This window comes from Eulemur rufifrons, chromosome 2 (genome assembly GCF_041146395.1).
Source record: "Eulemur rufifrons isolate Redbay chromosome 2, OSU_ERuf_1, whole genome shotgun sequence".
Classification (NCBI taxonomy): Eukaryota; Metazoa; Chordata; class Mammalia; order Primates; family Lemuridae; genus Eulemur; species Eulemur rufifrons.
In genome coordinates, this window is record NC_090984.1 from 112,113,436 (window position 1) to 112,257,614 (window position 144,179).

The 144,179-nt window shown below is 38.6% G+C and overlaps 2 protein-coding genes across 4 annotated transcripts; one reads left to right on the forward strand and one right to left on the reverse strand.

Moving 5' to 3' along the window:
• Positions 1 to 6,810: 6,810 nt before the first annotated feature.
• GALC (galactosylceramidase) lies at positions 6,811 to 55,332 on the reverse strand. 3 transcript variants are annotated; one of them, XM_069465193.1, is made up of 17 exons: positions 55,120 to 55,332; positions 49,806 to 49,874; positions 49,507 to 49,570; positions 47,965 to 48,078; positions 45,879 to 46,018; positions 44,006 to 44,044; positions 39,061 to 39,191; positions 34,194 to 34,349; positions 31,316 to 31,440; positions 28,926 to 29,053; positions 27,300 to 27,389; positions 26,499 to 26,585; positions 24,230 to 24,380; positions 22,025 to 22,205; positions 17,996 to 18,159; positions 16,505 to 16,581; positions 6,811 to 8,720 (listed from the first exon to the last, which is right to left on the reverse strand). In XM_069465193.1, the coding sequence occupies exons 1-17, from the start codon at positions 55,312 to 55,314 to the stop codon at positions 8,574 to 8,576; spliced, it is 2,058 nt and encodes a 685-aa protein (XP_069321294.1). In that variant the 5' UTR covers positions 55,315 to 55,332; the 3' UTR covers positions 6,811 to 8,573. The 3 variants fall into 3 exon arrangements, with proteins under 3 accessions (XP_069321294.1, XP_069321296.1, XP_069321295.1); XM_069465195.1 differs by lacking the exon at positions 55,120 to 55,332 and adding an exon at positions 53,550 to 53,588; XM_069465194.1 differs by lacking the exon at positions 49,806 to 49,874.
• Positions 55,333 to 73,089: 17,757 nt separating this feature from the next.
• On the forward strand, positions 73,090 to 74,103 carry GPR65 (G protein-coupled receptor 65). Its single transcript, XM_069465196.1, has one exon. The coding sequence runs from the start codon at positions 73,090 to 73,092 to the stop codon at positions 74,101 to 74,103; it is 1,014 nt and encodes a 337-aa protein (XP_069321297.1).
• The last annotated feature ends 70,076 nt before the right edge of the window (positions 74,104 to 144,179 follow it).

The window sequence follows — 144,179 nt, forward strand, 5'->3', positions numbered from 1 at the left end:
ACTTGAAACTCTAAATTTCTTGTTACATTTGTTAGATAATAGTGGTTATTACTATATCTTCATCTATTTCTAACTTTAAAATATGGTTCTAGTGTTTCACCATTAAGCATGGAAATAACTCATGGAAATTACTCAAATACAACCTACTAATATTACTATTTTACTGCTTATGCAGTATATGCATTGACTTTTATTAACTGCCTTTGCCACATCTATTGAAGTCAACACTTTCCCCCCTCATTTCCCCCTCGATATAGAGAATTACATTAGCAGATTTCCACTATTGATCCATCTTTGATGTGTTAAAATGAACCTTACTTGGCCGCAGTGCTAACCTTTTATTCCTTGCTAGATTCTATTTGCTTGTACTTTACTTGGGATTTTCATATCAATAGTCTTAGGAAAGATTAAATTGCATAGCTAATGGTTTTTAAGGGCTACCTTCACTCACTCTTGTATATTAATGTCGTGCATGCGACATAATGACAATTCAGAAGGTTCACTTCTCTTTCTCTGTTCTAGAACACTTTTCAACAGCCTAACAACCATCTGATCTTCAATAATTTAAAATTATCCAACTGGAAACTGTGCTTGATGTTTTATTGACAACTGGCTCAATTTCTCCAGAATAATTGGTCATTCTCATTTTTTTCAGTTCCTTTTCAGTCAGTTTTACTAAAGCCTTTTCTTAGAAAAGCATTCATTTAGCCTAATTCTTTCATTTTTTGGCAGATTATCTGCATTTGGATTTACTGGTTACAGAAAAACTGTAAAACTTTTCTAGTTCATACTTGTTTAGTTTTTATTATTTCTTTTCCCAAGTTTATTCATTGACTTTTAACTAAAAAGAAAAATCATTCATGGTTACATCTATTAATACCTCACTCTGTGCTTTTCCCAGAAGCTTCCCCTTACCTGCCCTCCCGACCTCAGTCTAATGTGCAGTCTGTGACGGTCCTTAGAAATGCCACCCAATAGAAGGAGAAGCCCTCGTGCTAGATAAGCCAGGACACAGGAAGGGGGAAAAAGGCAAAGGAAAATAATGGTTTCTGGGGCAAGAGGCTTGTGAGGCTCCAGGAACGGTTCTCAACCCTGACTACACACCAGAATCATATAAGGTGCTTCTAAAATAAATACCAATCCTTTGACTCCTCCCCAAACCCATCAAATCAGACTCTTTGGGATAGAACCCATGCATCAATATTTTAAGTCTCCTCAGATAATTCTAATGCATGCCACGAGTTGAGAACAACTAGGTTCTAGAAATATGACAGGAGAAAAAGAAGCAAAGTCTTTAGAGGAATATGGCCACGTGGTCTCTAGCCCACATCTAGCACTCAGAGACTTGGGCCCTAGACCAAGTCAGACCCACAGGTCTGCTGTAGGGATTGTGTTGTAGACACAAAGGCTCAGATCTCTCTACAGGGGTCTGAGACAGAGGATCACATCATTTTCACCCAAGACAGGCTCTGGCATTAGAAATACCTCCGGGGGCGGGGGGCGGGGGGAGAGATGGAGGGACAAACAAATATAAAAAAAAAAAACCACACACACAAAAAGTTCCCTCCCAATGGAGGTGGAGAAGTGGTGCCAGAGGCCCAGAAGCCACAAAAGGGCAGTTCCTGCAGCTCACCTCTGCTCTACACAGATTCACCATTGCCTTTGAAAAAGACTTAGAACCATGGAAATAAATCCTGAGATCCCGGGAGTAAGATCTAATGTCTCTCATCCATGATCTAGATATGATAACACCACAGGATGGCATTTTCCAATTACACACACGGTTCAGAAGAAAGTCTCTCAAATCTCAAACAAGATAAGGTAGAAACTTTATTGAATAACTATTCTGCAACTCAACCCCACCCCTCTCGCCAAAAAAAAAATACCCATTTATCTTTGTCTGAGCTAAGAGGTCAGCCTTTTCCTACCTTTTCCTTATATTTTTTTGTAAGGCTAATTAACTTATCTTTAGTGCTGGATAACATGTCAACTAAGTTAGGCTTTTTAAATTCCTCATAATTAATCCAAGAGTAGTTTTATTCATTTCATATGATAATCAGTGGCAATCCCAAAACCTCCAGCTTCTCTAGTAACTCCGGATGGAGTCAGACAGACTAGTCCGAGGTCCCAACACTCATTGTGTTTGTCTTCTTGGGCATGTTTTCAAATTTTAGTTTCAAACATTATCTACCTCATGGGGTTGTTACGAGGATGAAATGAGATAAACTCATGAAAAGTGCTTAACACGATGTCTGCCACCCCATAAACACTACGTCTACTCAACCAACAGCTATGTATTTGTGGCATTAAATATTCCACATCAAGGGCTAGACTAGGCACCACAGACACAGTGGTGCGTCAAATCAAACTTGATCCCTGCTTCTGTGGAGCTTACAAACTAATTCTCAATAAATGCCCACTGTTATTATTTCAAGATGCTGAGAGTGAGAAGAATCCAGTCACTGCTAAAAATAAATAGTGTAAGTGGTACAGCAAGAATCTGCAAACTTTGACTTGAGCATGCAGATTCCCAAGTGGCAAGAATTTGTACAGTTGAATTGGAAGGAAAAAAACAGTGCAGCACGGAAGGGCTGGATAGCGTTCTGACTTTGACTAAATTTGTAATAACGAGGGCTTTGGGCATGTAGAGACAGCCTGAGATGACGACCTTTCTGCTCTCAGGAAGTCTTACCAGTGCTTTTAACTTCCACTTCAGTCCCTTCACCTCTCTGGGCTTGAGTTTCCTCCTCTGCAGAATGAAGTATCACTGCCCGATTATTTTTAAGATCTCTGCCAGCTTTAACATATCTCAATAATTTTAGGAGTGTGTGTTTTTTATTTTTTCCCTAAAAACAGGGATAATTAAGGTCTGCCAGTTTTCCTATATTAGTACTGAAAACAACTAGGCAAAATGCTTTGCCACCGATTGAGATTTTAAATAAGATTAACAAAAATAGGCACACTGTGGCAGAGGCTGCTAGTTGCCTACCCCGACACCCATTTTCCCCTTCCTCCTTAGTAACTAAACCCAGTTTTATTTGAAGTTTCAATGTGTCGAGCTGAAAGACCTTATTTCTCAGCCTCCCATGTGACTCTCTGGCTAGATTTCTACTAAATTCTGATCAATGACATGTAAATTGATCTTTCCAGCAAGTCTCCCTAAATGGGAAGGGACAAGCCCCTTCTCCTCTAATGAACAGCAGTAAACAAAAGGAATATGTTGAAAATAAAATGCTACTGAACCATGTAAAAGAGAAATTCTTTAAAGTCAATATTTGTGTAACAAATTTTTTAGTTAAATATCACCATAACCCAGCAAGCCATAAACATTTTCTTTAGGGGATTAAATTAATGGTTCTCACACCCTTTGGACTGCTAGGGAAAAAAATGTCATCACAGTTAGATTATTGTAAGCTTTTCATTCAAAATTCATTCAACAAATATTTATGAGCACTGAAGATTTCCCATGTCATCTTCTACCCCCTGCAAAAGCAGCCAAAAATCTTTATGCTCTAAGAAAGTTACATTTTTATTAGAAAATGTAATGTAGTATTCCAAATAGAAGATTTTACCTACTTTCATTTAAGAAATTCAAGATGCACTTCTAGGATAAAGGCATCTGTGTTAGTCAGAGTTCTCCAGAGAAAACACAACCAACAGGATGTGTGTGTGTGTGTGTGTGTGTAGAGAGAGAGAGAGAGAGAGAGACAAAGGGAGAGACAGAAAGAGGCTTGGCAAGTCCAAAATCTGCAGAGTAGGCCAGCAGGCTGGAGCGAGTTGCAGCCTGAGTACAAAGACCGTCCACTTGCAGAATTCCACCTTGCTTGGCGAGGTCAATCTTTTTCTGTTAAAGCCTTCAACTGATTCGATGAAGTCTACTCATATTGTGAAGGGTAATCTGCTTTACTCAAAGTGTACTAATTTAAATATTAATCTCATCCAAAAAGCACCACCTTCACAGAAACATCTAAAACGTTTGACCAAGTATCTGAGTACTGTGGCCTAGCCAAGTTGACACATAAAATTAGCCAACACAGCATCTTAGTTGTATTTGCAAACCTTAGTTGCAAAGATAGTCACAGTCTATATAAATCTGTCCTAAAGTGTGTGTGGGAAGAAACTTCTGGACAGTTAGTGGGTTAGTGAGGGGGGGGGGCTCTCTTAATCTGTTTCATGTAACTATGAAGGAGTATGTGAGGCTGGGTGATTTGTAAAGAAAAGAGGTTGATTTGGCTCACAGTTCTGCAGGCTATGCAAGGAGCATGACTCCAGCATCTGCTGGTGAGGGCTCTTGTGCTATATCAAAACATGGTGAAGAGGGTCCAAGGTGAAGCGGGCACATGTGAAGAGAGACAAACCTGAGGGACATCCTGGCTTTATAAAAACCCACCCCACAGGGACTGATCCATTCCAGTTTCACAAGAGCAAGAACTAACGAATAGGAGAATGCACCAAGCCATTATGAGGAATCTGTCCCATGACCCAAACACTTCCCACTAGGCCCCACCACCCAATACCACCACACTGGGCATCAAATTTCAACACAAGATTTGGTGGGGAAAAACAAACCATATCCAAACCATAGCAGGGGCTATCCCCAAGAAACTGACCTTTAATTCACCCAGTCTTGCAGTAAATTCTCAAATTGTTCTGGGATTGTTACCAGATACACCTAGGGATTAGTCGAGCAGAAAGCTAGAGTCTCCAGAGCAATTGCAAAGAGGCAGGAGGGGAGCCACACCCTGAAGCCTCCCATCTGCAAAACTCTTGACCATATTCGCAGCCCCATCAGGTAGCATCAGGTGCAGTTAAGAATCCTTGTGTCTGAGAGGCCTCGTGGCACAACAGTAGTGCGCCTGACTCTTAAAATCCTTGTGAGCCTTCAGGGCCAGAAATTGTGCAACCCCACCTGGGAGGATGCCATTGTGCCCCCCACACTGAAGAGCCATCAACACACAGGTAAGTTATGTTATCATTTACGTACATTAAAAGAACTTGTATCTTCTGCTGGTGTCTAGTAGGATCTCCATTTGAGTGGCTGACAGCCTGTTTCATCGAATACAGCTGTAAATCCACTACAACAAAATGCCAACAGATGCCAAAGTCTATGCTGATTTCCAAAGCACATGAGACTAGCTCACATGTAAAATCTTTAACATGGTCTTTAAAACACTACCCACATTGTGTTAAGTATATGCTACACAATTCAAAAACATTAATTAGTGCAATCTGTTAAACCAATGCAGAAAGTAATAAACTGTCTCTTCAGTATAATCTTCAAATCACTTAATTCTATAACATTTTCCTCCCCTAGTGAACGTGGAAACTATAAATACCCTGGTAGAACAAAATCACTTCAAATTTCTTGCCCAACAATTCTTCACAATGCCTCAAAATGTTTGCATTTTTCATAGTTCAACAATAATTATCAATTCTATGGAGCATCAAGTTCAGTTTTATTGGAAAAGGAAGGAGAGGATGGAGAAGGAGGAAGAGGAGGGAGGGGAGGAGAGAGGGAGGGGCAGGAAGCATTTTAGAACAATTTCAAATTATCCATGGGCTTAAATTAAGCAGAAAAGCTGTCTTCAGAATAATATGAATAATTTGAATAATATTATAAAACTATAAAACTTCTGACATACAAAGAAAACTAGGCTTTCTTTCAAATGAATGTAAAATACTAACAAAACAGAAGAAAAATCAGTGTTAGGAAGAATACACCTATGCGTAAAGGCTGAAGAACACAACGATTTCTAAATCATGCATTCTACCTCAATTCTAGTCTGTCACATTACAATGCTTGGGCCCCATGATAGTTTAAAATATTACCAATAGACCTATGAGAGTGATACAAGACGGTCCTTTTCAAGTAGGTTATATATCTAGAGGAATGGAATATGCCATAAGGCTTATCTAGATTACTTTAAAATGAAGTAAATTCCATTTGCAAAATTATTTCACTTGATGAAGTCATTTTGCCAGGGCAAAAATGCATTAGGTATTGTATGATCATCTTTCAGTGTGAGAATTAATAGGTCACAAACCTTATTGATCTAGAAAAAAAATCACCTCTTCTGGTAAGCAACTGACCAAGTTAAAGACTTGAATTAAATACAAGAAACGCAGATCTATAAGTCACACCATTAGCATTACAGAGTAAGAGATGGAAGCTGTCTCAGTGAGCATCCAGCCTGTTTTATAGAAGCAGCAACTTCAATGATTCAACCAAAGTCAGATAAATACATAGCAGATCTGGCATTTAACCCAGATCTTAGGACTCAAGTTCAACACTCTTACATGGTGCTTTTCCAGGTATTACTATTAGGTGTGTAAAGTAACTCTGGCAATTTACAAAGTAGTTTCATCTGGAGGCTCTGATGGATCTACTTCAATAAATATAATTCCTGGTCACCAGTAGTCTTCTATAAGAACAGTCTGTCGAATCAAATTACAAAAAGACAACAATTTTTAAAATGAGCATTTTAAATAGACATTTCGTAAAACAAACTATATGAATGCCCAATAAACTCATGACAAGATGCACAATAGCTTTAGTTATCAGAGAAATGCACCTACTGTACACCCACAAGTAAGAGTTAAAATTAGAAAGAATGACAACATGAAACACTGACAAGAATGTAGAGTAATTGGAACTCTCAAATATTGTTGATGGGAGTATAAAATCATACAATCATTTTGGAAAACTGTTTGGTGGTTTCTTAAGTTAAACATACTTAACATAAGGCCCAGCAATTTCACTCCTCAGTATTCATCCAGAAGAAATAAAAACACATTTGATACAAAGATTTGTTGTAAATGTAGGTAGTAGTTTTATTTTTAATATTGGAAAGTGGAGGGAAAAAACAAATTGCGGTATATTCACATAATTAACTATTCTTCAGACATAAGAAAGAGCAAACCACTGATAAACACACAACATGGACAAATCTCAAAAGCATTACGCTGACTGAAAGAAACCATTCACAAGAGTACACAGTATATGATGCCACTTTTATGATGTTTGGGAATAAAGAAAACTAATCGATAGTGATAGAAATCATACCAATGGTTGCCTGAGATTGGGAGTGAGAGGAATTGACTGCACAGGTGTACAAGAGAACCTCCTAGGGTGAGGGAAATATTCGATAGTTTGATTAGAATGTTGGTTACACAGGTATATCCATTTACAAAAATTCACTCAATTGTATACTTAAAATGGCAACATTTCATCATACATAAATTATATTAATACCTCTATAATACTAGATTTAAAGAATACTTAGAAATATGAACTGAAAATCACTGACTTGGTTTTAATTTTAAAATTTTCTCTGTAATCTGATTTATTCTAGTAATTAGCTTCTTGTCGTCAAAAGTAATGCAAAACTTCATTGTAGCTAAGCCTATGTTAGACCCTTACACATTCCTATATAGAATTAGTTTAATGAATAATTATTTCCTTACAAAGAATTCCAGAATTTACTTTACCTCCATGAATAACTGATTTGCTTCTTAGGGCTACATTAATGCTTAGACATAAATCATACTACAAGAGAAACACGCTCACCCATATTTAAATATAAACACATTTGGACTTCTTAAAAATAAGTGCATTTAACCATACAAAACATTAGATGATCCAATTCTGTGAGCTAGCAAAAGGCTGTTTTCCTTCCACACATGAGACAAAAGCGTTCACTCGCTGTTTTAGTCTGTTACCAATGCCACATGTGAGGACAGACCACAAAAGGCACAGTGAAATAAGACACAGGAAATTGCTACAACTTTGTCTCTAGACTCACTCACAGCATTGGCTTTATACGTTTTCTCCCTTCATCTAGCCACCTGGGAGATCATTCACAGGGTTATAAGGGTTATAAGACTAAAAGTCGGAATCTAAAGAATTAAAGAATGCAAATAACCCAGTTAATCTGCTAATATTTATTACTGCAGAAATAGTTTTAGAGGTAGTTTATTAATGAGGCATTTTTTTTAAATCATCCCACTCACCATATTATGCAATTCAAAAGCATCATCTTAAAAAGGAAAAGAAAAAAAAATACTTTCTAGAGTGTAAGGATAACACGTCGAAGTGGACTTCAAAAAGCTACTTCCAGTGTCCTTCGGCTCCTTATTATGGCAGCCTCATCTTATGGTGAGGACATCAGCTCACTGACACACAAGGTCAGCATTCATAAACACATCTCAGTGACGGTCAAGTTACTGCCATCTGCATGATCAGTTGCAAATAAGATGAAGACGGCGACCTCAGTATTAGCACAGAGGCTTCAACGTCTGAACCACTCAAACCACGCCTAAGGATGAGTGATGTACAGTTTGAATGTTAGGGAACACACCAGGTAGTGTTAAAGATTTACCTGTTTTCCCTCTGGAATTAGTTCTAATAAAATCTTCTACAAGATCAAGCAAATACATATTTTTCTCCCTACTTACTCTTCATTATTTTTAGCCTCCAAAGGCTAATATATTGGTCCATCAAAACAAGAATTGGCTTTGAACCAAAATCAAAAAGGAAGAAAATCCAAAGAGTGTTCTCTGATGTCCTGCGAGTATTAGTGTGCGGCTTCCACACGAAAGTTGTCGAACTGCGCAAACTCAAAGGAGTGAGTTCCAATGGCAGCCCAGCCATTCTTCGGGAAATTCACAGGGATGTCTGTCCACAGAAACTTGTCATTCAACATACCAGAGGCAAAACGACCCTGGAGTAGAGAGAAACACATCCTTTGAAAACATATGGAAATGACCCTCTGAAGTCTGTTTCTTAATAACATATGGCCCACCTGCTTAGTAGAGCAAATCTCCTTCTTACTCAAGACTTACCACAGCAAAACACAATTCCGTTAAGTTGAGCAAAAGTTTAAAATATAGAAAAAATGTTCTGAGAGGAAATTCTTACCTTCCTATTTAAATAGTCCCCAAGGCACAAGGAATACCTCAATATTTCCTTGCGTGCCACCAAAATGTAAAACTGACAAAAACACAAAATTTTTCATGACATTATTATAAAGTTTTAGATAAAAGCCCACTAAAATAAAAAAAAAATTGTTATTTAAAGTAGTTGCATGTGTAGGTGCTGTGGCTAAGAGCCACCAGCTCTTCAGATAGGACAGTGCTGGTGACAAAATACCTGCCTCTACCTCACTGTTTTCTAAGGTCTTCATTAACGAGCCTTTGCCCAGCCAGAAGACGGGTAACTATCTTAGCGTTCGTGTTTTGTTCCCACGTACAGAATATCACTTCAAAGCCATATGAAGCTCCTACACTTAATTTGGAAAAACAGTAACCATCAGTTAAACTGACGATGGGGCCAAAGGTGAGGGGTGGAAGAAGGGAAGTATCCGTAAGGTGTGACTCACTGGTCACTGAGAGAGAAAGAAGAGGAGGCTGCCATGTCCTCCTCTTTAGCTCCGTGTGCCTGGCACATGGTAAGCAAAAAATGTCAGTTCTTATTATCATTATTATAGCACATTTATGAGCATATATTCACACCATAGCAATTACAGCTAAAAATTTAAAACTAGCTACTCTCAAAAGGTGAAGAGCTCTGGATTCAAAGCACTAGACCAAGAACCAAAATAAATCTCTATTTAAGTCATAGAACTATAATGCAAGGGCCTTAATTTAGTTCTTTTATTTTATAGATGGAGACACTGAGGCTTAACAAGATTAAAACTCAAAGTCACAGATTTACCAACAGAGCCGGAACTTGAATCCAAGTCACAACTCCAAATTCAGAGCCACATTCCTATTACCACACACCTGCACAGCTATCTTGAGGTCTGAAAGTGCTCACTGAGCATCTTCTGCAGCTACGGAATAGTGACTATTAACTCTAAGCCAAGGGACTCCCATACACGAATCATACCACATGCAAAACCTGTCCAACAGTACCTCACCTCCGCCTCCTCCCCACTTGATCCCCAGGCTTCAGCCACCCTGGCCTCCCGGCTGCTCCTCACACAAGACCAGCCAAGCCTGCCTTTGGCACCAGTTGTGCAGTCTGCTCAGACTGTTCTTCCCATCATTCAGGTCTGAGCTCAAATATCACCAGTGCAGCAAGGTCTTCTCTGATCTCCCTGGTTAGAGAATCATTATCTCATTTTTTTCTTCATAATTATTTTTATGTATGTATTTACAAGTTTATTGTCTTAGAACACAGGTAATCAAACTATGACCCACACAGGCCGGCCACCTATTTTTGTAAGTAAAATTTTATTGGAACACAGCCACATCCATTCATTTACCTATTATCTATGGCTGCTCTCTCACTATAGCAGAGTTGAGTAGTTGCAACAGACCCTAAAGATAGTAAATACTTAGAACATACGCTCTAAGAGAGCAGGAATCTTGTCTCTCTTGTCCCTAGCACTTAAGAAAGTGTATACAGTAGGGGCTTAATAAAAAAATGAAACATATTTAACCCTAAAAACAACCTCACAGAAGTTGTCTCCATTTTATAGATAAGGAAACAAAGAAGTGAAGTGCCGTGCTGGAAGTCTGTGTGTTAGTGAGGGAATATGAATACCGGTCTGTCTGGTTCCAAACACTCCTACTCCTAAGAATATTAACTTGATTCATTAAGTGCTTATCAGGTACTGCACCAAACTTTCATATATGTTATCTCACTGAATCTTCATAAGAAGGTGTGTCTTCCTGATGCTATGGATGGGAAAACTGAAGCTGAGCAATATAAAATACTCCGAGTGGAACATCGCAGACCTCAAAGTCTATTGTTCTAACCACCATGCAACAGAGCTGACATGTACTGAGAAGAATTCAACAAATGGCCAATGTTAAAATGATAAAATCCTCATATTAGCTGTAATTTGGAACATGGACAACATAGAAGATGTTGTTTTAATTTTTTTTTCATTTCTGTGAAAATATTTATATGCCAAATGCTGTTTAATGCACGGGGAATTTAGGATGAACAAGAAAGACAAGGTTCCAGCTCTTAGGAGCTTACATTCCAGTAGAAGGACACACACACACACACACACACACACACACACACATACACTAAATGAAAGCCAAGGGATAAGTGCCTTGTCGAGAATTACAACAGGCTGATGTGACGATGGGTGCTGAGAGACCACTTTAGCTTGGCTAGATGGAGAAAGACTCAACTCTCGGAGTACGTGGCGTAAAGCTGAGATGCAAGGGAAAAGCAGAACGCTCAAAACTGATGGCACAGGAAATAATGGGGGCGGGGGAAGTAGGTACCAGCCAGCAAAATCCCTATCCAACCTAGTGGCAAGACAAGAGCCAATTTCTGAAAGTCATAAACCACACTGTATTAAAGGCACACCAGAAGAAACAGCTAAAATACTTAAGAGTGGCTGTGTCAGAGATACAGAACACAGAGTGGGGGTGAGGACGAAGGAACAAGACGTGAGGCAGGCGGCAGCTGTTTTCAATAGCCCTTTTGATTTTTAACCATGTAGGCAAAGTATCTTTAAAAAGTTAAGGAAATGTATTTTTTAAATCTCATTCACAATTTCAAAGAATTCATAAAGTTACTAAAAACAAGCCTAACCAGAAATGTATAAAAGGAACAAAAATAAGACTGAAGGACATACTGGGAGATCTTAATGAATGGTGAGATACAGCATGTTCTTGTTCCCATGTTCTTGCACAGAGAAACACAGGATCATTTAAAAGGTTATTTTCCCCAAATTGATATATAAGTTGATGTAATACCAGCAGCAATTTTCACAGAATTGAAAAGCTGTTTTTAAAAATTCAAATAGCAGAGTACATATACAGAATAGCAAAGATAATTTTGAAAAAGAAACAATGAGGAAGCTGCTCCCTCAGGTATCCACTGATTGACCAAGTATTCTTTGAGCTCTTGCTCTGCCAGTGTGCCAGGTACTCTCCTAGCTGCTGCAGAGCCAGCAGGGAATAAAAAGGGTGGAGGCCTGTCATTAAAGGAGCCATGTGCTAATGAAGGGTAGGACAAACACATAAGCAATCAATAGCAATCAATAGAATATGTGTGATGTCAAGTGGGGATAAAAGCTTTAGAGGAAAATAAAGCAACAGGGGTACAGAGAGTGAGATGGGGCACTATTTTATATCAGGTGGCCAGGAAAGACCTGTGAAGGAAGTGAGGGAGTAAGCCGTATAATCAAAGCGTTCAGAAAGCTAACACAATTTAAAGTGTAATTTTGGATAACAGACAAACAGAGCAATATGAAAAACAGAAAAGTTCAGAAACAAGCCTATACACATGTGCTGATTTGTTACATCAAAAAGATGGCCTTTAAATTACGGGCAAAAGACAGTCCATTTAATAAATGATGATAGCTATCCATTTGTTTTAAAAAAAATTATACTGGGTACTTCCCCTTACAATTCACAAATAAATTCCAGATGCAATAAAGGCTTCAACATACAAATAAATCCTAGATTTTGTTTAATTTTGAGAAAAATTGTTCCTAACCTTGAGAAAGGGGAAGGCCTTCTTAAAACACAAACATAAAAGCAATGGGAAAAAAAGGTGAAATATTTGACAGCATCAAAATTTAAAAATCTATTCATCAAAGATACCGCAAGCAAAATTAAAATACACATCAAAGAAGAGAAGAAAATATCTGTAACATATGTAATAGACAATGGTTTCAACCCAGACTATATAATAAATTCATATAAATCCATCAGAAAAAGACAACACAATAGAAGAATGAAGAAAGAATATGAATAGGCAACTTCAGAGAAAATAAAAACAGACAATAAACATAAGATGTCCCATCTCCATAATTACCAAGGAAATACAAATCATATATGTTAGTTTGAAAAAAATCTTTAAAATTATAATATCAAATATTATTACAATTGCTATAAAAATGTGTACAGTTTGGCTAGCAATATGGCAATATCTGTTAAAATTTCAAATGCAATCCCATTTATTTATTTTTGTTGTTGCTGTAATTGTCATTGGGTTCTTAGTCATAAATTCTTTGCCTAGGCGGATATTTTAGAAGAGTTTTTCCTATATTTTCTTCTAGAATGCTTATGGTTTCATGCCTTACAGTTAAGTCTTTTATCCATCTTGAATTAACTTTTGTTAGTGGTGAGAGAAATAGATCCTATCTCATTCTTCTGCATGTGGCTATCCAATTTTCTCAGCACCATTTATTGAATAGGGCTTCTTTTCCCCCCGTGTATATTGTTGTCTGCTTTGTCAAAGATCAGTTGGCTGTATGTGGATGGTTTTATAATTGGGTTCTCCGTTTTGTCCCATTCATCTATATCTGTATTTTTGTGCCAATACCATGCTGTTTTGGTTACTATAGCCTTGTAGTATAGTTTGGTAATGTGATGCCTCCAGATTTGTTCTCTTTGCTTAAGATTGCTTTGGATATTCAGGCTCTTTTCTGGTTCCAAAAAAAGTGTAGAATCATTTTTTCTAGATCTGTGGAATATGACGTTGATATTTTGATGGGGATTGCACTGAATCTGTAAGTCACTCTGGGTAGTATTGACATTTTAACAATGTTGAATTCTACTGATCCATGAGCATGATATGTTTTTTTTCCATTCATGTGTGTCATCTGCAGTTTCTTTCCTCGGTGTTCCATAGTTCTCTTTGTGGAGATCTTTCACTTCCTTGGTTAAGTATATTTCAAGGTATTTTATTTTCTTTATAACTATTGTGAATGGTATTGAGTTTTTGATTTGACTGTCACTTTGACTGCTATTGGTGTATAGAAATTCTACTGACTTGTGTATATTGATTTTGCAATCTGAGAGTTTGATGGATTTATTTATCAATTTCATGAGTCTCCTCATGGAGGCTTTGGGGTTTTCTAGATATAAGATCATAACATCAGCAAAAACCGATAGTTTGGCTCCTCTTTCCCGATTTGGATACCCTTTATTTCTTTCTCTGGTCTGACTGCTCTGGCTAGGGACCTCCAGCACTATGTTGAATAGAAGTGGTGACAGGGGGCACCCTTATCTTGTTCCAGTTCTTAGGGGGAATGCTTTCAACTTTTCCCCATTCAGTATGATGGCTATGGTTTTATCATATATGGCTTTTATAATTTTGAGTAATGTTCCTTACACCTAATTTGTTGAGGGTTTTTATCATGAAAGGATGCTGGATTTTGTTGAATGTTTTTTCTGCATCTACTGAGATGATCATATGGTCTTTGTTTTTGCTTCTGTTTATGTGGTGAATCACATTTATTGATTTACATATGTTGAACCATCCTTGCATCCCTGGGATGAAGCCCACTTGGTCATGGTGGAATACTTTTTTGATGTGCTGTTAAATTCAGTATGCTAGTATTTTAATGAGCATTCTTGCATCTATCTTCATAGTTCATGTCTTTTGCCCACTTTTTAATGGTTTATTGGTTTTTTTTCTTGATTTAAGTTCTTTGTAGATTCTGTATTAGTTCTTTATAGAATATATAGCTTGTGAATATATCCTATTCTGTAGGTTGTGTATTTGCTCTGCTGATTGTTTCCTTGGCTTTTGAATTTAATCAACTCCTGAACAGACCAATAATGAGCAGTGAGATTAAAGCAGTAATAAAAATCTTCCAACAAAAAAAAGCCCCAGACCAGATGGATTCACAGCTGAATTTTACCAGACCTGCAAGAAAGAGCTGGTACCAATACTGCAGAAATTATTCCATAACATCAAGAAGGGAATCCTTCCCAACTCATTCTATGGAGCCAGTATCACCTTGATAGCAAAGCCAGGAAAGGACACAACAACAAAAAAAACTACCAACCAATATCCCAGAAGCTTTTCAAAAGAAGATAAATGGCCGATAAACATATGAAAAAATGCTCAGTGTCCCTAATCATCAGGGAAATGCAAATTAAAACCACAATGAGCTATTACCTTACCCCTGTTAGAATGGCTTTTATTAAAAAGTCCAAAAATAATAGATGCTGGCATGGATGCAGAGAGAAAGGAATGCTTATACACTGTTGATGAGACTGCAAATTATTACAACCTCTGTGGAAAGCAGTATGGAGATTCCTCAAAGAACTAAAATAAAAGTAGTCCTATCATTTGATCCAACAATCTCACTACTGAGTACCCAAAGGAGAAGTCGTCATTTTATCAAAAATACACATGCACTCAAATACTGCAGCACAATTCACAACTGCAAAGATGGGGAATCAACCCAAGTACCCATCAATTCATGAGTAGATTAACAAAATGTGGTATATGTATACCATGGAGTACTACTCAGCCATAAAAAATGGTGAAGTAATGCCTTTTGCAATAATTTAGATGGAAATGGAAATCATTATCCTAAGTGAAGTATCTAAAGAATGGAAAAACAAATCCCACATGTATATGCTATTAAATTGGAACTAGCCGATGAGCACACCTGTGCATAGAGGTAAGTAAAACGCAGTGGGAATCAAGCAGGAGGGGAAGGGGATGAAGGGGATGGGTGAAAACCTACCTACAGGTATAATGAACACTACTTGGATGATGGGCACACTTATAGCAATGACTAAAGCATTACAAAAGCGATCCATGCAATGAAAAATATTTGTACCCCCTTAATATTTTGAAATAAAAAAATTAAATCAAGATCAATTAGAATAGTTTAAATATTGAAAAAAATAAAAAATAAAATGCAATTCCACTTCTAAATATCTGCCTAAACAAAGAACACTTTATGTGCACCCTAGGAAGCACGTTTAGGATCTCTCCCCTTTATGAACAAGTAAACTCAGCCCTTACTGCCTCAGTTCATGGTAAAAGGGAAGAATTGGGAACAAAGTTATGCCCAGTAAGTGTGGTATTAACCATACCACACTAATAAATTACATTACATCCAAACCAGATCTTCAATACATATTGTTAATGCTTAAATAATCAGCACTGTTATTTTTAGTGATTGAGTGGGAGGAAAGAAGAATTGTTCAAAAGTTACTTGAAGCCCACTTTTAATTTCTAGTGTAACCTAAACAAAATTATGAAAGGACTATCTTGGGAGAGAGCAGCATATTATACAAAAGAATTTCTCTATACAGCATCCCTTGGAAGCACTGTCAATCAGTAATTCATGATCAACCAGTGATTCTGATGAATATTTTTAGATTTCCATATACTAAGATTAATCTGGTATCTTCTCTAACAAAAATATTCATGGAAACCAACTTCTAAGAAACCAATTACAGTTGAAAACCAAATTATTCTTAACCAGCAAAAACAAATTTATGACTTTGCTTACATCTATAAACTCAAATGATAGTGTTGGTTCAAGCAAGTTTAAAAAAAATAGTTCAACTATTGACTTTACCAATTACTCCTCAATTTAAAAAATAAAACCAAAATTTTTAAAAATAGTAGTTTTCTAAAGTCAACTACTAATGGTTTTCCTGTGAGTTACCCTGACACACATAATCATCAGATTCTCCCCCTCATTTTATAAGAGAAAGTTCTATAAAGGTACAAGAAAAGCACATTTTTACCTTCAGGCATTATGACTGCAATACTTACCTTAATAGTTAACGTGAGGGTATACCATTTTTTTGCTGTAACTTCAACACGTCCTAAAGCATATATGATCCATCCCGCTGTAACATGAAAAGATCATCCTAATTGATATATTTTTAAAGTCTCAATTGCAGAATCATATAACTCAGTGGAGGTTCTCAGGTGGCAATTATAAAGTCAGCCTTAGTAAAAAAAAAAAAAAAAAAAAAACTACATCCCTTCATTCCCAGATCTACAACTGATTTCAGTCAAAACATCATTCATTTAGCCATGCATTTAATAGCATATACTGAAATCCTACTTGAGCCATGCTATATGTGAGCTCACAACAGAAGCGGTGAAATAAACTTAAAAACCAATGACAGTATAATGTGTTAGCATCTACAGTTCACCTATGCATTTGTATCTGATTAGACTGAATATGGAGGATAAGAGGGAGGAGTCAAAGACTACCATAAGATTTCCAGCCAGTCTAACTGGTTACATGACAAAAGAATTAAGTTAGAATTAGAGGAAGAAAATAATAAATTAATTTGTAAATTTACTAAGAAAAATCCAGGATAAGATGTTGAGTAGGCAGTCTAAAACATAGAACAGTGGAGACTAAAGATACAGATTTAAATTCCTAGTTCCAATTCTACCACTAACTAGCTTTGAGACATCGAGCAAATCAATTAACCTCTCTGGCTCTCTGTTTTGCATTGAGAAATCAGCGAGGAACCATCTAGGTTAGTAATGCCATAAATATGCAATTCCTACACTAATGTCCTCAATACCTGCTCCCTCTTTAAGTTTTATTTTATTTACAGAGCCAAGGCAAAGGGTAGCAAATGATAAAAGGGAGATTTTTTTTAATGCAAAAGTCAAGAGACTGAGAATCAAGAAAAGGCACCACCAATAACGCCTAGTTTCAATGGGTTGGTGCATCCCAAAACCAAAGTGAACTGCATGTAATTCAACTTGCACATATTCTAAGCACCTATTCTGGAAAAAAATACTGTTCTACCAAACACAAGAGATGTTAAGATGAATGAGAAAAGTCAAGCTGTTTTCAAATATTAACTAAATTAGGAAATAAGATTTCTCCATTTTAAGCAGATCAATCCCACTCCTGATATTTCCCTAAGCGTAACAGCAACATTCTTACAGTCCTGCTTTTATTTACAGTGTTTCCTGAGCATTTTCTCCCTAGCACCACCACCTCACCCCAGTCTATGCAAATCCTACCCTCACAGCCCAGCTCAACTCTACAATACCCTAAAAAGCTTGCACAGTTATTTTCTCCTTTACTGTGTTTCCCATTTCTGTATGAATTAAATAACTCTCTATAATTTTGAATTGTTTGGTGTTCGCTTACATGTGTTGAATTTCTTCCCAATTAGATGCCCAAGCACCTTCACGTAGAACTCTTTTATTGCTCCCACAAATAACAAATAGATGCCCAAAGTGACATAATCACACAGTAAGTCATATGCTATAAAAATTGTCACTTACCGAGATCACCTGTAACTCTGTAAGAGCCATTTGCAAAAATCCAAAAGAAAATTCCTCTGGCACTTCTAATCCAAATACCACCTTTATTTACTCTCCCTGCAATGAACACACCTCCCGTCTCAGGGGTCTCTATGTAAACGTCACACGTTACAGTCAGATTGGTCCTGCAGAATGAAATGGTTGATGAGTACTCTTAAATTATACCATTCCTAACATACTACAGATATGCCACTTCACAGCACATGCTTTCAAATTTCTAACTGAGGCTCCGGTGTGATTTCTTATGTCAGAGGCTGTAGCAGGGATGGGCTTCAAGAATTTTCACTGATGGCCGGGCGCGGTGGCTCACGTCTGTAATCCTAGCACTCTGGAGGCCGAGGTGGGCGGATCGTTTGAGCTCAGGAGTTCGAGACCAGCCTGAGCAAGAGCGAGACCCCATCTCTACTAAAAATAGAAAGAAATTATATGGACAGCTAAAAATATATATAGAAAAAATTAGCCGGGCATGGTGGCGCATGCCTGTAGTCCCAGCTACTCGGGAGGCTGAGGCAGGAGGATCGCTTGAGTTCAGGAGTTTGAGGTTGCTGTGAGCTAGGCTGACGCCACGGCACTCACTCTAGCCTGGGCAACAGAACAGAGTGAGACTCTGTCTCAAAAAAAAAAAAAAAAAAAAGAATTTTCACTGATGACGGTTTTAAGTTTTACATGATTTAAATCAAGTCATTTCTTTACCTTTTTTAATGGGTTACTGGGTGATAATATTCCCTGTTTTCGGTTTCTTAAGAAAATGTTTCTTTTTTCTCTGTAATAAAAACAACTTCTCATCTTAAGAATATAATATTGAAAAAAACCAACTTTGTTCTATGAACACATAAAAGGTATTAATAAAATTTTCCTCACAATTCTGAAGAAAAAGGTTTATTCAAATTTCCATGAACAAAGAGGTAATGAAGGCAATGCTAGGCGTCTTTGGGAGAACATATGCTACTTCAGGGCCAATGTTTACGCTTAAATCCAACAAGATTTAAAAAAAACTCCAGAACAAAGGTCTAAAATTATTTCTCTGAAAAGACAAAGTCAACTCAAAAAGAAAGCCTGCACGTAGCCAAGTAATATGACAAGCAATTTATGTAAAGTAAGACTAAGAACACCAAGAACTCTATTTTGGAAATGGGGTGGAAGGGAAATGGGATCTAGAATTATGCAGTTTCTATATTTCTCAGAGTTTCTTATCAGTGAATTTCACACTGAAATTTTACTATGTAGAGGAAAATATAAAAAAGAAACACCTACAACAGGTACATAATCAGGATAATCCACATTTAATTATCTACTCAGAGCTGGACTGCTTTACAGGAAGATCAAACGCTAACTGAAGTCCAGTCTCTCCCGTATGTTCTCTGACACTAGAAGGAGCTTTTCTGTGTAGAGTAGCACCAGCACAAAACCACTACGGATCAATACTGTTACTTAACATCCCCTTCCTGGTTCATCAGAAGTTTGAAAGTGCTATAGATACTGACCGCACCATAAAATTATTCTATTTAGAGTTGCAATGAGAGATCAAACTTTTTCCTTTCTTAAACATCACATTCCAGAATAAGTGATTCTTGCATCAAAACTTGCCAGGCAATTTTATAGATAATGAATGAAATAGAATGAAGGTATGGGTTATTCTTCCACAGCCACAATTTCTCAGTCATGCTGAGAGAACAAAACCCAGCCAATATATTAAGCAAATTTGATCAAAGGGAGAGTTCAGCTGTGTGCAAGGAAAGGTAATTTTGTGATTATCATCAGATCCCAACCAAAGTTTACTCACAAGACAGAAAGCCTTAAGTAGCTTTAGTCAAGTCTACCCTTTACTATCAAGTTACTGTGCTGGTACTTAACTAAATCTAAGAGAGGAAATTCTACTTAAAAACACAATTCTAAGAACTGTTGGCACTGTGCACACATTGAGAGCTGATTTACCAGAAAAGCACTACAGATAAACTAAACTATCTTCCCTTTCTAACCCTTAGGAAGACAACACTGATTAAAATGAGGCTGTGAGGCATCAACAAATGAGCATGGGCTATAGATCCAGACAGACCTGGCTTCTCACCCTGGTTCTGCCACTTCCAAGTATGGGATCTTGGGTAAATCTTACTCCAAAGCCTCAGTTTCTCAATCTACAACATAGGGAGGATGATATCTTCACCATAAGGGAGTTGTGGGAAGTCCATAAAAGTGTCTAGTATTACCCAGTTTTCATTCCCTCCTTTCCCCAAAACAAGTGGACACAGCAGCCTAAGAACAGAAATGAACATGGGATTTGTATGGATCTCTAAGCAGATCTGGTGGAACAGAGGATGGAATATTGGAAAATAACACATAATCCATAGGTAAGACCAAAGTATAAAGAGTCTTGGATGACAGGCACAGAGGTGTAGAGCTGATTTGGTAGCAGCAGAGAGACACTGCATATTCCTGAGCAGTAGAATAAAACAATGAAAATAGGGCTTCGGAAAGATGAAAACAGTCCTTTCTTGACACACATCATTGCTGGTCAGGATTCCTTTTCTTTCAGAATGTGTCACTCTCTCCCTCTCTCCAAACTGCCCTTCATCCTTCTCTTCCCTACCTCCTTCCCCACTGCAAGAAGTCCTAGTAAAGATTGAGCATTGCTATTTAAATAGTGTTAAATCTTCAAGCATTTCAAGATTTTTTTTGGTTAATCTTTAGATGACACTATATCGCATCTTTCTACTACAATTAAGGGAGTGGAGTCCCACAAAAATAAGAGAGTTTCAGCTGAGAAAGAGCACTCTATAATATTCATGGGCATGGGAAATAGGGGTTGTCACAGAAAAGTTAAAGGTTTTCAATGGTGGCTGGCTTCTAAACTGGTGATAACAATAATGAGGCCAACACTGTGGACACTTAAACCCAGCCACCTGTCTTACAATAAGACCACTAGTCATAAATGAGGAAGTCACAGACTCCAAGCCATGATTAGAAAATCCAGGTGGTGTCCACCTCAGAGACAACAGGGGTAAATACCACTTTTTTTGTGTAAAAAGACAAGCCACCAAAGTCATCCTAAATTAGGCAAGAATTCTTCACTGCACCTCAGTAACTCTCCATGGTCCTCTGAGGGTTCCAGAGACTCTAGATAAATGAAAGTTCCTCGAGACTATGTCAGAATTTGGGACTAGAATCAGGATTTATGCCTGGGAGTAAGGCAACACAGAAGGGATAGACTTTCTGCAGCTTTCCACAGAGAGGCAGTTCAAGGCTCTTTTCAGAATTATTTTCTCTTCCTTATCCAATTTCCAAGCTGGCTTGGCATTAACCAGTTATTATCTCTAAATCTGGAATGTTTGTGTGGGGGTTTCTTCCCACAGTGGAATTATACTAGTTGTACAAAAAAACAGAAAAGAAACACCTAAAACAAGTTTAATAATGTCAACACATTGACATTCCAAAACTAAAGGAGAAGGTGAAGTTTTGGATTGGCCATTATATTTTAAGTGAATAAGAAATACAACTTGATCCTTTACCAGATACTTAAAGAATTAAATTCACTACTACACAAATAAAGCTGATTTGCTCTTTGCTGCTGCCATCTGCTGTCACCTGGTAAACAGATTTTCTACAAAGGCTAAGACAGTGGTGATCCAGCAGGGGGCAGCACCAGACCAACAAATCACCTCTCCAGCGAAACAAAAACTTAAAAACAACATGAGAACCACGAAGTCTACTTATAAATAAATATTAAATTATAATTGGGTCCAAAATCGTCAGCTTTTATATTAAAATCAAACTTTTCCTGCCACTATTAAATTGGGGAAATCTGAGGGAAGGACACTGAGGCAGCAAAACAATTTGCAGCTTGGTGGGCATCAAGATACTCAACAATAATTGCACATCTATTAGGCTCATGAATAAGGAGGACCACTGAAAACTCTTCAGTTCAAAATGTACCTGAGAATATTACAAGGTTATTTCATCCAGATCCACGTTGAGGACATCAATCTTACATACCATGTGTAATCTCCAATAACACTGATCGTGTTGGATGCGTCAGCAGCCCACAGGATGGGTCGTTGATTGAGAACTTGGCGTAGTGTGAAGCGATGCTCTCCAGTATCTTCGATATTCGTATAGTATTCAAATACACCAGTCTGATCAGCAAAATTCGGAGCTTCACTAAAATATGGGTAATCTATTTGGAACACAATAAATTCTCTGTTTAGCATCAACTCCTTACAGAATCTCTCCTCACTGACATTGTATGGTACATTCTGAACCACTTTTGAAGTTTTTAAATAAGTAAATAATACTAATAATCAAAGTTTGGGGGGTTAGGCCTAATGAAGAGATACTGATTTGGGTGTCACCAATATTAAATAACTAGATGATGGGTCTGACATACAGATTCTGAGTAACATTTAATCCAGGCATTTTGTGAAGAGGAAAGGTCAGGATTAAGTCAGACCTAGGTTCAGAATCAGCTCACTCTGTCACCCTGGCGAGTTATTTAACTGCCTTGCATGTCCATTTTCTGCATTTCTAGGTGGGCAAGAAGACAGGAGAATTAAATGAGAGAAGATAACATGTACATAAGCCAGTACCTCAAAAGGGCTCAATAAGGGACAGTTTCATTATTTCTAGTATCTGTCAAGCAAGGTTCCAAATCACTGGTCACAATTATCAGCTGAAAGAACACTAAAAAGGCTTGCTACATCCAAGACAGAAGCTACAGATTTTCTTCTGCTTCTAACCTGGAGCAAAAACCAGTTTGGGACCTAAGCTATCAATCCCTTTTTAGTTTTACTAAATTAAAAATTTAATTACAGTCTTACAATAACAAAGGCTATTGGAAAACAATTTTAGTCATATCTTACACTTAGTTCCACTGCCTGCTTTTCCAAGTGTTTACACATTCATTACCTCATTTGAGATATTTAAGAACCCTATCAAGTAATTCTGGAGCTTGGTTTATAATTTTTACCTTTAGTTTTTATTTTGTTTTGTAACCAATAAAATATTACAGTTTAGACTGGAAGGTCTAGAATTGCCTCTTAGTCTTCAGGGTCACAGAATATTAATTTGGTGCTGCAAAGTTCTCTAATGTCATTAACTAGGTCATATCCCACACACACTCCTTACCTACTGAAGTCAAGAACAGTCACCTCTGCCAACAGTGAATTGTGAAACAGATTGCAAAGACATGTGTGTTTCACAATTTAATGGATTCATATAAGAGGCCATTTCAAAGAGTTGCAGGACAACAAGCCACCAATCTCCCCTGAGGGTCACTGTTGTCTATATTATCCAGATAGTTGAGATTTGAGAGGACTCCAATATCCAAAGGCCTTATATTCTACTTAACTAGATCATTTCCTGAGAAAGGAAGCTGAGGCCCCGTGGCAGTGACCCAGAGAGGTCAGAGGAGTTTCCATCTTTGGTGAAATATGCAGCTCTGTAGCCAACAGGAGGTTCAACTCACTCTGTAGCAATGCCAGTTTTCTCCCTATTCCTTTCCTAGAGCTTCAGATTTTAGGAGCCGATTATAGAGCCACCTACCTGACCCTGTCTGTGAGAGCCATAATCCTATACACCACCATCTACTAGTTTACAAATTTTGTTGCTTACGGAGTGATCTAGGAATATAACCACAATGACCACGTTCTCTAACTTTTTTCCAAATGGTTTTCCAAAATTACCTCTAACCAAAAACTATTCTGACAACTTTAGCCCAGATCTTCCTAGAACACCAGGAGAGCTCTAATGAGAAAACTCTCAGGCACAATGAGAGGGTATAAAATGAGTTGGATTTCCAACGATAACATAACTGCCCATAAGCACTCAGTTCACCCAGCACTGTGGAAAGACACATATGAATGTGCCTTAACCTCCACACAATAGGAAGATTCTAATAATGGCTAAACGGGCAATAGCAAAGTTGCAAAGCTTGTTTCACCAAAAACAATTTAGAATTACAACTTTCACTCTGACAATGAGCTCTACATTTTTTCTGGCATTGAAAAATACAGGGTCCTCAAATTGAGATTTACTCTGAGGTAATTTAAAAATTATATCTCCTTTTACCACAAAGAGATTTGAGAGCTAACTAAACCTGCTTTTGACAGCCACTTCCTCATGCACCCAGTTTGACAGGTAGAAATAGACCCACTACTGCTGAAGTGATCGAGACCACGTTACATTTTAGTGAAAAATACTTACCAACATTGAAATCATCCTCATAGGTACTTGGGAAGGGCTGGGATTTGGGGGGAGGTGGGTAGCTGCCTTTGCGACCGGTGGTAAGAGTGGTGAGCGTGAACAGCTCATCTTCTTGCAACTCCAGGGTGAAACTGCCTTCGCTGTCAAGGAGCTGAAAAAGAAGACACCACTGTATTAAAGGCCGGGTGCTATGGTTCTTCCCATTAGGGCAAAATAGCTTTAAAAAAAAATAAGCTTAAAGAAAAACCCAACTCATTTCTGTTAGAACTTCCTAAACACTTGTGAAAGACACACCAATACCAAGGCCCTTGGAATCTTTTTTCTTCAGTATTTTAAAGTCTTAAACTATAAAACTATATTTTATAGAAAGGCTTTTTAAAGAATTATACTTCATGAGAAAAAGGACTAGATGATCCCCAGATCTTTTTCTATTAGTCTATTCTTTTCCATTACACTTTAAGCTCTTTAAAGCTTGTGTATATTAAACACACGTAACTAAGAGACCTGTTTATTTCTCTATTAGACTTTACTAAGATAGAAAAATTCATAAAAATCTCCCTGTTGACTCAGCTGTTGATCACAGAAATACTTTTACAATTGAGAAAGAAACATCCCACTCATCATATGTCCAATATATATTTCAATTAGCTAGTTAGGTTTATGTCACACTTACGATGTTGGTAACTTAATCTCTTTAAGCTACAATCTCACCTACCAAATGAGGAAAAAAATACATACCTAATAGGGCTGTTGTGAAAATTAAACCACATAATGTTTATAAAGTGCTTAACTCAGTGTGTGACCAATGGGAAACACTTCCTATATCATAATGGTTCTACGCTAAATGTAGACCTCTGAAGACACCGGGATCCCTCACATAATCAATGGAGACATTAAATTTATGCCCATTTTATGAAACTTTGTGCAGTTTTTTTCTACTTTAAATTAAAGGAGTCATGATCTTTGTTTTAATAGAAAATTGATGGTCAGTTCTATGAAATACCTGATGCTATATTCTGGTTCAGGAATAAGCCCAAATGATCAGTATTGTTCCTATGGGCAAAATCAATTTTATTATGCTATTTCCAGCAATATGTTATACAAAAAATAGAAACTGTTCTTTTTTTTAGAACTTGATATTCTATCATTGATAGTGACTAGTTGACTATCATAACATTAATAATTACCATGAAAAGTGGCACATTTGTGTCAGTAAGGTGAAGTCATTGTGCTTACTTGCACCATTCATTCTTTGAAACTCTTCCTGAGAAGCCATCATGGTTAGCTAAGAATTACAATAGGCATCTGGGATATAAAGATAAATAAGGCAGGGCCCCAATCTTCAAAGTGTCCAATGTAACGGGAAACCTGTTCAACTAGGTAAAGCCATAGTCACATAGGCTTGAGCTAAGACTGGTGGGGAACCTTCAGCGGAAGTGACACTTAAGTAGGATCTCCTAAGACGACAAAGATATGAGGAGAAGCCATTCCAGGAGAAGGAAAAAGTACGTGCCAAGTCAAAGAGGTAAATGGACAGGCACACCATGCTTTGAAAAATGTAAGAAGTTTAATCTGCGAAGAGAGGCCAGTTCAGTAGGATATGCATAGAAGAAGAAAATAGTCTTCTACCTCATGAGGGGAGATGAAGGTCATGTGTTATCCTAAGGAACGTACACTTCTAGGAAGAATCACTGAGGTGTTCTGAGCATGGTGTTGACAAAAATCAGACCTGCATTTCAGACATACCACTCTGGTGGCAGTGTGGTGGCCGGCCTAGAAAGTCAGGCTGGGGGCTGGAAAAGCAGAGGTCATTTCTGAAATCCCGGAAAGAGTTAACGAGGAACTGAAACAAGCAATAGCAGTGGGAAAGGAGAATAAGCAATGGGTAAGAAAAACATGTGAATGACAGAACTGTCTATACTTGACCAATGGTGGGATAGAGAAGATGAATGGGAAAGACAAAGTCTCAAATGAGACTTAACAAATGAGACTTAAATTTCTGACTTGTGCAGCCAGGTGATGGTGGCACCATTTGCCAATACAGACTAAGTATCAAAGAATAAAATATGCCTATAATATATACACAAACTTCTGTACTGCTTTTAAGGGGATTTATATTAAAAAAAATTGGGGGAATAACTTTATCTCTGCTTTGCTTCAGCCATAGAAAAATAAATTAAAAATTCTTAATTCATTAATCAAATTTCTTTTCCCTTTTACTGTTTTACTGTTGCAATGCCCCAAATATAGGAATTTATTTTAAAACTACCCATAGAGAATCCAGTTGCTTAAAAAGAAATCTTTCAGATGGTTTTCCAAGTTTGGTGTACCACACCTGTAGCTCCTGTATGTCACTCTGGAAAGAAAAGACAAAAAAAGCACATCTGAATGATTCACCAAATCCTCCTTGAGGATTTCCAAAATCCATACCAGCAAGAATAGCCAATGACAATGTATACTCTATTTCTATTTACCAAAAGACCCACCTCAAATTTTAAATATTAATAGTAACTTTTTTGAAAATAGGAAAACACTGTTCAAGCAAATACTTTATTTTCTATAAACACTAAAGAATTGTGGCAAATATTTAAAAAGTCTTTGCTTCAAAAATACTTTTTGTAACTGTGTTAAAAGCTTAAGTATTCTTTGGTATTAAAAAACTATCCCTCTGCCATTAATCATCAAAAAGGGCACTGTATTTTCTCAATTCAAATCTAACAATCAGTAGAAATAGCAAGAATCTGGTGCCTTTAAAAATTTTTTTGGTATAGCGTACTGTCAAAGATCAGTGCTTGACAGCTCCCTAGACCATACAATGCTTCCGCTGCCAAGAATAACTCTCTTCCCTGTGCGTGTTCCTCAAAGCCACAGAGAGCTTTACCTCCTACTGTCTTCCGTCCCATTTTACTAAAGCCAATCAGGAGATAGAAGACACCAGGGCCCTTGTCTATTCATATGAAAACTATTAATAGTTCATAATATACGACTCCACATAAGAACTGGTAGCCTGTGACAGAATACATAAATTCTCAAATCAAAATCAAAATAAAAGTCACACACATTTACTTACAAAAGATCCCTTAAGAACAAAGGTGGCAAATTGTTGTGACACATTGAAATAAGGAAGAAATGGCCGTACACACACAGAATGTTTATGACTCTGAAAAAGAAAAAAAAACGTCAGTTATACAAATGATGTACAAGCTATGTTAGTGGGAAAAAAGTTAAATAGTTAATGCCCCAAGATTAACAGAAATAGTACACATTAGGTAACAAACAAGAGTTTATTTCAAATTTGAAAAGACTTTTTTTTAATAACCTCTATTGAACACGTGTTGTATGTGCCTACTCAGAGCAAAGCTCAATGACATTTCAACAGAATCAAATTTTGAATTCACAGCTAAACTCCAGATACATTTATGGCACACACCGATTAATTTTTGTTATAATTGTTTTCCAAGGATCCTTTCCCTCCCAGGGACAACTACTGCTTTCCTGTTTGTCTCATTTTGTGTCCTGGGAACTTGACTTGACTTTCCGCCTGTCGGGAACTATTAATGAGCTATTAGTTTGTGCGTGTAGGCAGCCAATTTCGAGTTGGGGGCCCCAAGAACATGGCCAGACAAAAATGTTGGTCACACCCCATTTGTAGCTAGCATATCGACCGTTACCAGCTCTGGGGGAGAAGGGAGCGAAAAGGTTATCTGTGTCTATCTTTCTTTTGCCTATCTTTGGGAGTACTTCTAGATCTTACAAGGGCTGCATCTTTTTATACTCTCTTTTGAAGATTCCTCTTTCAGCCATGGTAGATCATAAAAGGCTTATTGATTTTGGTTTTGAGAAACCTGATAGATACATTTAGTTTAAAAAGGAGTTCAATGCTGCCAGGAACACTTATTGTTTGTCCTGGTTAAAATCTGATAATATGTATATTATCAGATATAGATAGATAGATATTTTTTAAGGCCTCTCTGTTCGCTCTTTTGGATCCTGCTTCTCCCATGGGAACTTCTCAGTCAACTGAAACCTCTCTCAAAGCCCTGATGACTGTATGTTCTAACAACTCTGTCTACTTCCTTCTTGTTAGAACTTCATTGACCTCTTTAGGAAGCTTGAGATCTCCCCAAACTGGCACCTCTAAGCCCTTTTCTTTCCATGTGCTTCTGCTCCTCCTTCCTCCTTTTGCCTTCACTCTCCCATTCAATTCCCCTGAATCCTTGATATGCCTCCCTTCAAGCCCCCACCTCCTCCCATCCCTCTGTCCCCTGCTGCCAGACCTTGTCTCTTCCCACTCCAGCTCCTCAAGCACTTGAACTCTAGGTCCCCTGCTCTCAACTGACTCAAGGTCCCCCAGAAGCAACTGCCTTAGGCTGAAAAAGGAAAAAGCCACAACCTCCATAAGATTACATACCAGGGCAAGGGAAGATCTTAAAGGCCTCCTCCACAAATATTGGCAAAAAAGTAACCTTAATTTGTCCCATTTGCCAGAAACACCAAGTGGAGAAAAGATTAGAACTAACTATTTTATGTAAATCAGTAAGTTATGTTGCTATGTTTTACTAACTCATGGCTAAAATTTTTAATTGAAAGCTGTAAGATCTTGACATCTGTCTGTATAAGGTGTTCAGTTTTGCATTATGTTATTTTTCCAATACTAAAGAGATGAGCTAATCCAATAGCAACAACAAAAACTTACCATAGTTTCAATGATGATGGTGAGGTTACCTAAGCCATCAGTCAGAGCTACATAGCTTCCTCCTTTCTCTAAATGGCCAACTGTCTTCAGGTAATACCAACCTGGTTGAGTAAACTGAGTGGTGTGAGCTATAGAAAAGCAGAGAAAGATCCATGTAAGACAAAAATGGTAACAGGGTTTCTTCAACAGCAACATAAAGCTGTATTACCAATTTCAGTCTGATTGATTCTAACAAGCTATTTTCTATTTTAGAGGAAAAACCTGCCAACCTCATGTTTTAATTTTTAAATAAGTAATCCAGTTAAACACTACAAATTGCAGAAAGATTCTTGGGATAACGAGTAAAAATAAATGAACCTGTCAGTTCAAGATTAGTCTTATTTTTCAAGAACAAAATAAAGTTAGTGCCTCCTAACCTTTGTTCATCTCTATTTAACCCAACCTAATATAGCTACCAAAAGAAGAAGTTAAAAAAAGTTAATAATGCATTTCCAAAAGTAAGTTTTATGGTTTCAAACAAATTTATTTCCATAAAATATATAGTTACTGGTCACCTCCTAAGCTGGTCCTGAAAAGAAACTAAGCAATATTACACATCCCAACTCCCCAAAAAAGTCACAAAATTGAAAGAGTATGTTAGCTCATCTAGATAATGTGGGACGAACAATTTCAACATTTAAGGGGTTAACCAACCAAGACATACAAGTCCAGCTTAATTTTTCCATATTTTTGGAAGAACAATTTAAGAAGTTTAGAATAATATCATGATTAATTTCATGATTACAAATCTCTCTGAGAACACATCAACTAAAAAAGAAAACCACCAAAATACGAGTTTAAAATAAAAATAAATTCACTTTGAATTCATAATTTTCCTCTGAAAGCATCTAACTTTTAAAGAAATTGATTTTTTTGAAAAGATTATTATTTTAAAACAAAATAGTCACAAATGATCTTTTAAAAAAATATTTGTAAAAAAACTTCAATATTTATCAGCAACATATTTCTAAAATTTTGTTTAAATTATATTATTATTATAGTATGGTTGTATGCCTTCATAAAAAAAAAGTATTACCATGCAATCCATTGTCTGCATGATCTTAACTTTCCTTGTGACTAATGAATGATACTGCAGAAAAATTTTTGTGTTTCAATAACAATGAATGTATTATCTACAGCCCTGTTCATTGTCTTTGAGCTATACAAATTATGTCTTATTTGGCAGGGATTTAATTGATTTCCCCTCTGTGTGGGAAATTTGCTTCCATGTGCAATTCATCTCAAATTCCTTTACTCCACAAAAACTTATGCTATGTTCACTTTCCCTTTTGAACTGGTTCTAACATCTGCCCAGTTCCCTCCTATCACATAAGTAACATAAATCTTCAGCATGTATTCATTTTTTTTAATCTATATGAGTCATGATTTTACCTTTTCTAAAAATTACCTTTTAACAACATACATCAGTGGATTTAAAGAACAATCTAAAGCCATGATATTTCATGTAACTTTTACATTTATTCATTTAATAACAAAATATAGTATGTGTTAATCACCCACCTTTGATTGTGTTAGCACACTATTCTAATCAACAAAACTATATTAATATAAAAGAACAAAGTGACTCTAAAACTAACTTTAAGACTTTTAGATACTCTGAGTTGGAATGAATCTTTGCAAGGACATTATTTTATTAGCAATTATCAAAATTTGTAACTGTACACTTAGATGATCATTTATTTCTTTCTCCATCACTAGACAGCTCTCCTCCTTCCCCTCCCCCTCCTCCTGTCCTATTCTTTTCTAAGAGCCTGGTCTTAGAATAATCAAGAATGAAATACAGGCCGGGCGTGGTGGCTCACGCCTGTAATTCTAGCACTCTGGGAGGCCGAGGCGGGTGGATCGCTCGAGGTCAGGAGTTCGAGACCAGCCTGAGCAAGAGTGAGACCCCGTCTCTACTAAAAATAGAAAGAAATTATATGGACAACTAAAATATATATATACAAAAAATTAGCCGGGCATGGTGGCGCATGCCTGTAGTCCCAGCTACTCGGGAGGCTGAGGCAGTAGGATCGCTTAAGCCCAGGAGTTTGAGGTTGCTGTGAGCTAGGCTGACGCCACGGCACTCACTCTAGCCCGGGCAACAGAGTGAGACTCTGTCTCAAAAAAAAAAAAAAAAAAAAAAAGAATGAAATACAAAAAGTAGTCTAGTTACCCCAAATAGTCTTATAAAACACTAGCAAATCTTCCTTAAAATTGAGATATACATTTAAAACACAGACACACACACACACACACACACACACAGTTTATATAATCTCCCCTAGGTGTTTTCTGTTTTATCTCTTAGAGAGGAATTTAGGGAATCAGGGATGGAATCGGAACCATACCTGACACCCAGACAGGAGATTCTACTTCATAGTGCCCACTCCATGGCTCCTGGGCAGTCATCAAGCCACATCGCCCATATGGCAACTGTTCATAGTAACTAGCCACCAAATTCCAAGCGATTGTGCTAAAAGATACATTTGAGAAAAGAGAAACACCAAAATAACTTGTGATAAAAATGTCAATGTCTAAAAACCTAGAGTAAAAAAACCTTATCACAGTTATATAAATGTATGTAAATGACCGTAAAATGACCACCCAAACCAAGAAAATATAATTTGCCTAAATTCACTCACATTTTGAAAAATTCAGCCTTGGATGCCTTTAAATATTTTTAATGGTGAATCACATAATAAAAAAATACAAATGCCTTATGGGATGTACAAGTTTTTTTACTAAACAATGGTGTAGCCAGAAGATGAATCATGCCCTACCAGTACCGGACATGTCACAAATTTGAGTCAAATACAATTAAGGCTTTGTCCATACCTATTTTCCTTTCGACAGTCAGCCTTCTTAATAGCCCAGTCTCATGTCATAATTTTTATGAACTTGAGTCTGAACTGTTCCAAAGTTTTAGAACTGAGAACTCTTAGAGTCAGACTGCCTGGGTTCAAACCATGGTTCCACAACTTAACCTCTCTAGACCTAAGTTTCCTCATCCGTAAAATGAGGATAATAATTGTACCTAGCTCACATGACTGTCGTGAGGATTAAATGTACAAATGCACATGAAGCGTACAGAACATGGTCTGGGCTGTAGTATTGCTCTTACTCTGCTTCGTCTGTAAGTAGTAATTGGATCAGCCTCTGGTCTGTTTTTTGGCCCACTCTTTCAGATGATCAGGCACTAATAGTCCACAGCAGGTGCTGAACCCTAAGACTGTGACTCTGTGGTTCTCAGAAAATACAAGGGCAAAAAAGAAGTTCTCAAATCTGGTACTGTTGGGTCCTCACAGCTAAAAAAAACAGAGCTTACCCACAGAATTTTAATTTTTCATCAAGTCCTCATCCGTCATAAAATGACAGACTGGCATTCTTAGCAAATCAAAGCTTTCTAATTCTGTCAACACCAAGCAGAAATAATGGTCCCAATTTTCAAAAAACCTTAACTACCAGTGAACATTTCAAGAGTTTTCATGATTTTTCCCATGGTTTGCAAGATGCCTGGTATCCTCTCTGGCTAGTGATAGAAGTATAACTTGAGACAAACTTTCAGAAGAGAATTTTCTAAAATATGTACAAAAGCCTTCAAAACCTATATATCTCTCTGACCCAGACATTCCATTTCTAAGCATACATCCTAAGGAAATAATCACAGGTGTGTGTGAAGATATTTGTATACAATTGATCACTTCAGTTTGTACAAAGCTATTAATTAAAATAGAGACAACTACTATTTCTAAGAAGAGGGGAATATTCAATGAGGTATAATATATTTAATATTTTCTAGCGTTTCCCAAACTTGTGTGGCATCAGATCACCTGGGGGCACTGACCAGACAGACAGAATCCCAGGAGCCTTCCCTGTAGATTCCAACTCAGTCAGTCTGGGCAGCTGCTGAGGAATCAGTAGAACAAGTGTCTCAGGTGCTTCCTAAGACAAGGCAAGTTTGGGAAATACTGATTTATGTAACAGAATACACACAGGCATTCAAAATGACGAAGTGGAAATATACTTAAATATGAAAAAAAGGTCATAATGCCATGTTAAGTGAAGAGCAGCTTATGAAACAGATTATATAATATGGTCTCAATTTTGTATTAAAAATGTATACATATAAATATAAATAGGAGGATATACACCAAAATTTTTAAGGATGGTTATTTTTGGGTGGTAAGATTATGAGTGATTTTGTTTCCTTATTTGTACTTATCTTCAGTTTCTAAATTCTCTGCCATGAACATGCATTACTTTTAATATCAATTTATTACAACCAAACTCTCCATGATATGCATCTTTTCTATCTTTTCTTTCAAAAATATAAGAATAAATGCAATATATAGCAACTCACGTTAATGTCACAAAAATATATGTATTGGTTTGCTTTTGTTCTATTTATCATTGTTTTAGAAAGCTAATTTGAACTTAATTAAAATTAAAGTATTTTTCAAAGCATTTAAGAAAATACTTCCGTTAGAAATAAAAAGAGTAGTGTTCTCACTTAAGAACCTCTGTTTTGTAAACCAACAATTACACAAGTTCAGTGATGAGGAATCAGTCAGGCAGATGGGAAGTGGACAGCCCACCAGATAACCGGACTGGTCCTCTCAAAAGATCACTGTCATAAAAAAATGAAGATTCAGGAAACTATTCTAGATTAAAAGAGACTTGAAGGGCATAAGCTCCAAATGCAATGCATGGTGCCTGACTAGATCTTCCTTTTAAAAAATAACTATAAATGACATTTGGGGGGACAATTAGGAAAATGTGACTAGAAATGGGGTATTAGAAATATTTTAAAATACCCTTATGTATGAAAATGATACTGTGGTCATATTGAAGAATATCTGTATGTTTTGGAGACATGTCCTCAAATATTTATATATTGTGAAGTATCAAGATATATAAAGTAATTTACTTTATAAATGTTCATTAAAAACATGTAGCCTGTCAAAAATCGGAGAGCTGCACATTTCACTATATACAAATTATACTTCAATAAACCCAACATTTTAAATGCAGACTATTATATTCAAATATAGAAAAACAGACACAGATTAGATATAGATTAGTTATAGATATAGGTGTAGATGAAGCTAATAAGGCAAAATGTTTACAATCATTGATTCTAGGTTGTGAGAATATAGAAGTTCATTTTTTCTACTTATTATATAAATTTTGCATAATAAAAACCCTAAAAGATTTTTAATAACTTACGAAGTCATGTAGCCATTGATATAATTCTGATTCAATATACGACCCCAGCAGCCTGCACCCATGTCACTATTTAAAGTGCTATAATCTTCAGACGCCCAAAGCTTCTTCGCAGTCAACTTCGCATCCCTTACTGAATGGGTTCCAGGATAATGAGCCCTAGAAAAGAAAGTTGGGAGTCAATGGGGAAAGGTCAGAACATGGCACTTAAATATATTTGTTGAGGGTAGAAAAAGACAAGTCTTCTCCAAGGTTTCTATTTTAAAACAACTGTGCAGCTCTCAGGTAGATGACAGATGAATGTAAGCCTGTGCTTCAGTCTCAAAATGACAGCAAAGAAAATAAAGGGGGATAAACCCACTACAGCACCTAGAATGGTAAGTAAGATCATCAATGGATGAGAAGTTTCAATCTGTTTTTGGAAAACACAAAATGGATGGAAGCATTTTGATGGATGGAGGTAGCAGAGGAGGCCACAGCCTCCAAGAGGAGAATGAATTGGAGACAAGATTTGGGCTTCTCGAGGACGGCTAGAGAGCTTGGGACAGTATGAAGGGAGGGAGGAGGGGGACAAAAATAAAACTAGTGAGTCTATCATATAAACTAGTACCCTCTCCTCTAGTAGACAAAGACAGCTTGGCATGTACTCTCAGGCAAAGCAAAACAAAAACTCACAGATGGTTCTTTTGTGAAAAAAGAGAATACACTACCTTGGGAAAACTAGAAATTACCATTTCAGAGCAGTGGTGGTTCTCGACCTAGGTGATTTTGTCCTGGGAGGGGATAGATACCTCGCAATATCTGGAGACTTTTTTTTTCCAGTTGTCTCACCTGGAGCAGGGGAGATTTGCTACTAGCATCTAGTGAACAGAGGCCAGAAATGTTGCCTACTGTCCTACAATGCCAAGGACAGATGCATGACAAAAAATTATCTACTGAAAATATCAATAGCGCAGAGGTTGAAAAACTGCCCCAGAAAGTTAACCCCTTCTTAATTCTAGCATTTGAGGGGAGCCAAGTCAGTCAGTTGAAGTATAAATGCATGTTTATTATTGCAAGAGTAAAATACTGCCATAATGACGACTATGGAAGCTCCTGATAATAGGAATAAAAACAATTAAGAAATTTTAAATGTAAAATAGAAAATAGATTGACACTTAATACAATAATGAGAACACCTTAGCTAAATAACTGTAGGAATAAGAGTGTATACTTTTTAGGTCAACAATTATTTACCAAAAACGTTAATGCAGGCAGAATAATGGCGATTGGATTATATATTAATAATAATTCTAATCTTTGTAGTTTGGTATAGTAGTGTCCATAATATCAAAAGAATGATTGTGTGTAATACTAGCACTCTGGGAGGCTGAGGCAGGAGGATTGCTTGAGCTCAGGAATTCAAGACCAGCACCAGCCTGAGTAGGAGTGAGACCCCATCTCTACTAAAAATAGAAAAATCAGCTGGGCATCATGGAGCATGCCTGTAGTCCCAGCTACTCAGGAGGCTGAGGCAAGAGGATCACTTGAGATCAGGAGTCTGAAGTTGCAGTGAGCTATGATGATGCCACTGCACTCTACCCAGGATGACAGAGCGAGACTGTCTAAAAAAAAAAAAAAAAAAAGAATTATTGTGAAGACCTGCTTTACTTTTTACTTTTTAGTTACTTAATGCCATTTTAGGTCATGAATCTTTTAAGAAAACGTCCTGCTTGGGAAGATGAATTAGAACACAACATCAATTTGGCATCCCACGATTTCATGAATAAGAAAAGAATATCCAATATAGAATATATAAAAAGTAGTATTAGAGAAAAATGAGGTCCCACCAGGATTTTTGAGTCACTGAACTCAGGCATTTATCTTGTATTGCAAATCTACACTAAAAAGACCCCCAAAAGCAACCTAGCACCCAACAAGGTTAAGAAATTTTTGTTTTGGCATTAAAAGGCTCAACTTGGAAAATCTGACTACTGATGTTTTTAATCATATAAATTTAATACATTTTTTACATTTTAGATTTATTCTTGTATATCACAACTTCATTCTATGACCATGATATTCAGCTTTGGTGCCTCAGCCTAGTATTCATTTTTAAGACTCACCTAGTTTTCATTCAGCCAAATGTATGTTTGGTGTATCTGGTTAAAATATATTTGTATATTTAAAAAAAGAAAAGCCTGGAAAGTAGTATGCTATTGTGTTACCAATGATCAATAGATGTTAGAATTACGAGTAAATTCTAATTCTATTTTTACAGTTTCCTACATTTTCCAAATTTTCTACAATGAATACACATCATTTTTATAATCTGAAATTATATCTCTACTGAAGTTATAGAAACAAGTGGTATATCTCTCATTCAGAAAATGATGAAACTGTTATTATGTTCAAAACCTGAGCACATGATTTGAGCAAAGAAGGACAGAACCGATTCTAAAATCTGGGTCTCTCCCAATGTCCAAATGTATTGCTAGTGTAACAAAATTCATACTCTGTAAGAATATAATTTTGTTCACGTAAAATTTCTCTATCATTTCACAGCATGATTTTTCAAACTTCAATGAGAAATAAAATTAAGATCACTGAAAGTAAACCAACTTTATAGTGTTTCCTAACAAAGCAATGTAGTTATATGTTAAAAAATTAGACCTTCTGGACAAGGCAGATCATGATACTAGCCCAGTTTCTGAAACTCCCTAGTACTCCTCCTGAAACCAAACCAATGATATAAGGGGGGAAAACCCCAAAGATAATATCCTCATCAAAACTAGACGACAGGGAATCCCCAGGAGATCCACAGCATCAGGACTGGCCCAGGATCAGCAGATGGTCTATGGAAACTGTGGAGGTGAAAGGGAACTTGTAGGTTCTCAGCCCTAAACGAGCAGACCCTACTCTAAACAGGAGCACCGAATAACAACTCATTAAATTGGAAGTATCTTCACAAGCTTAAAGTTGGGGGTGAACACCAAAAATAGTGAATTCACTAAGAGATCAAACACAATAATACTGTGACAGTTACACCAGGTTTGTCCAATAAAAACATGATGTGAGCCACACACATAATTTTAAATTGTCTAGTAGCCACATTAAAAAACAGCAAAATATTCTTACCATGATAAAACATATAAATGAAAAAAAAATTAATTTTATTTAAAAAGCAAAAGGAAATAGGGGAATTAATTTTAATGATTGATATACTTTGTTTAACTCAATATACATAAAATATCATTCAACAAGTAATCAAAATAAAACAATTATACATATTTTAGGTTTTTTATATTAACTCTTCAAAATCCAGTGAGTATTTTTCACTTATAACAAACCTAAATTCAGACCAGCCACATTTCAGGTGCTCCATAAACAAATGTGTCTAGCGGCTGTATAGACAATACAGGCTTAGGCCCTTAACAATTCAGAAAAAGGTAGAAAACAATCCCTTCGAGAATAGTAAAGCCTCACCATGAAAATAAACCGCTTGAAGTCAAATCCAAATTGAGTAAGTGAATAAGGCAGCAACACTCAGAGTGAGGGAGAAACAACACTTAGTCAGTAGGAAACGGGGCCCAGAGGAAACAGATCCCACAAAGGACTGTAACTGCAAGACAGAAATCTGTAGATACAACACAAACCAAACACAACATGAATGGGGCAGCAAGGTTTACTCTTCCTATGGAGGTGAGAGCCAAGAAATAGACATCTCCTGAACAAAATTCCAATATACCACAATAGCCAAAAAATGGAACCAATCCAAGTGGCCATTAACAAAGAATAGACAGGTAAGTTGTGGTATATTCCTACAATTGGATGCTAAACAATTAAAATGAACTATATCTACACCTGGTGACATGAGTTAATCTTAAAAATATAATGTTGACTAAAATAACAGCCACTATAAGATGTCATTTAAGGAAAGTTTTTAAACAGACAGAATAGTCTATGGTGTTAGAGGTCAGAGTAGTGGTTATCTTTAGGGTAAAAAGGAAGGTTAATGATTAGAAAGATTTCCAAGAAAAAAGCTTCTTAGGTACTGATAATTTTCTGGGCCATGGTTATAAAGGTGTATGTTCGTATGTTCACTATGTGGTAATTCACTAACCTATTCATACCCCATGATTTGCATATTTTCACATATTTATGTATGTATGTTATAGTTCAATTAAAAAATTTTAAGATGAATTGTTAGACAACAAAGATATGGGAAACTAAAATGAGAGAATTATGGTAGAATTATTTTCCAAAAAGAAAAAACATTTTAGAAATGAAGACTAAACTAGAAGGAACATAAGACAAAACAGACACTATGGAAAACACAATAAGGGAAAGAGGATAGTGAGAATAAAATTACAGAAAAGCAAACAGGAATAAAGAGATGAAGAAAATTTGAAAGAAATACAGAATGGATTAAGGAGTGCGGTCAAAACTATACTACCAAGGAGACATGATAAAAGTTACAGTCAATGATCATACCAAACCATTGCTTTATAAAAGTGTTCATGCAAGAACTCCCAGCCACAGGAAACCTAAGAATTAGGAAATAATTTCACAACATTGCCTTCATAATTTCTACAATTAAATACAGAACTACTCTGCCCCTTAATCTAAACAAAACCCTGTTGTATTACTCCAAACATCAACATATTTTTTAAAAAGTTACCAACACAATTCACTATCATAGAAAGATCCCAAAATACATATATTTGAAGAGAAAGTAATGAATTATGAGCTATGCATGCTTTAGTTAATACAAGAGAGCTACCTTCTGAGAATGTAACCAAATGGGGAGAAGGTGGCAAAAACAAAGGCACAGTCCTACCCACAGCAAGCAATCAGAAACTGCTAGTTTTCAAAGTAATACATTCCTTACCCTATAACATCAATCGTCTTTAAGAGTTCAGCGTCAAGCAGCATGGAAGCAGAAATAGGCTCCCAGAGATTATCACTTGCTATGATTTTTACTCGCTGGAGACCTTGATCATTCAGCATTTTTCTTAACACCTTTTGGAATGATAAACAAAACACAAGAAAGGTTACAAGTGAATTATGACCAAGATAGCTCACGTATCTTCAAAAATCAGCATTCTGCACAATAGTTTTAATGTCATTTCTCAACAGAAATGCGCCTCCTGTGGATAATAAAAGCATTATCATTAAGATAACCTAGCTCATGGGAATGTAAAAAGGAAAAAAAAAAAAAACAAGAGATAAAATGTTTTATAGGATTTTCCTTCTGACTTTAAAATTATGTTTAACCACAGAAATATCCGGGAGTGGGGGGAGAACTGAAATAAAAATAGTCAAATAGTATCACCCAGAAATAACCACTATTAGTTTGCTATGCATTCTTCCAGGAATTTTCCTGTGCAGACAACATAATAAAATGGGAACCATATTAAACACACCAGTAAAATGCTTTAACTTATCATTTTAAGTATTTTCCAATGTCTTTAAATATTCTGCCTTTATTGAAGATATTGAAATTCTTAATATTTTATATCATACTAGAAGTAGAAATAAGAAATATTCCATTCTACTCTCAAGTATTTCACACTTATGGACAGGAGAGGAAATAAAATCTACCTCTAGGACTGTCTACCCACAAAAATTAAAAGTAACAGGCTAAATTCTAATAGGAAATAAATTGACAAAGCCCACACTGAGCTCCTACTCTGGTACTTGATACTATACTTGGGCCCCACGAGGACCCTAAAAGAAGCACAAGTTGGAGTCCTCACCCTGAGGTGGCAAACACATTCACTGGTACACCAAAACTAACAGGGTGTACTAGAAAATCAGAAAGCAGGTACATACCAAATTAGATGGATTGCCCTATATGTAAATCAAGAGCAGAGAAAAGGAAACATCATTTTATCCAGGATCAAGAGGGTCAGATTTCCTACCAGAAGTAGTTCTTGATAAATGGACACAAATAAGCTTTCCACTAGGCCCCCAAGCACTTGGAACCCTCTGACACACAGAAGCAGGAGCTCAATATTATTGTCTGAATAATTAAGAAGGAACAAAGAATTTCACAAGCTCTCTTTTCACATTCTAACTTTTCTGAACTTGGGAAATTTCCAAAAAATGTGCTCTTTTAGAAAAGAGGCAAATAATAAGAGCTCTAATTAAATCCATGGTATACTTTTCAGCGGGTGGTTTCTTAAAACAGAGTACTATGGCATTTTAGAAAATATGGTGAGAATCAGAATGGCAATCCAAGTTCATCTTTCCAACAGGGTCAAGTGGGTCCTAAGGCACCCTGGAAGCAATATGAATAGATCCTTATTAGAAAACAGAGACCAGCTCTCAAAATGCAATAGGACTGAGAATCCCTGTCCCCCAATACTGCAGTCCCCAAGCCCCAGTTAGGAACCCCCATTTAAGGACCGGGCAGCAGAGCTCTGCCGCCATCCCACCCACTCCCTGTCTGTGGAACAACTGTCTTCTGTGAAACTTAGGAACAGGGGCAAGGGAGAGGGTAGGGGGCGCAAAGCAGAAGGTGAGCAGTGGATTAGCAATCAAAGCTTCAACTGTATTTACAGCCATTCCCTTCCTCATCGGTTCCCTGCCCCCCTCCCTTGCATCACCTGAGCTCCGCCTCATCCCGCCCCCTCTTCGTTGCCCCCTCCCCCACCCTCATCCCATGGAATAATTGTCTTCCATGAAATGAGTCCGTGATGCCAAAAAAGGTTAGAGACCGCTGCTCTAGTAGATTAATCTTGAGTTTCATCACGCTGAAGTTCTCTCTTATTCTTAGAGAGGAGGAAGAGCAACTTCAGTCAAATTTGTACTTATCACTATGGATGTGTCTAGTTTTTCTAGTCCCATTCGTAGACGGTCCCCAGTAAGATTGCTTGCTATTTTATACAGTGTATTTGAATAACATTCCAAAAGGTACAAGTCTGTAAGCTGTGATTTCTAAATAAGTTTCCATCCCAAAGTCAGTGTGAATAGCAGCATTCTTTGAGCAAGGTTTTATCAAACATATTTTCTGATGCATGTTTTCATTGTAAAACTCTTCTCTTCCAGAAAAAGCTTAGATGGAAGTTTTATCTATAAGATAAATGAAAGCTATTCTGGCTGAACTGAATGAGGGTCCGGAGACTCACACAACCATTTCCATCCACTACCCTAAATGGGATTTTCCAAACAATTTAAGAACCCTAAGAATACCACTGAAAACCAGAATAAATCATAAAAATAATATAAGCAGCAAAAAATAAACTTAAAAGAAGTAATACCATTGTCATATTTACATAAATTGCTTGTTTGTATTACATTTATTTCTACTCTTAAAAACAAACCCTATTCTTTCCAGAGGTTTTAACTGTAGAACTAGTCCAATCTAGTTCAATGTTGAAATAAAATGTAACAGTGATGAGGTGTTTTTCAGCTACAATGGACCCCCAAGTTGCAACCTGGGCATGTATGCCCAGATGAAGCAAGCATGCCCTAGTCATGACGCTAGAGCCGGCAGGAACAAAAAAGCCAACTATAGGTGGAGCCTAAGGGCTCAGATAGAGGAACAGGAACCAAATTAAGAAGCAAGGGGTGCCCAGTTTGTTGCAGTATGGACTCTAGAGCTAAGGACCGGACATTATCTAATTGCATGAGCCATTCAGATCACTTCTTGTTGCGGGTCCCCATCTCCCTCATTGCTACAGTCTGCCTATATACAACCTGGCCCTGCCCACAGCTGAGGGAGACAGATTTGAGCATTACCTACTGTCTCCTTGCCAATCAACTCACAATAAAGCTTTTTATTTTCTCAAAAGCTGGTGCCATAGTATTGGCTTCTACATATGTCAGGCAGAGAGCCCATTGCTTCGTAATGGGGTCATCTTAATATACTATAAGGAATATATATTCATTAAGGTTACCCAACCTGAGCATTACATTCATTCATCATTATTGAACTCCTTACAATAGGCATTTTAACAAATCCCAACAAAATCCTGCTGCAAAAATGGCAAACACAAATTAAAATTTTTATATCCTGACACATTTTACTGCAGGAAAACTAAAGGTTAAAAATATGAGGAAAAAATATGAAGTCCGAACTGTTGAAAAACTGTTGAAAACCATGAGGAAAAAATACGAAGTCTGAACTGTAGAAAACACTGATAATGAGTCTTAGAGCAACAATTAGTCTTTCAAACCAGATAAGGTGAATTAGAATGCACTATTGTGCAACAGACTCTAAATAGTAAAAATACTTTTTATATATGATATTTAAACTAGACCATTAGTTTAAAAGAAAATAGAAATCAAATTCTAATAATTTTAATGCTTCCCTCAGATGAAATGAACATGAGAGACACATGTATAATCACAAGAAAATAAAACATAAGCTTTGAAATGTCAAATTAAGGTGGATAAAAAATTCATCACCTGTCTCTACAAAGACCCTGTAGTGACACATCTATGTGATTACAGGGTTATTTACTACATATGCACTAACTTGGCTTCTGCTCTGTCTGTCCTCTTGCTGCTCTCATCAGACCTGTGCTCACAGTATTCACGACTTTCCACTAACAATCTTTTTGTGTTTCAATTTATACTAGCTCCACTGCCCACCACACTCCCACCACCATACTGGTAATGCCTGCAGACTGGAGTTGACCTTAAGTTACCTGGCTCTCACTGCAGTAGATCCTCTCAAATCTATGCTCTCTCCTCCCCTACAAATACAGATGGGTTAAAACATGCCAGTACTCGTGTGAAAATATTCGTTTACTGATTCTGCCTGGTGCTCCCACTTCTCCTCCTTTGTCTAATCCATCTTTTTGACTTAATTTTCCCCAAAATCCCTTTACCTCTCAGTCTTCACTTCCTTGCACATGCTATGCCCTTGCCTTAGCAACTTGGAGCATTCCTATCCATCCCTTCTGGAAGATTCCAACTACTTATTACCTCCTCTAATAGACTGCCCCAATCAATCCAGGCAGAGGTGCCATCTCTTCTGTGCTCCTCCTGAGAATGCTGCATATTTATTATTCCATTAGAGAAATTATGACTGATATTTTAGTTGTCCATATCTGACTCTGTACCCTGCTCCATCTACTTAAAAACACAAAACAGTCAAAGAAAAATTTTTTTAAAACTGAAACAAAATATAACCACAAAATTATATTTCTTGGGGAAAAGACACACAAAAAAAGACAAACGGAACTGAGAATAGCTCCACTTGAAAAGTACAACTGCCATTTGCTTTCCAATAACAAAAGAAGTTTTTATTCTCAGTTTTTCCTTTCCTGGAAAATAGCAATAATAATAGTTACTTCATAAGGGAGGTTGTGAGAATTAAATGGAGATAAATATTTAGGGAAAGTAGCTCAAAAATAACAATTTTTGCAAATGTTAGTTGCTACCTCTTTGCTAACCACAAAAAGAAGTGATATATAACACATATGATAGGCATTCCAAAGAAAACAAGAATGAGAATATATGCTATAAATTTGGACATAAAACAATGAAAGAAAAAAGCTACATTTCTTAAAGTCCCTAGAAGACTAAAATGATACAATTGTTTTTATGCTTACCATAATTCCAAAATTAATTTTAAAATAGAAAAATTCAACACAACTCCTCAGACAAAGGCAATTCATTGCTTACAAAGAATTATATATGCTTTAATACCAGGAATATAAACATTATTAAGATTTTGCTTGAATTGGATGTCACAACTAGCAAAATAAATAACTGTAGTGTAAAAAATATGGTGTCTCCACCACAAATTTCTACTAATTTCTGTGTGTGGAACAATAAGTAATTATTCACTAATAATGATAGAAAGACAAAGTCGTACAGACCTTGATATAATTGGTATCACATGTCCTCTCATTCCAAATCTGCAAAACAAAAAGTCAAAAAAGTCTGAATTGAAAGTTTTTAAATGTCATAAAGTAGACACTATCATTGATACCACTTCTCCCATCATCTTTCATATTATCTCATAAGCCATTTTTCTTACCTTATGGAATATCCTTCCACAGAATTTATACATATTTATAGGACAACAAAAAGTCATTTATTCCAGAGATGTCCAACAATGAAATATTCATGTATTCATTCAACTACTATTGACATTGCAATGTGTACAGAGACAATACTAAGCACTGAAGAACTAACAGATAGAGAGATTATTGTGATAATTCTGACAATATCCCTACAGGCACATATGAAAGCCAAGTATAAATAATTACGTTGTACAGAAGGAATCTTTTTAAGCGCACACAGAATCACAATGACATTCTAGATCACAAAAGCAAACTCTTAATGAGGATGGATAAAAGGAACATAACAAATCTCTTAGGTTTAGAATCATGAAGTGTGTAGGGTTTTAGAGTTGAAAGAGAATTGTAACTTTCATTTCAACTTTGCAGTTAAAAAAATTGTTGATAACAGAGATGAGCTATAATTTAGGTGCTATAATTCTTTTACTCCAATGATAAAGGAAACAGTGTCTTATCAAAGAAGCTCCTCGCCATAGCATGTGATTATCAAGAGTCTAAATGAGATATGAATCACCCATTATTCACCAGAAACATTTCTAAATGTGAGTGTACCATAATAGAAAGCTATTCAACCCAAACGTACATTTAGTCTTACTATGGGTTAAAAATGTCCTGACATTTAAGAAAGTTCTCATATACAAACTGATTTTCAGTTATAATTTAGAAAAGGATAGCAAAAACAAGTGTATTCTTCTTTTAGCTTCCTACAGTCCTTGGTTCATCCTCATGTCGTGTATCATCCCATAATACTGTAGTATATCTGTTCCAGTGTCTATCTCTCTCACTGAACTCCTCAAGAGCTTATTAATCTCCATATCCCTAGCACATTACATTCCTGAAACACAGAAGCAGCTCAATAATTGCTTGCTGATAATCTAAGTCATGATTGCATGAAAACTTTTACATACCAGTTTTGACAGATGGCATATAATAAGCAAATGTTTATGGAGACCCAATACATGCATGTGTAAGGCTCTGTGGGGTAAAATGCAGTCTGAGGCATGCCTCCAGCCTGCCAACAGACAAGCTGGCAAGACGTGATATCATGTTTCATACTTTTTAAATCATTAAAAGGTGTTAAATAACAGTTTGGGATAGGTAGAGGCAGATTTCAGCAGTTTGCCAAATCTGGCCCATTGTCTGTATTTGTACAGCCTGAAAGCTAATTTTTAGTTTTAAATGGTTACATTTTAAATAGTTACATAATATCTAAAAAAATTCTTGATCCTTAATATTGCCTTTTGACTCTCAAACCCAAACCTATGTACATACTGGCCCTTTAAGAAAAAGTCTGCCAAACCTTGGTTTAGGACAATAGAAGACTCAACAATAGAATAAAATGAAAATAATCATTAAACTTTATAGGAGACATGGTATTGTTGCAAGAACTAGAGAATCTAGGGAAAGCTTTGAAGAAGAATAATTTGAGTTGAGTTGGTACAAAAAAAATAAGAACTGTACAGTTTTCAAAATTAGGAAGAATCTAGACTGGCCAAGAGGAAGAATAAAAGGTCACATGTAGTTAATCTATGTTGTTATCAGATACCAAAGGAACAAATTAGTCGCATGACACAAAATGGTCAATCAACAAGTACCATATTTTCAAATGACTTTTAGATATTACAAATAAATGTCTGAAAACAAATCATATTTTAAATATATTACTAACTCCAACATAATCAATGTCCAAATCATGATAATGCTTGGCGCCCACAATCCAGGTCACGACATAGTAGGCAGTCAGCTGAAGATTTACGTAAGGCCAGTTGAAACCTTTTCCCAGCCATCCAGGGAATGACCATGGCAACCCTGCAGAGAGAAGGGAAGAGGCAAAGGTGGAATGGGAGCAACAGTGCCAGCACTATTGAAAACAAAACAAAATAAACAAACAAAAAAAAACACTCAGCTAAGCAAAATGCCAATACATATCTGACTAAAGAAAAAATTATATACCACACAAAAATTGTTGAAATCCTTTCTAATCTCTGGAAACTATAATTCCTTATTGATCTCTAGAGTCAGGTCCCATAATTCCAAATGTTCTTTCGAGAAAAAAAATAAATAACAAATAGAAACACCTCTCTCAAAGACACTTACCAATAGAACAAAATGTACTACACATTTTAACTCAACATCTCCACTCTCTCATAGGATGTTCATATTCCATTTCTGTTCTCTGAGGTCCAATTAAAGAGATATAAAAGGCTTTTGCCAAACTACTCCTATAAGGTAAGTATAACACAAATTTCTTGTTCACTAGCACATCTTACAATTTAAAGCTACTTAAAATAGTAACCAGTCAGGCAACCTAATTTATCAAAACTAGTTTGTCCTTATATCAACATAAATGACAATGAGTCAATAGGGAAGTATACCTTTGTTAAATGATATACATAAATAAGTCCAATAACCCTGATTTTTATTTTTAGGTAAAAAAATGAGAAGAGTAGAAAACCACTAATAACAATTCTAAATCCAAATTCTGTTCCATATATTAAAATAAGCTTAACAGTTAAGTTTCTTAGCTGTTAAATATATTACCAAACTAGTTTACCACTGAAAAAGTAAAACTCAAAATGACAAAATGCTTATTTTTCTAAACTCAGAAGGAATGCCTAAGTGTATCACACAAGAAATGTAAGACTAAAATAATGGAACATTTGAAAACAAATGCTAAATACAATCTGAAGGCCCATCCTGTGTAAATCTTTGTTAGGACATGGTTTAGCATGCCAGATTTTAAACATTTAAACAAGATCTGATGTTGGAGGCAGCCCAATGAATAAGTATGTGCTGAATTCAGTGATCCTTTCACTGCTCAAAACATTTCTGGAATCACTTACTAAAGTCCTTTTAGAAAGAACACACTCATTCCTCATTTTCTTTTTAATTTAGAAAATATTACTTTTATCCTTTAATTTGATTAAGAAAATTATTTTTAAAATAGCTTAAAATCAAGGCTTTAAAATGGATCATTAATTTCACTTAACTTGGTCTGAATGTAAGCCTGTTTCAAAAAATCAAATTCATTTCAAATGATTAAAGTATCCCACCACTCCGGATGTCTGAAATACTTCACAGGTTCTGCATGCATTGCCACAGAACTGTGGAATGAATACAGGCCCATTTGAACAAATATCCAATGATCCTGCCACTAGAACCTAAGCCACACAGGGCCAGAAATGGGGTCTGGGTTGTTCCCTATCCCTAGTCCTTGGAACAGTGACCAGCACATCACTGAGGTTCAAAAACAAATACTTTTTCATGTACCTCTTCTAAAAATGGGGTCGTCTACTACCAGTAATAGACAATTTTGTAACTAGTTGGGTGTACTACTTTATGTAACATACAAGTTTGTAAATAGTACTGCCCTTTTACAAATTTTGAGGAATGATTTTGCCAAGGAAAGTAGTTAGCATCACAGAAAAAAACAATGAAATTAAGTTCTAAAACTGATTTTGCCATTTCCTGTCTGTGACCTTAGGTCAGTGGCATATGCTAAGCCTCAACTGCTTCTTGTGTATAATGAAAATAGTAATGCCTTATTATAATATTATAGAGGTATTATAAAGATCTGACATAATATACAAGGGCAAAGAAAGGATCATGCTTGGCATATGCTTTGTTGCTGGTGGCATACTGGTAGTATTAACATTATTAGTACTTCGGTATTAATAGAAACCCACCAACATGATTCAGAATTTAAAAGTTAAAGGAAAAGAGACTGCAGAAGTATTGCAAACTTCACTTCTTACCAATGAGTGTAATATTAGGGTTTCTCTTCTTAGCTTCCTTCATTAACCACCACTCATATCCTCGAAAGTAATTCTCATCTAGCGCATAGTGCATGTGGGAGGGTTCAGTGCCATCTGAATAGGAGAGAAGAAAAAAGGAAGTAAATGATCCACGAGTGGTACTTCCTAGGACCACTCTCCCCTACACACACACACACACACACACACTTCACAAAAGTGGTATTCTAGTTCCAATCCTGAAGTTGGGCAAATAAGAATAATCTTATACAACTTGAGGATGGATGATCAAAGTGTATTATTTCATCCTTTTTCATTATCTTAAGCATTATAAAGATCTTACATAATAAAACCACAAATTTCTATTATAAACAGAATTAAGAGAAATACCCCACACCTTAAGCATATAATATGTCTTGATATAGCATGAGTTTTGAGAAAAAAGAAACGAGGACACATCCCCACTGTAACAATAACAAAATTCCATACTAACATCTATAGTTAGTTGAGATATCATCATAGCTTCAAGGTAGGTAACTGACATCAAAGTCCTCATGAGTTCCCACAGGTCACAAACATCTGCCCTTGCTAAGTAAGGCCTTCCAAGAAGAGGGGCCCTTGCCCATTTGTTCTTAAAGGCAAACATCAGAATTCACAAGAATTGCCTACTTATGTATCTCTACCTCTAATTTAGCTTCAGCAACCAGTCATTATCAGTTCTGCCTAAAGGGTTTTGGTAATAAAACACATGTCCAGTAGCTTAGAGAAAGTGTCTGTTATGGGGATTTTCTTTTGTTTTTGGTTTGCACTTTTTCTTTCAACATAAACACTAATTCCACAAGACAGATATATCTGTTTAACAAAAAATTACTTCCAAATCACTAGCAGGAATAGAAGTATACAGAAAATATTCTAGAGTTCATTATAATCAAATTTGACCTGTAAATATTAGGCCATATATAATCATTGAGAGAACTAAAATATTTTTTCTTCTTCCTGGAAACCAGAGGCCTATAAATTAATCGATAACATCCACTACACAAAGCCAATCAAAATAGCAACAATAAAAATTAAAGATTTAGCGATTAAAACTTCTTTTGTCTTTAAAAGAAAAAAAAAGCTACATACCTGAAATACTGATTACTTATATTTTACCACATATTTTAAAGTTAATAACACCTTAAATGTTCTATACAAAATTATAAAATCTTTCTTTTTTAACTTCTCAATAAAATTCCAAACTGTCCCTATGATATGTCCAGTATACAAAGTTTTTAGAAATCTGTGGATTTGTTTACTACTGATTATTTCAACTGTATAAGCAATTTAAAGTCTGAATACTATTTTTGATGGAAAATCCATATTTCTATATAACTTTTTAAATAACTACAATTTGAAAAGGAACAATAAGAAACAAACTAATGAGCAAAAATCAATCTTAAAAAGTGTTGGTATTATTTATACATACTCTGAAATCATAGTCCATATGGTTAGGTATAGATTAAAATGTTGGGGGCGAAAATCCTGTATCCCAAATTCTCCTACCTGTGGTCTGCCCATCACCACCTATTTCAACTTTTAGAATATGCAATGAGGCACCGAAGTATGGCTGTGGAAAGAAGTAACAGTATTAACACAGGGCTTCATCTGATGAAGCTTCAAGACAACTCCTAATTACCGCCTTTGGTTTTATAGATTCAAAGACAAAAGCAAAACTTCAAATAGCAACTTATTCCAAAAGCAACTTGCCATTTTTTTCAAAAGCTGGAATTGTGAAGCTGATAAATTTACTGTACAAGCTCTAAAATAACACAGGTACCATTAAACAATTATTTTTTCATTACCTTAAAAAGATAATCCAATATTTGAGAACGATAGGGCTCTGGGTAATTTACTAGAAGTCGGGAGGTTGCCTAAAAGAGAAGTAATAAAAGAAATCCAATTGTGAATACTTATCTATAGTGTTCATGCACACCAACTGGAATGCCCAGTCCTCCTGCAAGATCAAGCTGTGGAAAGTCCCTTCCCAGGTTGTTTGCCTGCCCTTGCTTTGCCAATCACTGGACAAGTAAGGCTGTTGTTTGCCCAACAGCTCTCCCGCTGGGATGAGGCTTGGCTGTGAGGTAAGCTTGCTAAGGCTACTGCTGAACCTCATGTTTACAAACTTATCTAGAAACTTAGGTTTTCTATATTAAGACAATTTGGCAACAACAATATCTTGGGGCTAGGATGAGAGGGATGAATCAGGTAATTTTCTCCTCAACATCTTTCATAAAAATACTATAAGCAGCAATGCTGAAAGGAAGCAGTACACTCCTCATTCTCATAAATTCTTTTACTATTAAGAATGGCCAACAATAATCTCCAGACCAGGCTGTACTAAGAAAACCTCACACTAGACTGGCATCAGAATGTATGGAAGGATGCAGGGGGACAGTACAGGGACCAATATTTGATCAGACCTAGACCATGGCCAATAACTGCTTGAAGAAAGAAATCACAAAACCAATAATGGACCCATAATCTATCCCTTGGGAGGCAATATAAGCAAGAGAATAAAAGAAGCAGGTTTTCAGCATGAAACAGTGTCATGTTCCTAGGCTTGGAAGCCATACAGCCCTAGGTTCAAACTGCTACACCTTGCCAGGTGCATGTATAACAGAGGCAAGATACTTGACTTTGATACGGCTCAACTTTCTATTTTATACTCTCATATATGCTACCACTGACATTCTGGTGGTACCCAGATCTATTCTTTCATATCCAGAACATCCCTATAGTCCCTGCCAGTGAGGTACAGACCCATGGAGCTGCTCTGCAGCCACTCATCCCACGTATCTTGACAAACCCCCAACCAAACAACACTTTTGCCCATATCTGCTCCTTCTCTTGCATTTGTTATCTTAGTAATGAATGACATCTGCCTAAACTGTAACCTTAGGGTCACCCTTTCACCAAACTTCCCATCCATCCTCAGTCACCAAATGTCATCAATATCTCTCAAATCCATGCCCTACTCTTCTTTTTTTTTTTTTTTTTCTTTTTGAGACAGAGTCTTGCTTTGTTGCCTGGGCTAGAGTGAGTGCCATGGCGTCAGCCTAGCTCACAGCAACCTCAAATTCCTGGGCTTAAGCGATCCTACTGCCTCAGCCTCCCGAGTAGCTGGGACTACAGGCATTGGCCACCATGCCCGGCTAATTTTTTTTTTATATATATATATTTTAGTTGGTCAGATAATTTCTTTCTATTTTTAGTAGAGACGAGGTCTTGCGCTCAGGCTGGTCTCGAACTCCTGACCTGTAATCCTAGCACTCTGGGAGGCCGAGTGCTCCGCCGCCTCGGCCTCCCAGAGTGCTAGGATTACAGGCGTGAGCCACCGCGCCCAGCCTCCATGCCCTACTCTTCAACCCCACTGACCTACCTAGGTCCTCCTCACTTATTAGAAAAGTGAAATGGTCTTAGGGGCTCCTCTCTACCTCTCTGTGTTTTATCCTCTACACTACTTACCATATTAATCATTCCAAAACACAAATGTTATCAAAAAACTACTGTGATTAAACCTGCTAAATCCTCAGTATTTTTATCCCCAGGATAAAGTTTAAATGACTTAGTTTTGCACCCAAATCCCTTAATTATTTGGATCCTAACTCTGACACTTTACCCCTATCATTGTCATGCCTTCTATCTAGACATATCAAACCACTTTTTCTCTTCCTTTTGCCTGGAATGCACCCCACATCCTCACTTGGACAACTCCATTTCATCGGTCAGCTTTCAGCTCAAACTCCACCTCTTCAAAGAAGGATGCCTTCTGCTCCTCTCCACTGATTTGATGTAAGTGCCTCTCCTTTGGGCTCCCTTGGCACCAGGTCCGTATCTCTGCCCTAACATTTCTAACCCTGCACCCTAATCACTGCTATACTTTTTTGACTCTCCTCTAAGTTCCTTGAGAACATGGACTGTGTCTTATTCAAGTTTATATCCCCATTCTTTGTTATTCAATAAACACTTAATATTTTTTATTATTTTCCTTTTTTGTTGTACTGGTACAGGAAACAACATATGAGGCTCATATATAAGCTATGCGATGATAGGCAAATTATTGTAAAGTGAGTTAACCTATTCACTCAGGTGTTGTAAGACTAAAATAAGATGTACCTAAAGGACTTAGTACAGTACCTGGCACATAGTAAGCTCTCAATAAATGGCAGGCATTGTATATATAAATCTGTCTTAAAAGATATTGCTCTCAAAGAGCTTAAAGCCCAGCAGAGGTTCAAATATTAAAATGGCACTAAGTGAATGAACACTGTATATGCACACTAACATATCCTTGACTCTACATAAAGCATGCTTCTTACCTTGCATTACACTGTTAGAACTGTATTTTTTGCTCTTTGGGGGTTATTTTGCCCTCTATGCACTCCCACATTTAATTCAGAAAGTACCAGCTTTAGGTAAACACACCACGCTATTATGCTATTACAAACCTATAGTCACACCTAATGCAAAAGCATAAGTCAAAGGCAATATAACCAAATGCTGAAATGTACCATCAAGTAACAACAAATTATGGGATTACTAACCACATTGCCTGAATAAATCCTGGAGCTGCTTACAAACCCAGGAAGATGCTTTGGGAAAAACATCTCTTCAAAGGCCTTGAAATAACTTCCTCTTCTCTAATCCCTGAAACTGGTTATTAACCAAAATCAGTCATGTGCCAGACATCATCCTAAATACTCTACATCTGTCCTCCCAGTGCTCCTACTAGGCAGGGATCACTGCATCCCCAAAAAAGAAATTCAGGCAGAGAGAAGTTAAATAACTTGCCAAGGCCATACAGTGAGTGGCAGGGCCCAGAACAGACCCTTGGGATTCTCTTGAATCCATATTCTTAACTCCTGACTAAACCATACTGCCTTCCCTACCTGATATGAAGATTAAATTAGAACATTCTAAACACTTACTGCCACAAACTGTGCTAGGTACCAGAGGAGCTTAAAGTGGTGTGCAAATGTGGTGCAATCATTTCCATTATTCAGTGAGTTCCTACCATGAGTAATGCACTATACATAGGGACACTAATAATTTTTGGATATTCTATCAGATTAGATAGGAGTTTCCTACCCTGAGTTATGAAATGATTCCTATCATTTTAATAATTTTAAATTGAGCTTAATAAACACAACGGAACCAAAGAATTCCATTTTTCAGTAAGTTTATACACTAGATTTAATATCACAAGGCATCAGAAGGAGAGATGGGGCCCCATTTAATGAAATATTGGCTATTTCAGGTTTAAACCAAAATAATGTAAAAGAATAGTAGCAGTAAAGAACAAATGCATTAGCTTATTAGCCCACAGGTTCCCCCCGAAATACTTTTCCTCCATATCATATGATCAGACTACAGGCCAGGTCACCCATGCAGCAGGCAAGCAGTCAAGCTTTTTCTGAGTTGAATCTAAGTACCAAGCTCCATCTGACTCAATCTTAAAAAGACAAGAGCTCCACCTTAACATTTTCAAATAAAATTAGTTCTAGATGGGATTTGGGGTACAAAACAAAAAACAAAAACCCACTCACCCAAAATCTGCCAGCAAAAAGCCCATGGGCCCAAAGGTAACAGAAGGAAGTAAAACAGAGACAATGGTTACAATGAACATAAGACTAAGGCAAGTAAACATTGTCAGAAACCAAGAACAATCATGCTACTGAAGAACACTCCTGAGCCTGGAAGCCATTTTTAGGCATGACTAGGGAGCTAAGGGCAGTGACCAGCCATGCCCATTCACAATTTTGCACAATTTTACTCATGTTTCAAGTAAATCCTGTGGAATGCCCACATAAAAAGAACACATCCCAACTGTCACAGCCCAGAGAAGCCTAAGAATACATCCCAAATTAAATGTAATGTGGGACCCTGGTTGGAATCTCAGAATAGAAAAAAGGCATTGGGTAAATACTAGGGAAACGTAAATGAAGTATAAACTTTAGTTAATAACAGTGTATCAACATTGGTTGTGGCACATGTACCATCCGAATGTGGGATCCTGGGAATCACAGAAACTGGCAGCATGGTATATGAGAACTCTCTATTGCCTTCGTAACTTTTCTGTAAATCTAAAACTATTCAAAAATTAAAATTACAAAAAAAAAAAAAAAAAAAAAAAAAAAAAAACTCATCTCCCGCTCCTGAGATCCCTGAATCAGGAAAAAAGATCTCTCAATACCTAGTATGAGAATTAATTGGTGTATTTGTTAAAAAGAGGATTTTCAGTCCCCACTCCAGAACTACAAAGTCAGCATAGGCGAGGGAAGACACAGAATCTGCCTTCTAAAAAGCACACTGGTGATCCTTACGCAATCCTAACCGTGAAGAGCCAACATTTCCCGTCTCTTGGTACAAAGAAATAGCCGCCAATAAGGCAGAGGCACTGGCCCTTCTGGGGAGTAATTCACCTTCTCATTTCTTAGCCCTCCAGGAGGCAACACAGCCCCCCCAACGGTAAACAATCCTACACTATCAGTGATTAATAGTGGAGCCTCCCATTTTAAAAAATACATAAAATAATAAAGTCCCAGATAGTTTCAGGCCTTTTATCTTCCTAAAGAGACCCTGAGGCACCCGTTGTGCCTACACACAAAACCCTGTATGGCACTAACTCTCGAAGAACCGGATCTACCGCCACCTGCGCTAGTAACCCCAAGGCTTCCAACTTTGCCACCTACCAACTCCCCAAAATGGAAGTGACCATCCCATCGGGGCATCCTCTTTCACACACAGACATTCCTGGGTTCCCTAACCTTTTCTGGAGCGACTCTAGCAAGGCGCTGTCTCTGTGACCAACAGAGCCCAGGCCCCATCACCAAGAATGAGGGTTTGACCTTCGGCCTCATCACTACCTAAGCCTTTCACTTACTCGCTGGACTTCCTGATCCTCACTTGTTCAAACCTAACTAACTGCCTATCTAGGTTCATGTTAAACGAGGAAGCGCCTGTCTCAGCGCCCGCGGAGAGCTGGAACTGGGGCCGCAGCGGGAACGCGTCCAAACACCTGGCAACGCCGCAGGGGCTTCTGGGGCGGGACCGGATGAGGTCGGCCCCCGGCGCCCCTAGCCCGCCGGTGCCGCCAGTCTGGCGCCCGCCGCTTACCCCGCCTCCGCTGACCGCACCGATGCCGTCGAACTCCCGGCCCAGCCCGTCGGAGTCGTCGAGCACGTATGTGCGGCTGGGCGCCAGGAGCGTGCACAGCAGCAGGGGCACCGCGACGCGGCCCGCCGAACCCGCGGCGGGCGTCATGACTTTCACTCGGCGTTGCCGGGAAGCCTCTACTAGGCGCTCAGCCATTGTGTGGGTCACATGACTCCTGCGCCCAGGGAGGCGGGTCCGGCCGCCGCCATGATGGAGACGGGCGTGTGGCTGCCGACGCCGGCGCCGCCATTTTTAGTGAGGGCCATGGGACACCCCCCCCCCACCCCCCACTCCAACCCCTGACGCAGCCACCGTAGAAATCGGAGCGAGACTTTTCTCGTTTCTCCCATGTCCGTGATCACCCTTAGGCTTTCACGTGTACCCACTCTGTGGCGTCTTCTCCGGCCGTCCTCACCTGCTGGAAGCACTTTCACGCAGGGAAGTTGGATGTCGAAGGCCTGCCAAGGGAAGAGGGCAGGGACTTTACCATGAACCTTCCCCAGCATCTTAGGGCGCATCTACCTCCCGCGAGGACCCGGCTTGGAGCCCCTGACCGAGTCCCAGTTCCGCTGTTACCTTGTTCAAATCACTTAGCTTTCGGAGCAAGAATTTTCTCTCGTGTAATATGATGCGGGGAGAGCAGTAGTGTAGGAGATGTATGATTAAATGAGACAAAAGTAAGCACTCAATTTAATCCTCTCACCCACCCAGGCCCCTAAAGGGATGGATGAAGGTGGAATCCTGCCTCCCACACAGCCTCATAAACTATCCTCCACTGTTAGTTGAAATGATTCCAGGCAGATAACCCCAAATTGGTAGGAAAGTTGTGAACTGCCCTGGAATTTCTGCCACATTCAGCACTGGCCTGAGATTTCTGATTTCCCTGTAATTCAGAGCAAATTAAAGAAGCTGCAGAGAAAGATCTTCTGATCCCAAAATTTCCCTAGCAAAAGTGTGGGATTAGTTATCAGTGCCCACACAAGCCTCTGAGACACCAAAATGGCAGGAAGACCCAGAAGCTTCAGGATGCAAGGATATTTGTCTACAGAATCCTATTTGGAATCTGATTATTCTGCCCCTTAACCACAAACCTAGGTCTAGGTTTCAAGACCACGATTATAGGTAGAGGTCAAATCTCTGTCTCAGTAATCCCGTAAACACCCACATAAGGCCCTCTGATACACTCTAGGTTCCTAATGGATGGTAGCTATGTTTTTTTTTCTCTTTTTCAATTATTCTAGGTCTATCTTAGTTTACCAAGAACAGTCCTTGCTTATGTCCCAACATAATTATCAATAGTGTTCCTTTCACCCTCATAAGTGTACTGTCTTGGATAAGTTACATAGTCACGTATGTATGGGCCACTTAGTTTCTTCAGTTTCTTCTCTTCCCAGTACAGCACATATCTGAACTCTCTGCCTTCCTACCACCACCATTCTATGATACAAGTCAGTAGCTCTCCAATTCTCTGGATTTACCTTTGCAGAACTTACTCTGTTCCATTTGTTCTAACACAGTATTTTAAGCATGAGCTAGAGCACCTGTGGATGCGAGCTATGGATGATCCATCCAGTGAATGTTAAGCTTGTCACCAACCCTAAAATAGCACATAAGGATCACATAATAACGTGACTAGATGGGAAGTACCAAGTACCAAGGTGATAACAGGAAAATACCATACACACAAAATTAGGAAGTTGGAACCACCACCCAACATACGTCATCCATCATTGCACCTTGTACTTGAAAGGCACACCACAAATATCTGTGTAATGTGTGAAATCTGCAGAAGAGGAAACATAGACTCTTAAACAGAAAAGGTAGTCTCATCCCTTGGAAATTCCAGTAGTTCCTGTTAGTTCAAACACCAAAGTAATTGCTTACCAGAGAAAACATTTGTTGTTTCTAATTTCTAATCTACACTCAGGAGACCATTAGGCAAGAAAAAGTCTATTAAAAAGACAATAAATACAAGCTGAGAAAGACATCCTCGCAGTGGTGGGCACAGCACTCAGATTTGCTCAAAATGTGAGAGAAACGGATATGGTAGTTATCAGACAAGTGATCATGTGCTAGAAGTCCCTTGAATCTGTGGTTTTGGGTCAGTGAGATAAACAAGATAAGAGAGAAAGAGGGTGCCAGTTCTCAAATTTCAAATGAGTTTCAAAAATAATGACAGTTTTTCTCTTAAATCACAAATGTTTCTGAGTATCACAACTACCCCTTGACCACAGCAAACCTCTCCTTTTTCTAAAATAAAAAATGTGATCAAAATCAAATGGTCTCTTGGGAAAGATGAGAGGTCTTACCTTTTAATGAAAGTTTGTTGATAAAGTCTGATAGCAGTCTGTTGTCTTACTTGAGGAAAAGCCTTTACTTTTAGAAATTGGAATTAGGCTGTCAAAAATTCAAGGGCAGAGGCCAAGTCTTTTTCCTCTTTGTACTTCCTAAGCACAGTGTCCAAACCATGGTAAGCACTCAATATATGTTAGTTGAATTGAACTGAAAAAAAAAAAATCACTAAATGATCACACAAAGGGATAAGAAGAAAGGATTATTTACAAAAGGAACTGGAAACATTCCTTAAAATAAGAGTCCCCTAAGACATAAAAGGGATGTAAAGCAGTTCTTCTTCATGATCCATCCTATAGCATCTGCTGTTTATCTGGTCTTTTAAATCTGGACATAAGTTTCTTGATTGCAACTGTTATTAAATAATTACATTGCCCTGTTTAGAGACATCTCTCTAAAATACATGAAGGGGTTCGGTTAACTCAAGACTTTATATAAACACAATGAAAATAATTATTTCAGAAGACAGACTCCACCTAATGGAATTAAGTGTATATTGCATACAAATATTTTATTTTTTTTAATTTTTATTTTTAGTTATTATGGCTATATAATACTTGTACATATTCATGGGGTACATAGGATATTTTGATACAAGCATACAATGTGTAATGACCAAATTAGGGTAATTGGAGTGTCCATCACCTCAAGAATTTATCATTTCTTTGTGTTAGGAACATTCCAATTCCACTCTTTTAGTTATTTTGAAATTATACAATAACTTATTGTTAACTATACTCACCCTATTGTGCTACCAAACACTGGCTCTTATTCCTCCTATCTAACTGTATTTTTGTGCCCATTAACCATCCCCTCCCCACAAACTACCTTCCCCAGCCTCTAGTAACCATCATTCTACTCTCTTGTCTCCAGGAGTTCAGTTCTTTTTTAGCTCCCACATGTTCGTAAGAACATGCAATATTTATCTTTCTGTGCCTGGCTTATCTCACTTAACATAAAGTCCTCCAGTTCCATCCATGTTGTTGCAAATAACAGGATTTCTTTCTTTCTAAGGCTGAATATCTTCCATTGTATATATGTACCACATTTTCTTTAGCCATTTATGATGGACACTTTAGGTTGATTTCATATCGTAGCTATTGTGAATAGTACTGCAATAAACATGGGAGTGCAGATAACTCTTTGATAAACAAATTTCCTTTCCTTTGGATATACCCAGCAGTGTGATTGCTGAATCATATGGCAGTTCTATTTTAGTTTTTTTGAGGAAACTTCACACTGTTCTCCATTATAACTGTAGTAATTTCCGTTCTCACCAACAGTGTACGAGGGTTCCCCTTTCTCCACATCTTCACAAGCACATGTTATATTGCCCATCTTTTGGATAAAATCCACTTTAACTGGGGTGAAATGATATCTCTTTGTAGTTTTAATTTGTATTTTTCTGATGATTGGTGATGTTGAGCATTTTTTCACTTACCTCTTGGTCATTTGTTTGTTTTCTTTTGAGAAATGTCTATTCAGAACTTTTGTCCATTTTTTAATCAGACTATTTGGTTTCAAACATTTTTCTTAAGTATAACTATAAATAAAAACTACTATAGTCAGGAGCAATGTAGTGTACTGGTTAGAATATTGGCCCTGGAGCCCCAGACTGGTTGGCTTCAAATCTTTTTTCTACCACTTACTAGCTATGTGATTTTGGCCATGTTACTTAACTTCTTTTGATTTAAGTTTGCACATTCATAAGATGCAGATGATGATGGCAATGTGTTGGTATGAAAACAGACAAGTTAAAATTCATGTAGCATTTAGAAGAGTGACTACCATATACTATGTGCTATATGGATGTGCTTGTTATATAAGTAGTAACATAAATGACATACAGATTAACTGTAAAAAGTAGTAAATTTTTGAGTTTTCTACTCTTCCTAAAACTAAGACAATTCTGGTAAAATGGATCATTCCATTTGTATTAGTCTCAATTTGTTTTCTCTTTGTTGGGTTTTTGTTGTTGTTTTTGTCTACAACCATCCAAACTCATGTCTAATGCGACTGATTCCTCATAGTAATTGTCTGGTGTCTGCCTCCTTCAGGAGTGAAGGAGCCAGATTCTTCCTCTTCCTGCTCCCAGCCCAACAGGCTTTGACAATGAATGACCAGGCTCCCTTGATCAGTTCCTTGAACCTGCGACTTTGACCTTGGAAGAGTAACTAAATGTACACACAGTTGAGAAATCCCACTGGAGCCATGCCAGAGTCGAGAAGCAGCCGCCGCATAGAGGCTCCATCCAAGGTGGCCTCAAGTGCCCACAGCAGTGGAATCAGCAGTGCCATCTTCACAGCTCAGGAAGGGTGACCTGGCTGTCTTTTTGGTGCTTTGACCCTACCTCATTTTACAAGCCTGGTTCTGAAGCCTCTACATCAATTCTGTGCCATATCCCGATTTCTTTCAAAGCCATTCATTTTCTGTTCAGGTTAGCCACAGACAGTTTCTGTTACCTGCAGCAAAGAACCCTGACTCACAAACCAAGTTACAATCCAGAGTTGATGTGATAATTGCAAAGAATTCTCAGCCTCTTTGTCTGCATTTCCCCAGTGTAAAAACTGCCTTCACCACCTGTAATTCTTTTGTTGGTAATTGTTACTACATAGATTTGCTCAAATAAAGGAACTCCAGGAAGTTTGACTGTCCTCCTACGCTTTACCTGTGATATATTTATTCTTCTTTGGATTGTCAATACTCATGTTTTTGCGCTCCTGCCAGGGGGAGAATTTTAGAATACACCTAGCCCCAGGTCCTAGGCATGAAAAAATTGACAGTGCAAGAGGTTTCCAGAAATATATTTTCTTCATTTCTGGAGGCTAGAAGTCCAAGATCAAGGTGTCAACGGTTTGGTTTCTCCTGCAGCCTGTCTTGTAGATGGCCACCTTCTTGCTGTGTCTTCACATGGTCTTTGCCGGTGCCCAGGCATCCCTCATGTCTCTTTGTGCATCCAAATTTCCTCTCCTTTTTAAAAAACTTAATCTATTTTAATTGAGAAATAAAAAATGTGTATATTTATTGGGTACAACATTATCCTTTGAGATATGCAGACATTGTGGAATGGCTAAATCAAGCAAATTAATGTGTACATTACCTCAGATACTTATTTTTTGTGGTGAAAACACTTTAAACACAACTCTATTAGCAATTTTCACGAATACAACACATTTCCATTAACTATAATCATCCAGATTTCCATCTTTTTTAAGGGTGAATAGTTTTTTATTGTGTATATATAACATATTCTCTTTATCCATTCATCCACTGATGCTCACTCAGGTTGATTCCATAACTTGGCTACTGTGAATATTGCTGCAATGAAAATGGGAATGAAGATATCTCTTTGAGATACTGATTCCATTTCCTTTGGATATATGCCCAGTAGTGGGATTGCTGGGTCATTTAATAGTCCTATTTTTAATTTTTTGAGAAACCTCCAATTTTCCATAATGGCTGTACTAATTTACATTCCCCACCAAGAGTGTGCAAGGGTTCCCATTTCTCCATATTCTTTCCAACACTTGATATCTTTCCCCTTTTGAGAATAGCCATTCTAACAGGTATGGGGTGATACCTCATTGTGGTTTTAATTTACATTTCTCTGATGAGTAGTGATGTTAAGCATTTTTTCACATACCTATTGGCCATTTGTATGTCTTCTTTTGAGAAATGTCTATTCAAATCCTTTGCCCATTTTAATCAGGTTATTTATTTTCTTGCTATTGTGTTGAGTTCCTTATATATTGTAGATATTAACCCCTGAGATGTGTGGTTTGCAAATATTTTCTTCCATCGTGTAGGTTGTCTCTTCACTCTGTTGACTATTTCCTTGGATATGTAGAAACTTTTTAGTTTAGTATAATTCCATTTGTCTGTTTTCACTTTTGTTGCCTGTGCCTTGGGGGTAATATCTAAAAAGTCATTGCCCAGACCAATGTCATGAAGTTTTCCCCTACATTTTTTTCTAGTAGTTTTACATTTTGAAGTCTTAAGTCTTATTCCATTTTGAGTTGATTTTTTTTTTTTTTTTTTTTTTTTTTGAGACAGAGTCTCACTTTGTTGCCCGGGCTAGAGTGAGTGCCGTGGCGTCAGCCTAGCTCACAGCAACCTCAAACTCCTGGGCTCAAGCGATCCTCCTGCCTCAGCCTCCCGAGTAGCTGGGACTACAGGCACACGCCACCATGCCCAGCTAATTTTTTTTTTTATATATATATATTTTAGTTGTCCATATAATTTCTTTCTATTTTTAGTAGAGACAGGGTCTCGCTCTTGCTCAGGCTGGTCTCGAACTCCTGACCTTGAGCGATCCACCCGCCTCGGCCTCCCAGAGTGCTAGGATTACAGGCGTGAGCCACCGCGCCCCGCCTGAGTTGATTTTTGTACATAGTGTGAGATAAGGGTCTAATTCCATTCTGCATGTGAATATCCAGTTTTCCAACACCATTTATTGAAGAGACTGCCTTTCTCCATTGTGTGTCCTTGGCACCCTTATTGAAAATCAATTTATCATAAATGTGTATATTTATTTTTTGACTTTTTATTCTGCTCCATTCATCTATGTTTCTGTTTTTATGCCAGTGCTGTGCTATTTTGATTACTATAGCTCTGTAGTAGACTTGACATTAGGTAGTGTGATGCCTCCAGCTTCATTCTTTTCGCTCAAGATTGCTTTGGCTATTCAGAGTCTATTTTGGTCCCATATGAATTTCCTGATTATTTTTTCTATTTCTATGAAAAATATTGGAATTTTGATAGAGATTGCATTGCATCTGTATATAGCTTTCAGTAGTATGGATTTTTTAACAGTATTACTTCTTCCAATCTGTGAACATGGGACATCTTTCCATTTATTTGTGTCTTCTTCAATCTCTTTCATCAATTTTTTATAGTTTCAGTATACAGGTCTCTCATCTCCTTGGTTAAATTTATTTCTACATATTTTAATTTTTGTAGCCGTTGTGAATGGGATTGTTTTCTTGATTTCTTTTTTGGATAGTTCATTGTTAGTGTATAGAAGCACTATTGATATGTGCATTGATTTTGTATCCTGTAACTTTACTAAATTAGTTTATTTGTTCTAACTTTTTTAGGTGAACTCTTTAGGGTTTTCTATATATAAAATTATGTCATTTGCAAACAGGGACAATTTAACTTCTTCCTTTTCAATTTGGATGTCTCTTGCCTAACTACTCTGGCCAGGACTTCCAGTGCTATGTTGAATAGTGGCAAGGGTGTGCATCCTTGTCTTGTTCCTAATCTTAAAGGAAAAGCTTTCAGTTTTTCACTGTTTTATATGATGTTAGCTGTGGGGTTGTCATATATGTGTTGAGGTACGTTCCTTGCATACCTAATTGTTGGGGGTTTTTGTTATGAAAACTCTCAATGTTGAATTTTGTCAAGCCCTTTTTATACATCTATTGAGGTGCTCAATGAATGGTTTTTGTCCTTCATTCTGTTAATGTGATGTATCACATTTATAGATTTGCATATGTTGAAACACCCTTGCATCCATGGGATAAATCCTACTTAATGATAGTGAATGATCTTGTTAATGTGTTGTTGAATTCTATTTACTAGTATTTTGCTGAGGATTTTCTCATCTGTGTTCATCAGGGACAGTTGTCTGTAATTTTTTTCTCTTGTAGTGTCCTTGTCTGGCTTTGGTATCCAGGTAACACTGGCCTTGCAAAATAAATTGGGAAGTATTCTCTCTTCTTCAGTTTTTTGGAAGAATTTGAGAAGAATTGGTATTGGTTCTTCTTTTTTTTTTTTTATTTCCGCTTATTATGGGGGTACAAAAGTTTAGGTTACATACGTTGCCCATGTACCGCCTATCCCCCCAAGTCAGAGCTCCAGGCGTGTCCATTCCCCAGACGGTGCGCAACACGCTCATCATGTAGGCATACACCCATCCCCTCCCCCCATCCCCCACCTCAGTCTGATATCCGATTGGTATCATTCCCAAATGTGCATTTAGGTGATGATCAGGGAAACCAATTTTCTGGTGAGTACATGTGATGCTTGTTTTTCCATTCTTAGGATAATTCACTTAATAGAATGGGTTCCAACTCTCTCCAGGAGAACCAAAGAGATGTCGTATCACTGTTATTTCTTATAGCTGAGTAATACTCCATGGTATACATATACCATAATTTACTAAATGTTTGGTGGAATTCAGCAGTGAAGCCATAGGTCCTGGGCTTTTCTTTGATGGGAGACTTTATTACCAATTCAATCTCCTTATTCATTATTGGTTTGTTCAGATTTTCTATTTTTTCATGATTCAGTCTTGATAGGTTGTATGTGTCTAGGAATTTATCTATTTCTTCTAGGTTATCAAATCTTCTCTTCTTATAGGGACACCAGTCAGAATAGATTAGGGCCCATCCTTAGGGCTCCATTTTGACTTAACCACCTATTTAAAGTCCCTGTCTCCAAATACATTCACATTCCGAGGTGTTGGAGGTTGGGGCCTCAACAAATAAGTTTTGGAGAGGGACACAATTCAGCCCATAACAGCATCTAAGATTTAGGGAGTTTGTGTGTTGCCCAAGCTGGAGGGCAACTTAACTGCTAGTACTCAGAGCTGCCCTCTATCAATGCTGATATCCCCTGTGACAGCCTCATTCCCTTCAGGTCTTAGATAGCCCATGTAATAATCACCTGAGTTGTCTCTCATCAATGGCTACAAAGTGCCGCATTGAGCCATTGCAGTGCAGTGGCAGGGGATGAAGCTTTCCATGCCTTCCATGTGCCCCTCATGGCCTTCTAGAAATCATTCCACTCTGCCTGTGCTACATGGACACAGGGGGACGTGGTGAGTGTCTTAGTTCATTTTGTGTTGCTATAAAAGAAGACCTGAGACTGGATAATTTATAAAGAAAAGAGGTCTATTAAGCTTATGGTTATGCAGGCTGAGAAGTTCAAGGGCTTCTGGCCAGGGCTTTTGTGCTACATCGCAACATGGCAGAGAAGGTGAAAAGGGAAGTGGACACATGTCAAGTGGGAGAAACTGAGGGTCACTCTGGCTTTACAACAACCCACTCTCTCAGGAACTAATCCATTCCTGGAAAAATTAATCCAGTCTCATAGAGTGAGAACTCACTCACTATGTCAAGAACAACACCACGCCATCTATGAGGGATCAAGCTTCAACAAGAGCTTTGGTGGGGACAAACATACCATATCCAAATCATAACAGTGAGGCTGTCTCTCAGGCCTCTCACATACATACATGCTCCTGAGTTTCACCACCTAATTTGAGTCCATCCTGGAAATGAGGCACAGGTCCATGCTCCTCCCCAGATCATATGACTCATGGGCATTTGTCCCCCACCTCTACCTCAGGGCTTGCTGGGAAGGGGGTATAGCAGTCAGCATGCAGGGCCCCTTTCTCCATCTGACCACATCTAAGCTCTGGTTACTTCCTGTCTCACAACACTAAGCCCCACCTCTACCAAACAGGAAAACCTTTGTTCGTGGGCCTGGGAGGCTTTACTTTATCTCCACAGGTATTCTCCCAAGCGTGTTGTCTACGTCTTAGTCTTTTTCATTCCCCTGAGTTGCCTGAAACTTTTGAAACCTAAAACCTAAATTTTCTTCTTTTTTTCTCCCTCCCTGCTTTCTGCCAGGAATCTCTCCTCTGAGGCAGTAATCTCTTCTCTTGAGGTGATAAATACAAAACGGGTAACTGAGTGTATAAGGATAGGCTAGGGTGAAAGAAATGTGGCTGGGAAAATATAGCAGTATTTCAAGATCTTACCCTGCCAAATTTAGTTGCTGCTTTAGCTGGTGAAATTACACCAGACAACGTGGCCTCACAAAGGATCCTGCCTCAGCAGAATAGGCTCTTGCGTTGTCAGCCCCATGAAGAAGTTGGAACCAGGCAGATTCACATTCTCTTCCCCTTTTCCCCATGGGTAGCCCAAGTGCCTTGCCACTGGCCCGTGTTAGTTGGCCAGAAATGCCAACCCCCTGAAGGCAGTGCTCTGAATAACTGGTAATTGGCTTTGTCTTACCTTTATGTTGTTAAAATGTCACAGTGACTCAATGCTCTGAAATTTCCAACCATTCATTAGATAGCCCTGTGATCAAAAATACGATATTGCCACATTTTTTGTACTAAAGAAAAAGCAAACTTTTTAAAAGCTGCTCAATTTCTTATTTTGTAGAGTTGGCAAGGTTTTAGCATAGATCATCCCCAGTTTTTTCTCCTGTTTAATTAGGAGAAGTGAATGTTTGATTGTGTTTCTTATGTTTTTTAACTACATCCCTTTTTTTTTTTTTTTTTTTTTTTTTTGGAGAGCATAATACATAGATATTTGATGTGGATATGAAAGTGCCCTTTCCCTAAAAGCAGAAGTATAGTCTATTTAGGTAAAAGAAGAGATCGTGAGAGTCATGAAATACCCACATATAGAAACCACAGATACGTGGATGTGCGAAACCAAGTGAAAATGAGAGTTTTGAACTAGAGTCACAAGTAAACTGAAATCATTACTTTTATTTTTGTAAAAGGTTAAGGCTATTATTAATTTTCCACTTCGTACTTAAATTTTTATTATTTCAGTAATAATATATTCTGAATTTTTGAGTTACTGTATGCTAAATTATAAACTCTCATTTATAAATGTAAAGTATTACTTTTTTTTTTCTCGGTGAAAGACCTACAAAGGAAGCATTGAAAACCTTTACATCCTTGAAATACCCTGATTAATTCCAAAATAAAAAGTCTTGGTAATATCACAAGATCGTCTTTTCCATCTCTGGGTAGAAAAAAAAATTCACCACCAACAACCTTTAATGTCCTTTTACAAACATAAACTCAGAATGCTCTGATTGCAGTCTTTAAAATTAAGTTTAATTATTCTATCCCAACTTAATTTTGTCCTCATAAAGGAATATTTTTCCCTTTATCTCTAGTAAAATTTTATGAGGCCATGGTTCAAAAGTGATGTCTCTGACTTTTTTATATCTCAAAAGTAAGAAAGTTCTAGGAGCTAATTTCGCTTAATTTTAAACCGCTTATAGATTTGGCACTAACTTTAATTTGCTAAAGTACTTTGTGAGTTTTTATAATAATAACCTAAGTCTTTCTCAAATAAGTTTTCAAGTTTTATAAAATTATTTATTTGCCTAAGCCAGTTAATTCAATGGGTTTTAGCAATCTCTGTTTTCTAGCTGAAGAGGAGAATGAAAGGGGAAAATGGTTCTATAATCAAATGCTATCTATCCAATCCCATTAGTCCCTCAAAAAAAAAAAGACTTTACCAAGTTGGCTACCTTAACATCCCCGCCAAGCCCCCATCCCCATCATTGCCATTAAGCAGCACAATATCCACCATCAAACACCCAACCCTCATTTTCCCTCTTCTGTTTTGCTCCCAGGAACTTGATCACCCTGAATCGATCTCCTATCTCACACGTCCAGAGAAGTCATCCCACCCTATCTGTACCTCTCTTGGAGTACCTATCCATTTTGCCATTGCATTATGGCCATTATTGTATATGCCTTTCTCCTCTGCTAGCTTATGCTCCTTTGGAGTTACAGTCAGTGCCTATACACCTCCATGCACAGTGCCCTAAAAATATAATGAATGATGGATGAATAAATAAATAAATGAAATATCTAATACACATTCTATTAAGTCAAGCACTTAATTGAGATGCAATGAGACAACTGAGTTATAAAAGGTACACTACAGTAAACAATAAATAAAAATATCTTTTAAAGTATTTAAGAGACTTCTTTTTTTCAAACTTGGATAAAGCGCGTCCGTCTCATTAAGATGCTGCTTCCTCATTGGTTTATGATGAAATACAAGTGCAATTTCCTGTCCCCTCAACAGTCTCGGTTTCTCTTCTTGATGAATGCAGATTTTTCAGGCTCCTCAGTGGACAAAACATCACTGCAAGAAACATGAGTAAGTATAAGATTAGAAAATAAAATAAGATTTTTAAGTAGATAATGTACTTAAATGTTCGATTGTCAGCTACATTTGCAACGTTTTGTCTGGTTTAAGCTGAATAAATGTGGTAATGCAAAGCAATATAAGAGAGAGAAATGAGGACACATGGTTTCCTATACTTTGAGCAATGGTAAAGGGTCAAAATTTAAATTTAGGACTAGTTAGGTAAAACTGTAGATATACAAAAGGGGAATGGTTGTACTTCCTTTTCAGGAAATAGTGTATTGGCAAACTGCTTTAAGTATTTAAAAGAAACCTACCAGCTCTTAGCTGTACAACTGTCTGGCACCATTTCCTCAACAGTACAATGGTCTAGCAATTCTTTTTATACCCATCAGAAATAATGTGAAGTTAGGAAGTAATATTTCCAGTATTAATAACTATTAATTAGTAATTGTTAGTCAATAAGTGACTATCACGGTGCCTGAAATATAGCAGAGTCTTAATAAGTAACTATTAAACTGATAAATGAAAGCAAGCATTTCCTATGACACTGTAAGAAAACATTTTACTTTTGGTCATTGTCGTCAATGACTTGTACTATTTTTAGAGCTAGATATAACTTAACATACAGTAGATATAATTTAATATACAGTATATAATTTAGATATAATTTAATATATAGTAAATCATCTTTTTTGGCACTTGGTAAAAACTAAATAAAAATTAAATACTCATCCAAATTTCTCAGCGCTGTTTCCATAAATAATTTTCTCAAAACTTGGTTATGATTTGATATGATTTCCCAAAATAATATCTGAAAAGATGTATGAATACTATAATAAGAATTCTATAAAGTATTGTGTTAAAATCTCAGCTCCACACAAATTAAATTAATGACTATGAGTTTTGCTGTGTTACTGTACTCCGAGTGCCTCTGGCTTCTCTGCTATACTCCAGCTAGATGGTCAAAGATGATCTGCCTTCAGGAAATGTAGGGGACAGCACAGGGGATGGCAGCAGGTTACCGATGTTGTCATTAAAACAATGTTATCAGTTAACCCACAAGGAATGCTTACCATGTGCTAGGTACTCACCGTCATGCGTCAGTCATCTCATTTAACCCTCACGACAACCCTTTGAAGTGGGTACTAACTTACGTGCGTGAAAACTGGAACGAAGAGAGGTGAAGAAACGCAGATGGCCCCAGATCCCCCCGAGTACCGTTGAGAGACTTTTGATCTGTCCCCAGAGCCCACGCCCATAACCACAAGCCTCTGCTGCCTCTGCTGAACTGCGGACCAGTATCTGCTTCATTAAACCATTCCGTCTTGCGGTGGTTTAAGTCAGGGCAGGAAATGCTTTGTAAAATTTCTGTAAACTAGAGGAATTCATTCTATTGAGAACTTTATAAACCTTTTTAGAATCACTTTTTCCATTTTATCTATCTCATCATTTTTTTTTAAGAGAAAAGATGTGTATTCATTGAGCCACATGGACAGAGAAGGAAGAGGTCCTCTCTGCCCACTACCCAATCTTCTCCATCCTAGTCCCAAAGGAGGGTATTTTCAGGGTTCAAGTGTTCTCCCCCAGACGCACGAGCCTAGCAGCAGGCGCCGTATTGTGCGTGCATGGGAGCCCCATCTTCCGGAGTTTATTTAATCCTTCTGTAGCTCAGACTTCATTCTAGTGTCGTTTTCTTTCTTCACTTAGATCCTTTAGAAGTTTCTTTAGTGAACATTTGGGGTGTAAATATTCTCAGTGGTAGTTTATCTGAAAATGTCCTCATTTTTGCTCTGGTCCTTGAAATTCGGTTCTGGTAGATATACAATTATAGGATGACATATATTTTCTTAGCATTTTGGAAATATTAATCCCCTATTAGTCCTTTGTCAGTCTAAATTCCATTCTTTGTAGATAGTCCATCTCTTCTGTCTACCTCTTTTTTTCTTAAGTCTTTGGTGTCCTGCAGTTTCATTGCATTGCATCTAAGGATAGATTTCCGTTTTTGTTTGTTTTTAATCCTATTTGGGATTTTCTAGGCTTCCTGAATCTCAAGATTCCATGTTCTTCATCAGCTCCAGAAAGCTCTCAGCCATTATCTTTGTGAATATTGCCTCTTCCCTATTCTCTTTTTTCTATCCTTATAGAATGCCAATTATATATATGCTGACCTTTTCACTTTATCCTCCATGTCTCGTTGGTATTTTTTCCATCTCTTTAACACTCTAATAATTTTGTGTTATTTCTTTAGCTCTACCTTGCCATATACTATTAATAATTCTCTCTTCAGGTGGATCAAATCAGTTGATTAGTCCCTGTGTTGATTTTTTAACTTAAATTATATTTTTTTATTTTTAGAAAGTCTATTTCAAGCTGTTAAAAAAAAATGCTTGACCATTTTTATAGTCTCCTGCTCCTTACTGATGTGTTTAAATTCCTTTTTATTTCTTTAAACATACTAAATGCATTTGTTTTATTTCTAGATCTATTAGCTTTATCTCTAAATCTTTTGCAGATCTAGTTCTCTTCTTTCTTGTTTCTGCTCAATCTCACACATAGTGGCTTATTTCTGTGTGTGCATGTGTGTGTGTGTGTGTGTGTGTGTGTGTGTTAATCAGATCCTATTTGTTAGAACTTATCTGTGGGATACTTTGAGGCCTGGGTTGAGGGAACCTTTCTCAAGGGAATATTTGTGTTTACCTCTTCCAGATGCCTAGAATTCATTTATTTTTTTAACATAGTAAGCCTTTACTTTTGGCCAATTTATTTCCATAACTATTTAAATCATTTATTTATTATTTTGTTTGTCTAAATTACTTTTCATATATGAGGATAGAAGTAAAATCCTACTGTTTCTTAAGAAGGCATATATGCTGCATCTTCGGGGAAGACAAATGTTCGTTTGTCAAGATGCTTTACATCCCGTGTCACACAGCCTTTTGATTCCACTTTTTCACTTTTTAATTATAATATGATACATATGCAAAAAATGCACATATCCCCAGCCTACAGCTGGATACATTTTTACAAACCGACCATGCTCGTGGAACCAACACCCACATCAAGAAACAGAAAACATTACCAAAACCTCGCAAGTTCCCCTCATGCCCTTTTCCAGCATTGCTTGGCCCTCCCCAGAGTAAATCCCCTCCCTGACTCCTAACAGCACAGATTAACTTCGCCTGGTTTTTATCAGATAGTGTACACTCTTTTGTGCCTGTCTTTTTCTATCATTCAGCACTATATTTCTGAACTTCAGCCATGTGGTTGCCTGTAGCAATAATCTGTTCACTTTCACTGATGTATAGATTTTAATGGTGTTACTATATCACAATTATCTATTTTACCAATAATGGGCTTTCTAGTTGGGAATATTACAAATGGTGCTACTGTGAACATTCTAATTCTGGTATATCCCTTCTTGTTCACATATGCATGTATTTATGTTGAGCATATTCCTAAAAGTGGAATTTCTGAATTACAAGGTATGCGTAAGTGCCAGTTTTCCAGCCAACAGTATGTAAAAGTCCAAGTGTTCTACATCCCCACCAACACTTGATATTTTGTCTTTTTTTTCATTATTAATATTTATTCTGATGAGTGTGTAATGGTATCTCATTGTAACTTTAGTTTGAATTTCCCTGATAACTAATGAAGCTGAGCACGTAGGTTGGCCTGTAGTTTGTGGGATCAAACTAATAATGTAGAGTCAGGCTCGACTTCCAAGTGAGGACCTGCCAGAGGCCCTGAATACTTATGGAAAGATTTTTTTATTATAGCTTCTCACAGAAACCAAGCTGGGGCATGGAACTTGCCATTTTTTCTCTGCTGTCTACAAATGCCTATGGAGTTTATTTTATTTTGATTTTTTTTTTCTATTCACCCTTTATATGGGGGCAGAGGTTCCTGGATCCTAGCATCTTTGGGATAGTCAAGGATCCCTTCCTGCCTGCCTGGGCCCAAGCTTGGCCCCTAATTTCTCTGATCCAGAGGCCCTAGTTGGTCCCTCCACAACTACCTGTGCCTCCAGCACACCCAGAGCGTTAGTGTCCACGCGCCACGCTCCTCCCTGAGGTCAGCTCCCACCCCCATCTCCCCATTACACATTTTGTCCTCTCGGGAAGCTTCCCTATTTATTTAAAAGGCTGTTTTTCACATTTTATTCATAATTTAAGGTGTGGTAAAAGTAGATTTCAGGAGTTTTAGTTCCTCATTTTGTTTTGTGATGGAGAAACAACATACAATCTGGATATGGCTTACTCTGCTAGCAGAATCCTCATGCTTTGTAACGCAGGTCTCTTTGTACCCCACACTTGCCAGCAGTTGGAAGGAAGTGGGTCTGATGCCCTGCGTAGTGTTCCCACAAAGCCCTCTGTGAACGGCCCCATCTGGTAAATCATCCGAACCAACAACAGACCTCACTAGCAAAGGAATACAGATGAAAGTCTTTCTCTACTCCAGGGTGGAGACAAGGATGGATCCTCTACTCTATGTGAATCTATGACATCGAAGCTTTAGAAAGAAGCTAACCTAGTAAATAATCAGGCATAAAGGTGGAAATGGATGATCCCAAGATTTTGCCAAGAATAGTGAACATTCTGTCCTCTCATTTATAAAACTGTAAGAAAGATAAAATGAATTAGCCCACAAAGGAAGCAAAAGGATTAACAAGACTAGGTTCTAATTATGTATTAACGTTCGATAAGCTAGAGTTTAAAATTCTACAACTTTATTATACTTCTTATGATATTTCCTTAAATAATAAGGTTAATTTGAAGGTGCTCCTTATACCTAGAATGTATAGGAAATTAAAACTTTGAAATCATATAACTGTATAGTTTCTCATGCACTCAAATGCATTTACTGATCCCAAACAAATAATTGAATTTCCTACCTTTAGCCACTAAAATGGCTTTTTATCTTTAGTTTTGTGTTCTTAGGTCATGTCCAGTGAGAAATATAATTCCCTCTAGCATCCCTCGGGTAATTCTTATTTGAAATAGGTAAAATATCTCAGCATGATTTTATCTACTGAAGTCAATTAGATAATTTTTCTGTTTTAAACACTTTCATTGTCATTTAATGCATTCGCAATATCTTCAGTAAATGAAATAAAAAGAGATTGTTTCAAAATCATGACTGTAATGAGGTTATATGTCTTTTAAACATCTAAACTATTCTAGTTTGTCTTTTGTTACAGAAACAAAGGCATTCTAAAAAGAGATTTCAATCTCTGTGAAAACAAAGCCTTATATATTCGTGTTTACATCAATCTCCTGTGAGACTCATGAGGAAAAACAAATTGCAGACAACATTCCACGGAAGCTGGCCGATAAAGCAGTTGATCCTTGAGGACTCTTGGTCAGCGTCCTGTGACAATGAGCGCGCGGACTTCTGTTCTTAGAATTCCACCGACCACTTTAGCTAACTGCCAGGAGCCTGGATCTGACTTACAATCATTGATATCTGTGTGAAACTGATCTACATCTACCCTTTAGAAGCATTGATGAATGAACTAGAACTTTAGAAAACAAATTAAAATTGAAAAAAAAAATTCTTGTGAAAAGAGAATTTGATGTTGAAAGAAACCACAATGAGGCAAGACTGACTTTTCTATTTACCTTCTAAGAACTAATGTAATTGCCACCTTAAAAAAGAAAAAATGAACAGCACATGTATTGAGGAACAACACGACCTCGATCACTACTTGTTTCCAATTATTTACATCTTTGTGATTATAGTCAGCGTTCCAGCCAACATTGGATCTCTGTGTGTGTCTTTTCTGCAAGCAAAGAAAGAAAGTGAGCTAGGGATTTACCTCTTCAGTTTATCACTATCAGATTTGTTATATGCATTAACGCTCCCTCTATGGGTCAATTATACATGGAATAAAGACAACTGGACTTTCTCTCCCGCCTTGTGCAAAGGGAGTACTTTCGTCATGTACATAAACTTTTACAGTAGCACAGCATTCCTCGCCTGCATCGCTGTTGACCGGTATTTAGCAGTTGTCTACCCTTTGAAGTTTTTTTTCCTGAGGACGAGAAAATTTGCATTCGTGGTCAGCCTATCCATCTGGGTATTAGAAACCATCTTCAATGCTGTCCTTCTGTGGGAAGAAGAAACAGTTATTGAATATTGCGATGCCAAAAAGTCTAATTTTACTTTGTGCTATGACAAATACCCTTTGGAGAAATGGCAAATCAATCTCAACTTGTTTAGGACGTGTACAGGCTATGCAATACCTTTGGTCACCATAATGATTTGCAACCAGAAAGTCTACCAAGCTGTGCAGCATAATAAAGCCACGGAAAACAGTGAAAAAAAGAGAATTATAAAACTACTTGTTAGCATCACATTGACTTTTATCTTATGCTTTACTCCCTTTCATGTGATGTTGCTGATTCGCTGCATATTAGAGGGTGACATGAATTTTGATAACCACAACAAATCCGGGAAGCAGACTTACACAATATATAGAATCACAGTCGCATTAACAAGTTTAAATTGTGTTGCTGATCCAATTCTATACTGTTTTGTAACTGAAACAGGAAGATATGATATGTGGAATATATTAAAATTCTGCACTGGGAAGCATAATACATCACAAAGACAAAGAAAACACCTATTTTCTACATCTACAAAAGATACTATGGAATTAGAGGTCCTAGAATAGAATCAAGGATATTTTGGGGGGAGGGGGATATATTTGGGGAGAAGGGGGCAGTTAAAGTACACAGTATTATATCATCTTGATGATATAATTATATTTTGAAAGGAATATCTAGAGCTAAGGGCTCACAGAGAGATATTTTTATCCTATCCAATAGAAGTATTTTTTTAAAGTGCAGTGTACAGCTCCCTCCCTGAGTTTTATTAAATGAGATATATTAAACAAAATTAAATATTTTCCTCATGACTCAGGGTCATCATTGTTAATGGCAATTTTTTTTGTATCTGTGCTGTAATCCCTCAGAGGTCAGTAAGATATATAGGACTGTGTGTCTTTAAATCAGCAGCCTTTGGTCTGGTTTTTACGATTTCTCTCATTCCTTTCTATTTCAGGCTGTCAGCCATTAGTTCTCCCAACTCTATGTAGCTATTTCCAACAACCCCAACTACTAAGTACTGCTCTAATCTTTTCATTCATTAACAAGTATTTATTGAACCCACTTCATATACTCAGTTTGTGTTGAGTACTGGGGCTACAAAAAGTCTCATGAAGCCTCGCGGAGTTTACATCAGTTCAGAAACTTACTCGCTGAGCTTAAAATATTTCTATAAAAAGTAAAAGTAAATAGGCTCTGAGTTTTGTTTTGACTTTTAAAAATTTAAAATAGCTGAGTACAGCACAGTTGAAATTATCATAAGTTTAATGTCTAGACAAATTGATAATTCTATTAAATCTTACATGCAGAGTCTTCTTTTTGGACTTAGAATATTTAGAGAGTCTTGCATATCAGGACTAGATATCTCTCTCTGTTCTTTTGAATCCTCATTGTGGAAATTACTCTGCCTAGTTTTAGGTAGTCACTAGGTAAAACTTTTCCTAGCCAAAATATCTTTAAAGATTTCTCTTTTCTTACTCTTCTCCTTCCCTTCTTTCTCTTGCCTGTCTGTTCTTTCTACTCCCTCCAAAATGATCAGATAGCAAATGACTTGATAACATTTGGTGCCCTCACACTATAAAACAAAATCCTGATAAGAAAGACCAATATCCTTTCAATAATGAATTTCTAGACACACACTGAAAAATCAGTGAATGCACAAACTGACTACATTTTCCATTAAGGTCTTCCATGGTGGTGTGTGTATGTCATAGAAAACCATCTTGCTGTGAGGTCATGTGCATTCTCTGTTCTTAGCAGTTTTCTGGCCATGACGTTTTTGGAGAATTAGCAGATTCTGTCTGGGCACTCTTACACACATATGCTTAAAGACTAAAGATACATTAACACTTAGAGTAATTAAAAATTGTTTGAGCTGTTTGATTAATTGCTGATAAATTATTGGCAGCTGGGAATTGAATATTTGTAAAAGTAAAAGATGCAAGAACAATTTTTCCCACATCTGGAAACTCAGATGCAGATGAAGTATCTTGTCCAAGATCACGGTGGGTAGAAAGCAGAGCCAGGCCTAGAACCCAAGAATCCTGACCTCCCTCCAGAGTGATTTTTTCCCTGTTTATGATTTTTTTTTAACTTCTACCATTTCTTTCTTTAGGCATGAAAAAGACATCTGCATGAAGAACTGTTCAATGTAGTCAGGTCAGGATTTTCAGGATAAAGAAAAAAGGAGAGTTATTTCATTCATTAACACCTCTGGACAGATACCTCTAGAAATCATATAGAACATAATTAAACTGATGTTATAGAGAACTGATTAGCACTTTTCCTTAGTTGGTTACACAAAGAGACAGGGCAAATCCAAATTTGTGGCACCCTTAATAAAAATGTTCTACTTAATGATTAACAGCAAAACATTGATTTGGATATTGTGAGATAAGTTCCCAAGTGAACCAGGCCACCCAAACCTCCTAGCAGCCTGTGTCTCCTACCGGAGCAGGACCAATCATGGAGAAGCCATGCTGGGAGGATGCTCGTATGATCGAAGACAAAACACTCCAGACATGATCTAAAAATTATCTAACATCTCAACATTGGAAAGTTAATCCTTTGGTTTTTAAAGGCCTTTTAGATTTTCTTACTAAAGTTCTCCAGTAAACCAAAAGTACTTCTGGAAGGGATAAGACCTTCCAGCTGTTATTATGTGAGACTTTACTGTCCAAAGACTTAGCTTTGAAGACCACTTACTAGCTGTTTGACCTCCAAAACTTTTCGTAATTTCCCTGACACTCAATTTCTATAAAGTGCAGGGACAATAGTAATACCTGCTTTTAACAAGTAGATGTGAAAACACTTTGTAAACTGTGGTGAGCCGTCTATATGTTCTTTATTATTAGCTATTGTCGTCTTTATCAGGATTATTAGAAAACTTACCCAGGACACAGAAAAGCCCCTGAAGGGGTGGTGGACACAGGATTGTAGCAATGTAAGTGGGCAAGCGCTGGTTCCAGGGGACCACTGCTATAGTTGATTCCTCCAGATGGTTAAATACATCCATCAAGGTAATTTAAGGACTGTCATTGTTTCCAGTTCTGTGAAATGTTCTCAGTAGTGCCTGCTTCTAGGAGTTCATGACTCTGAGGAGATACACACTGTGGACATCAACATACAAACATCCATTTTTAATTTGTTTAAATTTTTGACTTTTTATTATCTTATTCAGAATGTTATTTTTGAATTTAAGAAACTCGAAATAGACATATTGGATAGGCCAGAGAAGGGTCCAAGCACAGGTTTTTAAAACCTCCCTTTTCCTTACCCAGTCTGGGGAGGCTTCATGGATGAAGGGCAACTTTAAAAGCACCAAAAATAACTACCTCATTCAGTCCAAATTATATAGCGTCTCCCCTGGAGCATTGTGAGAAAGTATGTTTTACCCAACCTGATTTATTCCTTTTTCTCTTTTCAAGCTAAGCTAACAGGTCTCCCCAAGACGTTAGATTTCTACTCCTTAATGTGATGATCAAGTAAACAATTATTTACTGATCGCCTCTGTTGATTTTGTTAACTTGATTTATTTTTAATTAGTGCCTATTTTAAAATATAATCTGTGGTACAGAGCATATAGGCGTTCTTCAACAACACCTTTATCTGGCCCTGTGCTTCTTTTTGTCCAATCCTCACTATCATCACTCTGCCAGCCATGCATGGGGCCCCTGTTCTTTTCTGGCTAAACCTACCCATAGGTTGCTATGGAAACACAACAGCTACCATATCATCCTAATCTAATAGACTGCTTTGTCTAGGTCTGTCGGGTGACGGGGCCATGGAATCAGAAGACTTCCTCCAACAGACACACACAGACACAGCATATATTTATGGAAACATACAAACAATTGGCCCCATCTCACAAAAACAAACAAAAAAGCAAAAATCCCTGGGACCTTTTAGCAGGTGCTTGTACTGTTCTATAAGGTGTTTAACACCAACTAGTGGAACACATATTATCTCCTTGACTCCTGAAATAATGCACCTCTGGGTATTTTTATTTTCTTGTTTACTAAATCAGCAGCAAGCGAGGCGGGCGGTGGGGGGTGGGGGTGGAGGGGAGGAGGACATTTTAAAGATTCTCCTTCCCTGACCCTTTTTCCTTCTTTCTTCCCCAACCAGAAGTGGCTGCCAAGGGAGCTGTGGTAAGAAAACTCCTCTCCGAATTTTTTCTTTGCTGTACTAGTCTGGAAAAATCCAGTTCTGACTTTTATTTATATCTACTGGGTAGACACCTTTAGGGGAAAAATCATAGAAATTTAATTTGAAAGAATGCAGAAATACACTGTTTTAAAATTGTTTTTGTTCATAATATAAACACCTGACTCAGCCCAAGTACAAAAAATATATATGTATACATTCAACCACTATGACTACTATTACCTCTTTTATTTTTGTCATTTCAAATAGCTTAAAGATGGAGCACAACGTGATTAGCTTCATGTTATTAGTTACATTAGTTGAACGCACCTGGTTTGAAGGAATAAGGCTGACAAAGGCAAACGTGGATCAAATTTGGGGTGAGGGAGAAGTGATATGGGGGTTAAAATTCCTCTTTTCTCCTGCAAAGATCCTGTTCTTACTGTGTCCCTTGTGGCTGGCCAAGAAAAGCCACGCAGGGGTCCTGCCTGTGGCCACTAGGTGTCGGTCATGTTCTATACAGAACCTTGTAGTGCTGCTAGGTGCCCGTCCATGAGAGCAGAGTAGCCTAGGATGACATTTTCTTACCCAAGAAACAAGAAATACCCACTACAAACTGGAAATAAAGAGGGGAAAATGCTGAAATTTCCATTACACAATTTATTTCTCTGCTCTCTGAAAAGCTCAGCAATCATCAGATTATTTCACTTGGTTTAAATTCCATATGTAATTTCAGTTATTTTTTTTTTACAGTCAGTTAACATTGTTCAGTTCACGTGTAAGAAAATATAGGGCTAAATTGTGTACTTTCTAGAAGATTGTGGACATGGCATTGAAGATATGTCCTTATGTAGTTATCTCATTCATATAAGAAAATACTGGCCACCTTTCGGTAAATAGAAACAAAACATTTACACTATAAGCAATTTGCATTTTTCTCTACTAATATGAAATTGCTTTTTATGAAATTCAAGATGTAATTCAATATATGTATGATTTTTAATTTCTGATTTATTGTTAGATGTCAGCACTATAAAGCAATTAGATTTCTTATTTTGCATTGTTTAAATCTGTTCTTCCCCAAAGAACAGTAATACAATCATGGTCTAATTTAACAGCATTTGCATATCATTAAACATATAATAGCCTGTAATTTACTTTTCTTCTGCCTATAATTTTCTGAAGCCCTTTATGAAGCACCAGTGGACTTTTGTTAAAAAAAAAAATAGGTTATGATTCCTCAAATAATGTTACAATTAGGTGTTCAAAAAGCAAGCTGTGTACATAGCCAACAGAGGAATGAGCTAGAGAAGTCTCCGTATTGTCGTTCAGTATGTGAGCTCCGGAATAAAAATATAAATTTCATTATCTAGGAAATGTGCACTCATTTAATTTCAAATCTGATATAATCAAGAAACCTTATCCTGCAATGTCAGTTCTCAGCGTTTCATTGAAAGTTCTTGGATACTTGAAACTTGAACTTGTAAACATCCTTCTAAAAGAATAATCCTTTTCAGAATTACTTTAAAATTTCTGGTCCTGCCTCCTAGACTATTGACACTAACAACAATTTAACTTGGAAACCTTGATTGGAAATTTAGAAACAACTTTTGTCTGACCCCCTCCCTGCCAAGGACTATTCTTAAGGGTGTCATTACTACTAATCATAATTGTTCGCACAGTGAATAAATAATAAGTTGATTAATGGAACGAAGTAACAAAGCTGCATTTCACCGTTTGTCCCATCCCCAGGCTTCAGTTCCTAAAGCCCTTGGGGCTATTTGTATTGTTGGCTGAGAAACGCTAAGATCATCTGGGAAAATAATGTCAAAGAGAAAGAGTTTCCTTTAAAGAAAATCCTTTTTTTTTTTTTTTTTTTTTTTGAGACAGGGTCTCACTCTGTTGCCCAGGCTAGAGTGAGTGCCGTGGCGTCAGCCTAGCTCATAGCAACCTCAAACTCCTGAGCTCAAGCGATCCTCCTGTCTCAGCCTCCCGAGTAGCTGGGACTACAGGTATGCACCACCATGCCCGGCTAATTTTTTCTATATATATTTTTAGCTGTCCATATAATTTCTTTCTATTTTTAGTAGAGATGGGGTCTCGCTCTTGCTCGGGCTGGTCTCGAACTCCTGAGCTCAAACGATCCACCCACCTCGGCCTCCCAGAGTGCTAGGATTACAGGCGTGAGCCACCGCGCCCGGCCCAGAAAATCCTTTATTAATACTTTGTACATTTGCTAAAGTAAAACAGTAGAAACACATTAGCAATGACATTTTATTTATCTTAAATGGGTAGTAACAGGAGTTATATTGTTTTCCAGCTATGGTTCCTTAACTATGAGAAATGTTTTTAGGATGTTCCTTCCCTAAATTTTTAGTAAATTTTTCATAAATTGACTTAATTTTGTTGCAAACTACACAATGACGTGAATCTCTGTTCATAGAATCAATGCTACAAAAAATCAAAAACTATTGCTGTATTTTGTCAACTTCTCCCAGCCCACATACCCTGAAGCTATAGGAAAGCCCATCTCAGTCATTACTGGGTTGTCTTCCTCTTTTGGGTTTGCACCAGAATCAGGGAGGTTTATAAGACACTAAGAAAGTGGAGGATAGGTCCTTGATTTATAGTCATCAGTGACAATGATATTGCTTAAGCTTTCAGTGGGCCCTTGAATCCCAGTGGTTCTTTACTGCCTTCCTGAATATCTTGGGGGCACAGGGCTCATTGGCAAGACAGGGTAGGAACCCAGCTAGCAACTGGGACTCTTGTACATCAGGTAGACAGACATTCCTTTAAAATGTCACATCCTCCGGAGTGGCCTCTTTTGGGGGATGCCTAACCTCCTGATCCATGTAGTTCTTGGCTTCAAGGATGGAACATGTAGTACCTAAATTAAACCAATGAAAGCTGCCTGATCCCCTGGCAGCAATGGTTCAGTACCACAATCAATTGGTTAGGGCATGTGACCTAACCTGCTTAGATGATGAGACTAAAGCTCTTTCTTTTGCTCCGGATGTTGTGATATGTTGTGATATGAGAAGCCTGGAATCTTTGTGGCCATTTTGTTACCATGAAATAGACAACCCCGTGGAAGAAAAGAGATCTCAGGGAATCACAGAGCACTGGAGCTGGATCCTAAGGACGTGATGAGCCTTGAATATTTGAGTTACATGAACCAAGTAAACCTCCTCAGTATCTAGTTCAGTGTGAGTCAGGTATTTTTGTTCCTTAGACCCCGAAAGGTTCTGTTGGAATATGGAACATGGAAGTGAGGGTGATGTTGCAGACCCTGGATTGTTGAACAGGCAGGGCTGAAGAGCCACAGTGGGGAGGGCATTGAGGATGTCACCAGCTTGTGAAGTTAGTGGTTCTCGTTAAGTGGTAGCAAAATCACTGGTTAAATTGTTTCCTGCTATACCCAGGATTCGGGCAATGTCTAGCATGGCTGTCACATCAGGAATTGTGAGGAAAAGTTCAAGACATTGGAGGCTTTTGCCTTCTTCTTATAGCCTTCTATAAGGTCCCACAAGAGACAGGGAAAATAATACAATTTTTATGAGAGTTTTCCTGTTATATTTTCAAATCCAGAAAATACTGCTGTTCACCCACCGAAGGAATATGTTTTCATGCTTCAGGAAAAGGGTGAATTTTAGCTAGATGAAGGAAGTCAACATTGTGAGTCACTCGTCAACAGAGTCTCAAAAGCCAGACATTATGGAGAAAGAAGAGATTTTTTTTTTTTTTTTTTTTTTTTTTTTGAGACAGAGTCTCACTCTGTTGCCCTGGCTAGAGTGCTGTGGCATCAGCCTAGCTCACAGCAACCTCAAACTCCTGGGCTCAAGCCATCCTCCTGCCTCAGCCTCCCAAGTAGCTGGGACTACAGGCATGTGCCACCATGCCCGGCTAATTTTTTCTATATATTTTTAGTTGTCCAGCTAATTTCTTTCTATTTTTTTAGTAGAGATAGGGTCTCACTCTTGCTCAGGCTGGTCTCAAACTCCTGACCTCTAGCAGTCCTCTCACCTCGGCCTCCCAAAGTGCTAGGATTACACCATGCCCAGCCAAGAGAATTTTTTAAATCCCTTAGGCTCCCATCTCATATCAAGAAGCAGGTCTGGATACTTAAATTTGTAGCTTTCTGTATGCTAGTGGGTAAATAAATCTCTTATTATTCAGAGAAGTAAAAAAAAACCCTGGCATCCTGACCCAGTGGACTATGGGAATAAGGCAAGGAAGAGTTAACATGAGGAGATCAGAGACAAATGTTGAACCTCGTGGCCTGAGAGCAGTAGAAACTTTCAGAGTGGGCAGAATAGTCAATGCCAGTAGTCTGCTTTCCTTGAGGGCAGCTGCAAGCCTCTAGGAGAAGCCTGATGCACATTATTCTGGTACAAAAATAGAGATTGACATACAGTTGCACAGGTTGAGCATTGCACAAGAAATCCATGTCTAAGAGGGCACCATTTATTTCACAGACTTTGGAGATTTGTACATTTATTATGGCAATTTTAAAGCATGTGGCAGCAAAGCATTTATTCTATCATAACAAAATCACCATGACAAATTTCCAACCACTGGAAGGAAAGTATCTTAAGGAAGACATATCTTCTAATTTGCATAGAATGCCCTATGAGCAGTATAACCCTACCTCTGACCTGGTCCCACAAGGTCATGTAAGTCTCTCCCACTCCAGAACCATCATGGAAGGAATTAGGATAGGAGGAGTTTAAGCAAGAAGAGGTGAAGATATCTTTGATTCATAAGCGACATAATTTTTGTACCCTGCTATTCAGCAGGTTGGTGAGACAGGAGGAAGAACAGACCAATAACAGAAAATAGACCTACTTTTTTGTGTGTGCACAATTGAGTCATAGTGTGATCCATAGTCTCTCAGATGTCCAAACTTTCACTGGAGATGGCCTGCCTGGAACAGAGAGAAAAGAAAACGTATCTATTTTTATTAATAAAAAAATCCTGTCCACCTGTGATCTACAATCCACATTGCATATGGGTCCAATCACCTAGAGCAATGGTTCTCAAACTTCAACGTTTATAAGAATCACCTGAGAATCTTAGTTTAAAAAGATTCTTATTCAATAAATCTGAACTGCAGGCCGAGATTCTACATTTCTAACAAATTCCCAGGCCCTGCCAGTGCTGCTGGGCCCTGGGTCCCGGCATTGAGTCGCATGGTTTTAGAGTCTGGAGCAGTGGTTCTCAGACTTTAGCATGGATCACGATCACCTGGAAGGCTTGTTAAAACAGCGTACTGGGCCCCATCCCCAGAGATTCAGATTCAGTAGGCCTGGGGTGGGGCCTAAGAATTTGTATTTTTGACAAGTTTCCTGATGACTCTGATATGAGTGGGTCACACTCTGAGAACTACTGCTCTGTTCAAGTGCAGCCCTCTTCTAAGGACCGGTTATTAATTTGCATCTGCCGGAGATAAGGTGCGGTTCCTCCCAGGGAAGATATGGATCCCTCCCACCCCTAAGTTCAGTCCCAGCCCACTGTTGGCTAAGAGACAGAAATTCTCAAGCCTATGGTCTAGGCTCAAAAAACTGTGACCAATAAGGTTTCTGACTGCGGTTTCTAACCGGCAGAACTGAGAAGCAGCAATTAAACTGAAAGCTGCCAGGGTTTTGAGGAAGCTGTGTGAGCATTCACCCCTGTCTGTTATCACAGCACAGTGGCGCAGGCCACACTGGGTCCCTGTGCTATGCCTCAGCCAGTGGTGTTCATGATCATGTCCCCCTCTCCCACCAAGTTAACAGCTATTTAAGCGCAGAAACCATGTTTTAGTCTCCGCTGTATTTCCTCTGAGCCCATCCTCAGCTCCCTTCCTAGAAACTAGAATAGAGTTTCATATATTCTAAACAACAGGAATCCTATTTAGAAGATATTAAATTGTTATACTCTCCATTCCTATTTAAGTGATTGTTCTACCAAAAGCCTTCCATCATTAAAACCCAGTTTACTGCCCAAGAAAAAGAAGACAAGTATCAAAAAGTCATACTGTGCAAAAGAAAGAAGGTATGACTTGGTGATGCCCCACTGGACAGAAAGATGAAGTAAACATTCCTTCTGATTCTAGGAGGAAGCCATGAGCTAGAGATAGCTAGAGCAAGAGAAAGGACATGTTCCTGGGGTCAAATCAACAGAGGTCAACAAGGAAACTCATTTCCTGTTTGGGGTTCAGGGAGGAGACCACTTTTCAGGGAACCCCTGTGCCAAAATGGGAAAATTGCAACAGAACAGAAAAACAGATATGGTGGTATGCCATACTTAAGCAAAAAAGATTAACTGGGAATAGGCCAGCTCTCCTGGGGCAGGGAAGGAATCCAAACATTGGCATGTGCTCCTCAGGGGGCAGGGTGGGGAAGACAGATGAAGGCCGTTGGGCCTACCATGGGTCACTATGGGAGGGAAACTCAACCCTGTAGTAGAGGCTGCAAGGTGGACAACCTAGGGCCAGACCAAGAGGAGCTGCAGCTCTAGTGAGAACCAAGTTAAGGGAGTGTAACAGGAGGGGGACACATTAGATGGACTCCCCCCAGACCACGATATATCATAAGTTACACTGGCTGCAACTGTCAGCAGCTTCTGTCAGGAGGATTCCCAGTGCATAGGCAGGACATTTTCTCAAAGGCCAGAGAGGATCAGAAGGCAGTACCAGGACCAGCAGGTAGGCTCACCTCTTTCCTCACTGCAAAGAGGACAGGTAAGCTTTCTTCTCCATGCAGGTGCCATCTTATGGAAGACGCCATCTTGTGGAAGATGCCTTCTTGTGGATATCTAAGAAGAGAAACAGTACTAAGAGGAACACGAACCTTAAATTTGACCAAGTATTTATCCAAAAGACACTAACCAAGTCTTTAAAAGACTGTTCAAGCCAGCAGAGACTGAAATAACTTCTGTGCACATGTTTAGAGGTTTTTCCCACCATCCATGGGAATGAGGTTTTCAGGGCAAGATGACAATAGTTTCTTTCCCCCATCTAAATGTATTACATAGATATGTGATCTCTCAACAAATGTGTGGCAAATTATGCTGCTACATTGGTTTTACATGAGCCTAGTTTATTTAAGCTAAATTTTCATTTAGCAGAAAATAAAGCTATGAAGAGTCCAGAAACAATGCCCAGGTCACTGGGTAGTGGAAGAATGGATGACTAATGAGGAGATTAAGTACTCTTGAAAAATTTCCTTCTTCTTTAGTTTAAAATTCATTTGTTTCTATGGCATTCATTTGATGAAAATGAATTGAGTCCCTTCTAAGGAGGATACACATAGACAGAATGCTAATAATCACAATACCTCACACCGCATTTTACTTCCAGTAGGCATTGAATATTATTTGGACTTTTGATGGGCTGATTATATTTGAAGAGAGATATCATGAAAATTATAAGATGTACTTGGTTGATTGAATGGAAGTGGGAAGATGAGATCTCCTAGGAACATCAATGTGGCTAACCAGGGCTGTGTAGGGTCATTATTTGTAATAATAGCCATTGTTGGATGGACAGCAGTGGCTGCCTGTCTGCTATGGTGAATGTGCTGGGAACAGACAATGAGTTCACTGAGGTATAACTTTCCTCTTAGTTCTAGCTGAGCTGGAAGATTGGCCACTATTCATCCTTTTCCATGTCCATCTCTAGAAAGGTATGTGAGGCACAGCCAGTGCAAAATCCTCATTTTATAGATGAGGAGTCTGAGCCCAGAGGGGCAAAATAATTCACCAAAGGTCACACAATTTCTAAATGACAGAGACTGGAAACTCAGTACTAACTTTATATTGATTATTTTAACCTTAATATGTAAGGATAAGAAATATATTGGTGTTTTTAGTGAGTATGACTTTTTTTTTTTTTCAGTACAATTCACAATTGCAAAGATGTGGGAACAACCCAAGTGCCCATCAATACATGAGTGGATTAAATGTGGTGTATGTATACCATGGAGTTCTACTCAGCCACAAAAAACAATGGTGATCTAGCACTCTTATATTATCCTGGATAGAGCTGGAGCCCATTCTACTAAGTGAAGTGTCACAAGGATGGAAAAACAAGCACCATATGTATTCACCATCAAGTTGCTATTAACTGACTTAACTGACCAATACTTAAGTGTACATATAGTAGTAACATTCATCGGGTGTCAGGCAGGTGGGGGTGGGGAGGAGGGGATGTGTATATTCACACCTAATGGGTGCGGTGTGCACCGTCTGGGGGATGAACACACTTGAAGCTCTGACTCGGGTGGGGCAAAGGCAATATATGTAATCTAAACATTTGTGCACCTTTAATATGCTGAAATAAAAAAATAGGGTGTGAGTTTTTTATAATTCTTATTTTAGGAAAAGTTCTAAAGCCTACTTGACTCATCCTACATGTGGCAGTATTTTTTACCACGTGAACACTGAAATGAATTAATGACAAATGAACTTCCGGTTTACTCCAGGCTTGTGTTAAGGAAATGATTGTCTATGATTCTGCTTATTGCTAAAAAAAAAAAAAAAAAAATAGTTAATCAAGTTTTCTGCCTGACAAGTGAGCCGCCACGGTGCTGATTATCTGTTTATGACTAGGCAAAAACATACAACATCCTTCTGTGTCCAGTGAGTTATGCAAGTCCTTTTAAAGCAGTGCATTAGCCATGGATCTTCCTGCTATCTCTCCCCCTGCACTTTGCTGAGAGTTTTTCATATTAAATAATAGAGCTGTGCTTATCACTATTTATTTCTGCCTTGCTGGCTCCTAGGTGATTGCCTAGAGTTCTGAACCCCACATGGAAAGCTGTAGTTTAATAAAAACTACTTTAGAGAAAATGGCTACAATCCTCTCATCCTCTCTCACCTCCCTTGACGCTGACCCCTCGCCGAATATGCTGGTTTCTAAGGCTCTTTTATCAGATTTTCTTATTGTCCCAGGTTTCTGGAACTCATCAGTGATAGCTGCCATGAGCACATGGAGAGTGTACTATGTGCTGAGAACTCCACATCTGATATTTTATTTAATTTCCCCAATAATCTTATGAAGTAGATACTATTAATATTTTCCCCATTGTGCATGAAGAGACTGAAAGTTAAAGAGTCCAAAGCAGAATGAGAATTAAAATCCCAATGTCTGAGTCAAAACTTTGTGATCTTAACCACCATGCTGTATAGCTGTCTGTTCCCATGTTGGTCCAGCAGGCTCCATGTCTTCTTCTTTCTTACAACAGAATCTGATCAATTGCTTTTGAGGAATGGGTGTTAATTGGGTTGAGATGCAGAGGGAGTTTTGCTTCTGTAATTTCAGGAGATGCTTGTGTGCCCATGTTAGTGCAAGTGGATTGCACTTGATTGGGAAAGGGCTGTCAGTATTCCCTGGGGACCCCCTTTTGATAGCTAAGATGGGCATCGCCATATTTGACTGCTGTCCTTTGTCAGTCACTGGGAAGTCTAAATTCCAATTATTATGATATCACAGAGGATTCAAGGCCATTAGACAAATTTTCAGGAGGAGGTTTGTTCAGCTTTGTGATGGACTATTGCATTAAAAAATGTAACATAGGATTTTTAAAATATAAAAATGTAGAAGGAGGATAGTAAATGACTGTGAATCTATGTATGGAATTTAATCTATTTTTCCTAAATGCTTACTGTAAGAAGTTAAGCCCAGTGATATAAACTACTACTGGGAAAGTTCCCAGTCAATTTCATGCTGTTCTTACGCTATTTCATTTTATTTCTTAAGTACGTTAGAGAAGTATATGAGGAAAAATGGTACACTCTTCTGTTAAAGATATTATAAAGAATGCTGAGCAATTTAACCAAAAGGAAAGAAAACCACTTAATTCATTTATTAATTCTTTTAACAAATTTTTGCCAAGTGTTTAGTTTTTACTAGATGCTAGGAGAATTGGGAAGCCCATAGTCTGACAGAGGACCCAGTGACATGCAGTACAAAGTTGTGAGTGTCACAGTATGAGTTAAGTAAGAAGGGTGGAAGTTGATGGCCACTATGAGCTCAAGCTTGGAGGGTTCAGGAACATGTTCCAGGACACTCACTTGTTGCCCCTGGGACCTAAAAGGCTGAATAGGCATTAATCCAGTGGGGAGGTGTGTTTCAGGCCAAGGCATAGCACATGCCAAGGCCTGGCTCCAACGTAAGGAAGTGAAAGTAGTTTGGTGTTATTGGAGCTGACTGTGAAAGAGGAAGTGGTGAAAGATAAAGCCTGGGAAGAAACAGAAGTTGAATCTTAGATAGGCCATTTGCTAAGATAAATAATTTGCACTTTTATATTAAGATCAATATGTAGCCATGGAAAAGTTTTAAGCAGATGAATGACATGATCATATTTGTGCTTCAAGAAGATTCCTTTTGTCTCAGTGTCCAAGATGGGTGGAGGGAGGCAAGCTTAGAAGCAGAGAATGCGTTAATGTTGGGTACAGAGAGCTGTTGAAACAACCAGGCAAGATGTAGCAGAGACCTGAACTAGGCAGGTAATATCTGAATGGCAAGAAATGGACAGATACAAAAGATAATTGGAAGGACGAGAGAGTACTGTAGCTGGATGGCATCCATTTCAGAGGAGCAAGGAAGAAGAGGAATGGCCTGGGAACAGTATTTCGTGAACCAGCAGTCTTCATTTGAGCAGGCTGCAGGGAAAGTTGTATCCTCAGAAGACAGTCACATTTCAGTTAAAGTGCAATTGGAGGGAATGTTCATTGTGGCAGTGGAAGTGGGTCAGATTGGGAGGTGGGAGATTATCCCCTCCTGAATTAGAGTGTGCAAGCCCAGGGAACAGGAGAGAGGAGCAAGGAAGTGTAATAAAAAAGAAATAGGGAGAGAACATGAGGACACATTATAGAGCTCACTGCTGCTAGGTGCGTCTGCTCAATCCCTTAGGACCATCCTCTGAGAAGTCATATAATTTCATCATGCAGGAAATAAAGGAAAGAATTTAATCATGGGCTCCAGTCTCCAGTTGGTCAAAGGTTTATCTTGAAGGACGTGAACCTCTCTGCACTTCCATATTGCACATACTTGAGTACAGTAAGAGTCATGGATAACTGGAGGAGGCTGGGGCAGGAGGTGAGAGGTTATGATGATGTCGGGTTGCACCTGCATGCAAGTGGTCAGAACATACCCCGAGAGCAAGTTATCTCAGTGGCAGCTTCAGTAAAGTAGGTGAGCCAAAGAATATGCACTAGCACATAAAAGGTACGAAATACTGTCCACCCCTTGCACCATTCAGCTTCACTTTGACCCACCATTATATCTAATTCCCATACTACAATATAGGTCCACATTTTTGTGAGAACAAGTTGTCCTCATCTATTGCACTAGTCCAATCCGTCAGAAAGTCCCCTTCAGTGTGACAGTCAGCCACAGTCTGGTTGAAGATAAGTAAAACAATCTTTAGTCCCATGGCTACAGCTAGATCTGAAGTCATAAGAAATATTTATCTCAAATCTCTTCCAACAATTCTGTATTTCCCTCACCATTGGCCAGAACATTAGCTTTCAGGGTTGGTGTCCTGGTGGGATGACACAGACCTTCACCCTTGAGAGGTCTGAGCCCTTATTTGCCCTGCCTTTGTTGGTCCATAGTTGTGGAAATAAACTACTTATCAACTTGACAATACAATTGTGTAGGTAAAATACAACTATGTGCAACTATGTTATACTAACAAAGAAACACCAATAGATACCCACGTGAAACCCTTGGGTTCCAGACATGCATCTCCTTGTCTCCATTAAGTACAAAAATCCTAGTTTTTCAGGATAATTGGGGGTTATCACCTTTACAAATACAGTAACTTTTTCTTCCCTGCTGGCCCATAGGCATGAGGAGTCTAGCTGGTATTTTCATCTTAAAATTCAGAGAACTTTTATACTTCTGGCAGAATCATTCTCTTTCCCATCCACAACCACAGTCATGACTTCTAATCCAATAGAGGCTAAGGCTGCAGGATGGGAAACAAATTATGTAATCACTTGGTGGTTGCCAGTCTCATGTAATTGAGCTACTAGGGATTTAGCATCATATATTAGTCACTGGCCTCATGTATGTACCATATCCCAGAAGACCGCATTCCAGATCTGCTAGGTATTGTCCTCAATCTTGAATCTTCAGTGAGCCTTTAATCTTAAGTAAGGATTTCTACCATTCCTTAGGATGGCTGCTTCTGGGTGATAGAGTACAAGGAACAATTAGTGGACCCTGTGGGCATGCACTCATTACTCTGCCTTTCTACTATGAAATAGCTCCCTTGGTGTGAGGCAATGTTGTGGGACAGGTTGTGTTGACAAGTCAAGCATTCTATAAGCTTTGGATGGTATGCCAGTTGAGGTACTTCAGACAGGGAGGGCAAACGTACATTCACATTAAGGATCAATTCTTGTAAGGACAAAGTTATGTTCTCCCCATCCCCCCAGGGTGGATGATGTCTAAATGTAACCAACCTGATACCAAGAAGTTGGCTGATCTCCATCTCTGCTGCTGGCAGGTTAGGCATTCAAGAGCAGCATTAGCTAGACCAGAGGGAATTTCTGCATGCCTCTATCTCTACCTCAAGAACACTCCATTCTCTGGCCCATCATCCAACATAGAGGCAATCAACGAGAGACAGATTGGCTGACATACATGATGAGTTATTTTCCCCCACTGCTTGTTGAGAGACCCCTGGGCAGTGGATGTTCTCCGGTCGGTAGTAATATGTGCATACTTTGTGTTTCTTTTCATTGGTCAATCTACAGACCTATTCACCAGACCTCTTTGTCCCCAATTTTCCACATCTGTTCCTTCTAGCCTCCTGACCAGTCATCCAAGCAAAGTGGATGACCAAGTTTATTGCTCAGCACTTTCCCACTGGTAAAAATGGTAGAAATCCTTTCACCACTGTCCTTGAGAGATACCACTAAGTACGTCTATAATATGTCAGCAATGTATTTTTGACTAGCACTGAATGACGCACTTGTGAACCACATGTGAAGTTTTTATCCTCTATCAGTTAGTCATAGGGAATCCCCCATAAGCCGTAAGTGAAAGATGAGATAGAAGGTATCAGAGCAATAGAAGCAGATGACATGCAAATCTGGGCCACCTCTTTATGCAATTTACTCTTGCTTATTGGACCTGCTCAGGTGCATTCCCAAATACAACATTACCATGCTCTAATGGATTGCTACTATGCTTATCCAATCTATAATTCAGTGGATCTCATAGTATACAGCTTGCTATAGTTTGGGTATTTGTCCCCTGCAAACCTCATGTTGAAATTTGATTCCCAGTGTTGGAGGTGGGACCTTGTTGGAGGTATTTTGGTCATGGGGGTGGGGTGGATCTCTCGTTAATAGCTTGGTTAGTGGTAGTGAGTGAGTTCTCACTCCATTAGTTCCTGGGAGAGCTGGTTGTTAAAAAGAGCCTGGTATCTCCTTTTTCTCTCTTGCTTCCTTTATCACCATGAGTGGAAGCAGCCTGAACCCTTCACCAGAAGCAGATGTGAGACCTCTATCACCAGTGGATCTATTGAGTCTTATAGTCTGAATGGCAGAACTGCTGCAGAAACTTCTGTTGACTGTGGCCCATGAAAAACTTCTTAATCTCCCAGAAAGTAGAACAAAGCAGTATTTTTAGATGCAGTCTATTCTTCCGCCAAAGTTTAAAAAGGTTTACCAAGCACTGTACCTCTTTCTTAGTGGTGGCAGCTGGCAAGTGAAACAATGTCTTCATTTCTTTAGAAGAATGTCCTAGCATGTTCTGGACTGCTGTATAACTACAAAGTTTACCAATATGGAGGGACCTTGTATCTTCATAGGATTTATCTTCTACCCTCTGGCACACAGGGTATTAGCATTTCCAATAAGCATGGCATCATCAGTATAGTAGACAAGTATAATATTGGGATGTTCTGAAGAAGGTCAAGATGATTGAAGGCTCTAAATGCTATATAATGACAGGGAATAGGAGAGTTAAAACAGTGAGTGTATACAGCTGTTCCTCTAAATGTAAGGGCAAATTTCTTTTGATCATTTCTACTGATGGAGACCTAGTCAGCAAACTTTTTCCATAAAAGGCCCTTCAGTAAATATTTTCAGCCACATGGTTCCATTATAACCATTCAACTCTGCCTTTGTGGTCTCCGGTTATATTTGGCTCATGAGCTATAGATTGCCTACCCCTGACCTAGAAAAATGTGTTTTCCAGGTTAGTAGCTGCACATAAAATGCCAGAAACTGTGTTGATCTGCTCCATTAAAGGAACCACATTTTGCCTGTGTGCTGCAATGGGAGTTATCACCCAATTAAGTTTATGATAGTACACCATTGTCTGCCTAGACAGGTCAACTGAATAGGGATATAATGAGACCACCACCTCTACATGTTTAAATCTTTGATGGTAGTAAAAAATCTCTGCAATTCCTCCTGGCATGCAGATTGCCTCTCACTTACCATATAGGTCAAGCAGGTATGTGTAGGAGCCAGCGTGTGTGTGCATGTGTGTGTGTGTGTGTGTGTGTGTGTGTGTGTAGGTGGACTTGCAGAAATTTCAGAGGTTTCCACTTGGCCCTTCCTACCATAATGGCCCTTACTCTACAAGTCAGAGAAACAGTGTGAGTATTCTGCCAGGTGCTTAAAATAACTGCATGCTTGGGGACTAGACTATGAAAATAACTGAGAAAAAGTTGGGCTAAGATTTCATTTATCATCTAGCCTCCATATATGTACTCTAATTGGAAGTCTATGATGAAGTTTTGAGTCCACTAACATCAGAAAGATCACATCCTATATTTAACAGTGTTCAAAAAAAGCTGTGTATTTCCCTTCTCTCGGTGTACAATGCTTTGTCAAATGGCCACAGGTCCCTTTGGGGAAGAATTAGAGCAATATTTAGGGTATATAAATGCATACAATATATGCAATATTGTAGGAAATGCAGCCTTCCTTGCAATATATGGGTTTTAGGTCTATGAATTAACTTAAATCTTGAAACTGGAAGAAGGAATCCAAATTTCCATTTTGGTAACTGCTGATGTCATGCTTCTGCTCAGTAGTTCTCAATTTTTTAAAATAAAATAGTGTAAGTCAGCAACCCCATCAGTCTGTCTATCTCACATCTAGGAACACCATGATTAGCCAACACCAAAGATCTGTGTTAAGGCATTTTGACTGACCGTCTGTCCCTGCTGCCCATGATAGACATTATGTGCACCAAGCCTCTGATAATCAGATGATCAGAGTCCCAGGCTCTGCTGCTCTGGGGTCCTGTGATCCCCACTGATAACGTGGAGCACCATTTTATGGCAGCATCTCCAACCATCAGTCCTTTTTACAAAGACAGCTTCCATCAAACATCTGAACAACTGTCAGTACCCTCTGATTATTGCATTCCTTATTGCTTTGGTTAAGGGGGTGTCTTCTGGATCCCTTCAGTGAACATAGCGAGGTAAAAGGTTTCTAGATCTTACATAATAAATTAATTCTAACAGCCCCATCTTCATGAGCTTTGTGATCCTTTCTTTAATACTATACCAAGAAAATTGTAGCATCTCTACGAATTTACTAAAGGCCATCATCCTGAGCTAGCTTTAAGGGGCCATCCCAACAGATTTTTAGGATCATCTTGAGATGTTTCCAGAGCATTGAAACTCAGGCCATGAATGAGCTCTTCCTTGCCAATAAATGCTCTCTACCCAGTCTTATATCTGTCTTCCCCTACAAGGCCAATACCCTTTAGATCTCCTTCCTAATGTGTTTGCCATGTCCTGAAAATCCTTTAGAGTGTAGACTGTTCCTCCTGGAGCAGAGCTTGTACTTCCCTGATCAGACTGTGCTGATACCTGACTCTGGTTGTTGGCCTGGAGGTCATGAGGAGTGGACCTTGAGAAGAACTAGTGCCATGTTGCAAAGCACCTGACCTCAGGGATGTCATTTCACTACCTTTAGGAAAGGGGAGGTTGTTCTTCTCAGGCAAGGTGGAAGGTGTTGCTTCTGTCATCCTGGAAAGTTCAGGAAAATCTGGGGTTAACAATTTGGGGGATGATCCACCCAAATATCCCTAACAGAAGTCATAGGTTCCCATTCTTTTCCCATCAGGCATTACCGTTGACAGATGAGACCTGTTGAGGCTGTGCATTGAGTCACCTGTGCAGCTCTGCTATACTTAAAATTAGATGCTGGGCCTAATTCTTGGCATAGTCTGCCCGAAATGAGAGTTTCCTTCAAAGTTGCCATAGAACACTCTGACTTACTTAAGTGTGTTTTTACTTGTCGGTTGGCTATTATGAGTTTCTCATTTTCTTGTGCCAAGTCTTTCAATGCATTTAAGGAAGTTATCCCACGCAAAAAATCTTATAATCATCCTTGCCCTTATAATATTCAAGTACATCATCTTCTGCCTGCTCCTCACTCTAATTAATCTCATGTCAAGGGAGAGGAATCACCCAGAGGTGTGGGGTGGGAATGCAGGAGAAGCTAAATTGCTATGTGCAAATTGAAAGCTTGAGCCTTTGGAATAAATTGGCCTATAGAAGCATTTTGTTCGGCAGGCTCAGCTTTCAGAAAAGAATTGAATTTAAATGTCTTTAGGCAGAGCGTGCCTTTTTCCTATTTGCCACAGTTCCTACCAGTCCCTACTGTGTTACGCCCAGCACACTCTACATATTTTCCTTCCTCCCCTAACTCCTTGGGGACATTTGAGCTCATCCTCTCTGAGTATTTGGATTATATCTTGATAACAAGGCGGACTGGATTTATCTTGCTGCAAGTTTTCCAGAAAAATTACTCTCGGCAACTTCTGGATGGAAATGTCTCACGCCCCCTGGAAAAAGTGAGCAAAGGCCTGGATTCCCTGAACACCTTTGACGTTTCCAGCACAGACCAGCAGGGATGCAACAGGGATAGCTGATTCTCAGAACACTGGACACATGTTGAAAAGAGTAGCAGTCTCTTTTTAAGAAAATACTTAACACATTCAGGGGACAAGGAGAAGGCATTAGAGTATTTTTGGCTTAGGAGGTTTCATCCTGATTCTGATTAAACGCAATGATGCTGTACCTGGTTCTCTTCCCTACAATTTTTTTTAGCTCAGCAGTGGCCTTCAATTCAGTAATCATTTTCCCTTTATTCCCAAAGCAAGATAAGAGTTATAGTTGCTGTATCTTCAAAGCAGAGCTCGAGGTCTATTGTCTGTACATACTGATAATAGGATAACATCATTCTGTTAAGTGAACTATCTGGATTTATAAGGGAGGTTGAATTTCTAAAATTCATTCTGAGGTGGATAATCAATACCATATATATTTTATTAGGAAATTTATATCATAGACATATTTATTGAAGATCATTGTGTGCCAGACATTGCATCAGGCTCCGTTGATGTGAGAGTTAAGACAGGGTCTACTGCCCTTGGGGAGCTGAGAGTCTGGTAGGAAATGCGTGAAATCATGTGAGGTCTGGGCAGAGTGCTGTGGAGGCACTAAGGAGGGAAGGAAGGCTTCATAGAGGAAGTGGCTTTTGTTCTGAGTCTAGAAGAATAACTTGCTCCGGAAGCAGAAGTGGGGAGACGGAATGGCAGTTCGGAACAGTGAGTTAGGGATCAGATGTGGGATTGCTTGCCCCCCTCTCTAACTGGGCTGCCTTGACCACTATTGCCCATCACCACCTCACTGTGGGTGTTCTGCAGTTACCTTCATTAATGATCTCTGCTAGACTCTGCCTTCCCACACCTCTAAGATAGACAGATTGTACCAGCTGCCTGCAAGTAGCAAGCTAGTCCTAGTGCCCTGGACTGGGCCCATGGGAGCTGGTTGAATATCTGTCCCCAGCTGTAAATTTGTAAGTGTAACATCATACTAATGTCAGATATCAGTAAAGGAACTAAAATGGTGTAGATTTATTTTCCCAGTCTCAGAATGTTGGAGTTCAATGGGCAGGAGCAGGAATAAATTACTACTTTGTCACACTCTTCTGAGCATCTGGAAGGAAAACTGTATCTGAAGAACTATAGGTGACCAGGTGAATAGCAGAGCAGGTGCTGTGGGTGATCAGGTGTATTAATTCTCAGTGGAATAGTTAAGTGTTTCCTCTTTCTGATGAGTTGGTAACTGAAGGCATTTTCTACCTTCATTAACTCCATGTTCGAATCGGTGATTCTGTTGTAGGGGTCAGGGGAAATTTGCCTTTTCCCTCGAAATTTCCCTGAAAGATCAACTCACGATTAAGGCAGATTAAGAAGAGAAAGATTTGTTTACCATGCACATAGGGAGAATCACAGAGTGATTACCCAATATCCCAATGAAGTCCAGATATTCTTATACTTGCCCTTTTGGAGGGAAGGGGAGATAAGGAGTACAGGTAATTCTGTTTAGGGGTGACAAATGGTGCTAGGGAGGACAAATGGATGGGGGAGACAGATTGACTTGTAAATGAGTCTTTTACAAATTAAATTAACCTGAGCAAATTAAATTAACCTGAGAGACAAGTATTATATTTAAACAATGTGGGCCAGGTCTGGTTGCATTCTTGATCCTCCTTCCTGCAATATAGTGACATAACGGGGAGAGGAAGGGAAGTCAATTTTCCCTTTGATCCTTTGATTTTTTAGTCCGGTTTGTGCAGATAGAGGGAAAGCCCTTTCCAGTGCTTTTTGATCTCTCAGGGCCTGAATTCAAAATATCAAGGAGTCATATTTTGGGGTGAAATTTCCTGACCTCCTTCACTGTACTGTGATGTGCACAATTGAGCTCCCTGGATGCTAAAAATTTGATGCATTGACTCCATCGTTTAAATCAGAATCTCTGAAATAGGCCCCAGATAGCGATAGTTTAAAGGCCACTCACAAGATTGTAATGTGCAGCCAGGGTTGACTACCACACTTCTAGACCAAAAGAGAGAGAAAGGGGTAGAGGAACTTACATTGGGGAATTTACATTACTGTCATCCTCCCTCTTTTTGTAGATGTATGTATCTCTTCAGTAACACTGACACGGGAGATGTAATCAGAATTCTTCAAGGTGCATTCCATTAGTTTGATAGATATATGCTTTGATGAGCTGCTTTGGGCAAGAGATGAGTCCTCTCAAGGGCACACTCAAAAGTAGCAGTTCCCCAAATCACATGCACATGACAAGGAGAGGGATTGGATGGTCTTTAAGAGATCAGGGAAGACAATGTAAAAAAGAGGGATAGGAAAGGAAAAAGAGCAAAGCAACCTGCTGTGAGCCTCCAAATCTTCCATGGCCTGAACTTGCCTGAGGTAAGGATTTCTTGTGAACACAGTGTTTGCTGCTAAAGTTTCTGCATGAGTGACATGCGTAGTATAAAGTAGGACCTGGAAAGTCAGAAATGTCTCAGTGGGGTTTGGGTCTCAACCATGGTGATGGCTAATGTGCATTGAGAGTACTCTAGACATTCAGGAATTTGAAAAAAGTTGAAAGATATTGTCATATCATGATGGAAGAGAAGTTGCTGATGTCAGATGATCACCTGGGTCACAGGTTCACAGCTACAGCTACATTTATGAGGTTCTACAGAGAGCCACTGTGACCAAAAATGCCCTTCTATGTGTTAAACTCCTGGAGGGTACTCATAAACCAGGACTGCCCAAGCCTGTCCTGTGGAACTTGAGTTCTAAGGAGGTTAAATGAAAAAAACTAACAAGGGAATCATGATCAAAGAAACTTGGGAAATAGGCTAAATGATAGAACCTCCAAAGCCTTTAATATGCTAATGAGAATGGTGATGTTCCAAGAGGGGAGGTATAGACTACATCTCTCATACCTGTTCTCAAAAAGTACGTCAAAGAACCAGAATTCCCTGAGAATTATTTTGGGAAACACCACTCCTGGTCTATATGTATGAATGACCGGTACTGCATAGAATTGTTTTGCAAGAAATGACCAGGAGACACAAATGAATAAGGACATGCCCTGATACATTTTAAATTTGTCTACTTTTTTCAATCAAAAACCAACAAAAGTAAGTAGTTTCTCCTTTCAATATCCTTTTCTAGAAACAAGGCTTGTTAAAAAACAAGCTGTTGCCTCTGCCAGAGGCATCATGAAGTCTATGAATGTTTATCCGCAAATCAGTGTTAGCATGATATAATAGTTCTGCAGGGTTTCTCTCACTCCTTCCTTGAAACTCAAATTCCCTGTTGAGAATTAGAGGAATATATGTGAAGACAGTCGGGAGCCTGCAAGTCAAGAATGCGTCTTGCTGAATTTCTCCTATGGCACATTCATGATGTTTTATGCAGACCAAGAAGCAGTTGGCATTTCACCGTGGGAGGTTAGAATTAGAGTGTGCTGCTGGGTAAAGTACTGTTACTGAAATGGAGGTGCGTGACGGAGACAGTAATGGGGTAGGAGGCAGAAACTACACTCTTGCCATGTGACCTTGGCCAAATTCTCAGCTGTCTCATCTGTAAAATGAGGATTAGATGGTCCTGAAGGTCCCTTGCAGGTTGAATCTATTTGTATCTGGATGACTCTGCAGTAACGAATGTAAGCTATTCCAAAGTTACTAGAAAAAAGCTAGGCTAACTCAGAACCTGCAAACAGGGCTATTCTTAGGAAAGAGTTCCCAGAAGTTTTACAGCCATGATTTTCATGGGACTAGGAGCAGAGAGGACACAATGCTTCCTTTGAGAAAGCTTTCCCATCTTGTGAGCTTTTGGTGCATCGCTCACTCCTGGGTCGCCTTCCCTTGCTTCGTCGGAGCACGCAAAATCCCTGGGGTCACATGATGCTGGAAAAATGATGAAAGGTCCAGACCCTGAGTTTCCACATGGTGTTGCTGGTGAGTTCTGGTGGCCAGGGCTGTGGTCCTTCATGCCCGCTTAGTCCCCTCTAGTACCCTGCAGCTGTCCCCGACTTGCAGTGTGACCACCTTCTTCCCCTCTGCCCTGTGCTTCCCCATGGATCACTGGACGTCGGTTTTCCTGAGGGTTGTGAAGAGCTCAGTCTTTATACATGCAACTGCTTTTCTACCACACCCTGGGAACGGTCAGTATGCCTTTCCTCAGAAGTAGTAAGCCAACAACAAATGGTTGGATTTTCACATACTGTGATATTATTAATAAGTTCTCAATAATCCACCTAACTTTGTCCCCCTAATAAAATTTTTGCCGTCCAATTCACAATAGCAAAGATGTGGAAACAACCCAAATGCCCATCAATACATGATTGGATTAGTAAACTGTGGTATATGTATACCATGGAATATTACTCAGCTATAAGGAATGATGAAGATACGACATCTCTATGGTTCTCCTGGAGAGAGTTGGAACCCATTATATTAAGTGAAGTATCCCAAGAATGGAAAAACAAGCATCACATATACTCACCAGAAAATTGGTTTCCCTGAACATCACCTAAATACAAATCTGGGAACGACACCAATTGGACATCAGACTGAGGTGGGGGGTGGGGGAGGGGATGGGGGTATGCCTACACAATGAGTGCATTGCGCACCGTTTGGGGAGTGGTAACACTTGAAGGTGCTGACTCGGGAAAGGGGGGAGTGGGGAAAAAAATATGAAACTGTTGTTTTTAACTTGCATTGTTCACTTAATAATTTATCATGAATATTTCCCATATTATTTCATATCATTGTACAAGAAATAATAAAAAAAAAAAAAGAAAAAAAAAAATTTTTGCTGTCTAGGAGGGTTGAAGTGACCAGAATGTATATGATTTGATCCAAGCCCTCCCAGTGATTCTAGTATTCTCTCCACACCCCCTCCATTCCACCCTTTCCTGGACCCTTTAGCTCCTGAACATAAAGAAGCAGGCCATTTGTGTTGGCCTTAGTGATTTTTGAAAGGTTCCTTTCTTTGGGGGCTATAGCCTTCCCGTCTGAAATTGGGGAGGATCCATAAACAAAATACAGTCAGCACTCTGCATCCATGTGTCCTGCATCCAGGGAATCAAACAACCAGAGATAGAAAATATTTTTAAAAATGGATGATTATATCCATATTAAACAGGTACTGACTTTGTTTTCTTGTCATTATTCCCTAAACAATAGAGTATAACAATTTACATAGCATTTACATTGTATTAGGTGCTATAAGTAATCCAGAGATGATTTAAAATATAGTGTCAGTTATATGCAACTACTACACCATTTTATATCAGGCATTTGAGCATCCATAGATTTTGGTATCCACAGGGGGATACCAATCCCCCACAGATACCAAAAAATGACTGTACATTTCTACTTGTGCGACCATTTCCCGTTTAAGTACATTCTTCTAAAATGTCGAACTCTTTGATAATAGCACAGCCACCTCCACAGTTTGAGCCCTTGGGTAACTGATCTAACCTCCTGCATGGTCTTTCCCGGTCCATCCTGCCCTTCTATTCATTCCTCACACAGCAGCTGCAGGGATCTGTTAAAAATCTGATCAGTACTTGTCCCGCTGAAATCTCTTCTGTTTTCTACTGCTCTTAGGACAGATTGTAAACACTCACTCCCGTTCCCCAAGCTTCCGTCACGCTGGCCTTCTGTCCACACCTTCCTCCTCTGTGCATCAGGGCAAATGGGGGTCCTTCAGCCAATGTCCTCCTCTCCCTGTTTGTTCATGTTGTCAATTATAAGTCATCAAACAGGCGATAAGCATGCCCCTTCATTAGGTTGGGGAATCTATGATAATCACTCACAGCCCGGTCTGAAATTTATTTTAATGAGTGGTGCATGGTAACAATCCAATTTATATTTTTATATGATCCAATTTATATTTTTATATGTCATATTTTTCCATATGGGAAGCCAATTTTTGGCACCATTTATTGATTCTTTGGCACTCCCCTTCCCTGTGCAATACTTTTCCCATATTTCTTTTTTATTTTTTATTTATTTATTTTTTTTTTTGAGACAGAGTCTCGCTCTGTTGCCCGGGCTAGAGTGAGTCCCGTGGCGTCGGCCTAGCTCACAGCAACCTCAAACTCCTGGGCTTAAGCGATCCTACTGCCTCAGCCTCCTAGGTAGCTGGGACTACAGGCATGTGCCACCATGCCCAGCTAACTTTTTTATATTTATATTTTTAGTTGGCCAGATAATTTCTTTCTATTTTTAGTAGAGACAAAGTCTCACTCTTGCTCAGGCTGGTCTCGAACTTCTGACCTCGAGCAATCCACCTGCCCCGGCCTCCCAAAGTACTAGGATTACAGGCGTGAGCCACCGCGCCCGGCCTTCCCACATTTCTTAATTCCAGTATATACCTGTGTCTGTATCTATGCTTTCTATTCCCTTTAATTGGTCTTTTGTGTCTATTTCTGTACCATGACCACACTGTGTTGATTACTACGTAGTTTTATAATAAATCTTTGTGTCTGGTAAGGAGAGTACCCCCTTTCCTTATTAATTTTTCTTTTTTAAAATTGTCTTTGTGATTCTTGGCCCCTTTCACTTCCATTGAAATTTTAGGATCAATTTATCAAGTTCTGTGAAGAACCCCTGTTGATTTTAATTGAAACTGCATTGAATTTCATAAACTTGGGGAGATTTCACATATTTCTGATTTTCATCCAGTAAGCGAGCATATGTTTCTAGTTTATGTAAATCTTCTTGTATGCCCTTCTATAAGGTTTTACAATATTCTTCATAAAGACATTAGGCATCTCTATTAGATTCCTAGATCAATTATAAATTTGAGGCACTATAAGTGGTATTTTTAAAAAAATATCCTTTAAATGCTAGTTGTTGATGTATAGGAATGAATTCATTTTTCGTAAGGTAATCTAGTATTTAGCAACCTTGATAAAGTCTCTTACGAATTCCAATTATTTGTCTTTAACTTTGCTTAGATTTTCTTGTAGATATTAATTTTGCTTCCAAATAGTGACAATTTCATTTTTCTTTACCTATCCTTTTAACATTTATCTACTTTTGTATATTATTGTGCTAACTATGACTTTCAGAGCAATAACACTGAATAAAATTGATATGGTAGACTCCCTTCCCAGGTCTCACACTATTAAGTATGATATTTGCTCTAAGAGTTTATGATTTTTCTTTCTCAGACTAAAAAATCTGTTACAAGTTTCTACTATGAATTTTTATTGGATTTTACAAAATGCTTTCTCTGCATACATAGAGATTATATGGCATAAAATGAGATGCAGATTTTCCCCTCTTTTTCTATTTACTGAATTAGTTTGTATAAGAGGAGAATTGTTGGCTCTTTGAAGAATTGTTAGAACTTGTCTGTAACATCATCTAGACCTATAGTTGTTTTTCATTCCTTATTTATTTCTTGCACCTGCAGATTTTCTTTTTTCCATGTGAATTCAGTAAGGTGTTTTTTTAAATCACTATATATTACAGACAACATCCTGCATTTCTACATGTTATACAAATTTTTGAATTAACTTGGTATACCAGCTTTATAGAATCAGAATTCTGGGGTTATTTTTAAGAAAAAATATTTTGGTTACTATCGTGAATGAAGCCTCCATTGTATTATATATTACAGCGAGTCAGTACTGGTATATAAAAGGTATATTTGCACTCATTTCTAGTCACTTTACTAAACTCTTTACAAGGTGCCCAATGTATTACCAGACTCAGTGGCCTGTAACCGCAAGATATTTTATTTCCTTTTGTATTCAAAATATAAGAATTGTTAGGCCCATTGCATGGACTATCAGAAATTTACACTTCTCCAGGGTTTCCCCGTCGATTTTTTGGAGTCCCCAAGGAATGTGTCAATGTAAATGGCTCTCTGCTGATATTCTTATTCACTTGCTCCTGCAGCCCACCACACTCAGAACCACTGCTCCTGCAAAGACAAGAAAATCCCCTCTCACCACCTCATAATGCATTTCACATGCCTCTCTGATTGTCTCCAAGCTTGGCCACGATCCTCTCTCATAATTCCCAAGGTAGAGCCAAGAGCAGGCTCATGTATTTAACAAAAATTATTGGTGAGCGTCTAAAGAAGATGATCAAGTTACTTACAATGAAAAGAAAACTAGACTGTCATCAGACTTTTCAAGAACAATGGTCCATTCCAGAAGCTAATTAGGTAATATATTTAAGATACCCAAGGAAAAAGAACGTGAGCCAAAATTTTTAGAACCAGCCAAACTGACTTTCAAGATTAAAGGCTCTAGATAAGCTATTATCAATATCTTACAATTCCAGGAATATTTTTCCCTTAACCCTTTCCTGGGGGATCTACTAGAGGACAAACTTCAAACACTCAAAGACACATCAACACGTGTACTTGCAATGAGCATTAAATACATAATTACTTATAGAACTAAGTTGAAAAGAAAGTTTAAATGGCAAGATTATAATGTGCAATAGTTGTAGTCTCTGATGATGCAGTTACAGTGTAAGTATAAAATGAGGGAAGATGGGAAGAGAATACACAAAATTTTAAAAATTGTTTTTAGTAATCCTGTGGTGAGGTAGTATTGGTATTAGTATTGTGAGACACCCATTGTGTACGTAATGTGGGATAAAATCAATGAGTACTTGTGGCCTATGGTAATTCTATCATCCACTGTCTTCTTGAGAACCAGGATTCCTAGTACAGAAGAAAAAAGATACAAATCAAGTTAGAAGAGTTTAAGTAAACCCCCAGTTGTCCTAAAGTAGAATTAGATGAGTTTGCCATTCAATTTACATTTATGAATATATGTGTACATATGTATTCATGTGTATTCAAGAAGTCCTCATTTCAAGATCACAACCTCAGTACTAGGGATATCTCTGGATTGGTCCTAGATCTGTCCACTAAAAATTTCTGGAAACAAGGACCTATCCCAGTAACATGAGCTAGCACCCAAAATATGATATGCAATGAGGGCTTCTTGGAGATATGACTAATTTCAGGAGAATGGCAGGAAATACACAGGATGATCCTGGAACATGTTTTCATACCATAAGGGTCATGTCAAAAGGAACCAATCTGAAGAGAGTTCCTGTGACCAAATATGGGGCAATTTGAGTTTTAATAAGGATGTTAACTGCAGTGAATTGCTACCTATCCAGTATGTTTAAATCCACTAGTTTATAGTGATCCTTAGAAAATAATTATTCATATTTGGAGAAAGATTTGGGAGACCAACTCATCATCTTGAAAACTAACAACGGGAAAAGAATCAAGCACTCAGCCTCTTTCCTATAGGAATTTTATCTCAGTAACTAAATAGTAGATGAGGGGAAGTAACTCTTCATAGAAAGATTCCAGTGAATAAATGAAAAAGAAATAAAATCTCCACTTTACAGCCCCTATTTAATTCACAGATCTAAGCCTAGGGCAGCAATAGCCACTAACGTCACAAAAAGAGACAACCAGACAGTCTGTACCTCCTAACAAAAGAACACAGTATCACCAATAGTCTTGCCAAAATACACAAACAAACAAACCTGAATCTGATCCAACTACCAATTTACAGTTAACACAGAGGGCAGAAGAACACGCTAAACTACACCACGATGATCTAATCAGAAAAATCCAGACCATGAGAATCTCTACAGGACAAATAACTCTTCAACAAATACTTTACCAGGGATAAAAGGAGTATGGGGCAAAAATTTCGGCTAAAAGACAAATTTAAAAACAGACTAAATTAAACTATAGTGTTTATGGAGGCACAATTGGGGGTAAAACTATTTCTTTAAGAAGGGAAGTGAATGCACTAAAATATCAAGATAGTGGTTTCTTTTAGGGAAGAGGGACCTAGTATGTGGAGGGCTTATTGGGGAGCTAGCAAAGTTCTATTTCTTGACCTGGTGATAGTTATAAGATTATTGGCCTCATAATAATTTATTAAAGTATAATTTTGTATCAAGAAGTTTTCTGTATCCGTTTCATTTTTTAATGAAAAATGTTTTTAAAAAAAATCTTCATTCATTGCTTAGGGCATAACAGTACTACCATCCAAAACATGACTAAGTGCTACTAAAACTAATTACGTTGGGGAATCACAAGCCAAAATCTGATGTTAGCATTTATGTCTAACCCACGCTGGGTTTTAGGAGAAAAATACTAGTTCAAACTCCAGGCAACCAGATCCCTAAGCCTCTTAAACCTTCCATCCTCCCTGCCCTTTCATATCAGTAAGAGAGAGAAGTCTACCCCTTCCCAGGAATAAAGCCCGTTCATGTTTCCCTGCCCCAGAATGACTGACAGTGGGACCATCCATTTCCTTTAATGAAAACTCTCACCTGTATTCACAGAACGTAATCTGACCTCAGGGCCTCAGAAAAGGAGCCATAATGGCTGTTAGTGTATTTCCCAAATTATGGGCTATTTAATATAAATAACAGCACATGAGGGATACCGTCATTTGAGTCCAATTATATACTTAAGGAAAAATAATTTCTTTAGCTGTTCAAAAGCATAGGTTAAAACCGACCTTCATTCATGTCATGAGCAAGGCATTATCTTTTAATTCTAAAATGCATATTAAGATGAATGGTGTACTGTTTTCTCCCTTAAAAATAGCTTCCCAGTTGGGATTTTTTTTTTTCTCAAATCCTAAATTGGGATTTTCTCAAAACAAAGGGAATCTCAACTTTTAGAAATGGAAAACTCCAACAACCGTCAAAAGACAGTTCTCCCCTAGTGCTGCAAATCAGATCAAATCCTAAATTTTATCTTCATTGGGCACTTGTTATAAGTAATCCTAGTCATTGATTAAAAAAAAAATCCCTCTCTTTTTAGCCCTTGGCTCTGTCTATAATCTTATAACCTCTTCTAAGTCTTTCAAAATAATCATGACACTTCAAAGATATTAAGCCATCCTATAGGGAGAGTTAGTCTCCTTTATTTATTCTCACCTCTTATTAGTGTGTGTGACAGAGACCACACGCTGGCCACAACGTCCATTCTTTCCTCCTTCCTGGACCTGTGGCTGGAGTAGACGTTCCTATTTCTCTTGCAGTTGTTCCACGTGACTAAGTTCTCACCAGTGGAATTTGAACAGAAATAAAATGTACCATTTCTGAGCCTGGTGCATTAAAACTGCCCAGTCACATTCCTCCATGCTCTTTCCTCTCTGTGGCCCACTGGGACGATAACTATAAGGAAGTCTTGGCAGCCACGAGTTGAAAATGGCAGGCTCTCTGTTACACCTGAGTCTCTGAAAAACGATATCACTGCTGCTGCTGGCCTGAACCCCCTCCTCGAGAGAGGAATGCATTTTTATTTAAGCCACTGCATGTTATGGGTCTCTGTATTTACTATTTTCCCTAAACAATATGGAAATCATCACCTAAAAGTAAATGCCATAACAAACACCTGCAATAGATGCTGTTGGCTTGGCGTTCAGACTAAAGGCGGGAAGAAAATGGATATCAAAGGCTTAAAAGCTAGAGCCCCATGTTATCCATAGAGGAAAAAAAAAAAAAAAACGCTTTAAAAAGCTATCATCTTTGATAACTTCGAAGGCAGACCGAGAACCTATTGAGTCTGTGCCTCTAAGGAAAGCGGTTGGAGAGAGTAAGAATATTAGTGGGTGTTGGCTGCTATTTGTTGCTTTTAGCTAAGTACTACAAGAAAGAGATGAACTCAGGCAAGAATTGAATGGTTAGCCTGCTGAAATGGAACTGGGAAAAAAAAAAATAGAAGGCTTCTTGGGGCTGGAAAAAAACTGATGGTTTCTATACCTCAAATACTAGAAGATAAGATTTGTAGGTCAGAAAAAGGAGACCCAGACCAGGGGGAAAGATGGTATCAATGATGTTGCCTCGCCACCCAAGCCTATTTCAGACGTCAATATAGATTCCTTAATGGTAAGGTAGATAGGGTGATCAAGGAAGATAAACTTCACAAGAGGTCTAGAAGAAAGAATTTTGGGTTTATTTACTAGCACATGAAACTGTCTGGAAACAAGTAGGTCAAACGTCTATCAAGTTTTTGAGAAAACTATGAAGCCCTAGAAACCACAAGCTTGAATCTGTAAAATTACCTTCATGCAACAGCAGAAAGTGGGCTCTGAAAAATGTACAACTCCTAATAACAGACTCCCCGATATTCACCTGGTATGTAGCCATGAGGATAACAGATGAGAATGTTCTCTCGGCAGGTGGAGCCAAGGGCCGCAGAGGAAAATGAGCAATGAAGTTCCCTCTAGAGGACAGACCCAGGGGCTATCAAGACATTTTCTTTTTGGGCTTGGGGGTCTTCACAATACCTACTCAACAGAATCCTATCGCTGCTCTGACCCAGGGACTTCTTTGGGCGTTTTTGTTGGGGTTAGTCTGCCCACGTTTGCACATTGGATGGGAAGATGGAACACAGATAACTTGTCTTTTAGTTCAAAGGATGCTGGGCCTTGAGGAACCATCTTGGGACTTTCAGAAGAGGCGTAAGCATCTCCTGGAGAGCCTAGACTTTGAGATAGAAGCAATAACAAGACACAATTTAGAGTTTCTCCCCTGAGGAGTATGTGAGTATGTTTTAAGTAAGGGATGATGTTGGCTAAGTGGGCTAACTGTGATAGCAATTGCCAGCTATCCACAAAAAATCCATTCTCCCCTTCTTTCTGGGCACCCAGCTAGACCTCCCCTGCAATGCAGTGACTAGGTTTTCTTCAGTGAAATATGATTGCAGAGATAGATGGCATTTCTATGGTTGGCCCATAAAAGCCTCTCACACTTGTCCCAACATGTCCTTTCCTCCTACTGGCTGATTGATGTAGCAAAGCTTTGGATGATGTCTAGTTGCCACATATTGAGGATGAAAAAAGCCATCATCAACCTGGGTCCCTAAATGACTGTGGAGGACAGCTGCCATCAGCCCTATCCTATTATAATGACTTTTTGTTTTTTTTAAGTCATTGAAATTTGGGTTTTATTTTAACTGCAGCTTAGCATACTCTAATACATTATGGTAAAAAGTAGCAATGTCTATGTTTGCAGAATGTGATAATTTTCCCAAGAAAGGATGCAGTTGACCCATTGAATCCAAGATCTTTATACTGCCTCTCACCATCATCCCTCTTGGCCAGATTAGATTGCGTGGTCCCTTCTTATGACTACCTTGAGTAAATATGCTCTTAATCTCTTCTTTCCCCTCCGCTTCCCTCCCCTCCTCTCTGCTCCTCTCCTCTCTTCCCCCACCCTCTTGTTTTACTCTCCTGGCAAAACCCCAGCTCTGGTTTCATCCAACTCTACCTACTCCCACACTCACAGCTTCCTGTGGCTAGTTGCACTTTAAATTCTCAACTGCCGATGCAAAATAAGACCATAGTTCTGCCTAGCAATCTCACTACGTTTCCATAGTTCATTCACTCACCCAGTCTCTTACACAGCTATTGCATACTTTCTCTTCTCTCCACAAATCTCCAGTTCCTCCCCCTTCTTCCTCATTCCCAGCTGATGAGTTTGAATTCTACTTCAATAGGAAAATAGAAGCAATCAAGGGAAAATTTCCATTGGTTCTCACCACCTCCTCTGCTGCCTACCTGCATCTGTTCCTGTGTAATTTGCCTTCCCTCCTGGGTGAGCTGTCTGTGCTCCTTTCTAAAGCCAAAACCTCCATATGTGCACTGGGCACCATTTCCTTCTCATCTACTTAAGGATCTTACTCTGACAATTCTCCCCTCTCTCTCCTGCATCATCAAAATTCCCTTCTGTGCTGGATCTTTCCCATCAACACACAGAACATCTTGCAATATATTCCAGCTTAAAAAAAAAAAACAAAAAAAAAAACTTGACTCCACATTATCCTCCAACTATCCCATTTGTTTGCTAGCTTTTAGAGATATATTATTGACAATGAGTGTCTATATTCACTCTCTTTTTTCTCTAATGTCATTCTCTCTTGAGTCCACTCCAGACAGACTTTCCTCCTCACCATTTCACTGAAACACCTTGTAACAAGATCACCAGTGATCGTCATGTTACCAAATCTAGTGGTCAATTATTAATCTTCATCTTAACCTGCCTGCAGCATTTGGTACAGTATATTACTCACTTCTTCTTGAAACACTTTATTCGCTTTTTTCTTGGTTCTTTGTCTTCCTTTTCCTTTGTTCTTCCTCATCTCCTCAACCCTTAAATCTTGGAATGCCCCAAGCTCAGTCCCTTATGTTGATTCTTTTCTATCTACACTCATTCTCTAGCTGATTTTGTCAAATTTCATGGCTCTGCCCACTTTCGACCCCATTCCTTCCGTTCCAGATGCAATGGCCCACGCACTGTCTTGCAGACACATTCCTCCTGCAGGGCTGTGCCTTTCTTTCCTTTTCCTGGAAGACTCTTAGCCCCATTATCTTCTGACTCACTCTCTCACTTTCCTCCAGACTGTACCCAAATGTCACCTTATCAAATAGACCTTTTCTGACCACTCAGTCTAAACCATCACCAACACCACCAGAAAACGGCTAATGAAAATCAGGATGCTCAGCTTCTGTAGAGAAAGCAACCACTTTGAAACCACTCTGAAAATACTGGGCTCAAGTTCTCACAGGGAAAATATGGGCTTGAGCCAGAGGTAGCACCACAGTGGGGTTTAAGGGAGCTTCAGTTATTCTTCTCATATGATTTCCATCAGGACGCTGTCTTCATTCCTTGATGTGGAGGATGGATGCTATGTTTATTTAATGCAAACTACTGTGCATACTTGGTCTCAAGTACCACCACCCCCATCCCATTCTCCCCATTCCTCTCCCCACAACACACCCCCATCCCTGCCCAGCTAGATGATCATCCCTCTACATAAAAAGAGTAAAGTTGCTGCTGGCTAGAAATTGAATGGCACAGGCACGCCACAGTTTACAGTTCCCTGACTCCCTATTGTCATATACCCCCCTGCTTTACTGATTCATAATATTTGTCTGGTTCCTGAAGGCATATGATTAGCAAATACTGGCACCGGGTGTTTTTGTCCTCCCAAATTTATAGGAGAAAAACTCAAAAGATTAAGAGGTATTCTGAGACCTCAAAGAATGACTGGCTTTTTAATGTGGAATTCTAGGCATCAGGAGACAGTCACTGCACATGATAACTTTATATACCTACTGCTCTAAAGGTGAAACTTCATCTACCAGATTACTTTGCAAAGCCATATGGCTCATTCCTGGAGAGTTGTTTGATTTGGTTCAGAATCCAAGTCTGTTTTCATTTTGAAATGTCAATACAGGCCAACGAGGCTTTGAACGTGTGCAGCGATTATTGCCAACAGATTAATGTTTCCTAGGAAGGGATCTAGCCTAGTACCAAGGAACTACTATTTTAAACAACTAAAAGGACAATTACATTATTTAGCTAGCAAATGCTATGTTTAGGAGTTACTAAAGACATAAATTCAAACAATTGCCAGTTCAAGTGAAGTTCAAATTCTTCAAGGTGAATAGCTCATAAGAGGTTTAAATAGAGCTCAGTAGCACCCTGTTACATATTTATGTTGAGTTTTTATTTAAAAAAAAAAAAGGCATTGATATTTTCATGCTCATTTTACCGTGTCTTTATAAATTCTTTCAAAACCAAATTCTTGGAAAATGGTAATAAAAACTGTTTTGAATGGAGCTCATGGGCTTTTCTATTTAGCAGTTTGTCCAGGATTAAGAATTATTATGAAATAATCTCATTCATTCATTATTCATTCAGCAAAATCATGCAACAAATATTTATCTAGCAATACTAGTCACTGTTCTGGCCACTAAATTCACAGCAATAAACATAAGAGCAAGGTCAATGCTCTCATGGATTGGAGGACAGACAATACACAAGTAAATGTGTAATATGTATGGACTATAAAGAACAGTGTTAGCAAAGCAGGCAGGAATGGAGTGTTATCCATACTTTCATCACTGGCATCTGGGGCTTGGAAAGGGGCTGACAGGGATGAATGAATTAATTACTTAGTATGATAAACTCTACCTACAGAATCTCTGATCAGACAGGACATTTGTTCCAAAGCCATAGAATGGGGTGGTGCGGAGCATGCATGTTTTTAGCTCCATCTTCTGTAAACTGTGGCGCTTTTCTTATTCCGGCATATTACAGGGGCACAAATGTTTAGGTTACATATATTGCCTTTGCCCCATCCAAGTCAGAGCTTCAAGCGTGTCCATCCCCCAGATGGTGCACACCGCACCCATTAGGTGTGAATATACCCATCCCCTTCTCCCCCCTCCCACCTGCCCAACACCAACACCAATGAATGTTACTACTATATGTGCACTTAAGTGTTGATCAGTTAACACCAATTTGATGGTGAGTACATGTGGTGCTTGTTTTTCCATTCTTATGATACTTCACTTAGTAGAATGGGCTCCAGCTGTATCCAGGATAATACAACAGATGCTAGATCACCATTTTTTATGTGTGGCTGAGTAGAACTCCATGGTACACACATACCACATTTTATTAATCCACTCATGTATTGATAGGCACTTGGTTTGCTTCCACATCTTTGCAATTGTGAATTGTGCTGCTATAAACATTCGGATGCAGATGTCTTTATTACAGAATGTCTTTTTTCCCTTTGGGTAGATGCCCAGTAATGGGATTGCTGGATCAAATGGTAGATCTTTGAGGTATCTCCATATTACTTTCCACAGAGGCTGCACTAGTTTGCAGTCCCACCAGCAATGTACGAGTGTTCCTATCTCTCTGCATCCACACCAACATTTATTGTTTTGGGACTTTTTGATAAAGGCCATTCTCACTGGAGATAAGTGATATCTCATTGTGGTTTTGATTTGCATTTCCCTGATGATTAGAGATGTTGAGTATTTTTTCAAATGTTTGTTGGCCATTAGTCTGTCTTCTTTTGAAAAGTTTCTGTTCATGTCCTTTGCCCACTTTTTGATAAGGTTGCTTGATTTTTTTCTTGCTGATTTTACTGAGTTCTATATAGATTCTAGTTATCAGCCCTTTATCAGATATCTAACATGCAAATATTTTCTCCCATTCTGTAGGTTGTCTGTTTGCTCTTGTGATAGTTTCCTTGGCTGTGCAGAAGCTTTTTAATTTCATCAGGTCCCATTTATTTATTTTTGTTGTTGCTATGATTGCCTTTGGGGTCTTATTCATAAATTCTTTGCCTAGGCCAATGTCTGTAAGAGTTTTTCCAACATTTTCTTCTAGAATTCTTAAGGTTTCACACCTTAGGTTTAAGTCTGTTTATCCATCATGAGTTGATTTTTGTGAGAGGTGAGAGGTGTAGATCCTGTTTCAGTCTTCTACTTGTGGCTATCCAATTGTCACAGCACCATTTATTGAATAAGGATTCTCTTCCCAAGTGTATGTTTTTGTCTGCTTTGTCAAAGATTAGATGGCTATGAGAGGATGGTTTTATATCTGGGTTCTCAGTTCTGTTCCATTAGTCTATGTTTCTGTTCTTGTGACAGTTCCATGCTGTTTTAGTTACTACAGCCTTGTAGTATAGCTTGAACAAATTAGGAGACATCAATTTACCAAACTGTGGCTTTCTTGTGTGTTGGTTGCAGATGGTTCCCAAAAGAAAAAGCTCTGGGAGATGAAAGTCCTTGTTTTGACCTCTACCTTTGTCACACACTGAGAGCTACAGAGAAACTTCACCTCCTCTAAAACATTGGGATTCTTGTAAAATTGGGAAAAATTGGAAAATCCCCCAGTTTGATGCTCTGCACTATCTAAAGCAAATTAGATCTATATTTGGAACCAAGGCTACTTGTTGAGAAATGAATCTGCAAGTTCAAATGTTTTCTGATAAACTTTCTTTGGTCCTTAGTTTCCTTAGAGAGGAAGCAGTCATTGCCTAGGGGCCTCTTTTGTTTCTCCTCCCCCACTTTAGTTTGTCTGTCTAGTCATTTATGGCAGTTTCTAATTGCCTCATAGAACAAAGTCAGCACTTCTTATTTCCAGATACTACACTACATTGGCAGCATTTAGCTGGGTCTTCTCTCTCAACAGTTCCAGGAAGATGGTATCTTCTTTACCTGTAAATCTTGATAACCCTGAACAGAAACTGAAACACACATACCCAAAGGCTGAACCCAATATCTCTGTGACAATCATGAAAACCAATATTGCCTTTAGCCTTGTCAAGAGCCTTTCCAGACCTTTAAGACCTTTCTAGACCATAGTCCCCTCGATATCAGAGCATGTAGATGCCGGCCCCAGGTTGACCCAGGAAGTATGAGAGAGCCAGGGTGGGAGCCGGAGGCTAAGAGAAAAAGCGGGTCACCTAGTTCATGTCAAATGAATCTGACAGGCAGGACTAGATCGTGAAGTTCACAAAGTTGCTCATGGCTAATCACACCTTCCCTGGGCTCTGGGCACTTTGCCTTCCTTCACGGCCCCTTCCTCCACCAAATAACATTAAAAATAATATTTTATCATTATGTTGGTGTATAGATGAATATAATCATGACCGGACTCATTATTATAGATTTATTATGATTATAGTCTTTTCTCATCATTGCTCATATTTCTCTAGATGGTACTGTATATCTGTGTGATTTACACTTTTCAGGGTAATGAAACATCCTTCACAGGAACTGAAAAGATGATTACCACTCAACCCAAACAAGCAAAGTTCACAGGAAATATAACCCTGTGACAATAATTTTAAGGAACAAGAAGACATGAGTCACAATCCAAAATAGCAAGAAGACGGCTTATGCCAAAACATTCTCTCTGTGATTTAAATAGATGCAGGGACCTTGTTGCAACCATAGTAGATATAGGAAGGAGAATCTCTGCTGCAAGTTGGAGTGTCTGCCGAAAATGGACATCCTAGACACATTGAAAGGATTATCTTTTAATAAGTCCTAAAAGACAGAGATGTATATGTCTATTTAATAAATTCTTATATTCCACCCTTAGAAAATTTATACTTAATCAATAATTTATGCTAATGTGGAATCATTCTTAGAAAATTAAAATTAGATCTTGCAAAACAATTCACTGGAGTCTCCCAAATTAACAGTATACGTTATTCCAAAATATTCTTATTATCTACAATTACAGCAGGAAAATGCAGTCATTTTACCAGCTTTTTGGACTACAAGAAACTGAATTTGATAGAGTCTCCCCCAATATCATTTGCAATCATCATAATAGCTAGTACTTTTCAAGGGCTTGCTGTTTGCCAGGAACTGACCTAAGAACTTGTTACATTATTTCAGAAAAGTACTATTTTTTGTCATCATTTTACAGAAAAAAAGAACTATGGATTAGAGTGGTGAAAATCTTGCCCAGCATCACTCAACTATCATGTGGAGGAAACAAGGCTCAAAATATGATTAATTAATCCTACAGCTTGAAAGAATTATTCATTCAGCCAGTGTTCTTTCTAGGTAGACCCAAATGTCCAAATTCCAAAGTGGCTGGAAATTTTGTCAGGGTGGAAAAAAGTGACCCAATGTGTTATTGGGTTCTGGACACAAAAATTAAAAGCCCTTCTAAAAGTGACATCTTAATAAACTTCCTCCAGAATCGGCTTTTCTAGGGAACATACAAACAGCTGACTCTTCAGCACTATGATTTGCAAATAAGTTTCCTCCCTATCGGACTATGACAGCCACCACAAAGACTCATAAACAACAGGCTCAAAAGTGTATCCCTTTCCAAAAACAGAGTCAGGATTCACTCCCACACTATGAAATTATAGACATCCTGTACCACCCAGGCCCGTGAGTCAACTTGGTGATCAAAGGGAACTCTGAATTTTGTGGGAACCAAGAAATAAACCCAATCAAACACCACGGTTTCCTTAGTCCCTCTGTTACATACAAATACTAAGAGCTATTTCCAGGTCAATTGTTGAAAACTTGAAGAAGTGGAGGCACGAGGTACATAAGGGTTGTGTCTTCCTAATAAAGATGCTCGATTCAGCCTGATTTATGAAAAGTGATTGCATTTCACATTTGTTAGTTTACCTTTCCTGGGTCTGCCTCCCATCCTTAGTCACCACACTGGTAGTCCTGCGTCCTTCCAAGAGAAGATTTCTGATGATTTTCTGGAGTCATCAGGCAGATGAATAAACACTCCCCCCCCCAAGCAAAGCTTGCCCACCCCATGGCAGCCACTTACTGCAGAGGACAAGTCCCATAAAAAAACATCACCCAGTGAAAGCAGAGGTGTCTGCTTATTTTAAAAACAACAAAAGCTATGAGAGTTCTGTGGTCTTTAAGGGATATTTGTTCTCAAGAAAGTATCAGATCGCCACCCACAGCAAGGGATGAGATGGTGTATTCTGCCCGGTGGAAGAGCCAATTTGTCTGCCTCTTCTAATTTTGTTAAACATCATGGCATGCCAACACTGATGGGTCTAGGCCCAGTGGTGGTGAAGCGACCAGTGACAAAGTTCTGCATCACCAGCAATCATCATAATGTACCTACAGGGTGATCAGATTTTCTTCCCATTCAGTAATGAGAGAAACTCAGAGACACTCAAGTTACCCAACATAGCTCACCCTGCAAGGCAGAAGTTAGAATCCACCAAAGGATTTCTAACATCGAATCTGTTCCGATAATCAACAGATTCATACATGTGGATCCAATGTCTGTTACTCCAAATTATTCAAGTATGACCCAAACGTAATATCACACATTTCCACAGATATTTCTCTGATTGTTTTCAGGGAGGTGTGGGATGACCCTTGTCTGAGGCTTGCTGGTGGTCCAGGATCTTAAGAATTCATTTCTCTTTAAACAATACCCCAGATCCAGTCCACCTTGCAGTCCTATTAAATGCACCATTATCCTGTAGTTAAGAAGACATGGTCCAAGAGGTATTCTAACCACTTCTTTCTCTAGAGCCAGCAGGTTTGCCCGACTTTTCTACTACAGTCTAGATTTACACCCTTTAGCTTTAGGAGAAAACCATCATGAATAATACAAGATTTTGGTGGTGGCTGTTGATCTGTCTCTGGCCATTAGGAATAAAGATCTTGCCCCATAATGCCAGTTGCAAGAACCAAAACGATTTGGATGGACCCCTCAAACATAAGAAGGTAGCTGTGGAAATCCAGGGAGTGTTTTGTTCCCCCCACCACCTATTCCTTTTTAAATTATTGATTAATAACTCAATCCCATTCATAGATTTACCACCTCTCCAGAAACAACAAAGGGACAAAAAGCATTCTTTCATATATGTATGGTATGGTTTTTGAGAACTATGCATCTTAAACAGGAAAGACTTGAACAGATGAACTAATGAAATAGTATTTACCAGAAATAGGGCTGCTGCTCAGCCATCCACTATTTGAGTTATATTCCTTGGTTGAGTGCTTCCTCTAAGTGCTCTCCTGGTGTCTTGCTAACTCATCAAAAACACCTGGGCTAAGTCAGCTTTATTCTGACACAAAATATCTCCTTTGCGTTTCAATTTAGTGTGAAGTCTTTGGCCATAAGAAGAATTTTTCTGCAACTTGTTAAAAAAAAAGGTTAAACTATTGTTGACAACATTGTCAATGTCCTTCATTTAAAAATGAATGTTGTAAATTCCTCTTAGGATATAGGGACAGGAAAACACTTAATACCCACAAATGAGTTTATGATGAAACCAAAGTATATCTCTTAGTTTTTGGAAATTTAAGAATCAAATGAAATCAGAAAGCATTTTCTTCTTCTTAAAATAATTATTTGTCTGTTCTCCTGAATAATTTCTGATTTCCCTTTTATTTTTGTTTAATTGCCTTGTGTATATTTTATATATAAGGCATATGTTTCTATGGCATGTGTATACTTTTTATTATGTCTTTATAAGTCCTTCCATAAATGATAAGTAAATACATATCTAGATACCACATGTAGAAGATTGCTCACCATAAAAACCCCAGAGATGGCAGAAGCAGACTATTCATCCAGGTCTCTTGAGCTAAGACCGGGTAAATTTGTGAGGGAGGTGAAAATGTTCTGAATCCCAGATTCATGATGTGTCTTGAATGTCTCCCACATGTCTCTCTGATTATCTATTGCTGTGTTTGGGCAGATCATGCCCAAACAGTGATTTAAAAACAATAACCAATCATTTATTTTACTCCTGAATCTGGGGGTTGACCAGGATAACTAGCCAATAATTCTCAAACTAAGGAGGACTACTTTTCCCTCAGGGGACATTTGGATATGTCTGGAGACAATACCTGGCAGTGATAAGGTGGCACCATCAGGTAGGTGGAAGCCAGCCAAAACACAAGATTTAAATAAGATTCAGACTCTTCAACATAATACCCAAAATGTCCAGGTTTCAACAGAAAAATCACTTATGCCAAGAGCTAGGAAGATCTCAAATTACATGAGAAAAGACGATTGACAGAAGCCAACCACAAGATGAAACAGATGTTGGAATTGTCTGATAAGGGCTATAAATCAGCCACCACAAAAATGCTTCAACAAGCAACAATTATGAAAACACTTAAGACAAATGAAAAAATAAGAAGTTTCAGCAAAGAATAGAAGATATAAAGAAGAACAAAATGCAGGGCCAGGCACGGTGGCTCACACCTATAATTCCAGAGTTTTGGAAAGCCCAAGTGTGAGGATCGCTTGAGGCCAGGGGTTCAAGACTAGCCTGGGCAACATAGCAAGACCCTATCTCTAAAACAAAATGTTTTTTTTAATTTGCCAGGCATGGCATGTAGTCCCAGCTACTTGCGAGGCTAAAGCAGGAGGATCACTGGAGCTTAGGAGTTGAAGGCTACAGTGAGCTATGCTCATACCACTGCACTCTAGCCTGGGTGACAAAGAGAGACGCTGTCTCATTAAAAAAAAAGAAAAAAGAAGAAGAAGAAGAAGAAGATCAAAATGCATATTTTGCAACAAAAAATTTACAAAAACCAAAATAAAAAACCCAATACATCACAGGCTCAACAGAAGAATGGAGAAAACAGAGGAAAGAAACAGTGAACTTGAAGATATCTAATCAGAACAACAGAGAAAAAACATATCGAAAAAGAAACTATAACAAATCCCAGAGGAAGAGAAAAAAAAAGTGGGGGCTAAAAAATATTCAAAAAAATAATGGCTCAAAGATTCAAAAATTTGGTAAAAAACATAAAATTACAGATTTAAGAATAGAGTGAATCCCAAACAGGATAAACTTAGAGAAATCCACACCAAGACACATCATAGTCACACTTCTGAAAGCTAAAGACAAAGAAAAAATCTTGAAAACAGCCAGAGAGAAACAACACATTATCAACAAGGGAAAACACAATTGGAACAACAGAGGGTTTCTCACCGGAAACCTGGAGATCAGAAAAAAGCAGCAAAACATTTTTCACTGCTGAAAGAAAAGGATTATTAACCCAGAATTCTATATCTGGCAAAAAAAATCCTTCAAAAATGAAGCAGAAATCAAGATATTCTCAGATGAAAGAAAACTAAGACAATCTGTAAACAAATTATTAAAGAAAGAGTCATGGAACATCATGAAGTAAGAAAGAACACAGTAATAGGAAAAATATGGGTAAATAGAATTTCTTTCCCTCTTGAGTTTTCTAAATTATGTTTGATGGCTGAAGCAAACATTTTAACACTGTCTAATGTGGTTCTCAATGCAAGTATAGGAAATATTTAAGACAATTATATTATTAATGAGAGAGGGCAAAGGGATGTAAAGGGAGGTTAGGTTTCTACACTTCACTTGAACTGGTAAAATGTTGACACCAGTAAACTGTATTAAGTTATATATGTAATACCCAGAACAACCACTTAAAATGCTGTACAAAAGTATATACTCAAAAACACTACAAATAAAAATGGAATTCTAAATATGTTATAAGTATCCCACATGAAGCTAGGAAGAAAAAAAAACTGAATTTATATATTGTTCTCTACAGTAAGGGAGAGTGAAACCAGTTAGACACAGTCTTTCTGAGCAGAACAGAGTATTGATTTGATATTAGGTTTGGAGGCAACATGGAGTTCAAAGACTGGCTGACTTTCAGAGGCGTAAGCAGTTGATATCACTCGTAGAAACATAACTGCTCAGGTGAGATTCTTGTTGATTGGTTTATAGTCCCTGACGTGTTCACAGGAGTAAACTGATTGCTGATTGGCTGACTTTTAGAAGCAAGAGACTAACACTGATTGGTTGGCTGGCAAATGCATGTTCACTGAAATGAGTTGCCCTGATCTAGGGAACAGGTTTAAAACTGGCCCGGGTAACTACTTCTTATGGCTATAGAAACATTCATCTTTTCCTTAGTTTGTAGTAAAGTTTTTATCCTTCCCAGTACTGCCATTTGGAAGTATGTATTTTAAACCTTATTTCTAATTTTGCAAGTCTTTGTCTTGCAAAAGCTTTTATTTTTGTCTAGATAAAAACATATCTGACATGAAGAAATAGGATGGGGAATGTTAATGGGGAGAGATTAGAGCACATCCTTGCATTTTGCCTACTCATGACCAGCTTCCCTCTTCTTCTGATAACAATACCCATCCCTCCACCTACACTCACCTGCCTGTCTCTGGGGAATGCTTCTTTTCCTACAACAGCCATGTGGCTCTGATGAGGGTGATGGGCATGTGATCCAGGCCTCAGCGCTCATAATATCACACTCCCTTGATTACAGTGATTGGTCCAGAAATGAGCACCTGACTCAAGTTGGGCCAATCAAAATTCTTCCTTTGGAATTTAAAGTAGAGCTGATGAGAAAATTTTCTTTTCCTCCTAGATCCCTAGGCAGAAATTCAGTAAAACACAAGCTATCCATGGTTGTCTTCAGCCCTGCAGAAAGAAAGCCCATCTACAGGAGAAAAGAATGAAGCCACAGCAGAGAAAAGCAGAGAAGAGAAATGGGATAGGGTGGGGAGAAGAGTGAAATCGCCAGCATTTCTGTGTTCTGAGACAACTCCACCCATGCCCATCTTTATTTCATGAGCCAATAAGTTCATGCTTAGCTTCAACTACTTTGGAAGTGAATGGAGTAGGGAAAGGCTGGAAAAAGAAAACTTCAAGGGTGCCCTGAAACCTGGGCTGCCAGGATGAAGGAAGACAAAGATAGCCCTTTGGTCCAAGTGAATGGACCTTTCTCATCCAACTAAAACAGCCCAGCTTTTGTAAAGGATATTTTGAGCATCAGTTCTGAGAAAGCTGTGGTTTCAGTAGGTTGTTGCCTTGGTGAAAAAGGTTGTTGCAAAGAATTTCAACACTGGCTCTCTAGATGACAAGATTGTCCTCGAGGCTCCTGCTGGGTACAGGCTTTACTGCCAGTCTGTCTCTCACATTCAGCTGTCCCTGTGTGAAGAACCTTTCAAGGCTTTATTAGAGACCATGGATTAGAGACAAGTCATAAGTGGGTGAGACCATTGGCCTGGTTGCTCTTCAGCCACATGGAAAGGTTTCCTGAATAAAACTGGTCCTCCCTGCCCTAGAAGCCCCTGTACCTTCCTCCATCATGTCACTCCGTGACACTTCATGGCATGGAAATTGTTTCATGACTGCCTCCCCCAACAGACTGTGAGCTACTTGAGGGCAGCTATCATGTCTGGTTCTTTGGTTAGGTGCTAAATAAACACTTCTAGATTGTGTGAGTAAATGCATGAATGGGTAATGGGTCAATAGGAGAGGGAATACTCAGCTATTATTTGTGAAATAAATGAATTGCAGTTGTAGAGACTCAGAAAAATCTGGGGTTGGGAGATATTTAGGAGGGATCATCACCTAACAACCAGTATTGCACAGACTGTATCCCACAGGTGATTGGGTTCAGGAGATGACAATTCATGGTTTTTCTCTCTTAAGTAGAGCCACCACCTTCCTTCTCTCCTCTGGATAAGGGAGAGAAGAGGGGGCATAACTGTGCTTTGCTGCCTCGGTCAGATAGCTTCACAGTTGTATGGAATTTTATAATTTTCTCAGTGTGGTTTCATTCATGATGCTTCATTTGACAGCCTGTGAGATGGAAAGGACAGTTTCTAATTTTTCTGATAGAGCAGTGTCAGCAACTTGCCTGAGCTCAAGCAACTAGCACAAGGAGGTCAAGTCTCAAAACAGCTTTCGATAAGTCCCTGTGGGGGTTCACTGTATACCAGGCACTACACTAAGCCAAGTCTATTTGTTTTCTTATTGCTACTGTATCAATGACTACATTTTTTATTTTTGAGACAAAGTCTCGTTGTGTTGCCCAGGCTAGAGTGCAGCGGCATCACCATAGCTCACTGCAACCTCAAACTCCTGGGCTCCTCCTGCCTCAGCCTCCCAAGTAGCTGGGACTATAGGCGCGGGCCACCACACCTGGCTAATTTTTTTTTCTATTTTGGATAGAGACAGGATCTCACTCTTGCTCAGACTGATCTCAAATTCCTGACCTTGAGCGATCCTCCTGCCTCAGCCTCCCAGAGTGCTAGGATTACAGGCTTGAGCCACCACACTCGGCCCAACGACTACAAATTTAGTGGCTTAAAACAGAACGAATTTATTCTCCCACAATTCTGGAGGTCAGAATTCCAAAATCATTTTCACGGGGCTAAAGTGAAGGTATCAGCAGAGTTCTGTTTTTAATGGAGGCTCTGAGGGGGAGACTCCATTTCCTTGCCTTTTTCAGCTCCTAGCAGCTGCTTGTATTACTTGGCCCATGACCCCTTCCTGCATCCTCAAAGTTCATCATTCCAATCTCTGCTAATGTCAGCATATTGCCTTTTCCTCTGACTCCAACTTCACCTGGGTCCCTCTTATATAGATCCTTGTGGTTCCACTGCGCTCACCCAGATATTCTGGGTTTATCTCCCCATCAGGATCCTTAACTTAATCACATCTGAAAAATCCCTTTACCATGTAAGGTAACATTCAGAGGTTTTAGGGATTAGAAAATGGACATATTCGGGAGCTACACTCTGTAAGCAAGTAAGTTTGACTGCCTCCTATCCAGTTACCAAGGGATGAGATCTTCATCTTAGCTGTTGACTTATTTATTCCCTCATGTGGCACATACAAGTTTGCCAAAATCAAAAGTAACAATCCCAATCGGTGGTCACTTAAACACAAGGAGATGCATCAGTAAGATCGAATACCATAGGTGCCAGATGAAGAGACAGCTCTGGCTGCAAGTATCCTCTAAGCCTCCCCAACTCTCCCCAAGCACCCCCATTCTGTCACATAAGCTAGAATGGTGAGGCCAGTTTGCCACCCAGGAGGGATGTTGGGGCTGCTGTGTCCAGGGGATGTCATCCAGCTGTCTGGGACAGCTCTGTACTTTCTGCAGACATTAGGGTTAGTCCCATATTCATATCCATTGGTCATTCTGAGCATGAAGTACAATTGCTCCTCTAAGAACTCTCAACCAAATAAAGGTGGTAGCATCCGTGGTTAAACCTTACGCATCAGCAAAACTCTAGGACTGGCTGCTACCCATGTCATATTGGTGTTTCCCAGGAAGGCTAAGAAATGATAGGTAGGTGAGATTAGATGTAACTTCCTAGGACCTTATTCCTGCTCGAAACTCAGAGAAAGGATTGAAAGCATTAGGCTAATGGAAGTCAAGCAACCTAAGTTCTAGTGACCTTGAGCAAGTCATTTAACTTCTCTGGTCCAGTGTCTTCATCTGAGAAAGGGATAGTCCTTTTCAGCTCTAAAGCTCACCATTGTAATGCCTCTAAAGATGGGAAAACAAGTGTAGTCTCTAAGACTAGTGCCATTGCCAGGACACCATCCCACGTCTCAGCAGGGTGGAGTTTCTTTCCTCTGGTCTTTTGTCTCCCCGCTGACCTGCCAGGAGGGGAGACAAGGGTTGTAGGATGTTCAAGGGCTGTGGGATGAGTTGAGTGACAGCTTTCAATAACTCAGAGTCTGTTGATGTTGGAAGGCATCAACTCCATGGTCATTGACTGGTGAGAGATTCTACTTTACGATTGATTGGGCACATCACTGACAGTCTGGCTTCAACGGGAAATGTCTCTGCATTCAGAATGTTTCCCTCAGATCCTTTCTCATGAACTTTGTGTATTTTCCTGAATATAATATACACAGTAGTGTTACGGGCAGTGTAATTATGGAGGATTGGGACAGTCTTTGAGGATGTAGTCCAATGAGTAATAACAATAGATAATAATAGAGTTCGTGTTGGCTGAAGATATAATTATGATGAAGAATTAATGATGTTGACAAAAATGTATTTGAAAGTCAGTGAAGAAAAATAAAGTCCACAGATGCCAGCCCCTCTCTAGAAATTATTAAAAATAGTTTTCCTAGGAAAAGATGCTGAGTTATAAGTCTTGTCTTCTGTACTTCTTTCAGATACATATAAAATATAATCCAAACTTGTTTTATCATTCCTGATAAAGGAAGGTGGTTTTTTGGAAGAAGTGATGCAATGTCACAGAATCTTAGAGCGAGAAAAGAATTCATAGGATAAATTCAATTAATTAATTTTGCAAATGAAAAGACCGATGTTCATAATGGAGGTTATGTGAGTTGTTCAAAGTCACACAGTAACTGTCAGCACTAACTATGACTCTCTCTACACACAAAATGTCTCTATGTCTATAGCTGTCTATGTCCAGATCTTTATATTTACCCTGATGATCAATACCTAGTAGCTATCTGTATCCATTGCACCAGCATTTCCTAGATTTCAGCACTTTATGATTCCTAATCTGTACCATATGCACCCACCATCTTACCATCATTTATTCGTTTTAAGTCAACTCATATTTTCGTTCATATTTAAAAACATTTATATCACTAATATAAATTAAAAAACAATATTACTTGCCATAAATGGCTGGAAAAATAATCATTTTGCATCCATGTGCCAGAGGTTTATTTTTCAAAGTTTGTAAAAAATCTGTCTTTTCCCAGGCTACCTTGCCTTTGAAATAATAAAAGATTGAAATTCTTTAAAGATTAGAAATCATTGGCCTAAGATAAAAGTAATCTTCAAGATAAACTTGCAGACTTGAAAAAGTTATGATGTACTGAAATATCACAGAAATTTGTCTTTGCCTTGGTTACAATATCTTCCCTTGCCAGCTCAGACAATTGGCTGTTGGCTCATAGAGGTGATGTTGAAATCCCTCACTGTGTGCACCAAGGAAACATAAGTGTTGGGGAGAGGTAGCTATCACACAAAGAGAACCTGAAGTCAGGAAAACATTTCTGGTTGGAACGATTATGGCTCTACCTTTGCTATCTGTGTCATATTAGACTCACTTTAAAATCTCAGGGCCTTGGAGTTTTCTCATTTTAAAAAAGGAAACAATCAGCACCTTTCAGAGTTATTGTGGGGATTAATGAGGAAATACACATAAAATATATTAATAATTAGCCTCGTATGAAGAACACAATGGACTCTCAATATATTTCTCTCTATGACAAGTTGTTTTTCTTCCCTGATCTCTCTCCTCCATAGTCTGACATCTTTCAAGGTTTTTTGTATTGTAATTCAAGATTGGGAAGGAGATACATATTGCTTTAGCACTATAAAGTATGGTAAATTTTTATCCCATTTTTCAGACAAGGAAACTAAGACATAAAATTAATATAAGCAATGTGTCTATGCAGGTAGTGAGTGATAAAGTCAAAATGCTCTGTCTTCTTGCACAAAATGCTCTATGCAATCTATACTACGTATTGTGGAAGATCAAGAGGCTGTAAATTCTTTGACACTCCTCCCACTGGCAAGTGGATCCCATGTCCCCTTCCTTTATATCTGGGTTGGCTCTGTGATTATCTAATGGAATATGGAGGAAGCAACATTATACCAGTTTCTGGCCCAGGTCTTAAGAGACTGGTAGTTTCCATTTCCTATTTGTGTAATTGTTATTCATTCTCGGAGCTCTGAGGCTGCCTGTAAGAAATCAAACTATCCTGCTGGAGAGACTACGTGTTAAGTCCAGGGCACAGGCTTACCAAAGGACTGAGACCTAGACACAGGACTACAGGATGCTTTCCCCTTCCCCCACGTCTTACCACTACGTTACTAAAGACATATTTACCACAATTCCTTTTAACCAGTACATCACGTCCACCTGCTATGGGTTGGATGTTTGCTCCCTCCAAACCTCATTGTAAATTTGATCCCCAATGTGGCAATGTTGGGAGGTATGATGTTGGGATGATCATCTCATCACATGATCTCTTTGCACACACCAGCTCCCCTTCTGCTTCCCACTATGAGTTGAAGCAGCACAAGGCCCTCACCAGATGCAGATGCCCAATCTTGAACTTTCCAGCCACCAGAACTGTGAGTCAAATAAACTTCTTTTCCGTATAAACTACCCAGTCTCAGGTATTCTGTTACAGTGACACTAAACAGACAAAGACACCACTTTCAACAAAAATTTACAAGGCAAAAAGGGTTTAAAAGACTGAACAAGCAGATTGAACTCATACCCAGAGTTAGAGTTAACAGAAATGTTGGCATTATTAGACCAGGAATTTAAGACAGCTATGACTGATATGCTAAGGGCTTTAATGGAAAAAGTAGATAACATGCACGAACAAATGGATAATGTAAACATAACCATGATAATTCTAAGAAAGAACCAAAAAGAAATGCTGGAGATCAAATACACTGTAACAGAAATGAAGAATGCCTTTGAAGGACCCATTAGTAGACTGGACATGGGTAAGCAAATAATCTCTGAACTTGAGAATATGATAATAGAAACTTTTAAAACTGAATGGATTAAAAAAACAAGAGCCAATCATATGTTGTCTGCAAGAAACACAGTGCACCTATAAAGATCCACATAGACTGAAAATAAAGGGATGGAAAAAGATATTCCAGCATCCAGTCAGGGAGTGAAATACCATCATCCCCTTCTTGAAGCATCCACCCCTAAATGTCACAACAGTTTTCTTGGAATCCCATTACTTGGGTCTGGAGGTGACAAGGCCACAGTATTCCCATTAAGCCTAAATTTCCCACTTCAATGAACTGTTCAGTGTGTTCCCTTCAAATATCACATCTTCACCTTATAAAGGATGATTAAGGGGTGGTGGGGAGTGATGATAGTCACAGGATCAGTAGATTACCCTATAAAGTCACAGAGGGCACCTGTGCAAGTTTCCTGGCACTCTCTTAAGAATGAAGGAAAACTTGTCTGCTCTGTTCAGCTTTGGGGCTTTATAAGAAACTCTGAAAAAACAGAGAAAGTCTCATGTATAAGCAGGTTATGCACCCTATTGCATTGGTGTGAATGGGTCATTCACTGTAAACATGAAGATACGGAGGCTGAGTATCAAGGTTGGCCCCAGTAAGAACCAAAGCTACTGGTGTCAGGGGTCATGTAAAATGGAGACCTAAGTAAAGTTAGCTTTATAACCAGTTTCTGAGCATCTCACTGTTGTGTTGGCAAAACCACATCAGAGACTGCATAGTGGGGGCATTTCCAATCAGTCAGCAAATATTAAACCCATCAACATGCCAGGCAAATAGAAATGAACAGAAACCAAGGGTGGGTGGCGGGGTCTTATTTGCAAAACATTGTCCACGCACCTAAAGGTTAAGTGAAAGCAAACAAAATCCCAGATCATACTCTTTCCTAAATGGATTTGTAATTGCATTCATTGGGAGCAGATTGCAATATCAATAACTACAGTATAATGAACTGACTTACTATTCAATTTTCATGAGGAACTTTGCAGTTTCTCCACTAAACCATGAATCATGTTTATTTGAAGACCAATTTCACCCCCGCCCTGTATCCACAGGAAGAAGTGCACTCATTGCAGAGGCTCAATTACTCCCTTCCGCTTCCCAGCACCAGTCTGGAGAAAGCTCGGAGCATCATACATCATTGCCTCTGAACTGTGGCTAATTTCTCAGAGTGTTTAAGAACTCATGCAAATGGTTATCTATAAAGATGCATCAAATTAGAAGGAAAAAATGAATAACATCCTGGAGTGAGGACTCCATCAATTCAATCAGTGAGCATTTCCTTTTGCCAGTTAACTTTTCAATTACTGTGATTCATACTACCCAATCCCCATGTGTAATGACTAGGTTACATTTGCTTACACAAGCAAATGTTTTGGGTTTTTTTCTGTGTGTGGTTCCTATGTATTAAAATAGGTAGTGTTATCCCCATTTAATGGATGAGCAAATGAGGCTCAGAACCATTGAATAATTTGCCTACGTTCACGCAATTAGCAAGTGGGGACAGAGAATTTCAAGCTTAGGTTTCTCTAATCCAGAGCCTAGACTTTTCCCCTACACTATCTCTCTAAAGAAGATTAAAGAAAATGTTCTGAGAAATGTAGCCAAAAAATGATAAAGAAAAGAAAAAAAAAAAACCCACAAAAAGCCTCACAGGTCTCTACTAAATAGGTCAGCAGTAGCAACATCCCACCTTGGATACACTGTGTGCCAAATACTTGGGAGTTCTTCTCTAAAAAGCCCAACATGGGTGATATAATTATGAATTTTCTCTAAATTAGTGGTGTTACACACACACACACACACAAAAAAAAAAAGACTATCTACAGCTCTCAATACTGCCACGTTTGTGAGTTCTCCCAAATCAGTGAATCTCCAAGAGAAGTCTAGCTATCATCTGGCCCCACAATCCCTTCCTGTCTGCACATCTCTGACAGGTCCTCCAGCTCCTGCTCAAACACAGCCAGGCATGGAAATTCACTGACTTCCCATCTCTGCACAGCTTGGAGAGAAAATACTTCCTTATTCTGAGCACAGATCTCATGCCCTGTGGTTTCCATCCATGATTATGCCTTTTGGGACTCTGAATAATTTTCATCCATCTTCTACATGACCACCATCATATATTTAAAGGCATCGGTCATATTCCTATTTGCAATGTCTATGACATGATTTCAAATCCCTTCATTATTCTAGTCACACAACTCTGGCCTTGGCTGCTAACTCTAGGTCCCAGCCTGGCTGATTACAGTAGCTTCTTGACTGGTCATCTGGCTTCATTAATAAGCTATAGTCTAAACTCCACTTAGTATGTGGAATATTTCTTTTTTAGTTTGACCTCCTCTTTCCCAATTTGTATACTCTTTATTTCTTTCTCTTACCTGATTGCTCTGGCTAGGACTTCCAGCACTGTGTTTAATAGAAGTGGTGACAGTGGACACCCTTGTCTTGTTCCAGTGCTTAGGGGGAATGTTTTCACCTTTTCTCCATTCAGTAGGATATTGGCTGTGGGTTTGTCACATATGGCTCTTATAATTTTGAGATATGTTCCTTCTATGCCTAATTTGTTGAGGCTTTTTATCTTGAAAGGGTGCTGGATTTTGTCGAATGCTTTTTCTGCATCTATTGAGATGATCATATGGTCTTTGTTTTTGCTTCTGTTTATGTGGTGAATCATCTTTATTGATTTACATCTGCTGAGCCATCCTTGCATCCCTGGAATGTAGCCCACTTGGTTATGGTGGCTTATTTTTTTGATGTGTTATTGAATTTGGGTTGCTCATATTTTATTGAGAATTTTTACATCTATATTCATAAGGGATATTGGTCTGTAGTTTTCTTTTTTTGTTGTTGTTGTTGTGTCCTTTCCTGGCTTTGGTATCAAGGTGATACTGGCTTCAGTTGATACTGGAATGGGCTGGGGAGGATTCCCTCCTTCTCAACGTTATGCAGTAATTTCTACAGTATGAATACCAGCTCTTCTTTGTGTGTCTGGTAAAATTTGGCTATGAATCCATCTGGTTCGGGACTTTTTCTGTTGGAAGATTTTCTTATTACTACTTCAATCTTCTTGTTCTTTATTGGTCTGTTCAGGAGTTCTATTTCTTCCTGATTGAGTCTTGGGAGGTTGTGTGTTTCCAGGAATTTGTCCATTTCCTCTAAGATTTTGAGTTTATGTGCATAGAGATTTTCATAGTATTCACAGATGACATTTTGTATTTCTGTGATATCAGTTATAATATCTCCTTTTTTCATTTCTGATTGAGATCATTTGGGTCCTTTATTTTCTGGTCCTGGTCAATCTAGCAAGAGGTCTATCAATTTTGTTTAACTTTTCAAAGAACCAACTTTTGTTTCATAATCTTTTGCATCTTTTGTTTTGTTTTGTTTTCTATTTCATTTAGTTCTGCTCTGACCTTAATTATTTCTTTTCTTCTGCTGGCTTTGGGTTTGGTCTGCTCTTCCATTTCTAGTTCCTTCAGATGTGTGATTAGATTGTTAATTTGTGATCTTTCTGTCTTTTTGATGTAGGCATTTAAGGCTGTGAATTTTTCCCTTAGGGCTGATTTTGCTGAATTCCATAGATTTTGATAGCTTGTGTCCCCTTTTTGTTCAGTTTGAGGAATCTTTTGATTTCAATTTTAATTTCATTATTGACTCAGCAGCAGGCTGTTTAATTTCCATGACTTTGTGTAGCTTTGACTATTTCTTCTGGAATCGATTTCTAGTTTTATTCTATTGTGGTCTGAGAAGATACACGGTATGATTTTTATTTTTTTTTAATTTGTTGAGACATGTTTTGTGGCCTAAGATATGATCAATCTTGGGGAATGTTCCATGTGCTGTTGAGAAGAATGTATATTCAGTAGTTTTGAGGTAGAATGTTTTGTAAATGTCTGTTAGGCCCATTTGTTCTAGAATATGTCTTTAAGATGTAAATATGATCATATCTCTCTCTTACTCAAAACCTTCCAATAGCATCACATTTAGAACAAAATTCATACTTTTAACCTCACTGTATTAGGAGCTCACTCTTTTGTTCTCAGACTGTGACAGGCAACGGATCTGAAACAACTAAACTTCACCCTTGCTGGATGATTTTGCAACTGCTCTGTATTTTATTCACATTTAGATAAATACTTATGTGGAATATGTCCAGAGCAGATTCAATGGTGAGTTTAGTTTGTGATGAAATGCAAGAATGATCTGAAATGCAAGCATGTCCCAAAGTAAAATATCTTAACCTCTGGCCATGACACATGGGATGTTTTATGAACTTTTCAACCCCTTGTAGATCCCAGTTCTTCTGACACAAACTCTAGCTTTTACACTATTACAAACATCTAAAATGTAGAAGGTTTTAAAAAAAAATCTTCTCATCAAAGGACATTCCCTATTAATTCTAAATAAACCCAAAATAATATAACTAAAAATATTAGTGCAGTATGTTTTATGTTACAACATCTAAAACAGAGTTTCTTAATCTAGAATCCATAGCCCTTGAAATTATATATGAAATTCTGTGTGTGTGTGTGTCTGTGTGTGTAGAGAGACAGAGAGACAGAGAGAGAGAGAGAGAGAATACAATGCACTCATGGCAACCTGCACTACCCATTCTAGCACTTTCTGCTCTGGATTGTGATAGTGTGTTTGCTTTCTGCCTTTCCACATAGACAGTAGACTCTATGAAGGCAGAGTTCACTTCTGCCTTCTTCTTAAGTTCTACCCCCTTGGTCTAGCATAGTATCTAGCACCTGCTTGGTACTTAGTGAATATTGACGTTAAAACATAGCAAACTCATGAAAGGGGACTCTGACTCCCCTTTATGAAAATCTCTGCATGAACCACAGAAGCCAATTGGGAAGGTCAGATGTGTTGATGTTAACCATTTACCTATTCATTCGTTCCACTACAACTATTTCCTGTGCTCTTCCTTAGAGCCAGTGTCATACAAGCATAGGGAATCAATAGAGAGTACGCAAGCAGGAGTGCCTGCCCTCATGGAGTTCAGTCCAGTGGGGGAGACATACGTTAAATCAACAGTTGTAGACATATGTAATTACAAATGGTGGTAAATGTTAAAAGGAAAACTGCTGGAAAGCCTAAGGCATCCTGGGGAAAGTGATGTTTCAGCTGAGAGCAAGGAATTTCTGCTGGGCCAGAACCAGAGGTCTCTGCTTCTCTAAGGGCAGGTCTCCTGGGAGAACTCCTAAGGTAGGTCGCTGTGTAGCAGCTTGTCTCCAAAGACGGCCGCCATCAATTCGGTCCCTCTTGGAATCCACAAGCCACTCCATTCTCTGAGTGAATTTGGGTTGGCCTTTCACGGCTTTGAAAAATAGAATGCGACAGAAGGGATATTGTGCTGCATGTGCTATATGGAAGAGCATAGAGGGACCAGGCCTATAAGTAGGAGGCCATGCTGGATGTCCAGTCCATCTGGGGCTTCTGATGATACCAGCACCTGTAGCTATCTGACTGCAACTGCCTGAGAGATCCCAAAAAGAATGGTGAATTGCCAAGCCAAGCCCCAACAACCTATCGAACCATGAAGATAATAATAAATTATTGTTTTAAGCCAACAAGTTTTGGGGTATTTGGTTACATGGCAATAGATAACCACAATACCCTGTCAATGATGATGTTAAGACTCTTTTAGGGGATTGGCCTAAGAACTAGGTTTATATCAGCTAACAGGGTCTCCTGAAAATGACATTTATTCAGATCTTCTTACTGTGAGGGCGGGGGAAAAAAAGAGTTTGATCCTCCCAGTGGATCTAATCCTTACCTGCCCACATGGCAAGCCTTTACTTATTCTGAGCTGCAGAGGAGTGACCTAGAATGTCTCTGACAAGATCTGACCTTGACCATTGACCTGAGTCTCTGTGAGAGACTCTGCTAGTTTCTTCTAGTCTCTTTCCATTTCTGCACTGCCATACTTTCAAACCCCTTATAACATTCCAGCTCCAAGGCAAATAAAGATGGTGATTCTCTTTCTCATGATGGGTAATTTCACTGTCAATTTCTCTTGCTCTTTATCATCCAATATCTGCTGGAGGAGACCCAGCTTCTGCTACTATTATGTTCTTTGAATGAGTACAGAGTGGGGAGCAAGGGAGCAGGAGAAGAAAGAGTGATGCATGTCTTGAAATTGGTAAGAGTGTTTTTGTTTGCACATCGTGCATTATTAATATTCCTGTTTAGCATAATTAGCTACCTTCTCAAGCTTACACACAACCTGCCTTGTTTATGCCTCCAGTTGATAGCTAAACCATCAGCAAAGCAGTCCAGTTCCCTGAAGGCTGAATGCAGGTGGTTCTCAATGCTGCAGTCTGCCAGTTGCTTAGAAAAGCAGGATACATAAGCTTTAATTGTTGCTAAAAATATATTCACTAGAAGAATCAGACTCTTTCCGTCTGTCTGGAGTGGATAAAAGCATCTATGGATTCAGCAATCTTAAGAAAGGCCCTAGAACAAAAGAAAAGGTGAACAAATGGAAACAAATTAACTTTATTAATGAGAAAAAAAAAGATAGCTAATACAGGACAATACTACTTCTCTTTATTCAAATAATTGTCAGTCTATTTTACTTGGACAATGTCTATAGCCTCAAAATGTGATTTCAGACTCAACAAAGCCGTGCAATTTAAGCTCCGTCACGCCTTGTTGTCATGCTGTGGGCAGCCTGGAATAGGTAATTCAGCATCCCTTATAGACTCACAGGCTAATAAAGCTGAAAGAGAGCTTAGAGGCAGAATTATGCATTATATGATGTATTATTACCATATAATGTATTATTTGTATTCTATCATTGTACGGATATTTCACTGGCCCGAGTTAATATTTTTCTGTCAGCCACTAATTTTCTACTCGAGAAAGAATTATTCATGGAAGAAAAAAATAATCCATTTTGATTTGTTAGAAATGAGTCAATATTAAAAGAATGCACACATATTGGGGGGTGTGATTAGCAGAACACCGCCCTAGCATCCAGCAGGACCTGTGGAAATCCAAGCCAAATAGTGCTCTCAGCAGGTATTAATATAGTGCTTATTATGTGCTGAACACTGTTGTCAGTGTTATCTATATGTTAATTTGTTTAAACCCTTAAAAAAAAATCCCAGCGAGGTAGAGACTATTTCTATCCCCATTTGATAGATAGGGAAACTGAGACATGGAGGTGAAATAAATCACCTAAGACCACACTGTTAGTAACTGCTGGAGTCAAGGTTTGCACGCAGGCAGCCTGGTGCAAACATCTGTGTGCTTAATCTCCACACTAAATTGCCTCCCAATTCAAGTTAAATGTTTCCTTATTTAACAGTTATCAAGCTTAGATCAACAAGTTATTCCTTCCCTTTAGTGTGCAGAGTGCTTTCACACTCATTTTTCTATTTGATCTTTGCATCAGCTTTGAGAAGTAAGCCTGGCAGGAATTATGATCCCAATTGACAGGTGAAGGAACTTAGCAATCATCTTCTCCAACTCCTTTATATTTCCAACAAGAAAAGCAAAGGTGTATATCTACAGAATGCCTACAAATAAATATTAAAATAACATGACTCAGTAAAAAATGGGCAAAGCTGTGGACTGATACTTTGCAGAAGACGAAACATATGGCTTGCAAACATACAAAGAGGTGTTGAGCATTGTCAGCGAGCAGGAAAATGTAAAGTAAGGCCAGAATGGGCTACCAATTTCTATGCCTTTTATAGGCAAAAATGTAAAAATCTATCTATGCCAAGAGATGAAATAGAGCCATAGAATCTATATGCTGCTGATGGAAATATGAATTTAGAAAAATGTGACATTCTCTACTAAAGTTGAAATTCATATATACTGTGACCCAGAAACTTCACTCCTACATATATCCCCAAAATATATTCTCATACATCAACAAGAGACATGTGTAAAAATGTTTGTGTCAGCATTTTTTCACAATAGAAAAAATCCAGAAACTACCCAAATGTCCATCAACATGAGACCAAATGAATACATCATATAAAAATTTATTTTGTGGAATATTGAAGAGCGGCTTCAATGAATGGATTATAAAATCATACATTCATATGAGTGAATCTTAGTGATATAATACTAAGTGATGAAAAAGCAAATCTCAAAGTAAATAAATCTATAGAGAAAAGAAAGCAAGGGAATGACAAATAAGAGATTTGAAGGGAGAGAGCCAGGAGCATGGGATTTTGGAGGGATTCCATATAAGGAGTATGGTAGGTGGAATTCTAAAATGATCCCAATGACCCACATTTTTGTGTAATCTCCTCTCCTTAAGGGTGGGTGGAATAACCTGCTTCTAACCAACACAATGTGGCAAAGGTGATAGGATATCACTTCTGCAATTAGGTTATGTTATATGGGAAAGGTGAAGGAATTTTGAAGTCCCTAAGAGCTGCCTTTAAATAACCAAAAGGGGTATTATCCTGGGTGGGTCTGACCTAATCAGGTGAGCCATTAAAAGAAGATTTAGAAGTCAGAGGCTCAAAGCAGCAGTCACTCTTTCTTCCCATCGCTGCCTTTGATGGCACAAGCTTCCACAAATGACACAGCCTCGAGGAAACAAATTCAGCCAACCACCTCAGGCAGCTTACCTTGTGCAGCTTCAAGATAAAATGACAGTCTGTCTGACACCATAATTTTAGTCTTAGGAGACCATAAGCAGAAAACCCAGTTAAGTTACTCCCAGCCTCCTGACCCAGAGAACCCGTGAGAAAATATGTGTGTGTTGCTTAAAACTGCTATACGTGCAGTAATTTTTTATGCAGTGACAGAAAACTAACATCTATATCTATAGGTAGATAGAGATTACAGTCAAAATCTCAGCTTTTGTTTTAAAATGTAGTTCATCAGTATTGTTACTGATAAGAAACTAGATAAATAAAAGCAAGCCATTCACAAATCAATAATAAGAGCAGGTCATGAACCAAAGATGATAGTTAATCCACATCTGTACACCTGTAATAAAAATGAAAGAGGAAAGAAAAGACAGGAAGCCTGGGACCTGCTCTCTTCCTTTGGCAGGAAGCTCAGATTAGAACTTCCAATCCAGAGCTCTTTTCTACTACAAGTTTTGCCTCCTAATTCAAATTCTAAACACCTACTGTCCCTAAGAAGAGTTCATAAATCAATGGTTATACAAAACTTCTGCTCAACCTATGCAACCTCGAGTGGATCCACCCATCTTTCCCCATGCCAACACTTACCAGCTAAACCTTGTCTTCTGCTGCTATTCTTAGAGAAGAGTCTACAAAGAAGACTGTAGCCTCCACACTTGTTCATATCCAACCACTCTGGTCAAAGCAGATTGAACCGTGGTGGTCACTGATCTGAAGGCCCTCATTGAGAGTCTGGCCAACAATGAAGAAGAAGCCTGGTGCAGTGTTTGGTCTAGATGGAGCAGGTGTGAGAATTGGAAAGTATCTTTGAGTGCATGTCCAAAGCTCATTTCATTTTCTTTTGGTGAGATATAGGAAAAGAGAGAGCAAAAGTTGACTATTGCATGTATATCTTTGGCTATTATAATAATAATTCACACTCCCCATCACACTCATTTATGGGATATAAATTGAACTAATAATGAAGAGAAAGTAATAGAGACAGCATGCCCAAACTCCCTGCTGGGCATGTCTCCTGCTTAAGGAATTTAAGTGAGGAGCTGAATAGCGAAGAGTCTTGAAGGGTGTGGTGTACCCTGCAGCACTCTTGGTGACCTTGAGGGGCTGGGCAGATTATCCAAAGACAGTGACCAGTGCAAATGCCTCACCTAACTGGGCATTCAGTGCTGGAAGATTACTGACTGACTCCATCTGTCCTCGTTTAGGGAAGACAATACTGTTAATGGACAATAAGGTAGGCAGAAGTGTGCACACACAGAGAAGGCAGAATGAGGAAGCCACAGATAGTAGAAGACATGCATAAGAAGACGTCATGTGGTAGACAGCAATAGAGTAGAAACAGGCAGTAGTTGGGTGCAATAGGAAAACAGAAGCATGAGAAGCAGTGACTAGGAGCAGTAGAAAGTGACTGAGTCACCACAGTGGTGGCACAAGAGTCTCGACGGATCCTTGCTGCTGAGGGGATAACCGGACATCAGGGCATCTCAGGTGATCACTAACATATTCCTCACTTTTCTGACCACTCCATTGATTCTAAATCCAGTCTTCCCTTACTTGAGGTAACATGAGAGTGTCCCTGTTCCTGTCCCTCATAAGAAACCGCCTCAGGTAGTGATGGATAGCTAGAGCTCTGGAGCCAAATGGCCTGGATTTTCATCCAAGTGCCATCATTTCCAAACACTGTGACCTGAGGCAAGCTACCTAACCTGTGTGTGCCTCTGCTCCTTCATCTGTGAAATGGGGATATTACTAGTACCCATCTTGTAGGACTGTCATGAGGATTAAATTAATTAACAGTTATAAAGTACTTAGAGCAGTACTTGGGCACATACCAAGTGGTATAAAATAATTTGGGGAATGAATAAACTTGTCAGGAGTGGAGCTCACCTTCCCTACTCCTTACTGCTTCCTTCTGGGTGGAGGAACATCAATTAAGGTAACATTCCATCCTCAACGAGATGGAACGATTTATCTGATTGGAGAGTATATCAGTTAGAATAGAGCTCAGCTTTAAGTGACAGAAAACCCAAAATAATAGTAACTTAAACAAGGTAAAAGTCATCTCTTTGTCTCATAAATAAAATCCGAGGTAAGCAATCCAGGGATAGTATGATATCTTCAGGATGCTGGGCTCTTTCCAGTTTGCTTGCCATCTTCAAAATTTAGTTTCCAATTCATGGTCCAAAATGGAGACTTCAGCTCCTCATTCTTGCCAGAAGGGAGGAGGAAAACTAGGGAGAAAAAGCTCAGCTCTTTACTCTTCCCCTTACTCCTCCTCCCTTAAACTAAATCACATGGCCACACCTAACTGCAAGGGAGACTGGGAAATGTAGTCTTTATCCTGGGGAGCTGCCATGCCCCACTAAAAAGTAGGAGTTTTAGTCCCAAAGAAGGAGAGGAGGAGAGATTTGGGGGAATAAGTGGGAGTCTTTGTTATGGTGAGTTTATAAGAAGAAACTGGGCACGCTTAGTTCACATAATTGCTAGGGGAAATGCTGATCCTAATCTGGCAGGGCTGGGAGGATGTCTGTCTAATTCTAGAACTCTGTATTGGGAAGCTGCCTTGGCAATAAATATAAGCCACATTCTCCAATATCATCTTTAACACCAACAAAGGTGATATAGTATACTTATCTCCTTCTGCTGAACAACTTTATCTTCTTTTCAGTTGTTTCAGAACTTGGGTGGAGAAGAAGGGTGGTATTATTGAGACCCTTCAAGATTCCCAAAGTAACTCATTAAAGAAAAGACCCCCATGGAATGTGTCAATGCCCACAGGAGTTGCATATAACGCCCCACATTGTGGACCCATGTCATAGGGAGAATCCAGGGTGCATTTGTAGCTGCATTTCAATTACAATACTTCCAGATCCAAAATTTATTTGGTGGCTAAATATATTTGGACGCAATCTTTTAAACAATACCATTTCACATCTTTCATTCTGGAATGGTTTTATACTGAGTGGGATCTGGGGCTTTAGTGTTTATCCTTTAGCAGAGTAGAGTTTTTTGGATCTAAACTGACTATTCTCAAACATGTACTGTTTTAACATTTAGAAAGTGTCCGTTTTTAGCAAAATCACAGCTGTGTGAATGTAACATATTGGTGTGGAGGAGGGTTACATTTCAACTTGCTATATTAGAAAAATAAGAAAAATACTAACTTTCAGATCTGGAAGAAACTTAGGGATTATTGAGCCAACCCTTCCTATTATGGATGAGAAAACTGAAGCCCAAAGCGGGAAAGTGACATTTCCTTGGTTACTCAGGCTAATAAATTATAGACTTGCATAAGAACCCAATAATTGCCAGTCCAATACATTGTCTAGCATATGATACCATACAAAACTTTATTTTATTTCATCATCCACTTTCCCTACAGTCAAGAATATTTAGAAAGAGATGAGGTAGGTTACTTTAATTTAAAATGAGAATAATAATGCCTACCTCACAGGGACGTTTATAAGAACTAAATTAGACAACTATGCTAATTCTCTAACACAAACTGAATGTACCTCAAACAGAGTAAGTGCCTGAAAGTAGTCTTTCTGGCACTTCTGTTTTTATTTTTAATGAAGAACCCATATTAAAGGTTAAAAGTGTTCAGCTGGATAATACCCAGCACTGGATCATGAAACAGATGCCTGTAGCTTTTTTGGATGACTATTTGGTTTTGGACTGTGTTTTAGCACTTCACTGTATCCAACCATTGTGCTGAACGCTTGTGATTGTCAACAAGAATCCATTTTTCATCATATGTAACAATACAGTGTAGAAATGGTTCACCTTTATGTCGTAACAGCAAAGAAAGGCAAGCTTCGAGATGATTTCTCTTCTGCTGCTCGTTTAATTCATGTGGTACCCATCTATCCAGCTTCTTTACCTTGCCCATTTGTTTCAAATGGTCCAATATTGTTGGAACAGGAACATCAAACCTTGTTGCTAAATCACAAGTAGGTTGAGATGGATTCACTTCCACTTCAGCTCATCATTATCTGCCCAGGTATCAGTTCGCCCAAGATTTAAGATTAAAATCACCAGAATGGAATTTCTCAAACCTTTGACATACTGTGCATTCATTAGCCACATCCTTCCCAAACACTTCAATGATATGCTGAGCTGCCTGCACTGCATTGGTTCTACCACGGAACTCATATTTGAAAAGAACATAAATTTTTGACTTAGCCATGCTTTCACAAAAATTGTTCTAAAAAATTTTTTTGAAAGATAATCACAAGCCAAAATGTGCATTTGAAAGAATGAGGATGCATCTTCACAATAAAAAAAAAGAAAAAAAAAAAAAACCCAAGAAGTGTTAAAGTGAAATGTCAGAGATATCAACTGTCAAGCTGACTACTTAAGGAAATCAGACATTCCATACTTAATAACCTAATATTAACGGCAAAAACAGAACAGGTAAGTGCAAATGTGAAAAGGTAAGGAATGACAAATTACTTCTCTTGGTTAAGGGTTGGAAAGGGAAGGTTAATAAAGGTTTCCTGATGGAAATGACTTTGAATTTAAGTTTTTAAGTCAACTATTATAGGAGTTTGTCAGGTGGAAGACCATCCCTAAAGGAAGGAATAGCATGTACAAAGGCACTGAAGCAAGAAACACACATTATTTACTTAAAAATACCAGAGTGCAGTTACAGAGCAAGGTACCCAGAGGACAGAAATAGGAGGTAAGCTGAAAGGAACCAGAACATAAAGCCATTTAGTCCACGCTGGGAGCTAAAAGTTTATCTGTCGGTAGTGAGAAGCTTGCTGAATGCTTTTGAGCAGAGAAAGGTATGGCCAGATCACCTTGTTGTGAGTTAAGGAAAAGGGCAAATTAGTTGAGACAGGAAATGGGGAAGCCAGTTAGGAGATATGGTCTAGACTTCAGGCTGGCCACCAACATGCATTCTCCCTTCCTCTATAGGGATAGAATTTTTACCTGAAATCAAGGCTGCCCAGAATGAAAATTATATTTCCCAGCTATCCCTTTGTATTGAAGTGAACTTATGATGTGAGTTTAAATGACCTGTGAAACCTCTGGGTTTCACACCTAAGGAAATGGACATACCCAGCTCTCCCTTTTCTTCCTAAAATGCAGGCATGATGTCAAGCCATCATAGACCATGAGGATGACAACAGCAGCTAAGGATATTGGAGCAACAAGACAGAAGGAATCCAAGCCCCTGCAGAGGAAGAGACCCTACACCAGCCTGGATCATTATGGGACAGAGAAAATCACTTCTGTCTGGTGTTTTAAGCTACTGTTACTTTGGATCTCCGTCACGAGCACAAACCAACATTGGCTGCCCAAACCCATCAGGCTTCCCAAATGAAAGGAGATGGTCTGAGGTGGGGCAGAGGGAATGAATGGGGATAGCTGATTAGAGAAAAGTTGTTGGACTTACTGGCAGTATGCAGTGAACAGGAGAGAGGAAAGTGTCAGTTGCATACCCCACCCCCACGTGACTTTGCTTGAAGACTGGGTAGATGAATGGTGACATCATCAAAGACAAAAAAGGATGCAGGAGAACTTAGATTAGTTCCAAACATTTTAGAGGAGTTGGAAGTTTCCTGGGAAAGACCTCAATTTTTAGTTCATTTGTTCATCCATTCAAAAAACTTTTACTGACCTCATGCTATGTATTAATATAAGGAACAAATGATTTTTTAACCTGTGCATTAACAACAGAATAGCTTTTATTTTTTTAAAAAAAATAAAGATGGACATCTCAGCTGTAGAGGTAGTGAAATACAGAACTGTAAAGATTACACACAGGTGTGTTAGAACTTCCATTGCTTGAGCTTATTATTAACAGAAGGTCATCTATCACCTTGCTTAGTGTTGCTTCAGATTTGCACAAGCAGCCAGCCTGGACAAGGGAAGTGTGTGAGGCACAATTTTAGCTTTAAGATTTCATAAAAGTCCGCTTGTTTGGAGATGAGGTGGTTCTTAAAGTGAGCATAATTTCACATAGCCACTCATGTAGTTGTACTGTAATTCCAAATATCCTTAGCAAGTTCATACTAAATAAAATTCTCAGACAAAAAAATATGTATATGTACACTCCATACATTTTAAAACATGGCCCTGTTTAAATCATCTCTATTTTCACAGCAGACTTTCTTTTCACCCCATTTATCCACCTACACAAGCTTAAATAATTACCCCACATGATAATCTGAACTTCCTGAGTAGAATGGCTTTTCTCATATTGATTAAAAATTCAAAGTATATCTATAAATCAGGAAAGTCACTTAACATTCATGTTAACATCGATAAATGTTCAGCTGCTTCAAACATATCCTAAAATAGATTTCTTAAACATAAAACGTACATGAAGGAAAATCAAATAAACGAACTTATGTATTCTAAGTTTCTTAATGAATTGTCTGGGATCATGTTAACTCCTCCTGGTCTCTCTGCCTCCTGCAGTGTGCTCCGCTGTTGGTCACATGAGAGTATTTCCCAGCTAAGTCGGACAAAAGAAAATCACTGGCTCAATTAACTGGCATTCCGTGCAGTTCAACATGTTATTTCTTGAACACCTACTATGTGCCAGATCCTGTCCGAAGCCTATAGGGATGCAAAAGTAAATAAGATATAAGGTTTCTCTGACACAAGTGCAAGCAAAGAGCCCCAGGAGCCTGAGGGGAGAGATGAATTTCCTTATGATTGGGATTTTAAGAAACCCACTTCCTAAAGATTTCTACATTTGAGCTGAACTTTGGAAAGGAAGAGGGGCTGGACCTGCTGAGAAGGCAGGTAGGACACTCCAGGCAGAGCAAACTAGTTCCCATGGGTATTGGAAGAACAGCACCGAGTCCAGGGAGAGTGGCTGTAGGAGATGAAAGAGGTGTGCCTAGGGGCTGAACCGTGTCCTTCCCAAATTCATATATGCAGGTCCAAACCCCTAGTACCTCAGAATGTGGCTGTCTTTGGAGACAGGGTCTCTAAAGAGGTGATCAAGCTTAAATTAGGTCATTGGTGTAAGTCCTAATCCAATATGAGAGTCTTCTCATGAAAAGAGGAGATTAGGACGGACATACTCAGAGAAAAGATAATATGAAGACAGAGAAAAGACGGCCATCTACAAGCTAAGAAGAGATGTCTCAGAAGGAAGAGCCTGCTGACACCTTGATCTCAAGACTTCTGGCCTCCAGAATGTTGAGAAAATAAATTTCTGAAGTTTAAACAGTCTATGGCACTTTGTTATGGCAGCCTAGCAAACTAAAACAAGGTATAACTCTTCAACACATCACTGTCAAACATATCACCATTAGTCCTCCTGTTAACCTGTGAAGTACATATTACTATGCACATTTAGGGAAACTGAGGCTCACAGAGGATCACCCAAAATCACACATCTACAAGTAGCAGAAAGATACATAGACAACCGGGACCATACTGCACTTATTTTTATTTGTTATTTTTACTTAATAGTATTATCGTGGACATTCCCCATATCTCTTAAAATCTGGGTGTGGGCTGGGCTCAGTGGTGGCTGACGCCTATAATCCCTGCACTCTAGGAGGCCAAGGTGGGAGGATCGCTTGAGGTCAGGAGTTCAAGACCAGCCTGAGCAAGAGCAAGACCCCATCTCTATGAAAAACAGAAAAAAATAGCCAGGCGTGGTGGCGTAGTCCCAGCTACTAGGGAGGCTAAAGCAGGAGGATCGCTTGAGGCCAGAAGTTTGAGGTTGCTGTGAGCTATGATGATGCCACAGCACTCTAGCCCAGGTGACAGAGCAAGACTTTATCTCCAAAAAATAAATAAATAAATAAAAATAGAAATGAAAATCTGAGTGTGCCAATTTAGGCTTGCCTATCTTAACTTTGAATAAGCTGCCTGAGGAATCTATATAAGGCAAAGGGATTTTGAAAACTAACGCTGGAGAAAATAAAAATGAAACATAGCTTGTTAAAACTGGCAAGGAATTTAGTGACCACCCAAGAAGGCCAAACACCATAACAGGTGAGAACGTGGCTGTGGTGTCATGGCACATCCTGGATCCCGGAAAGGCAGTCCCAGTTTAGGTGAGTATTCTGGGGAGGACTTTCTCATCTTCCTGGACCCCAAGAACTATGAAGGGCTGAGCAGGTGGACTGATCCTTGCCTAGCCCTGCATCTAATAGAGTACAGGGGGTGACGGTGTTGGTGCTCACCTCACAGTGTGATAAAGGAAGGAAAGAGTTAAAATAGTTCGCAGCAACACTTCGGAAACATTAGCAAGAACTTCTATGGCTTGGAAGATAAAAATAAAAAGTTCTACTCTTGCTTTTTATGTATAGATGATGCAGTTTATTCTTTATAACCATTTTCAGGATGACGTGGGTAATCATTTCAAGACCATAAATCGACATCTAGTAAAACCCACGAAAGAACCAATATTTTACAAGGAGAAAGAAAAGGAAATAGGACCTATTCATTACCTTCTAGAAGCTTACTATCTAGTTGGGGATAATATGATAAACCTAAAAAAAAATTAGAACAAAAATAGGAATATGCTTAATGTAGCCTCCAATTATTTGTAAAAGACCTAATAAGAATGTATGTTAAGGCTGGGCATGGGGGTTCACGCCTGTGATCCTAGCACTCTGGGAGGCCGGGGCGGGTGAATCATTTGAGCTCAGGAGTTCAAGGCCAACCTAAGCAAGAGCAAGACTCCATCTCTACTAAAAATAGAAAGAAATTATCTGTCCAACTAAAATATATATAGAAAAAAAAATTAGCCGGACATGGTGGCACATGCCTGTAGTCCCAGCTACTCGGGAGGCTGAGGCAGTAGGATCGCTTAAGCCCAGGAGTTTGAGGTTGCTGTGAGCTAGGCTGACACCACGGCACTCACTCTAGCCTGGACAACAAAGCGAGACTGTCTCCAAAAAAAAAAAAAGAATGTATGTCAGAATACTTTGTAAAGTTTGAAGTACTGTAACAGGTTAAAGGCTTCTTAGTACTGTATATTGAACAGTGTGTCAGGCACTGTTCTGTGATTATTAATAATCGATGCATGCAAGTTAGCATGGTGGAATTCAGACTGAGTTACCAGTTGCCCGAGAGACCTGGAGTAAAGAAGCAACCCACAAGGGTTGGAGGCTGCCCTCCCTCACACTGCCGTAAACATTTGAACAGCACCATGGCTTAGGCACAAAGTGGACAGGGCACAGGTTTAAATTCAGGCCTGGGGTTAGAATCCCAGCTTCACCATTTATTAATTATTGACCTAAGGTAAATCATGGAAATGATATGGATAATAATATACCTTGAAGTGTTCCTAAAAGATGTCATGATAATGTATATAAAGTACCTGGCCCGCTGTCAGGGCACTATAAATGAAAACTTGTATTATTCTTAGGAGATATTATTAGTCTCCTAGGGCTTCCGTAATGAAGTACCACCAACTGGATGGTTTGAAAGAACAGAAATCTATTTCTCACAGTCCTGGAGGCTAGCAATCCCAAATCGAGATGTTGGTAGTGTTGGTTCTTTCTGAGGGATCTGAGAGAGAATCTGTCCCATGCCTTTCCTAGCTCCTGGTGCTGGCTGGCAGCTCTTGGTGTTCCTTGGCTTGTAGATACATCAACCCAGTCTCTGTCCCCATCTCCATGTGCCTTCTCCCTGCATCTCTGTGTCTTCACACGGCCATCTTTCCTCTGTTCCTCTCTCCTGCTGTTTATAAGGACACCATTTATATTGGATCAAGGGCCCACCCTACTCCAGTATGACTTCATCTTAACTTAATTACATCTGCAGTGACTCTATTTCCAAATAAGGTCACCTTCTGAGGTGCTGGGGCTTAGGACTTCAACACATCTTCATGGGGAGGGAAACAATTCAACCCGTAACAGGAGCTGAAGTTCAGCTTCTCTTCCCACTCTATCGCAAACCAGCCACGTGCCCTTGACTGAGACACTGCCTCTGCGACGGAGCATCTTCATTTACAAATGGAGACAGTAATATCTCCTTATAAAATTGCTCTAAGAGTCAAAAGAGACTATAAGTGAGTGATTTGTAAACTATAGAGTGTTATATAATATAAAAACATAAGCATTCCTATGATAATACACAGTATTTTGATGCCTATTATGCCTGTTCTAATCTCAGCAATAGGCTCCTGTAGCTCCTTGGAACCATCTAACGCCCCACAGTTCTTTGCTTGCCTGCAACAATCCCAAATGGGACGTTTTGTTAATCATTCACTCTCTTAACTCTAATTGAACTGCGTTACGCCTGCGAATGATTGGGCTCCAGCAATTGAGTTACCTGACAATTTCCATGTAAGTCACAGGGCCAACCTAATGCAATGTGACAGATTCTTCCTGTAGCACATTCTGAAAATTTGATTATTCTGAGTAAGAGAATAATCATCGGTTGGCTCAC

Coding starts and splice junctions, on each gene's coding strand:
- GALC (XM_069465193.1), bottom strand. CDS start 55,314: ATGGCTGAGCGCCTAGTAGAGGCTTCCCGGCAACGCCGAGTGAAAGTC. Junction 49,875..55,119: donor GTGCGGTCAGCGGAGGCGGG/GTAAGCGGCGGG, acceptor CTTCTCTTTTAG/GCAACCTCCCGACTTCTAGT. Junction 27,390..28,925: donor CCATCATCATTGAAACTATG/GTAAGTTTTTGT, acceptor TTTCTTTTTCAG/AGTCATAAACATTCTGTGTG.
- GPR65 (XM_069465196.1), top strand. CDS start 73,090: ATGAACAGCACATGTATTGAGGAACAACACGACCTCGATCACTACTTG.